This window comes from Polypterus senegalus, chromosome 16, assembly GCF_016835505.1.
Source record: "Polypterus senegalus isolate Bchr_013 chromosome 16, ASM1683550v1, whole genome shotgun sequence".
Classification (NCBI taxonomy): domain Eukaryota; kingdom Metazoa; phylum Chordata; class Cladistia; order Polypteriformes; family Polypteridae; genus Polypterus; species Polypterus senegalus.
Window position 1 is genome coordinate 23,396,908 of NC_053169.1, and position 127,766 is coordinate 23,524,673.

Sequence of the window (127,766 nt, forward strand, 5' to 3'; positions counted from 1 at the left end):
AGTCTTCAAGAACAAGTCAATTAAAATGAAGTTAATTAGCAGCAAAAACCGGTCACTCATTAAGAAAAGGGTTAGAATGAAAACCTGCAGCCACGGTGGTCCTCCAGGACTGGACTTGGTGACCCCTGCTCTAGAGGAACCCTCAAATACCGTAATTCTGCAATCAATTATTAATGCTTCTCATCAGTTGCTATCGTAATGACCTATTTTTGATCAAAAAGTTCAACATCAGAGTAGTAAATAATTACTGAAATGTCATAGAATAGTTCAGGTAACTTGGTTTCTAGGGCGTAAAGCCTACTGACACGTCCAAATTAAAAAAAAAAATAAAAAAAATGTAATCATAAACTCAACTGGTACCCCAAGTCCAAGCATTAGAAAAAAAGCTTAATCTTCCAAACATGTCCACTTTGAAGCAGCAAAAATTTAGATTTAAGAAAATGTGCCTTCTGCGTTTATGATTTTTCCCTGTGATCTCAAAAAGAATTGAGAAATGATTATTTTATCACTGATTCTTTGAACTATTTTCTTTGATGTAATAATACATTTTCTGTTTGCTTGTCTGCTCACAGTCACCATCGTGGATGGAGTTTAGACATAAATAAGGAAATTGAAACACGTGTGTGAGGCTGCTCAGAGCAAGATTATCTTTCAAGAAAATGGTTAAAAAAATGTGCACATCCAGGAACATTTAGAAAAACAAAGCATTTACAGTAGAAAGATGAGACTTAATAAAAATGTCCCTTTTCTAGCCAAAACGTTGCAACACTTTTTACATGTGTTTATGAGAAGAAATGTAACACTAAGGAGGTAAATGTTAGCATAGAGACGAGCGTCGACTCTCCTCAGCAGTGTTACGAGGGCCGACGGATAAGCAACTTACAGAACTGAGTACTGATACAACTCTTGGTTCAGCAACAACGTGCACACACTCACAAAAGAGGATTTTATTCATCCATCCATCCATTATCCAACCCGCTATATCCTAACTACAGGGTCACGTGGGTCTGCTGGAGCCAATCCCAGCCAGCACAGGGCACAAGGCAGGAAACAAGCCCCGGGCAGGGCGCCAGCCCACCGCAGGGCACACACACAAACACACACTAGGGACAATTTAGGGTCGCCAATGCACCTAACCTGCATGTCTTTGGGAGGAAACTCACGCAGACATGGGGAGAACATGCAAACTCCACACAGGGAGGACCCGGGAAGCGAACCCGGGTCTCCTAACAGCGAGGCACTGCTGCCCAAGGATTTTATTATTTATGCAAATATTCAAAAGTTATTTTGTTTGCATATAAAGTAAAACATAGTAAATACAACTATGTCAGCAAAGGGACTAAGATGAGGACATTTTTAAAAAATGTATAAAAATGTTAATCTACAGTTAGGATTTATTTCATGAACTGAAAAAATGCAATGAAATAAAACTGAGCGACTACAGTCAGCGGTAACATGTTTGTGCCAAGGTGACAAAGAATGCCAGGGTGTGACATACTGTAAATGTATTGAAGATAAAGTGAAAAGTAATAAAAGAGTAAATGTGGCATTTTCAAAAGTTTGGGCAAGGTCTCCGAAATCGTTTGGATTGCCAGTCTGGTCTGATTTAGCTCACTAGGTGTTAGCCTGGCCAACGGTTACCATTTGGAGTTGTCACCTGATGACGTGTCCAGAGCCTAATGAGTTCTTTAACTCTTGCAACGCTCAACTAACATGGGGTCTTCTGGACTGGGACGCTTATTCAAGCGGGGAATCCCAAGTCTAATCCAGGCCAGGCCACACAATATACAGTACATCAGTGTTCTTGTACAGGCACAAACTCAGAAAACCAACAAACACCATTTGGTCTTGAAATTTGTTATGCACGAGGAGATAGTTAATTCAGCTTTTACACATCCATTATCCAACCCGCTATGTCCTAACTACGGGGTTACGGGGGTCTGCTGGAGCCAATCCCAGCCAGCACAGGTCGCAAGGCAGGAAATAAACCCTGGGCAGGGTGCCAGCGGGCACACACACACACACCAAGCACACAGTAGGGACAATTTAGGATCACAATGTACCAACCTGCATGTCTTTGAACTGTGGGAGGAAACCCACGCAGACACGGGGAGAACATGCAAACTCCACATACCTGGAGTCTCCTAACTGAGAGGCAGCAGCGCTACCCACTGCGCCACCATGCCACCCTTTACACATACATTTCACTCTTAAATACAGTATCAGTCTCAAGACGACACTTCCTAAATGAATAAACCATGTCTTTCTTACACAATACACTACCGTGGCTGTCCGTTAGTCTGTCCGGGATTTTAAATCACCTGTAGCCAGCAAACCATTTGAACTATTGACCTGAAATTTGGTACACATATACCACGTGACGTCTACTGTCCGCTTGTCGGGTGATGGTTTTTATTACTCTTTTTAATTTTTTTACTTTTTTTTTTTGTAGAATCAACTCTTGGCAGTGTTCTCATCCCTACCACCGTCGCCGTCACTTCCCCTCTCTCTTCATATCTTAAATCATTCTTGAGGCAGATTGAAGACTTAAGTGGCAGCTTAAGTTAAAAAATAAGGAAACATACTAAGTGCAACACAAACACTGACTTAATCAGTCTTAAATGAGAAAAGATGCCGACAAAAGAAGAGAAGAAGCGGGATGCTAGGGTGAAGAAAAGAAGAGGTGCTCAGGAAGCAGCAAGCGCATCAACCTCTGAGCAAACGAACGCTAAACGTACAGAGAAAGAGGATGAGAACTAGGAACGCTCACGTCAAGTGTATTCACTGCACATTGTCATGCAATATGCCGTTACTTGTATATATATATATATAATATATATATATATATATATAATTTATATTTATATTTGGTCCCTTTTATAATAACCCGGATGTGCTCCAGGTGCCTCCCGACAATGTTCCACCGGCACTGAGCTCACACAGGGCAGTACCTCCACCGAGACAATAGAGGGCAGTCTTCTTGGCTTGCTATGGTGCCACTGGTTTGAGCATGGAAGCTCAATTGTTTTAGGGCTTGTGGCCACCACCGCGGCCACATGGGGAACAGCGGAGCCCTTCACTGCAGGACTTTGTATGGGGCATTTCTATGTGCTTTATAAAAGGAACTGCCTCACTCCATTCAGAGAGCCAGAGTCAGGAGGGAGAGGACGACGGCGGAGGCGGAAGAGACAGAGAGAGAGAAGTGGTGGTGGGAAACAAAAAAAGGAAAGCATTTCCCACTCTTTAATAAAAGCCTTGTGTGTGCTGGGTTTGTACTTGTGTCTGTTGTGTCGGGGAGCTGGCACGCCCCCTGGTGGTCACAACACAAACTAAAACACAAGACAATACAATTAATGTACTAGAAGTCAATAAACAATATATAAGAAATAGATAGATATATACTTTATTAATGCCAAGGGGAAGTTCACATACTCCAGCAGCAGCATACTGATAAAGAACAATATAAAATTAAAGAGTGATAACAATGAAGGTATAACAGACAATAACTTTGTATAATGTTAATGTTTACCCCTCTGGGTGGAATTGAAGAGTCGCATAGTGTGGCGTCTCCTCAGTCTGTCAGTGGAGCAGGATGGTGACAGCAGTCTGTCGCTGAAGCTGCTCCTCTGTCTGGAGATGATCCTGTTCAGTGGATGCAGTGGATTCTCCATGATTGATAGGAGCCTGCTTAGTGCCCGTCGCTCTGCCACGGATATCAAACTGTCCAGCTCCGTGCCTACAATAGAGCCTGCCTTTCTCACCAGTTTGTCCAGGCGTGAGGCGTCCCTCTTCTTTATGCTGCCTCCCCAGCACATCACCACATAGAAGAGAGCGCTCGCCACAACTGTCTGATAGAACATCTGCAGCATCTTATTGCAGATGTTGAAGGACGCCAGCCTTCTAAGGAAGTATAAATACAGCCATGCAAAGCAATAGTGCAAATACCAAGAGCATTATGTAAGCATGTAAATCAGATTGAAACATAACCCAAAGAAATATGTAATAGAGATACCCATAATTCAAAAGGTGAAGAGAGTAAGTAAATTACTGGCTTGGCCCATGTGTAGCTATTATGAGAGGAAGAGGTAATTTGTGGGATGTGTATTTTTCCGCAAATAAAAACTGTTCTGTAGGTATACTTCTTTAGCGTCTGCTTGATGGTAGGATTGTGAATAGACTGGGCTGGACATGGGTGCTGATCTTTATAATGCTGTGAGCCATGCTGATAAATGTCCTCCAAAGATGGGAGAGCTGTTCCTGGAATGGTTTGGGAAGGCCTGACCACCTGCTATAGGGATTAGTGGTCCTGTGCAAAGCAGTAACCAAACCAGACTGTGATGGCGCTGGCATGAATGCTCTCAAAAGAAACAACCCCTATTAAAGCTACCCGAGATTGTGGCTGGCATGCCAGATACCTTTAGCCTCAAAGGCTCTTGAGATTTCTCTACTCATTGAATACTGTCGTGGGACCTAGGCAAGCTTCTTTTAAAGGTTTTTCTCTCTCTCCACCTCTGCCTCACTGTTGTACAGTGGCATGTGCTGCTCCCTGCTTTCTGTACGTCCATAATCGTCTTTGTTTTACTAACATTTAAGGAGACCACGGTACCAGACTTACTATCTCTCTCCTGTAGGCTGCCTAATTTCTCCCAGTAGTCAGCCCGGTAACTGTGGTATCATAAGTAAGTTTGATTGTACTGGTTTTATACTGGGAAGCAACACAGTCACTTGGGTATAAAGTAGGGAGCTTGGCAACAGCCCAGATGGGGGTCCATATTTAAAACATTAAACCCCGTATGCTGGACTATGTGAGGCCTGCCTGTTAGAAAGCCCAAAACATGTGTGACATGATGTCAGATTTGGCTTTTTTTCTCTGTTTTTTTTGTGTTGTTCCAATGCACATAAAGGAAATAAACATGTGTATACCAAAACATTTGTAATTGCGACAATTTTCTGGGAGAAATGGGCATTTTCTGGGAAAATTTCAGGGGTGCCGATAATTTCGGCCATGACTGTAGCATTCTAACATAACTCGCCCTGTTGTCAACGTGTGAAATGACTACAGTTGAAGTCAGAAGTTTACATACACTTCAGGTGAATTCTTTAACACGCACTTTATAACCCCGCTGCAGATTTTATACTAACAAACTATACATTTGGCATATCGTTTAATACATCTTCTATGTGCAGGGCAAAAGTAATTTGTTCCAACAATGTTCACAGACAGATTATCTCACCTTTTATTGACTATATCACAATTCCAGTGCGTCACAAGTTTGCATACACTTTGTCAACTGTGCCTTTAAACAGCTTGAAAAATTCCAGAAAATGATGTCAAGCCTTCAAGGCAAGTAGATAATTAGCTTCAGATAGCCAATTAGCCTAATTGGAGTCAACATGCGGATGTATGTTAAGGCCCACCATCTCTTTGTTTGACATAATGAGAAAATCAAAAGAAATCAACCAAGACCTCAGGAAAGAAAACTGTGGACGTCCCCATACCTGGTTCATCCTTGGGAACAATTTCCAAACGCTAGATGGTTACACGTTCATCTGTACAAACAAGAATACACAAGCTATAAACTTCTTGGGAGCACACAGCAGAGCCGGCCTTAGGGCAAAGCGAATGAAGCGACCGCTTCGGGTCCTCAGCTGGAGAGGACCCACTGCGCCCAAGGTTGTTTTTTTTTTCCTGTGATGCGACGCTGCTGCGGAGGACCCAATGGAGCAACAGACTCCTTCACTCCAACCTCTATTACTCATTTTTTTATATATATAATTCACGGGCAACATATTCCATCACCTAATTACTCCACGTGGACATCTCCACTCGGCACTCCAATCTTCATTACTCTTCACTCAGGCCACCTCCACGGCTCATCTGCGCCTCTGTCCTCAGTAGGCGGCCACTTACACTTCAGTCTGGCATTGATTTCAATTGAGCAAGAGATAGTCGAATCTCTTGATTATTCTGAACTTATTCATGAGTTTGCCAGTGCCAAGTTTCGAAAAGTGTCTTTTGTGTGAAATAGATTTCAATATCTGCTGGTAAGTTATTTTATACAGAAATCAATCAATCAATCAACATTTATTTATATAGCACATATTCATACAAAAAAATGTAGCTCAAAGTGCTTTACAAAATGAATAGAAAAATAGAAGACACAATAAAAAATAAACATAAGTCAACATTAATTAACATAGAATAAGTAAGGTCTGATGGCCAGGGTGGACAGAAAAAACAAAAAAAAACTCCAAAAGCTGGAGAAAAAAAAAAAGCTGGTTCCAGACCACGAGACCTCCCAGTCCCCTCTGGGCAATCTACCTAACATAAGTCAAACAGTCCTCTTTGTATTTAGGGTTGTCATGGAAGGACCTGATGATGATGGTCACGTAGACTTCTGGCTTTCAGTCCATCAATGTTGGAGCATCATGATGCTTTGAGTAGGTGGTGGTGGCGCAGGCCGCCACCACAAAGAAACCGGAAAAAGAAACAGACGAGAGAGTTGGGGTCAGTACGGATTTTAGAGCCACTATGAATAGTTATTATGATGAATTGAACATACAGAGTATCAGTATTAAGTTAAAGTGAAGAAATCTGAATATCTCGAAAGTATGAAAACAAGCTTTAAAACCGAATAAAAATGCAAAAACAAAATAATGTGAATCTCATCTTCATAAAATAAAAAAATATATATAAAAAATATAAAAAACAAAAAAAAAGTGCTTGGCCTAGCTATTTACCTCCACGTGCTGCCTGGTGGAAAGAGCAAAAGCTGGCTAAAATGTAGCTTTATCTGTTAATGTATCGTCATTAAAGACATTTATGCGGGCCCACTCCGACCGCCATCACTCTTAGCCTTCATTCGGGGCCTTGTACGACAGTCTGTGCTGACAGCCTGCAAATATGGCTCCTGTCAGAGTGTTACGGTTACGGTTGTCAGTGTCAAACGGAAATCGTCAAAAAGTGATGGTTGTAGATGCCGGGAAAATGCATTTCTGCAGCTCAGAAATCAGGAAATCGCTTGGCGGCCGGAGCTCTGCCCCGGACCCCCTAGCTGCAGGGGTCAGGCCCCTTACGGGGCCCTCGCTATCAGTTTGCTTCGGGCCCGAAATTGTCTAGGGCCGGCTCTGCACACAGCCGTCATACCGCTCAGGAAGGAGATGCATTCTGACTCCAAGAGAAGAACGTACTTTGGCATGAAAAGTGCAAATTAATCCCAGAACTACAGCCAAGGATCTTGTGAAGACGTTGGAGGAAACACGTAATCAGGTATTTATATAAACTAGTAAAACAAGTCTGATATCAACATAACCTGAAAGGCATCTCAGCAAGGAAGAACCCACTGCTCCACAGCCACCATCAAAAAGCCAGGCTGCATTTTGCAATGGCAAATGGGGACAAAGATCTTACTTTCTGTAGGAAATTTCCTCTGGTCTGATGAATCCAAGATCAAGCTGTTTGGTGAAAATGACCACAGTTGTGTTTGGAGGACATAGTTATGTATGGACACAGTTATGTTTGGAGGGTGAGGCTTGCAAGCCAAAGACCACCATCCCAACCGTCCAGCATATTGTGGAGGTGCTTTGCTGCAGGAAGCACAGGTGCATTTCGCAAAATTGATGGCATCATGAATAAGGAAAATTATGTAGATATACTACAGCAACATCTCAAGAGCTCAACAAGGAAGCTGAAGTTCAGTCACAAATGGGTCTTCCAAATGGACAATGACCCCAAGCATACCTCCAAAGTTGTGGCAAAATGGCTTAAGGATAACCAGGTCAAGGTATAGGAGTGCCCAGCACAATGAAGATTTGTGGGCAGAACTGAAAAAGTGTGTGCGAGTAAGGAGGCCTACAGACCTGTTCCAGTTACACCAGTTCTGTCTGGAAGAATGGGGCACAATTCCAGCAAATTATTGTAAGAAGCTTGTGGAAGAAGAAGGAAGAGGTTGGAAACATGTGCTGATAGTGCATTGCCGCACCCACCACACAACAAACCACCTGGATTGAGACCCAAGTGCAGCTGCTGATAACTTGGCACCACACTGGAACAATGTGAGGTTATGGTGGCTGGGCAACCCAAAATGTTGGGCTCACGTCAAACAATTTAAAGGCAGTGCTACCAAATATTAACAAAGTGTATTGAAACTTCAGACCCACTGGAACTGTGATATACAGTATAATAAAAATATATATATAATAAAAAGCAAAAATACTCTGTCAGTGAATATTATTGGAAAAAATTACTGTTGCCCTGCCTTAATCCAGGGGTCCCCAACTCCGGTCCTGGAGGACCACAGTGGCTGCAGGTTTTCATTTGAACCCTTTTCTAAATTAGTGGCCTGTTTTTGCTGCTGATTAACTTCTTTTGAGTTCATTTTAATTAACTTGTTTTTTAAGATTTGTTTCTCCGAATTTCTTCATTTCTTTCCTTAAATGGTACCCAAACAGAAATGAAATGTGAAGTGAGTGAGCCAACAGAAGACAACCTAAGTCAGGGCCTCAAACTCCAACCAGTTGTTTAATTAGGCGCAGAGTCTTGCTGTTAATTAGCATAGATTTCCAAAATTGAGCACTATTAAAATGTTTTGGAGACCGGAGCAGTTCAACATTCCTGAGACCTTCATCTTTTTTTTTATTTTCAAATACAGGGTGAGTCACAAATATGTTAACATTTGAATGGTGGAAACAATTTATTCACAGAACATAGGTGATTTACAGGAATGTCTCAACCTGTTCGCCATCATGTTCAACACGTATACCATATGTGGCACATAAATTGTCCACAAAAATTGTATATAAGTATATACATAACAGTACCATTAGTGTTAACATAATTTTGACTCATCCTGTATTGTATGATGGAAACAGTTTGTTGGTCATGTTTTGGCTCATTTTGTATCTCATTATTATTTAGCAGCTATTTAAGGAAAAAGCAACAGTTAAGGGGTCTGAGTCTTCAAGAGCAAGTCAATTAAAATGAATTCAAAAGAAGTTAATTAGGAGCAAAAACAGGTCACTAATTAAGAAAAGGGTTATAATGAAAACCTGTAGACATTGTGGTCCTCCAGGACCGGAGTTGGGTACTCCTACCTTAAACGATATGCCAAATGTATAGTTTGTTAGCATAAAATCAGTGGAAGGGACATAAAGTGAGTTCTAAAGAACTCACCCCTAGTTGCATACAAAATGCTGACTTCAGCTGTACATATACGGAAATACACTGTGTGCACAATTATTAGGCAAGTTGTATTTTTGAGGATTAATTTTAATATGGAACAAACACAGTGCTATCAGTCAATCCAAAATGTTAATAAACCTGAAACCTGAATGTTTCACAACGGAAATGTGAGTGTGAATATCATCAGGGGAATACATATGTGCGCACAATTATTAGGCAACTATTAGTGTGCAGATTTATTATGCAACTAAAGGAAAAATGAAAATTTTCCCATCTCACTTATTTATTTTCATCTGTTATAGTGAGAATAATAAACAAACACCTCAAACTTTACAAATAAACATCTCTGACATTTCAAAAAAAATAAATCAATCAATCAATGACCAATTTAGCCAACCTTCTTTCCAATAACAGTCATAAGCCTTTCCATTCATGGAGTCTGTCAGTTTCTTGATCTGTTGACGATCAGCTTTTTGTGGAGCAGTGACTACAGCCTCCCAGACACTCTTCAGAGAGGTGTATTGTTTTTCTCCCTCGTAAATCTAGCGTTTAAGAAGTGCCCACAAGTTCTCGATAGGGTTTAGGTCAGATGAGAAAGGGGGGCCATGTCATTATTCCTTCATCTTTAAGGCCTTTACTGGCTGGCCACACAGTGGAGAACTTCGATGCAAGTGATGGAGCATTGGCCTGCATAAAAATCATGGTCTTTTTCCTGTATCACTGTTTGAAGAAAGTGTCTTCGAAAAACTGGCAGTAGGTTTGGGAGTTGATTTTGAGTTCATCTTCAATGCAAGAAGGTCCAACTAGCTCATCTTTAAAAGTACCAGCTCATACCAGTACCCCACCTCCACGTTGGAGTGGAGCTCTTGTGCCCATTACTGATCCACAGGTCCATCCATCTGGTCCATCAAGAGTCACTCTCATCTCATCGGTCCATAAAACCTTTGAAAAAAATCTGTCTTCAGATATTTCTTGACGTTTCAACTTATGTTTCTTGTTCAGTGGTGGTTGGGTTTCAGCCCTCCTTACCTTGGCCATGTCTTTAAGCACTGAACACCTTGTACTTCTGGGCACTCCAGGTAGGTTGCAGCTCTGGAATATGAAAGTACTGGAGGATAATGGGTTCCTGGTAGCTTCACATTTGATTCTTCTCAAATCTTTGGCAGCTAATTTGCGTCTTTTGTTCTCAACACGTTTCTTGCGACCCTGTTGACTATTTGCAACAAAATGTTTGATGGTTCTGTGATCACACACCAATATCTTAGCAATTCCAAAAGTGCTGCATCCCTCTGAAAGACTTTTTACAATTTTTGACTGTTTAGAGTCAGTTAAATCTCTTTTTTGGCCCATTTTGCCTGAGGAAAACTAGCTGCCTAATAATTCTGCACACCTTGATATAGGGTGTTGATCTCCTTAGGCCACACCCTCCCTCATTACACAAATACACATCACCTGACGTGCTTAAATCCAATAAGCATTCAAGTTAATACAGCTTGGAGTTGGAATATACGCATTAAAAATGATGATATGGTCAAAATACTCACTTGCCTAATAATTGTGCACACAGTGTACTGACAAAATCCACTGTGGACCTGTCTGCTCTGAAGGCATAGTAAAGGGAATCCAGAGTGACCGGTTTGATGCCGTGGATGCAAATCACGAACAGTCTTTCGAAGCTCTTCAGCAGAACTGGAAACAGTGCAAACCGGTGGATAGTCACCAGGGCCGGATTTAGACTTGATAAGCCCCTAAGCTATTTGAGACATGGGACCCTTTATAAATCCAGATATTCTATGCAAGTGCCAAATATGATTTGTTTTGGGGGCCCCTAAACTATAGCTTGTGTAGCTTATACGTAAATCCTGCACTGATAGTCACCGAGACAAGTCACTGTGCTCTTCTTCGCGATGGGCACAATACGTCGGTGTTTTGGTGCAAGGCTGTATCTGCGATCGAAACTACAGTTCACTTCCTTTCGGAAATCGACCACTGCCAATGATCAACTTAAAACACAAACCTATTTCAGCTTACAGCTACACGGGGAGACGATGGCAAGTGCTCTCGAAAAAGCAGGAGGTGTAGCGCCGCTTAACGTGTTAGAAAAGCATCGCCAGAACAACTGGTTTAATTTCCTCCCGGCTAGGGGGCGCTGAAGTTCCACGATCAGCTTTTCCAGCATCGGTTTGTCATCGGCTGTATTTGAGCTAACGCTGGGTATATCACAGGGCAGCATCAAACAAACTAGACCTAAATAACATGAAAGCAATCATTCAGAGAGTGACTAGAGCCAGCGTAACAGGTTAGTGTCAAAGCGACGAAAGAAAAGGCAGCCCGCGATTACTATTACTTTTTTTTCCTGATGGCAGGGTGTGACATACAATAATGAAAGCATGTCGGTGCTCACTTTCGGCTGTGGGGCTTGAATGAAATGGAGGCCATTCAGCGGATTGCGGGCGCTTTGCGTCGCTAAGCGGCAGATGTGCGCGACCGTAACGGCAACGAAACACGAGCACTTCGCAAACGCGCGGGGAGCAGAGGTGGCTACCCTTCACTTCCTTCTTTCCTGAATAAGTCTAATGATTGTATGGTGTTGACTTCCCCCACGTGACAAGAAGCGCAGCGACACATTTTGTCAGACGAAAAGTCCAGCGTGTGTCCGTGCGCGCGCCCGCGCGCTCATGCACAGAGCTTTCTTGGTGTCAGCCACCCACGACTAGCACGTGGGACAGCGCCTCGGCGGCACGACTTCCTTAACGCGACGTCACACGTAAACATTCGAAATGTTGGGAAGTTAAAAAAAAGGGTTTGGGGTTAGTGTACCAGCGGTGCATGCTGCTTTTAATGCTTGGACATGAATTAGCATATGCTCGTGCCGCATCTGCCTACAGCCCGCTGGTGTAAATTCAAATTTGTAAAAATTTGCATAAGGTAACGCCCCTTCGGTGGATAACCCCACTGAGGCACGCCCTCTTTTCAGCCCTCGTGACCGGCTGTTGTCTTTTGTGACGGAGTTGATGCTTTGGGCAGTGTATTAAAAAAATCACTTATTTGCACTGCAATGCACTGTTAATGCATTATGCCAGAAGGAATTTTGAATAAGGGGCACTGCAGTGGTTACTAAATGCACACTGGGACAATTGAAGATGTGAGTTCCAAAATCTGCTAATTACACCTTTTGGTAAAATTTAGTGAACACGTGATTGTGACTTTTCATGCAGTCGGTCATGCGCCGAAAATATGTTTGAGCTTCAAAATCTGCTACTTGCAACAGTGTAGCGCTGTAATTTTAGGGATTTAGTTTCAAAATCTGCTAAGTACGGACCATCATAGTAAAGGCCAGGCAAAACAGTAAAACAGTTGCTGAGAGTGATATGGAAATGGATGACGATGAAGATATAGACTATTAACGTCTCGAGATTTGGCGATTCTAAATTGGTTTGGTGTGTTTGTGTGTGTCCTGCGGTGGGTTGGCACCCTGCCCAGGATTGGTTCCTGCCTTGTGCCCTGTGTTAGCTGGGATTGGCTCCAGCTGACCCCCTTGACCCTGTGTTCGGATTCAGCGGGCTGGAAAATATATGGATGGGTGGATGGATGGATGGATTTGACATCCGTTCCGTAAACAAACATTTTGGATTTTAGGTTTCTCAAACTTGCCACGTACTATTCAGTAAATGAATACTTTTGAAGAGTTTTTCAAATATTTTTGTTAGGACACTAGTTAGACTTATTTTTGTGAAGTTCTTTGTTTTCTATTAAATATTTCTTGATCAGCTTGAGTAAAGATGAAACTTTCTTACAGTAAATTTAAAACGTAGCCTTTGGTTAGCGCCACAACCTGCTAAATATACATTTTTTTTCATTTATTTGCAAAAAATAAAAAAAATCAGATTTCTCATGTGTACTGTAAATGACATTTACATATGAGGCAAATAGAAGTTTCAAAATTTGATTGTAATTTCTTGAAATTTATTTTCCTATTTATGTCCAAAATTGATCTTTTGTACTTAGCTGATTTTGGAATTGAGCTCTTCAATTTTGAGTCAACCTAAGAGCTTGTTATTAGCCTGAAAATGAGAATTCATTCTTTTATTCACGTGGAGAGCAAAAGGGTTCTGTTCAAAAAGTAGCCATTGTCACGTTTGAGTTTGGAACGTATTTTTTGGATAAATACAGTATGACAGTGTGCATGTATAACAAGCCTCATTCTGCATGGCCTTAACTTGTCCAGGACTGTTAGTTGTTTTGAATGCAGATGAAAACAAAAATGGAAATTTATAAAGCACAGTTAGTGGAGCCTGAACTGGCTATATACACAGCCAAATATTAGATCTAGAGGAGCAAGAGTATGACTGCATGAACTTTTGAAGTGGTATATGGTAAAGGATCAGAAAAAATCACTTTGGTGGTTTTAAAAATTTTCTGTTTGAAAATACTAAGCATGCAAATGAAGGTACGAGGATAAATCAAAAGGCAATTAGAAAATTAAGTGGAAACTGCAAAGGGTAGAAGTTTGTGCAATACAAAATGTTTGCTATGGCTTATGGGAGTTTGAACATGCACATCACAGCATTCTGCTATTAGTCTAGTCAAAGTCAAATGAACATGGTTATGGTTACTCTGCAGGGGGATCACACCATTGTTGAACAATGTGGTGTTGTGAAATTTCTTTGGATAGAAGAAGTTAAGTCTGCCTAAGTTCACTGCAGGATGTTCGCTCAAAATGGAAGTGAAAAACAGAGTGACTCAACAAAAAGTTCATGAATGAGTAGAAAGGTTTAAAGAAGAAAAAACAAGCGTAACAAATAAAGCGCAATCTGGTCGACCATCAACATCAGGCACCCAAGCCTGCACCAATATGGCAAATGCCTTCATCAGAGAAGCCCAACAGCTTATGTTGTCCTCTCTTGCTAGACATTTGGATTTCAGCCATGGATCTGCACATGCCGTGGTGCATGATGGCTTGCTGTACAGTAAATTTGCACAACATGGGTACCCAAACAACTTACTGATCTGCACGAGCCAGCATCCTTCAGCAGGTTTCACGACCCTGGCTCAAAGAAATCTCACTACGGTGCATTGTTCAACAATGGTGTGATCCCACGGCAGAGCGTCAGTGTTTGTTTGACCTCCGCTTCAACTGGACTAATGGTAGAGCTCTGCGCTGTGTATGTTTGAAGTACCCATAAGCCATCTCAAATGTGTTGTATTGCGCTAACTTCAATCTGTTGGCCGTTACTGCACCATTTTCAAATTTCCTTATCTTTTTGATTCACCTTCGTAAATCCCATGTGTGTATGTATTCATCTTGATCTGTTTATCTCTCTTCTGAGCCTGTGTTACCCAATTCACAGTTGCTATAAGTATGTAGCTACTGTCACCTTTATAGGAACAGTAATGCACCTGTGTATCTGGTGTATATTTGTGAGGGGTTTGTTGTCTTTCATAATAGAATATTATTATTTATTTATTGAGCTTCTGTTAAAAGCCCAATTTTTGTCTTGGGATAAATAATGATCTATCTACAGTATATTGCCAGAAGTATTGGAACACCTGCCTTTACACACACATGAACTTTAATGACATCCCATTCTTAATACGTAGACTTGAATATGGAGTTGGCCCACCCTTTGCAGCTATAACAGCTTCAACTCTTCTGGGAAGGCTTTCCACAAGGTTTAGGAGTGTGCTCATAGGAATTTCTGACCATTCTTCCAGGAGACCGTCAGGCACTGATGTTGGACAAGAAGGCCTGGCTTGCTCGCAGTCGCCGCTCTAATTCATCCCAAAGGTGTTCTGTCAGGTTAAGGTCAGGGCTCTGTGCAGGCCACCAAACCCGCTCATCCATTTCTTTATAGACCTTGCTTTGTGCACTGGTGTGTGTGCAGTCATGTTGGAACAGGAAGGGGCCGTCCACAAACTGTTCCCACAAAATCGGGAGCATGAAATTGTCCAAAATGGCTTTGCATGCTGAAGCATTAAGAGTTCCTTTCACTGGAACTAAGGGGCCAAGCCCTACCCCTGAAAAACGCCACAATCCCCCTCCACCAAACTTTGTACTTGGCACAATGCATTTAAGCAAGTACCATTCTCCCAACCACCAAACCCAGACTCGTCCATCGGATTGTCAGACAGAGAAGCGTGATTCGTTACTCCAGAGGACACGTCTCTACTGCCCTAGAGTCCAGTGGCGGTGTTCTTTACACTACTGCATCCGACACTTTGCATTGCACTTGGCGATGTAAGGCTTGGATGCAGCTGCTTGGCCATGGAAACCTATTCCATGAAGTCCTCTATGCTGCACTGTTCTTGAGCTAATCTGGAGGCCACACAAAGTTTGTAGATCTTTAGCTATTGACTCTGCAGAAAGTTGGCGACTTCTGCACACTGTGCACCTCAGCATGTGCTGTCCCCGCTCTGTGATTTTACGTGGCCTACCACTTGGTGGCCGAGTTGCTGTTGTTTCCACATTGTTATAATACCACTAACATTTGACCGTGGAATATTTAGTAGTGAGGAAATTTCACGAATGGACTTATTGCACAGGTGGCATCCTATCACGGTACCACACTTGAATTCACTGAGCTCCTGAGAGTGAACCATTCTTTCACAAATGTTTATAGATGCAGACTGCATGCCTAGGTGCTTGAGATTATACGCCTGTGGCCATGGAAGTGATTGGAACCCCTGAATTCAATGATTTGGAGGGGGTCCCAATAGTTTTGCCAGTGTAGTACATCTAGTCTGGAGTCTTTATACAGACTGAAACTTTAATAATGTCCCTTCTGTTTCATCCATCAAAGCTGGATTGCAGAGAAATACATTTTCTGCTTCTGAGTACATAACTAGAGAACTCAATGACACATTAACACCATGTAACATTTGGCCAGTTTAGCCTCACTGTTTATTCATTCAGCAAGTTTGAAGTCATCTGCAAAACATACACGCCTTGTTATTTTGGTGTACATTTCTGCATTATAAGGTTTGGCAGATTTGCCAGTCTCCTGCCCCCCATCCTTGATTTATTTCATTTAGATTCGTACAAAGAAATTGGGTATAGATGAAAAGTTCCTCGAAACAGTAGTGAATAGCAACATATCAATTACGCCAAAATACAGGTGTAAATATGTTTTAAAGAAATACTCCACTCAAAAATATTTTCTTAATATGTCAAGTGCAGTTTTGTGCTTAGGGCTGAAAAAAGGTTTAGTTTAATAGAACCCAAGTGTGACCAATACTGTACAACGGCAAACATAATGAAAAACGTCCATGGATGAAAGGAAAAAAAAAAAATCACATTACTCTTGTCGCTAATACAAATGTCAGTTATCCAGTTGTATGCACAAAACATACAAAACGCATGCTTTTTGGTTCAATTATTGTTATGGATTTATCAGCACACATCATAAACAAGAAACTAAAGCCTCCTAGGCATGACTTTTTGAATTGAAGACCTGCTTCACCCTTTCATTCATTGGTCAAGAGTGCTGTCTTCAGTTGAAAACTCAGTACTTAGTTTGGAGACAATCTAGGAAAAGCTTGGGTTGCTGCTGGCAGAGTCGTTGGCGGTTATCCTGTGGTATGTGTGTGTATCCTGATGCCTTTAGTGACGGAGACACTGTGCTGTTATAATGACGCCATCCTTCAGATGAAACTTAAAACCAAGGACCTGACTTTGTGTGGCCATGAAAGATCCCTGGGCATTATTTATAAAAGAAGGGTGTATCCCGATGTCCAGGCTAAATTGCCCACCATAGCCTGGTCATTCTGGTCTCCAAATCATCACCTGTCTCTAACTGGCTAACTATCTCTCTCAACAACAACAACAACATTTATTTCTATAGCACATTTTCATACAAACAGTAGCTCAAAGTGCTTTACATGTTAAAGAATAGAAAAATGAAAGACACAATTATAAAACAAAATAAATCAACATTAATTAACATCGAATAAGAGTAAGGTTCAATGGCCAGGGGACAGAAAAACAAAAAAACTCCAGACGGCTGGAGAAAAAATTTAATCTGTAGGGATTCCAGACCATGAGACCGCCCAGTCCACTCTGGGCATTCTACCTAACATAAATGAAACAGTCCTCTTTGGATTTAGGGTTCTCACGGAAGGGCTTGATGATGATGATGGTCACGTAGACTTCTGCCTTTTAATCCGTCCATCATTGTTGGATCATCATGAAGCTTTGAGTAGGTGGTGGTGGTGCAGGCCACCACCACAAAGAAACCGGAAAAAGAAACCTTCACCACCTAATAGCTAATGGGCAGTGAGCTTACTGGTGCAAAAATAGCTGCCATCGCATTGTCCAGGTGAATGCTCTAAATTGGAGGTGGTTCTAGTGGTTCTTCACGCTTTTTTTAAAGCATTTTGAGTAGTCAGAATAGTGATATATAAATGCAATTTCTTCTTCTTGTACGCTTTTCTTATATTTGTATTCATGTGCCTATAAAAAGCTTCATTACATCTGTCCATGAAAGTGTCTGCTAATTAAACTGGTATAAATACAAACATAGGATTTATGATTGTATGTATTTTCATTTCTGGTCTGAATTCTGTATGAAAACAACACATTGCTTTGAATTATTTTTGTATAAACATCCTAAATAAAAAGCATATGGACTGTACTGTAGAGCACTGTCTTCAAGCTTTTTCGAACAAACCTTGTTATATATTTAACTAAATACACACATTTTAGTAAGAGTGTAGAAAATTCTATTTTTGTATTGTGTTTCTATATATTTTACCTATTTAAAACATTTAATTATGTATTTTTTGTGCAGTTGGAGAAGAACAGATAAGTTCAATTGGGAGAGGAATTTGTGTTTTATTGGGAATTTCTTTAGAAGACACTCAGAAGGATACAGAATACATGTAAGTGCTGTATGTGTATGTATTCATATTTGTTTATTTATTATTAAACATTTTAATGTTGAATAAAATGTTATGGTTTTCAGTAAAGGGTTGTAAGATTAAAAAAATCACAAAAGCTGATTTTCAATGTTTAATTTCTGTGTCTGCTGTGTACGGTTCTTATTGCCCTAATTTCCCTTTTAACATCCAAGTATTTCATGAATCCACGTAATGATGTTTAGTGCCTTGAAAAGAGAAAGATGGGGCCTATCCCAGCATCATTAATTTCAAATCTGATTTTGACAGTTGTAGGTGTATCAACACATTATAATAAAAATAAACATAGCATTAAAATTTTGGAAGCAAAATTACTTGTGCTTGTGTGCAGCAGAAGTCATTTTTTTCTTACTGGTGGTTCCGGAATATTTCATCTATCTTACTGTTTAGCGGCAACAATCTGTAAAAAAAAATGGTTGTTAATATAACAGGAGGAACTATCTGTTTTTATGGAGTGTTATTTACATTATTACTTGGCTTTGACAAGCAAGCAGCTAACCAATGCTGTAAATCTGTAGGAGAATTAGAGCCCATAAAAACACAAAAGCAAAATAAAATTTTGGTATTACCATAGACGAAGAAACCACCATGCCAGAACACATGGTGTATACACCCAACCAGTATTTTCTGCTTTATCTGGGCTTTCCCAAGCCCGATAAATGTTACTCTTTTTTCTGTGTATAGAATTCCTCTCATTTCTTTGACCATCTCCTTTTTTAAAGTTTGTTCATACTTTTGGCCTTAATTCGTCTAATTATGCAAGCACTTTTCACCCGCTCATTCTGTCTTCTATCAAATCCACCTTATCCTTTTTTTATACTGGAACTTCACAACTTACTGCCTTTATACTGTTCTGTCTCTCTCAGCTCACACAGAAAAAAAAAGATCCAATGTGCGCGTCAGCAGGCTTTGCACCCTGGGAACCAAGTTACCCAAACTCTTCTATAACATTTTAGTAATTTTTTACCACTCTGATGCTGATCTTTCTGATCATAAAATAGGTCATTACTATAGCAATTGATGACAAGAATTCATAATTATTTGCAGAATTACGATATTTGATTACATTGTCGTCTTAGTTTGGTATTTTTCCATTCAGCCGTTTTAGCTGTAGACCGTCCTCAAGAAACTGTGACAACACAGACACACACACACACACATACCAGACAGACACACACCCATCACCGAGATATCTATGTTTTCGGTATCGGGGACCCTAAAGTGTCGAGATCCGTTTGAAAACTGGAGATCAGAATTTTTTGATGAATCTAAAGCTTTTGCTCCTCCTCCAAAGACGACAGGTTGTGGTCGGAGAAGGCGCAAAGCAAAAATGTACTTTATTATTGTGAAGTCAGTCCTTTTTAGTTTTTCTTCATTCCTTTTCATTCCATGAAAATAATGCTGCATCTTTCTTTCTATCTTCATACGCCTAAGTAACAGAATGTACGTACTAGAGATGTGAAATAAAAATCCTTTAAATATTTAGATGATTTGAGGTTGAAAACCACTTAGGAAAACAAAAAGCGGTTAGTGCCTAAGCCAGACCCCCTCCTTCTCTTAACCACAATCAAATTGTGCTTTATGGAGAAAACAAAAGCAAAAACGATCCATTCTATCCATTTTCTCAACTTGCTTATCAGGGCAGTGTCACTGGGTGTCTAGAGCATATCCCAGCAATCGTCATGCACAAAGCAGGAACTTATGGTCTGGGTGGCAGTTCATTGCAGGGTGATCAGACACACAACACACACAGACCAATTTAGCAAAAACTGTTGTTGATAAACCGTATTTCTCTTTGGTCCAGTCATGTTCTTCCTGACTGATTCACTTAAGTCTTTCACAGCAAAACACCAACTTGAATCAACTCTTCAAAGAATTCACTTTATCGATTAATCTTCCGATAGCTGTAGCTTTTCTTGCATATTGTACTGTATTTTTCTGTACATCAATTATAGGAAGCACAGTGGTGCTATAGTTACTGTTACTTCCTTAGAACTGAAGGTTGAAGGGGATCAGGGTTCAAATCGTGGCTAGATCATTTTGTATGCTGAGCTTGCTCATCTTCTCATTGGCTTCTTTGAGTTGTTTTGTTTTCGCCCACATTCCAAAAACTTAAGTGTAAGGTCATGTGGCCTCTGTAAATTGACTTAGCTTGACTGAGTTTTTTAGAGATGGACTGGTGTGCTATGCATGGTTACCTCCTATGCCTTATGAGACTCCATTCAGCCATGTAATAGAATATTGTGTGTTCAGTAAGAGGATGGTGGATCGATTACCCAATTAAATGTTGTTATGTGCTTGCTGAAGTTGAGAGCGAACATTTACAATATACTATGTTGTCTTGGTATAGTAATATTAACTTCATACATTTAAAACGGAATTGACAGAGAATCTTGACTGACCAATATGATTGTTTTGTTCAATGGGGCTAAATGCAACACTTCTGCTTTGTCAAGATTTGAGGGTGGGCAACCAAGGTTCTGAACAGAAACAATTGTTGCAATTATTCATCCATCCATCAATTATCCAACCTGCTATATCCTAACTACAGGGTCATGGGGGTCTGCTGGAGCCAATCCCAGCTAACACAGGGCGCCAGCCCACTGCAGGCTGCAATTTTTCATTACCACCAATTTCTTAAACATGGGACATCTCATTTAATCAGGTGGTGTGTTTCTGCTTTCATTTTGGCACTCTGAACATTTCCTTGGTAATAACTTGCCTGCTCTGCTGTTGACAACCAAATTATTTTCAATTTATTGTTCATTTGCAGTCGGTTGAAGGGAACAACATTCATGTTCATAGAATACTGTACCAAGAAGAATTTTATAAAAACTTATATTTTCAGTTCACTTCATTGTGAATTTCATAGAGTAGTAAAACCTAAACTGTTGGCATTTTTTATAAATGCAACCTTAACATCTGCAGCAAGTCGCAGATTTATGTTGGAAGTTCAATTAACTGTAGGTTAACCTTTACCTAGGAAACTGGTGAATTGAAAACTTGATGCCACTGTGACTCTATGGAACTGGTGTTGCCATTGCCATCTTATGATCTGTATATACAGTAGTAGTTTAGCTGCTGACTCTTTTAGTGTGATGTAATTTGCAAAATTAGTTATAATATTAAAATGCTTTATTTGAATAAATCAATGATTAAAAGTACAACATCTTATGAGTAGCCACGTCTACTGGCTCTTAATTTATTAACATTGGTAATTCTAACTAAGCATGTTGGGTTTTTGTGACTTGTCAATGGTATTAATGCTTTGTTATGCCCACCAGCAGGTGTTTTACAACATAAGGCCTGTGTACAATACACCCCCAAAATTCGCGGGGGTTACATTCCTAGAGCACCGGCAAATTGTGAAAAACCGCAAATTTTGGATGTGGTTAAAAAATGCCTATTTTCATAGTTTAAACCCTAAATATGCCCCCAAAACACTTTAATTTAATTTCAAACTCAGCTTAATACATTACCTAAAAATTAAGAATGTAAAGATAACCCTGTATACTGTACTGCTATGTCTCCCGCAGTGCTAGAATGTAAAATACAGATGTTACCGCTATATGTACTATAATTCATGCAAGTGTGTTTTCATTGCCAGAAGCTTTAGACGGTGCAGCTCGTTTTGGCGGCATCTTGGGGCTTTAAGCCTTAAACTGCCACATACTTGGGGGTTAACGCATCCCTGGACGCCAGATACTTTTTTGCTGCACTTTAAGTAAACGTCACAATTAACAAAGAAAAAGTTAAATTTTAATGGAACACTTTTTTTCATGCAAAGACCATCACAATTACTGCAACACTGATCATTTTACACACTGCTAATGGACTATAAAAACTATGTAAAAAAACTACTGGAATAATATGTACAAAGTGCAACTGACGCCATGGATGTAAATCACTGAGTCAACTGCACTTGAACTGGCTGCACACAAGCACACAGAGGTAAGCGCTGATGCTGGCAAGCTAGTCTTAGTGCAGCTGCAGTATTGGGTCACAGAAATACAGGAGATTGTAGAGACAGGAACTTTATTTAAACAATTCAAACAAACATGTCTCTTTCAGGAGTGGGGGCTCATTTATACTTCATGCTCAGAACGCGTACGCGTCCGCATCATGGCTGCCACGCATTCCCTGCGTTCATTTCACGCGTACTCTGAGCAGGTCCTCAGAAATTAACGCGACGCGTGCGCGAGTTGTAGTACCAGCAAAAAGTCGGGGGGCAGTGTGCTAAAAGTCGGAACGTGACGTCAGAGTCTCTGTTTACTATCTACATGTGACAGCAAGCCTCTATGGAGATCCTTCGGGGATTGATGTGCGCACTTTGCTGTTTGATGAATGGCTCAAATACAGCGCTATACATTATGTAGCCGATGTGAAGTTGCAAAAAAAAAAATAGACGGCACAAAAGATGGTATGTGAGACTTTTAAAATGTATCGTGTCATTTATATATGTCTTTTTTATGTTTTAATTTTTGCAACTTAACAACAGCAACATAATGTATAGCGTTATATTTGAGCCACTGAGAAAAAAATAAAGGACACAGTGAAAACGTGTATTTTGTGATTAAAGTGGAAATTTCGGCTTTAATCTCGAAATGTCTACTTTAACCTCGTAGTTTACTTTATCATTAAAGCAGACGGTCGTAAACGTCATCCCAGTTTTTAATTGCTACGAGCTTCTTGGACCTGACAGCAGGTAAAGTAAAACAATAAAAAACAGACGGCACAAAAGATGGTATGTGAGACTTTTAAAATGTATCGTGTCATTTATATATGTCTTTTTTATTTTTTAATTTTTGCAACTTAACAACAGCTTTGGAATTCAAAGCAACACATTGAATTGGAATGTAAAGATAGTCCTACCAGTAGTTCCTGAAATGGTGAAGACGGGTGGACGGGTTCAGGAGCGCTCCTTTCTTTGCAGGATGTCCATGAATTCACTTACAGTCCTCATGTACACAGGCAGACAATCCAGACGCACGAAACGATCCAGGATAAAATGAATAAGTATAGGTAACCCAACAGGAGGCCAACAGACAGGAACTTGAAACACAAATTACAAAAACTTTTTTTTGCTTTTGGTCACCGGCCCCAAAGCTGCACTGACACCCTTTGACCTCAACAGCCCCAGCACCCTCAGCAGAAGACCAATCAGATCCACTGCAGGGACTGCTGGGAGTTGCAGTTTCAAATTCTATTGGCTACTTTCACCATGCCAAGCTGCAGTTCTCTATACAGTACAGTATTGCCACGAAAAAAGCCATAAAAATTGCGGAGGATATTTGTGGTTTCCTCTAACAATTACTAGTTAGGTTCTAAGGGAAAGTCTGTGAATGACTGAGGCCGCAAACTCTATACTGTATGCATTTTTTTTATCAAATATTGTGAACACTTGATATGGAGAGCACCACAGACATTCACACATTTATCAGGCATCATTAGTACTTGTTCTCATCCTGACAGTTGAATTTCTGATACAGTACTGTGTACAATAATATAATTGGGTCATAAGCTATAAATGCCAAGCAGAATAGAGGTAAAGGTTGTAATTAGTTTAATGAGTTTTGGACTGTCAGGCTCACTAATTATATTTTCATATTTTCTTGACCAATTTCTGGTCTACACAATACAGTAGTATCTACTATAAAAATCACTGAAAAGTTAAGAATAACTAATTGATTGGTTATCTCATTGATATGCTGGTTAGGATGAACTGGTATAACTGTAACATGCAACTGTAATGGATGCATGTGTGACAGTAGTGTAAAGGAAAAAATAAGTTAAAATTGATGTATATTTGATTTTCATTTAATATTGTAAATTTTGTTTTTCTTTTTTAGGGTGCGTAAGATTTTGAACCTTCGTTTATTTGAAGATGATAATGGAAAACACTGGTGTAAAAGTGTGATGGACAAACAGTTTGAAGTCTTATGTGTTAGTCAGTTTACACTGCAATGCATCTTGAAAGGAAACAAACCTGACTACCATGCAGCAATGCCCGCAGAGCAGTCAGAACCTTTTTACAATGATTTCTTAGAGCACATGCGAAGGGTTTATAAACCTGAAATGGTTAAAGGTAAGAGTTCCAGTGTTCTTTTTGATTATCTATTTGTTTGAGCTGTATCGTTTTTGTAATTTAACTATTTTAACTCCTTATTTTTTATGTTTTATATGACTGGTATGAATCATGGCTGACAAAAAAAAAAAAAACAACATGAAGTCTGTTGGGTTTCCAGGCCTGTTGCTCATTTGAAGTGATGTCTTTTCTTTGTCTGAGTCCATCAGGAAGATTTAATTGAATATTGAGGCTGGAGCAAAGGGAGACACAATCTGAAACATCAAGATGTCTTGGACATTTACCTACTTGGTTGTGTAGTGATCCAGCCTGAAACATGAACTTAAAGCAAAACACACACACACACACACAACCAGGTGATGATTACCTTAAAGGGAGAACTTTATGATGTAGTCAAAGAATTTGCAGGATTTCTGTACACAGAAAGATAACTAAAAACATATCGATAAAGTTCAATTTGCAGAAAAGGACTTAAAGTCAAAAGAGCAAAGCAGGGGTCTAAATGCTAATCGAGGACTTAGCCTTGACTTTCGAAAGTAAAGAGTGATTGGCAAAAAAGGTAATCAAAACTTGGGCTGTGAACTTTGCATGCTGCCACATTTTACATGTACAGCACCTTACGTCAGATACAGTTAACATAGAGCACCTGATCAGCAACAGTACACAACCAATGCTACAAATTTATGGTGTGATAAGTCATGAAAATAACAATAAAAAATTTCCACAACCAAAGGTGCAAAACTTGCACATATTAAAACCTGAATAAATCACATCCTATAAATAACACATAAGGACTCATGACAGGTTCCAAGCTATACTGGTCAGTTTTGACTACCATAATAATTCAAGCTCTGACATAATGACAGATAAAATTATTTAGGTTTATATTAAATTAATAATTATCATTACTTTCATTGTTAATTATGATATAGTTTAGTCTTTTATTTGTACATTGAAAATGGTTAACTTCTAGATGTTTAACTTGCCTCTTTTCATGTGCTTAATTTAAATTGTGTATATGATAATGTACTAATCTACAGTGTACATAGGTTTGAGGTGTAAAATTGATTTTCAAGCTACATCTTTAACAATCCAAGCTGTAGACAAAACAACTTTTGTTTTAATTAGATTATTTCAGAATATGATGGTATAGTGAGTAGTGCTAGTGCCGCAAAACTTCAAGAGGCTGGGTTAACATTGCAGTTCTGTTACTGTTTGTGTGTTTTGTGGAGCCTGGATGAATGACCTGCAGTTCCACCAAATTTTCATGTTGAAACTGCAAAAAGATGAATAACCTTATACAGTCATGTGAAAAAGTTTGGGATCCCCTCTCAGCCTGCATAATAATTTACTTTCAACAAAAAAGATACAGAAGAACAGTGGTATGTCTTTTATTTCCCTAGAACATCTGAGTCCTGGGGTGTTTTCTGAACAAAGATTTTTAGTGAAGCAGTATTTAGTTGTATGGAATTAAATCAAATGTGAAAAACTGGCTGTGCAAAAATGTGGGTCCCCTTGTAATTTTGCTGATTTGAATGAATGTCACTGCTCAATGCTGATTACTTGGTTGGATGAACTCGTTAAGCCTTGAACTTCATAGACAGGTGTGTCCAATCATGAGTGGTAAAAGGTATTTAAGGTGGTCAACTGCAAGTTTTGCTTCCCTTTGACTCTCCTCTGAAGAGTGACAGACAGCATGGGATCCTCAAAGCAACTCTCAAAAGATCTGAAAACAAAGATTGTTCAGGCTACAAAAAGCTATCTCAGAGGTTTAAACTGTCAGTTTCAACTGTAAGGAATGGAATCAGGAAATGGAAGGCCACAGGCACAGTTGGTGTTAAACCCAGCAGGTCTGGCAGGCCAAGAAAAATACAGGAGTGGGATATGCGCAGGATTGTGAGAATGGATACAGACAACCTACAGATCACCTCCAAAGACCTGCAAGAACATCTTTGCTGCAGATGGTGTATCTGTAGATCATTCTACAATTGAGCGCAATTTGCACAAAGAACATCTGTATGGCAGGGTGATGAGAAAGAAGCCCTTTCTGCACTCACGCCACAAACAGAGTCGGTTGTTTTATGCAACTGCTCATTTAGACAAGCCAGATTCATTTTGGAACAAAGTGCTTTGGACTGATGAGACAAAAATTGAGTTATTTGGTCATAACAAAAAGTGCTTTGCATGGCGGAAGAAGAAGAACACCGCATTCCAAGAAAAACACCTGCTACCTACTGTCAGATTTGGTGGAGGTTCCATCATGCTGTGGGGCCGTGTGGCCAGTTCAGGGACTGGGGCCCTTGTTAAGTTAAGGTTTGGATGAATTCAACCCAATATCAACAAATTCTTCAGGATAATGTTCAAACATCAGTCACAAAGTTGAAGTTACACAGGGGTTGGATATTCCAACAAGACAATAACCCAAAACACAGTTCAATATCTACAAAGGCATTCATGCAGAGGGAAAAGTACAATGTTCTGGAATGGCTGTCACCGTCCCCTGACTTGAAAATTATTGAAAATCTATGGGATGATTTGAAGCAGGCTGTCTATGCTCAGCAGCCATCGAATTTAACTGAACTGGAGAGATTTTGTATGGAAGAATGGGGTCAAAAATACCTCCATCCAGAATCCAGACACTCATCAAAGGCTATAGGAGGCATCTAGAGGCTGTTAGATTTGAAAAAAGAGGCTCAACTAAATATTGATGTCATATCTCTGTTGTGGTGCCCAAATTTATGCAGCGGTGTAATTTTGTTTTGATGCATATTGCATATTTTCTGTTAATCCAATAAACTTAATGTCACTGCTGAAATACTACTGTTTTCATAAGGCATGTCGTATATTAAAAGGAAGTTCAAAAATCCAAAGAATTAAGAGGGGTTTCCAAACTTTTTCATATGACTGTATTATAAATGACATTACCAGGTTTACTTATGGGAAAGCAATATTATGTTTTATAAAATGTTGTATTGCATACACATTTTAAGTATATACATGCCAATATTGGTGGCTCTGAGGCTAAGGCTGGTATCCCGAAGGTTGCCAGTTCGAATCCCCGTCACTACCAAAAGAGATCCTACTCTGCTGGGCCCTTGAACAAGACCCTTAACCTTCAATTGCTCCAGGGGCGCTGTACAATGGCTGACCCTGCTCTCTGACCCCAAGGGGTATGTGAAAACTGACAAATTCCTAATACAAGAAATTGTATAAGGCAAAATAAATAAAAAAAAAATTCTCACTTGTATTTCTGTATGATTTTTAATTTAATATATTGACAATTTATTAGGTTTTTTTTTATTAGCCTAACTAATAGGTACACAGCATCACTGGTAAGACTTGTTGCAAGTGTTTGGTACATTCTTGAAATGATATTATAGATACATTTTTTTGTATATATAATTTTTCTTTGGTGTATACAATGGAAATATTTGCCATCAACTAATGAAGTGCTTTTTTTATATTCATCTAACTATTTTTCATTACATTTCTTAACACATGCTGATGCTTTTGTGATCTTTACCTGCAAGTTTACAATCAGATTTGGGTTTTCTGGGCACAAAGGATGGAGCCTGCTGGCACTGTGATTCATAAGTAATTCTGTGGGATCAATTCATGTACACCTTTATATAGCTGGGCTTTTAAGATAATGTTTTTGTAAGTGACCATTATAAGGCACTTTTTGTTTCCATGATAATGAGGATTCAGTGTGGTATTGTATCGTATATTCTTTTTAAAGACCTAGATAGTAATTAAGCATTTAATCTTTACACTGTAATATGTAGTTCTATTTGAAAACCTCAGTGCTGAAGTAAACAGCTAATTGAAATGAAAAGCTACTGTTTTAAATCTCACCTTTATTATTCAAAATAAGGCTTTTGTTTGGTTTTCAGGGATCATAGAAGTTGTCTAAAAACTAAACAGTTGAAAGTGGCATTTAACATTTGGAACATACGGCATTATTTGAACATTTGAACTATGTAACTTTTTTGAGAAAAACAGTACAAAAATGATCAGTGTACACTGACTGATTGATTCATTAATTGATTTACAGATGGAAAGTTTGGAGCCTATATGCAAGTTCACATTCAGAATGATGGACCCGTTACTATAGAACTAGAATCCCCAGCAGGTCCCAGTGATCCAAAGCAGGTATTTTTAGACATATTAGCTTTCATTAGAGCAATGAATATCTAGATGTCTTGTTCCTCCAACAATGTTACTAATAATTTTTTTTTGTAAGTTGTACGTTAGAGAAGAATGAAACATGGGTCATTCAATTTAATCAAATCTACCTTTCCTTAATTCAGTGATATATGATTTATTCCTTATGCATGTATTCTTGTGAAAAATAAGAGTATTCATTTGTATAAAATATGTAGTATTCTTTGGATTTCTTTCATTGTACTGTGAAACCAATATTTTGGAGAATTCCACATTTTTAATAATAGCTTTTTCAAATATTTTACTACAGTATATGGAATACCTAATAAAGCTAAGAGGAATAGATGAGCAGAAAGTAAGACTTATGCCAGTTGGTGCCTGGCCTTTTCTGAGGTACCACTGAAATCCTCATAGACTCAGACTGTCAAAAGCTGCCAGATATTCTAATTCTTGTCATTCAGTTATATGTTATAGTTGTAACTCATTTAGAAAGTAAAGTCTGTTTGAGTGCTATAGCAGAGGTGTTGGATAACAAAGCCCAAACATGTGACCTCACTGAAGGTGATCCGTAGGTACAGTTCTTGATTGAATTTACTGCCACTGTAGGTAATCTGGTAAGTACAGTCAATGGCGAGGATGCCCACAATGAGTATTTATTAAAAAATCCACATCAAACCCACTTCTAGTGTTAAGTGAATTGACTGTCATGTTTCAGTGTATGTATATATACATATAATCTGTGTGTGGTTTCTGTGAACAAAATGGGGAAAATTATTAAATTGAACAATCACTACAATTATAAGCAACAACAATGATGCACTAAGATCCTAAAGATAATATAAATAACAATTGAAATGTATACTGTTACACATAATAACATTCATCCATCCATTATCCAACCTGCTATATCCTAACATAGGGTCACAGGGGGTCTGCTGGAGCCAATCCCAGCTAACACAGGGCAAGGTAGGAAACAAACCCCGGGCAGGGTGCCAGCCCACCGCAGAATACACACACACGAAGCACACACGAAGCAAACACTAGGGACAATTCAGGATCGGCAATCCACTTAACCTGCATGTCTTTGGACTGTGGGAGGAAACCTACGCAGACACGGGGAGAACATGCAAACGCCACGCAGGGAGGTCCCGGGAAGCGAATCCAGGCCTCCTTACCGCGAGGCAGCAGCGCTACCACTGTGCCACACTGTGACATACTGTAGAGTCTTTAACTAATATAAATGTTTTAGATATATTTGAGTATGGTTTGAGGATGTCTCTGTGGGTTTACCGGTATTTATGTAGCACAGAGAAATTGTGAATGAATCAACTTATCATGGTCAGATTTGGCAGTTTTAGTACATTGCTTGAATGCTAGGATCGTGTTGATTTTAAAAAATGGATTTTATCTCATAAAAATGTTTAAGATATATGTTGTGGAAAAATGAAAAAAATTGCAGATTTCCTTAAATAATTTTTTTCTGTGTTTTCATCCATTTCCAGATTCTGTAATCATTTTACATTTACTGCAGAGAAAGATTTTGCAGTTTATTACAATGAGAGTGTTCTCAGAAAGTCTTTCCGAACAAAAATATTCTAAAACATTTTTAAATTCACAGTTGTTTGTGAGCAAAGAAAGAAATCACGAAATGATTACTGAGAAGAAGTGACATGTTGTTAAAGTAAAACTCCATGCATCATTAGGCTGCTGCACTTAACAAAACTTGAAACCATTTTAGTGATTGTCAATTGATCCTTGAAGTATTGATATGTTGTCAGAGTGTAGAGGACTTTGTGCGACTCCCAGGAAATGATTTTCTAAATTAAGGTCTGTAGTGAAGTCAAAATGTTAACCCATGGTGTTTTTTGTTTTGACCACTAGCAGTGTTTCCACTAGATGGCAGCAGGACTGTATAGAAGGAAATGCTTAATGTAAATCAGATCGTAATATGTAATAATGGAATAAATAATAAGATGATTGCAGGAAGAAATATGTGAAAATAATTGAATGTTATAATTTTCTTCAGTTAATAGAGGTTGCAAGCTCCATTAGATGACTGACATTTGATTAACAATAATTTAAAATTTAATGATGCATTTTCTCATTTGTGACATTTGTATGGTTCTATAAGTGGAAATGCATTTCATTCAAACAGCAGGCCAGTTTTTTAAGCATGATTTCCAAAAATTAAAGTCAACAAAAGTATTGTTAATAAAATATGTTAGTGTTTCTATATTTTTACAGTAAAATATAAATTCCTAATACAAGAAATTGTATAAGGTGAAATAAAGAACAAAAAAAAAAGTGTATACCCTATTTTGATACTTTTAACTTTTGTTGATTAACTCAATGTGAAGCATTGTTGGTAGTACATGGTATTATATTTAAATGTAAAAAAAGAAAAAAAATTACTGTGCATTATTTGCTAGCCTACTTTCATATTGTGGAGAATGTCTTAAACCTTCCAGGAGTAAACCATCAATAGGTTCAAAGACATATGGAGTCATTGTTGTATAGACCAGATAGTACAGTATGTGGTTTTCTGAACCATTTTTATTCGTTACCTTGCTTTGGTGCTTATACTGACCTTGAAAATGCTAAGATGAGATTAAAGTTTAGGCTAATAACAGTTTTATTGAATGTAGACTTTTTGTCGTCAGTGTTTTTTTTAAACTTTGTGTTTACTAAAACATATTTAACATCTCTCTATCAGTGTTAGTCTTCCAGAGGCATAATGAAGCAGCCTATTTTTTCATTGTACTTCTTAATAGAACATTCACATTGAAAACTGCATGTTGCTAAATATTTATAGTCTTTATTTCAAAATTTGAAATAACTAGAAATAGGACAAAAATTCTAAAATACAGAAATAAGACATATTCTGCCATTTTACAAGGATTGTCGCAGTTATGGTAGGGATTGTGGTGTGTGTGTAACTAATGCATGATGGGATTTGACTTTGAATAGATTTCTGTGGAAAGAACAGGGTAACGTAAGCTTATTAAAATATATCCTTTTTGCAAGCAATGGCTATAAGAAACAATTTAGGGGGTATTAACAGAGGCCACATCACCAAACACTAATTTTTTTCTTAAATATTTTTAGAATTAAAATGATTTCTCTCTCTCTCTCTCTAGCTTTCTTTAAAATGACAAAAAATATTTTTTTTTTATTGTAACATTTCCTACATCTTTTCTGGGAAAGGTGATTTTGTATTTGTGGGTTTAAAGGTTAAAGGTTTTTAATTTAGTCACGAGTACTTAAGAAAATAATATATGTGCTGTTTTCAGATAGATAGGACTATTTGGGTACTTGTTGGTAATTTTCTGCTTAATAATCATTGATGTCCAGAGATGTATATACTTACTGATAGTGTAAGTAACCTCATTCAGCGTCTGCAAGGGTGTCATTCCAGGCAAAGTGCGAGAAGCATACTTGTAGCTTTACTGTATTATCACAGTTTCTGTTCTGTGTTCTACATGTTCTGTGTTCTGTTTTTCCTCTCTTGGCTTCTGCTTGTATTTTGTAGTGAGTGCATGATGTCTACGTTAGATGCTCAAAAATCTCCTATGTAATGGAATGTATAATCGCCAGCGATATTTCCATAACATCTATCCAGTATTTTGTCCCCTCTAGTATCAATACCAATACACTGATAGTGTAGGATGCCTGTTCCAGTTCACATAAACTAAAATCACCCATCACAAGTTTAACAAGGTACTGTAGGTGATCTGGTTTCCAATTTGTGTATAATTTCACAAGCTGTTTCAGCTGTAGCTGCCACATTGTGTACACAGTGGAGCATAAACTGATATAACAAGATTTTAATTTAATTCATGTGTCATATAATATTGACAAAGTTCAGGAGTGTGTAGTTTAATGTTTATAGAGCAGATGCATTCTCTGACTATAGTGTTATTACACTATCTTTAATTAAAGTGTATACAGATTGCCACTTGACGGCCTACCAGAACCCAATTTCCTCTGTTGCTGTTCACATACAAATCCATCTATCTCACTATCTGTATCCAAGTCATATTCTTAAATGAAGTATCAGTAACACAAGGGTAGAAATCTTCCCTGTTAGTTGTGTAGGTGTTATGCAGATGATCTCGCCTCATCCAGTTTATTTCTTAAGGACTGTGCATTGCTTATAATAGTCATTGGCAGTTGTGATATAAAACTTCTCCATTTCAGTCTAACTTGAAGGCTGCCTCTGTTTTCACTCTTGTAATGTTTTGGAGCTTTCATTTTTTCCAGGATTGTATTAGTGAGTCAGACATTACTTGAAGATGTTATCATTGATAGCAGCATGTCTCGGCCATAGAACTTGCCCTACTATGTCCTAAGGTGTAGCAAAATAAGTACTTTGCAAATATTATTAAACTTATTATAAGGTGAATGATTGACCTCTGATAGAAACAAGAAAAACAAATTAAAAAAACAAAACAAGCACAAAACCCCAGAGACTGATGCACTGAGAAGTCTACTACAGCACAGATCGCTGTAGAAATTTTTGTAGAATATGGAACGTTCTGTAGTATTTAAAGTGTGAAATTGTGAGTTTTAATTTTCGTGTGTGTAGAAAAGGGCAGCATAGAGGTTCAGTGGTTAACTTTGCTTTCTCACGGCCCCAACCTTTTTGGCTCAGATACATCCATCCATCCATTTCCTAACCCGCTGAATCCGAATACAGGGTCACGGGGGTCTGCTGGAGCCAATCCCAGCCAACACAGGGCACAAGGCAGGAACCAATCCTGGGCAGGGTGCCAACCCACCGCAGGACACACACAAACACACCCACACACCAAGCACACACTAGGGCCAATTTAGAATCGCCAGTCCACCTAACCGGCATGTCTTTGGATTGTGGGAGGAAACCGGAGGAAACCCACGCAGACACGGGGAGAACATGCAAACTCCACGCAGGGAGGACCCGGGAAGCGAACCCTGGTCTCCTAACTGCGAGGCAGCAGCGCTACCACTGCGCCACCGTGCCGCCCCGGCTCAGATACAATGCCTGGTTATTGTTTGTTTTCCTTGTGTAGTTTGCTTGCAGACAAATTGGACAAAAAAAAATTGCAGTGTTCTCATATTTCAACTTGCGTATCATGGTGACATCATATCAGCTCCTGTGATGCCCGGGTTGTCTGCTGCAAGCATATTTCCCTTGATCCCAGGATATTGATAGTCATGAAACTGAGAATGGACCAGGCAATAAGGACACATAACAGCAGAGGTAGGTGCAAAGTAGTGTTTTATGCTTTTTATTTACATCAACAGTGTTCAAAACAAAAGTGCAGTGCAGTTTCCTCTATAAAGAAATAAATAAATAAATATTAACCAATGAAAGCTGTCTTTTTGTGGAGGTTAAAAACAGTAATAAATAATCCAAACATAAGAGTGAGGTTAAATTCCTACCAGGATCTATTCAGTAACCAAAGCAAGATTTGGTGGTTCTTTCTAAAATAGACACCTCCTCTTCTCACCTTTTTTCTGCCTCTACAGCAAGAGGAGAGAGATGTCCTCAGACAAACTCACTCCTGCCACCATCACCTCAGCCTTCAGCAGAAGCCCACTTGGGAGCCGGCTGAGTGCTCCTTGCATGTTCAGCAGGAGTGACTCTGCCCTGTGAGCGCTGTCTGCTTGATCCTCTCATGCCCACTTCATGTCCACTTACCTCCACAATGCCGCGTTAGCTCTGCCACAGTCCTGCCTCTTTTTGCTTTTCATTTCATTGGCTTAAACTCCAAACTTCTCCTTTTGTTTCTCTTTTCTTCCTTCTTTATCCTTCTCAGGCTGTTTTTATACTTAAGTGGGTGCAGGTGTCTAACCAGCTAATGAGGAAATCGACTGAACCGCTTGTGTCTGCAAGTGAATATGGGCACCCTGCTAAGAAACATGTTGTGTTACCCAAGGATGCTAGAGGGTAGTGGTTGGGTTGCTTGGTATTCTGCCTACAAAGAGAAACAAAATGTTCTTGAAATACTGGTAAGAGGCTGCATGAGCTCAAGACCAAAAATTCTCTACTCAGGACAAGGTGCCCATCAAGTGGTGATGCCAGAAAAGGAGTAGCACTAGCAATGGGGTTTAATACTCTTCCATACCGTGTCCAGAAGGTGGTGTATTATCTTTGGTTTGGAGGAATGGAAGGAAGCATGTAGCCCATTTAAAGTAATGAGCATCTGAGTGGTTGATGTGTCATCTCGACTCTTTAAGGGCAACACAGATATCGGGACATAAGGGGTCAATGCAGTAAGCTATATCATGATGTCCCTATTGCCATGCCTGACCCTGGAATTTATCCTAGATGGAAGTTTAAAAGTGCCTTAGGCCAGAGATATAATAGGCTCTGGAGTCAAGAGGAGAGAGAGTTGGAGCGAACAGGAAGATGTGGGCTGTTGGGCATTAGAGAGAGAGAGAGATATAGTTACCACACAAGAAGGGAGTGCCTTGGTATGGTATATGGAAAGCATGTGAAAGGGTGAACAACCCCATCTGAGAGACTAGCACAGAGCATGCAGTTAGAACACCCAGAGGGTTTCTATATATTTATCCCCCCACTTTGTATGTTTTGTTTTTTTATGAAATAAACACACAGCTGTTTTTGATATCTAGGGCTGACTTGGGTTAGTCTGTGTTTGGAGAAACATAATTAGGATTCTCTCAGTTTACAACTCCTAAGTCAAACTGGCCTTTTCCTAAAAGTGAAATACTGAGTTTGAAGTGATAGTGGATATAAGAGCATAAAAGGTATACCTTTTTAAACCTGGAATTCCCTAATGAATATAGCCAGTTTAAGCTATGCTATATTTAGCCTACCATTTGAGTATTGTTAATTGATTATTGTATAAGAGTTTTACAAATAGCTAATGTTAGTAATATTTTTATTCAATAAATAAAATATGTGATTGAAAAATTGTTTACTTAAAGTCCCCAGCAGCCATCCAGCCCAGCTTTACCACTGCAGTGTAATCAAAACTTGTGTTGTTTTTAATAGTAAGTTGTAACCTCACAAATACACACAATACATCCTATATATAAACACAATGTTTTTATTAAAACTAATCTTTGATCATAAGCAGGACCGGATTAGGAAAAGAATGGATAGATCTTCTGGAAAGTTTCCCAACCATTCAACCTTTGTTTCTCATAAATGAGCAAAAGATGAGATGTTTTTTTAAATGTGTACATTAGTTTCTGAACTAGTACTGCTGCAACCTTTTTTGATTTATGCATATAGGTTGCAACAACAGAACAATTACTTGTTTTCTGCCTGCCTTTTAAAAATGATTTAGTTATTAAAGTCCAATTCAAGTGCTGAATATACATTTCAGATGGATTCCTCCAGCAGTTACATTTTACTTTTAATGTATCAAATAGGGGTGTGCGATACTGGCAAAAAATTATATCTCTTTTCTGGGACTTTAATGATAACGATAATTAGATAATATTTTGCAGCCTTTAAAAACATATTTGTAAAAGTCTTCTTGATCTACTATGATCTTAATGATAAAATATTGTGGCTTACTCATGAGATCAGTGGAAAAAACAGTTAAGGAAAACAAGTCTTATTTACTTAAAACTGAAGTAAAACAAAGCAAAAACATTAAAATCACCAGTCAAAGTATTACTAAAATCAAACAGTGCAAGTATGAGTAAATCATTTCAAAGTGGCCTACAGGATTTAAACAAAAAAATCCACTAAGACCAACAAAAAAGTATAATGAGAGCATTTTAAACAGACACTTACACTTATTGTAAACAAGATATGAATCCAAAGGGAATAAAACACTAATCAAAATTGAAATACAGGTCATGAACATTAAAGTCTGTATAAATATAAACTGCTCTGCAGTAAGGTGAATTGTGTAGCATATAAACAAGAACAAAAATCCAGTATGTTGTACTATAGTGTAAAAATCTAAAGTTTTGTCAAATACTGCACAGGAAAAAAACTGTAGCATTTGTAAACATGTTCCTGTCATATATTGCACAAAGATACAAAATAACCCAAACATATAACATATTTTAACAAATTACTAACTTGAAGTTCTGTCCAATATTACACAAATATATCAGAAAAAATAAAACAGCTGTTAAATTCTACAGTACTGAGGAAACTTAAAGTTGTGTGGCAGAAACACCAGTCTGTCCACAGCATCTGGCTTCAGAGCAGCACGGTTACATGTTACAGCATTTCCTCCGGTGCCGAAATCCCTCTCAGAAGGGCGGCTTGAGGCAGGGATGCACAGGTCCTTTTTTTGCAATTTTCTCCAATTTGGAAAAATGTACTTCTTGTGTTTTCCACCACTCAAGTGGATTTACATCACTGTCCATCCGGGGTATCATCAAGTAACTCTTGAGCTCTTTTTTAGTCACAGTGTGCAGAGACTCACCTTCTTTGAATTCCTGTGTGTGTGTGTTTTTTAATAGCTGTATAAAGGCTTTTTTTTCCCCCCTCCGTTATGTCATCACCTGCTCCAGATTCTGCAGCCATAGAGGCAGGATGGAGTGGGGCGAGAAGGTGGGGATTTGTACGAGTGTTTTAAATAATGAAAGAAAAAAATGTGCTTTAGAATCGAGGACCCCTAACCAAGACGGCTTGTGAAATAAACCATGACCAATAGGCATATGCTTCTGACAGGAATAAAAATAATCCGTTCAAATGAATTGCATAATTTGTTTCAATGGATTAATAAATTGTTTCAAAGGGACCTACAGGGCTGCATACTAGATCAATTTCACTTTGCAGATGGTAAAACAAGTTAGTTGTTGAGCTGTCTTTAACAGCAAACAATTTCTGAAATAGTCTGCAGATTGCTGTCTTTTAAGTACCATCAGTCTTTTCAAAGCCAAACCACCTCCATGTGAGTGAGGATGATACATGTTTTGCAATTGAATGTAATGACGTAGATTGAGAGGCTGTTTATCCCCTGGCGCTGTTTGCTCACTCAGTTTTGGGCAGGTATGATAGCTTCACTTGTGGTGCGCTGATCGTGGATGCAGGTTAGGTTATATGAGACAGTGAATGTGTGGACTCTTACGGTGTGTTTTTGATTTTTTTTTTTGCAAAGTGAATGACATTCTTCATAATTTCAGCTAGCACATCATTAAAACAACAATTAAGATATTATCATAGTTGATACATAGTGCACACTCCTAGTATCAAGTGTCAAAAATGTCATCTTTAGTTTAGATTGACAATGCATACAGTAATACACATGCAATGATATATTATTTTATCAGTCCACCTGGGCCTACTACATTTGTAAGATGGGCAAAGATGTTCAGATTACACACTTCCACAGTAACAGCAGGGATCTTAGACATAGTCAGTATATTTTGTTTATTATTTTTAGTAACCTGTGTTTAGCTTAAAAGTTGTATTTGTCTTGATTTTACAGAAAAGTGTTAATACTTGGCTTTTATTAATTGCAAATAAATAGAAATATTTCTACTTATAATTCTGATCCCCAGAAAAGCATGTTCTTTTACTTTTGGAGCTTAGCAGTGCTGTGAAAACATCTTCCTTAATGTTAGAATTTACCAACATACAGTGGGATGCAAAAGTTTGGGCAACCTTGTTAATAGTCATTATTTTCCTGTATAAATCGTTGGTTGTTACGATAAAAAATGTCAGTTAAATATATCATATAGGAGACACACACAGTGATATTTGAGAAGTGAAATGAAGTTTATTGGATTTACAGAAAGTGTGCAATAATTGTTCAAACAAAATCAGGCAGGTGCATAAATTTGGGCACCACAAAAAAGAAATGAAATCAATATTTAGTAGATCCGCCTTTTGCAGAAATTACAGCCTCTAAACGCTTCCTGTAGGTTCCAATGAGAGTCTGGATTGTGGTTAAAGGTATTTTGGACCATTCCTCTTTACAAAACATCTCTAGTTCATTCAGGTTTGATGGCTTCCGAGCATGGACAGCTCTCTTTAACTCACACCACAGATTTTCAATTATATTCAGGTCTGGTGACTGAGATGGCCATTCCAGAACGTTGTACTTGTTCCTCTGCATGAATGCCTTAGTGGATTTTGAGCAGTGTTTTGGGTTGTTCTCTTGTTGAAAGATCCAGCCCGGCGCAGCTTCAGCTTTGTCACTGATTCCTGGACATTGATCTCCAGAATCTGCTGATACGGAGTGGAATCCATGCGTCCCTCAACTTTGACAAGATTCCCAGTCCCTGCACTGGCCACACAGCCCCACAGCATGATGGAACCACCACCATATTTTACTGTAGGTAGCAGGTGTTTTCTTGGAATGCTGTGTTCTTTTTCCTCCATGCATAACGCCCTTGTTATGCCCAAATAACTCAATTTTAGTTTCATCAGTCCACAGCACCTTATTCCAAAATGAAGCTGGCTTGTCCAAATGTGCTTGAGCAGACCTCAAGCGGCTCTGTTTGTGCTTCCTCTGCATCACTCTCGCATACAGCATCTCCTTGTGTAAAGTGCGCCGAATGGTTGAGTGATGCACAGTGACTCCATCTGCTGCAAGATGATGTTGTAGGTCTTTGGTACTGGTCTGTGGGTTGACTCTGACTGTTCTCACCATTCGTCGCTTCTGTCTATCCGAAATCTTTCTTGGTCTGCCACTTCGAGCCTTAACTTGAACTGAGCCTGTGGTCTTCCATTTCCTCAATATGTTCCTAACTGTGGAAACAGACAGCTTAAATCTCTGGGACAGCTTTCTGTATCCTTCCCCTAAACCATGATGGTGAACAATCTTTGTCTTCAGGTCATTTGAGAGTTGTTTTGTGACCCCCATGTTGCTACTCTTCAGAGAAAATTAAAGGAGGAGGGAAACTTACAATCGACCCCCTTAAATACTCTTTCTCATTATAGGATTCACCTGTGTATGTAGGTCAGGGGTCACTGAGCTTACCAAGCCAATTTGAGTTCCAATAATTAGTTCTAAAAGTTTTGGAATCAATAAAATGACAACGGTGCCCAAATTTATGCACCTGCCTAATTTTGTTTGAACAATTATTGCACACTTTCTGTAAATCCAATAAACTTCATTTCACTTCTCAAATATCACTGTGTGGGTCTCCTATATGATATATTTAACTGACATTTTTTATTGTAACAACCAACGATTTATACAGGAAAATAATGACTATTAACAAGGTTGCCCAAACTTTTTCATCCCACTGTACATTATATATACAGTATCATATAGAAACCTGTCTTTCACTCTCTGGAAAAAAAGTAATAAACAGGAGAATAATTTATTAAGATTTTGTTAGCTGCAATTTTTAAGGAAGAAAGTATTAAAAATAAATAAGGGTAGTCTGGCCTCTTTCAGCATCCTCTGTAAATGTGAGTACCAAATTTGATCATTTTACTCTTCACCACGTAATGCAGTTGTCTCGGTGGAGGCAGGCCACTTTTTCGTGGGCCACCCTGTGTCTTTGTGAACATAAAGAAAAATTCTATGACGACAAACCAAAGAAAATGTCCTCCTCCATTGACTGAATACTGCTTTAGCAGAGGCTATCAAACCAGGCCCTGCAATCCAACCTACTAAAAAAAAGCTTTCAAACATGTTACATTATTGATATTAAGTGAACTCAAGAGCATACTTATCAATTTTCAAAATTATATTTGTACAGAAATTGTTGATATTCTAATTAATTAAAAAATATTATTTGTACCAAACAAAACATCTTCCATCTGGTTGCTTTCTAATCCCAAAAATACAGTATATAGCATTTCAACATACATGGATCAAAACGCTTTTGCTTATGCTTGTTGTTGCTTACTTATAACTTTATTTATACATAAAGTTCTCTCCTACTTTTGTAAAAACTCTGTGATGCCCCTTTTGCCTTGGTGCCCTAAGCATATGCTTTTTTTTTGCATTATTGTTAATCCAGAGCTTTTATCATTATCATAGACTGTGGAAAGAATAAACCTGATTACATTAAAACTAGGCGTGTAACAATTCTCCAAATCCACTGTTTGGTTCAGACTTTGATTTTTTTTTTTTTTAAAAGAGAACACCAAAAGACATTATAGATTAACCTAACTTCACATAAATGATCTATATAAGAATGAATGAATAAATAGAATAAACAAATAGCAGTTCCCTTAAGAACAGTCTACGTAAACAGAAATAAATGAAAGAACAAAAACTTGGTCAGAAATAAATAGTGGTTGGTGCATTCAGTTACCACACATTTCTGTGAAAATGCTTACGTTCAGTTTTAAGTTTTTCTTCAAGGACACCATCATGTCCACATTCTCAGGGGAGAGGCTTGATTTCTGTGCTGTGATAGTGCACCCTGCACTAGAGAAAAACCCTCTCACTTGGGACAGATGTTGCTGGAAAGGGCAGAGATTTAAAACGTGGGTCAAGTGCAGTGCTCACGTGAAGAAACTGAGTAACTGTTGACCAGTCGGGATATCTGTTGTTAAAGTCAGAATCAATAGCAGGTTTGATGTCTTTCACAACTGCTGAATCAGAGTCACTTTGCTTCAGGAATGCCAGAATTGTGTGTTTCAGTGGCATTATCATTGAAACTGTTGGCAGCTGTTCAGTGCTCAACATAGTTGTCACTGTTTTCAGCAATTTGAGAGCCTTAGCGATGTATTCAGCTATTTTTACATCTTCATCGGATAGAGTAACAGTGTCCTCAATGTTCCTTTTAAAACTCCTGTCTCTAATTTCGGAGAAAATATCCTGCTGTTCAAGGGAGCGCTCAAGCATTTCATCTTGGTTTTTCCTTTAACACTGCTGCAGCAGTAGTGCTATGTTGGAAAACAGTGTCCACTTTTCTCACTTTGAGTAAATGTCTGGCTATCTGGTTAATGCCCATTTCCTTCTGTTATGCCATGTTAACTGTACAATATTTGCAAATTATCCAAAGTGTAGTTAAAATCCAGCCACTTCAGCTACATTCACAAAGCTCTTGGCGTTATGTGTTATCACAGGAATGGTCGAGTTTAATATGTCAGTTTTCCACTCTGGTACACCTATAGTATTTCTGACAAGTATTCACTTGTGTGACTTTCATAGAAAATGCCTAGTGTGGAAAACAGGGTTTGCAATTACCCTGTTGTCTATAATGTACTGTGCCATCATTGTGTTGAAGCTATCTGTTGCATAGGAGGTCCATCCCATCTGTAGTAAAAGCAATGAATTTACTTTGCTCAAATGCTCTCAGCACTTCGTATCTGGGTTCCAGTACACTGAGGAAATGCTCAAGTATTTGCACAATTGTTTTTGTAACTCCATTTTATTTTCACATTGGCTCCCTCACATATTTTCCATCTTCACAGCTATGCACAGTAGAGAAAACGTTTGGAGCGCAGTAATAACTGTTTTTTTTTTTTTAAGTGAATGGCAATCGGACCTTGCACTGATCCCTAGGGAGGTGCATGCTCTAGTATAGATTTATGGACAAGTCCTTCTCATGAAGCATCACATATTTTGAGGTTTGATTGACATTTTTCACAATGGGAACTGAATTGGATACAATTCTTGTCTTGTTCACTCTAACATTATAGAGAGAGCTCCCCTGTGCATTTGTTTTATATTTTCATAGTTCAAAAGAGATCAAGCTTTGTATTGCAGTGATGCCCCAAAAGCATAGCTTCAGGCTTTAAACCCAAGCTTGTAGTCAGTGATGCGGCTAAGTGAGAAAATAAGTATTTTTGATAAACTTAGTGCAGGTGTAATTAAAAGTTGAGATCCTCATGAAATGAATGTCGGCTGGTGAGTTTGGTATTATTGTTAACGGGTTAACAAATTGACCAACTGGCTAGAGGATGAACTCGCATTTGCTACGCTCCAATACAACAAATCATGCAAGGATCAAGCATCGCAAAAAGCTGACTTCACTGACAGATTATTCAAAGCCGATGCATCCTTCACAATCTGCAATGCCATCCACTAGCCTTACAGGACAGGTGATGTCGACACCTCGCTGGTGTCAGGGTCTTCAGACAGCAGCTAGTTTTTTTTTTTCAATTTTTATTTTTTTTAAATCACAGAGTTCTAGTGTATGACTAGTGAGGAAATTTTTTTTTACATGTTACCAATTACTTTTTCTGTACTGCATTTTATGGGTTATTTAATGATGTTATTAAAAGTGCATACTGTATTACCAAAAATAGCATTTTGTGATAAAGAATTAAATAAAGAAAAGTGTATTGTTGAGCAAAAAATTACAGTTTTTACAGGCCAGTGGAACCAAACCCGCTGTTTGCCATAGATTCAATGTATTAACACTCGTGACTTCAACGTTCATTTGTTTCCTAGGAATGTAATCCTTCTGAAAGCTGAGGATTGACTATTTACAAATATACATCTTGCCCAAATTTTAAATAGAATAATAATTTGGTAATTTATATATGTTATAGTGCTAATTGTGAAAAAAGAAACGAGTTTTGCAACGTAATGATATCTCAGCAGGCTGCAGTTATACTGGTGGTAGCAGGTGAGCGTGTTTGGTGTTGGAACCGCGACTCGAGACTGTGGACTTTTGAATCGAGGTTTTGGTCTTGGTTTCAGAAACTTTACATGCTTAATTAAAACATCACAACTGTATTTTCTGTTGGCAGCACAGAATAATTGTCACTGGTTTATAGTACTTTATTTTTATAATGTTTTGCATATCTGCATTTTCTTAGTGGATCGTTTAAAATTTATAATTTATGTACATACTGTGGAAATGGCCCGGACACAGACAGGCGGACATGTTGTTTCACCCACAAACACGTTTATTTTACAAACTATTTACAAAGTCCAAAAGTGCACACACCCCAAGTCCCCAAAGTCCTGGCCAAACAACACCTTGCCTTTCTTTGGGCCGCCTCTACTCTCTCTTCTTCTGCCTTGTCCTGCCTCCACCCGACTCCAGCCTCGAATGAAGGGAGGCAGCCCCTTTTATCCGCACCCGGATGTGCTCCAGGTGCTCCCCGGCAATCTCCCGCTGACACGCCCCAGTGTGGCGGAAGTGCCGGCTGTTCTCCCGGAAGCTCTCCGGGTGTCCCTGCTTCTCTTCCCCCCAGCACTTCCTGGTGTGGCGGAGGTGCTGAGGTCCAGGGTTCCCAAGGCATTGGGGCGCCCCCTGGCGGTGACCACGGGCCCCTACAGGGTTGGGCTTCCAAGCCCTCTACCCGTGGCCCCCAAAGCAACCAGGGTGGCGGCCCCCACGTGATCCAGGGCGGGCGTAGACCCTCTTCCGGTCCTTCAGGACGTCCCGGCCGGGTCGTCGCCCCTGGCATCCCTGACAATACATACATACATACATACTGTGGCGAGCGGCTGGGGGGTGGTACCCAGCCGGAACACCCGGAAGGACCAGAGGAGGGATTAGGCCTCCTCTGGACCACAAGGGGGCGACCACCTTGGTGGCTATGAGGACCACAGGAAAGGTGTATGGAAGCTCAACCCAATAGGGGCCCGTAGTCACTGCCAGGGGTCGAACAAATGCCCGGAGAACCCTGGTCGTCAGCACTTCCATCACACCCGGAAGTGCTGGAGGAAAGAAGACTAGGGACAACCGGAGTGCTTCCGGGTGCACAGCCGGCACTTCCGCCACACCAGGGAGTGCTGGCAAAAGTTCATCGGGAGGAACCTGGAGCACGTCTGGGTGGATATAAAAGGGGCCGCCTCCCTCCATTCGATAGCTAGAGTTGGGTGGAAGAGGACAAAACCTGGAGGAGAGGAGTGGAGGTGGGCAGGAAGAAAGAGAAAGGCATTGTGGGAGGCCTGGACTGTGGGTGATTGGTACGAGAGTACTGGGTTGTGTGCACTGTAAATAATAGTTGGAGATGAATAAATGTGTGTTGGTGCTTGAACAATTGGTGTCCGCCTGTCTGTGACCAGGCCAGTCTCCACAATACATACATACATACATGATTATTCTGCAGAAATCATGTTAATTGCTAGTTTGATGACCACACATGGGTTTGAAGTTACCCCTTCAAAAATTGATAAATTTAAGTTTTAATGAGGAAAAAATGTAATTTTGTGTCATCATGACAAACATTATACAAAATATAATGTAACAAGCAAGGGCGAAGCAGAGGAAGGATTAACAGACACAAGCAGCAGTTTAATAGTCCTTTAAAGGACCGTTTATCATTCTTTTAAGAAAGAACCCTAATCAACTCCTGCTGTTAGCCTCGGGACACTTCGCTTTCCCTCTTTCTCTTTTATGGGGGATCTGTCCTCACAAGCCTTCACGCCACACCAGCTGTCTTCTTTCCTTAGCAAACTTTGATCTGCCGCACTGTTCATCGCACCTTCTTTTAAGCTCCTTTAGCACGCCTGGCTCCTGCCCCTTCTCTCACAGGTTGAGTCACCACAGTAACAATGCAAAATGCAAATTTTAACATTAATGAAACAAAAGTAGCTGGTGCCCTACTGCCATCCGATTCCGCTACCTACAGTTATTATAACAGCATGACATTGCTGCTGTGTAGGCACGTGTTTATATAAATTTAATTCCTGAAAGAAACACACTATTAGGTTTAAGACATCATAGGATGTATAGTACTTAATTGCATGTGAATATTCAAATTTAGCTGTATAAAGTAAAAGCCTATATGGACTGAGCACTTTTTTCCCTAACCAGCTCTTCATTTTGTTTATAAGAAAGAAGCCTTGATAATATTTTTTTTAGACATTCATTATTTGTACATAATTCTTTCCTTGCCAGACGTTCTTCAGAATGCAAATTTCTCCCAGCCTTTTTTGCCCAAATCGTTTGTAAGTATTAAATTTGAATAATTTCTTAGTGCTGGTAGGAATAAAATTATGTACCATAGAAAAAAGGGTAAAAGCAAGCAGTTTGAGAGAGCAAGCTTAGCAAGCAACCATACCCAACAGAGGCCATGTGTTTCTTCCTGGTCCCAGGTATATTTTTGAGCAATGTTGTCTTCAAGCTTTTTGTTTGTTTGTGGTTAATTGATTACTAACACACATCCAATAAAATTCATTGCTTTGTTTCAGGCAGGCAGTACCTCTCAGTCATGCTGCTCGATGTATCTCTGCCAATCTCTGTTTAAGTTTTGTAGTCTTTTGGTAGGACTACAGAGCCAGTAGACGGCACTTATTTAAGCCCCAAATTTATTGTCTTTAAAAAGGCAGAATGCCGCCGTGCAGTTGCACAAACAACACTCAAAGCTTTTGTCTAAAACTTAAGGTTGCTTTGACACAGCCATCTCGCTCACCGAAGCAAACTCCAAGTGTAAGGCACCCATCTGGGGATTTATAAATATCTCCTCCTGGGGCCTTTTGTCGCGTGCATCTCTAGAGCAGGAGAAAAATCACCCTGATCAAGGTGTCTGGTTCTGAAGCCAGTGATGTGAACAGAAATGAGCCTGACTGTATCTAACCAGTACTACAAAATTTCTGTTTTAATTCCTGCCAGAGAAAATGTGTTCCATATTCCAAGAGTTAGTTTGTATTGCCAGTTTCTATTATGTCTGAATCCTTCCTTCTCTTGCCTGTGAACTATCAGGTATTGCATGCGATAAAGTCAAACCCTCCCATCTGGGCCAAAGTCACAATCCTATGAAGGTGTGTTAAAACTGTAATAAAAAAAAAGATAAAGAATCCATACTAAACAAGTTATGCTTTTAAAAAGTAAACATACTTTTGCCTTAAATTGCAGCATTTACAATATTTTAAACAACAACATTTATTTACTGTATATAGCACATTTTCATACAAAAAAATGTAGCTCAAAATGCTTTACAAAATGAAGAATAGAAAAATAGAAGACACAATAAAAAATAAACATAAGTCAATATTAATTAACATAGAATAAGTAGGGTCCGATGGCCAGGGTGGACAGAAAAAAACAAAAAAGAAAAAACTCCAGAGTCTGGAGAAAAAAAATAAAATCTGTAGGGATTCCAGACCACGAGACCGCCCAGTCCCAGGTGATGTCCACACCTCGCTGGTGTCAGGGTCTTCAGACAGCAGCAAGTTTTTTTTTTCAATTTTTATTTTTTTTAAATCACAGAGTTCTAGGGAATGACTAGTGAGGAAATTTTTTTTGCATGTTACCAATTAGTTTTTCTGTACTGCATTTTATATGTTATTTAATGGTGTTATTAAAAGTGCATACTGTATTACCAAAAATAGCATTTTGTGATAAAGAATTAAATAAAGAAAAGTGTATTGTTGAGCAAAAGATTACAGTTTTTACTGGCCAGTGGAACCAAACCCGCTGTTTGCCATAGATTCAATGTATTAACACTCGTGACTTCAACGTTCATTTGTTTCCTAGGAATGTAATCCTTCTGAAAGCTGAGGATTGACTATTTACAAATATACATCTTGCCCAAATTTTAAATAGAATAATAATTTGGTGATTTATATATGTTATAGTGCTAATTGTGAAAAAAGAAACGAGTTTTGCAACGTAATGATATCTCAACAGGCTGCAGTTATACTGGTGGTAGCAGGTGAGCGTGTTTGGTGTTGGAACCACGACTCGAGACTGTGCCCCCTCTGGGCAATCTACCTAACATAAATCAAAAAGTCCTCTTTGTATTTAGGGTTTTCATGGAAGGACTTGATGATGATGGTCACGTAGACTTCTAGCTTTCAGTCCATCATTGTTGGAGCATCATGATGCTTTGAGTAGGTGGTGGTGGCGCAGGCCGCCACCACAAAGAAACCAGAAAAAGAAACAGAAGAAAGAGTAGGGGTCAGTACAGATTTTGGAGCCACTATGAATAGTTATTATGATGAATTAAACATACAGAGTATCAGGATTAAGTTAAAGTGAAGTTATAAAAAGGCCATGTTAAAGTAATGTGTTTTCACCAGTGTTTTAAAGTACTTTACTGTATCAGCCTGGCGAATTCCTATTGGCAGGCTATTCCAGATTTTAGGTGCATAACAGCAGAAGGCCGCCTCACCACTTCTTTTAAGTTTAGCTTTTGGAATTCTAAGGAGACACGCATTTGAGGATCTGAGGTTACGATTTGGAATATAACGTATCAGACATTCCGATATATAAGATGGAGCGAGATTATTTAAGACTTTATAAACCATAAGCAATATTTTAAAGTCAATTCTGAATGACACGGGCAACCAGTGTAGTGACATCAAAACTGGAGAAATGTGTTCGGATTTTCTTTTCCTAGTTAGGATTCTAGCAGCCGCATTCTGCACACGTTGCAAGTGATTGATGTCTTTTTTGGGTAGTCCTGAGAGGAGTGCGTTACAGTAATCTAGTTAGTAAAGTGCGTGTTATTAGTTTACATTGATTACAGCTTGTTTTTAAACTGCCATATTACAAGGGTTTGTATGCATCAGTTCCTAGTTTTAATCAGATTTATTTATTCTGAGTTTATTATGTATGTGAAATCTCAAAATTTTCAAACTCATTCAATCCATTATAAGAGTTTCAGGAAGCCAGAACCTATTCTAAAGGCATTTGGCACAAGACTGAACCGATTCCTGACCAGAATGGCAGTCCATTGCAGTTTTGAAAGTAATGTTGTACTTAAAAAGTAGCATAAAAATGAAATTCTATAATTTTAATGCACTGTATTAACACATGACAATTAATGAAACAAAGAGCTACATGTTCAAAATTAGTAAAATCATGAGCTACTTATTTAATGTTGTTATATACTTGCAGAACAAGCTTTGTGTTGTATAATTAATTTATTCATAATAAGTAATTATAGCTCTTTAGGCTGTATAATATCCAATAAACTGCTTTTTTCTTGACACTTGTTGGCTGCATTTTTATTGTACATTCTATCCCTAACAAAAAAAATCAGTAGAGCTGACCTACAATATGCCTACATTATTTCATTCTAAGCGATACTTTCCGAAGTTTGCAGGTTCTGGCTTTACTCGCTTCATTAAATGAAAAATACTTCACTTTTGGAAGACCAATTTCCACATGATTTATTTGGTACGGTATAATGGATAAATATGTGGTACTCCCTGCATATACACTTTAAAAGCCATAAGAGAATAGTGTTCTGTTTATTATTGATACAATAATTGCACTTGTTCCCTAGTTCTTAGAATTCTAGGACTTCTGTAATTCATCTTCCTTATACAGAAGTGCTGATTATTCATAAAATCACTTCAGAGTAATAAATGCATTGCCAGGTTTTATTATTGAGCTTCTTGCATTCAGGTGTAAACATTCCAGTACTATTGATCCCAAGGCACACATTGCTGTAGTATAAAATACACAACATATCCATTTCTCTGCTGGTGTTAAAATACTCTCATGCATCAAAAATCAGGACTATCCAAAATTATCAGTTGAAAATGTAATCATCCATTGTGTTCTAATATCAAAATACACATATGCATTTAACCATTTTTATCAATGCATGAGTAAGATGAAGTTGTTAAATATCTGAAAAATTAATGATTATTTAATTGTCTGAAAAACCGTGAAAGTTACAAAGCAAGTCTGAAACTGCAATAAACCTTTCATTCAACAATGCATGCAACAATTTGTTATCTTTAGTGGGTCATATTAATATAATGAGAATGTCTGGGTGCTTTTGCTTTTAGTGTGTTTTTTTTTTATTATTTTTTTTTTGTTCTTTAATATTTTCCATTAATGCCTGACAATTACAGAAAAATATAATGTGAGATAAACTATTGGTGATTTATTTAGTCATCTATTTGATTTTTTTTGTAAGTCTAATGTAATTTTGTCACAGTATAAGCTACAGTTTGTAATTCTGCTGCATGTCGGTAGAAGTTGCTGTATTCTGCCATACACGTACTTTCAATACAAGAAGGCCAAAACAGAATACTGTATGCTTTTGTAGTTATTCCAGGTCCAAGTAACAAGGAGAGGTTCAGTAAATTCCACATCCAAAGAAGACATCTGCTTGATGTGGACCTTAGCCAATGCAATGTAGCTGAATTTGACTCAGTTGGTATTAGAGTTATTAAGTTGGCAGAAGCTAAAAAAAAAACAGATTGAATTCTGTAAAAGGATTGAATTTTAGTATAATTAGTAAATTATCCCAAAAAATTATTATTTCTTAAGTGAATAAATATAAGGGGGTGTTTTTAAATAAACCTGTTTTGAAAGGGGTTAAATGCAAGTCAGTATACTGGCATGTCTGTGTAGCATTGTGAAAATTGGATTTATTAAGTAGAGAGTATTACATTAAAAATTGTATAGCAAGATTAACGTGTTACAACAACCAATCAGGGAAATGCTTAGCGGAAAAATTATCTATCCAGAATCAGTTTCCTTTATCAGAGCACCAAGTAAAAATTAGGATTCAGTTGCATTTAAATTGTAGAAAGAGTAGTCCTGCCTAGATACCAGTGTTTGGATTTATTTTGTTATAAGTTACTGACTATGCTATCAATTCAGATTTCTTTAAAATATGCTATTTTCTATTCCGCTGTTTAGATGTTTTATATAAAAGACAGGGATGTAACATTATTTGCCTTACATATATAGGGATCCTGGATTCAATTCTGAAATTGGACAGTACCTATTTAAAGTTTTTATGTGGATACTTAGTTCATGATGTGTATGTTGGGGTAAATATTGACTCTATATTGGCCTGGTATAGATGTAAGTAAATGTACCCCACAATTGACAAATTCCTTGTTGTTCTCACATTATGTCCATTGCTGCTACAATAGATAAGAGTACCCCATAACTGAGCTTAAGAAATGTGATTTTTCAAGGTTTCTAGCATATTATTTTGCAAAAATGGCATAAAGTGTTGAAAAACTACAGCATGCTTATACACATTATCTTCACTTTCAAAAGTAGCCTAAAAGAAAGAGGCTCTGTTTTGTTTTTTTACATTTGAGAAGGTCCTGTTTGTCATAAAATTGCCAGTTTAAGGTAAAGCTACTATCACATGTTAGTTATTTGGATAGCTTACAAAGATTAGTGACAATGTTATAATGCCCACAACATTATAATGAATTACAGAACCAAGCACTAAATACAGCGTCTGAAGATATATATGAATAAGATCCTTAGTTACCTACAGTCAATTATAATAAAGAGTAAAGTTATTTTAGTATACACAGTTGTGCTGTGGCTATGCACTTGCAGAACAGAAAAGGAAAGACTGCAAGGTTGAGTTTAGGGAGTAGGTGAGACAGGCACTGGGTGGCAGTGAAGAGTTACCAGGCAGCTGGGAAACTACAGCAGATGTAGTAAGGGTGACAGCAAGAAGGGTGCTCGGCGTGACATCTGGAAAGAGGAAGGAGGAAATGGAAACCTGGAGGTGGAATGAGGAAATACAGGAGAGTATACAGAGGAAGAGGATGGCAAAGAAGAAGTGGGATAGTCAGAGAGATGCAGAAAGTAGACAAGAGTACAAGGAGATAAGGCGCAAGGTGAAGAGAGAGGTGGCAAAGGCTAAAGAAAAGGCGTATGATGAGTTGTATGAGAGGTTGGACACTAAGGAGGGAGAAAAGGACCAGTACCGATAGGCTAGACAGAGGGACCGAACTGGCAAAGATGTGCAGCAGGTTAGTGTGACAAAGGATAAAGATGGAAACATACTCACAATCGAGGAGAGTATGTTGAGCAGATAGAAAGAGTACTTCCAGAAGCTGATGAACGAAGAGCATGAGAGAAAGAAGAGGTTGGATGATGTGAAGATAGTGAATCAGGAAGTGCACGGATTAGCAAGGAGGAAGTAAGGACAGCTATGAAGAGGATGAAAAATGGAAAGGCCGTTGGTCCAGATGACATACCTGTGGAAGCATGGAGGTGTTTAGGAGAGATGGCAATGGAGTTTTTAACCAGATTGTTTAATGGAATCTTGGAAAGTGAGAGGATGCCTGAGGAGTGTAGAAGAAATGTACTGGTGCCGATATTTAAGAATAAGGGGGATGTGCAGGACTGCAGTAACTACAAGGGAATAAAATTGATGAGCCACAGCATGAAGCTATGGGAAAGAATAGTGGAAGCTAGGTTAAGAAGTGAGGTGATGATTAGTGAGCAGCAATATGGTTTCTTGCCAAGAAAGAGCACCACAGATGCATTGTTTGCTCTGAGGATGTTGATGGACAAGTTTAGAGAAGGCCAGAAGGAGTTGCATTGCGTCTTTGTGGACTAGGAGAAAGCATATGACAGGGTGCCTCGACAGGAGCTGTGGTATTGTATGAGGAAGTCCGGAGTGGCAGAGAAGTACGTAAGAGTTTTATAGGATATATACAAGGGAAGTGTGACAGTGGTGAGGTCTGCGGTAGGAGTGATGGATGCATTCAAGTTGGAGGTGTGATTACATTAGAAATCAGCTCTGAGCCCTTTCTTATTTGCAATGACGAGACAGACGAGATTAGACAGTAGTCCCCATGGTCTATAATGTTTGCTGATGACATTGTGATCTGTAGCGATAGAAGGGAGCAGGTTGAGGAGACCCTGGAGAGGTGGGGATATGCTGTAGAGAGGAGAGGAATGAAGGTTAGTAGGAACAAGACAGAATACATGTGTGTAAATGAGAGGGAGGTCAGTGGAATGGTGAGGATGCAGGGAGTAGAGTTGGCAAAGGTGGATGAGTTTAAATACTTGGGATCAACAGTACTGAGTAATGGGGAGTGTGGAAGAGAAGTGAAGAAGAGAGTGCAGGCAGGGTGGAATGGGTGGAGAAGAGTGTCAGGAGTGATTTGTGACAGACGGGTATCATCAAGAGTAAAAGGGAAGGTCTACAGGACGGTAGTGAGACCAGCTATGTTATATGGGTTGGAGACGGTGGCACTGACCAGAAAGCAGGAGACAGAGCTGGAGGTGGCAGAGTTAAAGATGCTAAGATTTGCACTGGGTGTGATGTGTACATTAGAGGGTCAGCTCAAATTGGACGGTTGGGAGACAAAGTCAGAGAGGCGAGATTACGTTGGTTTGGACATGTGCAGAGGAGAGATACTGAGTATATTGGGAAAAGGATGCTAAGGATAGAGCTGCCAGGGAAGAGGAAAAGAGGAAGGCCTAAGAGAAGGTTTATGGATGTGATTAGAGAGGACATGCAGGTGATGGATGTAACAGAACAAGATGAAGAGGACAGAAAGATATGGAAGAAGATGATCCGCTGTGGCAACCCCCTAACGGGAGCACCCAAAAGAAGAAGAAGACTGTAGATGTGTATGAAACACACAACACGTATGCTCATACAGTTTATGTTGCAGTTACCTGTAGTTGTACCTGTAGTTTGGACTCTGCTTTGGATTGATTGATGTACTTTAAATGGAACTGTTTGTGATCACTGCATGTTGTCTATGTTACATTTTGTTTGTGTTTTGTGCAGTGTTAGTTCCTAGAAACTAACTTTTGGTCACCACTAAGAATCTGTGCATGTTGAAGTTACAGCTAGAATGAAAGTCTGTCTTCACATGATAGCCTGTAATAATTAGGACAGCATTCACAGTTTAGAGATTACAAAACCATTTCAATATTTTAGTGGAATAATTCTGCCAAAAGAAAAACTATTATCTGTCTGAAAGATACATTTTCAGCAAAAACTGAGACAAACTTCTATATGTACAAACAGTTGAGGACCTATTGGTAGATCTGAAAGTATACTTCATATAATCCAGGACAAGTTTATTCCACTATGTAGGAACAATAGAAAACATAACAAAGAACCTCCATGGATGATTATGATGAGGAGAAATTCATTCTATAACAAAAGACAACTTTGAGAGGAAAAAGGAGCTTATGAGAGAAATTATTGCTATGCAAAGCAGAGATTTGTTAAAAAAAGAATTAGAAGTGCCAAAAGGCAGTAATACAATAGTATTATTAATAATGCTAAAAGTAACCCAATAATTTTTTTTATTGTTTCAACACTAATAGAAGAGTCAAGGACTGAATGACAAGGAGGTAGTTTTTGAGAATAGTAAGAGAGAAATAAAGCATTTTATACAGAAATTTAAACAGTGTTCTATCGTGGGAGAGTCTTGGGGTATCCCTATCTGAAAACATTAAATATTCCCACACCCAGATTCTTTATTACATTGATACACACATGTATCCTCAACCCCTTTCTCTTATGCTTGCACTCACCTGTCATGGAAGGAGAGACAGCCCGGCAATTGCAATGCACTTGCAGCTGGGCCTGTGGATCTGATCTGTACCCAAAACTGACAGCTACTGTGTGTCGCCTCTCCTGTTAGAGGACATCTCCTCTTTATTCATTTATTACTCAAGCAGCAGCATAGAGCAGATATTAAATGCAACCAAGGGCAGCAGGCAATAAATGCTTGTTCAATCACTATAGATTTAACATTTTTATAGTTAGATAGATACTTTATTAATGCCAAGGGGAAATTCACATACTTCAGCAGCAGCATACTGATAAAAAACAATATTAAATTAAAGAGTGATAAAAATGCAGGTATAACAGACAATAAATTTGTATGTTAACGTTTACCCCCCCAGGTGGAACTGAAGAGTTGCATAGTGTGTGGGAGGAACGATCTCCTCAGTCTGTCAGTGGAGCAGGATGGTGACAGCAGTCTGTCACTGAAGCTGCTCCTCTGTCTGGTGATGATCCTGTTCAGTAGATGCAGTGGATTCTCCATGACTGACAGGCGCCTGTACAGCGCCCGTCGCACTGCCACAGATGTCAAACTGTCCAGCTCCGTGCCTACAATAGAGCCTGCCAATGCATAATGTGCCAAAAAAGCAGCAGCAAAATAAAAAGGTGTGGCAAATAAGTTAACAGTAGCTGTCATAGATGATGCAGGCCATTTTCTTAAAGGTCTCATTTCTGAGTGGCTGTGTTCTCTCCGCTTCTCCTCCTTCCTGGATTTCTCTACAATTCAACAGACAAAATAATGATAGACTGATAGATACCTTCACTTTAAGATGATGATTATTTTTATGCCTTTCAGGGCGAAGGTGAACATCCCTAGCTCCTCTTTGACAAATGTCATTTTGACAAACCATATTAGTACATGTTCATGAGATGAGCATGTACGAAGATAACCAATGGTTCAAGAGCTTTTCTTTATGCCAAGAAACAAAGTTTTCCTTCCGACTCCTATATTTCTTATCCCCTTTATCAATACACCACATGAGGGCAGAATCATTTGAGAATTTCTGCAAGTGACATGATCTGGTTTTATACTTGTAGTCAGAGGTGTACAGAGTGAAGAGAAAAGGAAACAAGACTTTTCCTTGTGGTGCTCCAGTGTTGCTCACGTCCGTAGCAGAAACTGAGTTCTTGAGTCTCATAAACTGCAGTTTGCCCAACAGATAGTCCATTATCGAAGACACCACAGGCTCATCCACCTCCGTATCTTAGTGTTTACCCCATAAAAGGATTCCTGGATGGTATTGAAGTCACTGGAGAAATCAAAAAACATAATCCTTACAGTGCTGCCAGCTTTGTCTAAGTGAGAATAAGTCTTGTGACTGAATAGGTGACAGAGGATACCACAAAGCTGGTCATCAAAGGCCTTAAGAATTTGAGGACTGAGCCCCATAGCTTTTCTTGTGTGTTGTTTCCTCAGTTATCTTCTTACTTGATCTTTAGTTATGGACAGCCCGTAGTTGGTGTGGGTAGATTGGAAGAAGGTGGCAGTGGGAGGGAAAATCTGTTAACAAATGACTTGAGGTGCTAACTTTGTCCACATTCCCTTTCTGTTACGTGAGTCCTGGATTGTTTGAGTCCAGAGATTATGCCCAGTCCATTCTAGACATCTTTCATGTAATTAATGTAACTGGTATCAAGATAAAGCTTAGACTTTTTATTTGGTCTACATATGGCATAGTAGTTTTCAGCTGTGACAGACACTTTGCAGGCTACAGTATTATGAGGGCCTTACTGTACAAGATTCTGTGTTAAGTTTATGAGTATTAACAAATTATTCTCACTACAAAGAACAAATGTTATTCTTTAGTTTAAAAAAGAAATTTTGCTTACATCCATATTTTGGGTGTCCATGTTAATAATGTGAAAGGAAATTTAACCATTATTTTTCTAGATTTATTTTTCTTTTCCCATTTATTTTACTGCTTTTCTTTATTAATGGTGAAATATCCAGAAATAGGCAAAAATGTGAATGCCATGCTTGTTCGATGATTTTTAAATGTATGGCACCTAGGGTGCCCAGTGTAAACACAAAGGTAGAAGCTGTAAATTATTATTTTTTTTTTAATTTAGCAGAAATATATTTATTTATATAGCACATGTTAATGCAAAATATATAGCTCAAAGTTTACAAAAAGCTAAAGAAAAAAATTACATTTACAAAAAAAAGAAAATAAATTACAAAGCATCAATAAAGATAACAAAGATGAAATAGAAACTTACACAATACAGTTAAGTATGTAAGAGAAATTATAGAGTCCTTAATGTAAATTTATGTCAATGTAGATATACAGTATTTCATTGAAAAAGTTGATGCTTTTCATTTTACTTGATTTGATGCCCTTTTGATAATAATGTTGTATGGTCAGTCACCATTACTCTCTCTGTGAGATCTCTTGCAAGTCACTGACACTGTCTAGGTTTCAGTAGGCTTTGTGTAAAAGCATCCACTAAATATCAACGTGTAAGAATTTTTTTCATGATAAAATAAAATTAATTTAACACTGTGAAAATAATTGTGCATCAATATCTACTGTATCTCTCTGAGTACATCCTGGTTGTTTTCACATCTTTAAACTATACCCAAATTTCTTTATATGTTGAGTTGGTGTATCTGCTATTTTATGTAATTTTGTTTTCTTTCAGTGAACCCTAAAGTAGTGACCAATAGCCAGGACTAAAAGACAGTTTAAGCTGTCATGGAGACTGTGTACTTAGTTAATATACAACCCCAATTCCACAAAAACTATGACACTGTGTAAAATGTAAATAAAAACAGAATGCAATGACTGCAAATCTCATAAACCCATATTTTATTTACAGTAGAACATAGAAAACATATCAAATATCTAAACTGAGAAAATGTCTCATTTTAAGGAAAGAATAAGGTCATTTTGAATTTGATGTCATCAGCACGTCTCAAAAAAGTTAGGACAGGGCCATGTTTACCACTGTGTAGCATCCCCTCTACTTTTAACAACAGTCCATAAACGTCTGGGAACTGAGGAGACCAGATGCTGCACTTTTGGGGGAGGAATGTTGTCCCATTCTTGTCTGATATAGGATTCTAGTTGCTGAACGCAACGGGGCAGCAGTAGCTCAGTCGGTAGAGCGGGTTGTCCGCTCCAGCAATCGGAGGGTCGCAGGTTTGATCCTGGCTCCCGGCATGAGAATGCAGCTGTTGTGTCCTTGGGCAAGACCTACCTTGCCTGCTGGTGGTGGTCGGAAGGATTGGTGGCGCCAGTGTTCGGCAGCCTCGCCTCTGTCAGTGCGCCCCAGGGCAGCTGTGGCTACAAAGTAGCTTATCATCACCAGCGTGATGTGTGTGAATGGGTGAATGACTGTTGTGTTGTGAAGCGCCTAGGGGGGTTCTTGGACTCTAGTAGGCGCTATATCAAATACAGGCCATTTACCATTTACCATGAACGGTTCATGGTCGTCTTTGTCGTATTTTTTGTTTCATGATGTGCCAAATGTTTTTAATTGGTGAAAGGTCTGGACTGCAGGCAGGTCAATTTAGCATCCAGACTCTACTAGTACGAAGCTGTGCGGTTGTAACAGATGCAGTAGGCGGTTTAGCATTGTCTTGTTGAAATATGCAAGGTCTTCTCTGAAAAAGAGAATCTGAATGGGGGTATACATTGCTTTAAAACCTGTATACTGTATACCTTTCAGAATTGATGGTGCCTTTCCAGATGTACAAGCTGCCAATTCCATAGGCACTAATGCAACCCCTTACCATCAGAGATGCAAACTTTCAAACTGAGCGCTGATAACAAGCCTGATGGTCCCTTTCCTCTTTAGTCTGGAGGATGCAACATCCATGTTTTCTAAAAAGAATTTGAAATTTCAATTCTTCTGATCACAGAACAGTTTTCCCCTTTTCAGCATTGTCCTTTGTGCACAGAGATTTCTCCAGATTCTCTGAATCTTTTGTTGATACTATTTGCTGTAGATGATGAGATATTCAGTCTTCATAATTTTACGCTGAGGAACATTATTCTGAAATTGTTACACAATTTATAGATGCAGTTTTTTTGCAGATTGGTGAACCCATCTTTACTTCTGAGAGACTCTGCCTCACTAAGATGCTCTTTTTATACCCAGTCATGTTATTGATCTGTTGCCAGTTAGCCTAATTAGTTGCAAAATGTTCCTCCAGCTGTTCCTTCTTAGTACCACGTACTTGTCCAGCCTTTTGTTTCCACTGTCCCAACTTTTTTGAGTCGTGTTGCTGCCTTCAAATTCAAAATGAGGTAATATTTTTCATGATATAGTAAAATGTTTCACATTCAACATTTGATTTGTTTTCTTTGATCAATTGTGATTAAAATATGGGTTTAGGAGAGTTGTAAATCATTGCATTCTATTTTTATGTGCATTTTACACAGTGTCCCAACTTTTTTGGATTTAGGTTGTAAAATCAAATCACTCTTTACATTTTACTCTTACATTTAGTACAGGGCATTGCTATGTGAAATTTACAGTATATATGTAATAATTATAAATAACTTGCAAAATGTACTTAAAACAGATACATGATATCTTTCTTAAAATATTTATTTTTTCTTTTTAGCAGGCAAAACTTGAAAAACAGCAACAACGAAAAGAGAAAACAAGAGCCAAGGGGCCTTCAGAGTCAGGCAAGGAGAAGGCTGCCTCACGTACTAAAGTTGACCCTAGTGCTAGCAGTGGAGCAGAGGGAGATGTGTCTTCTGAAAGAGAACCTTAAACTAGAACACAGTATGGTCTTCACTTTTATATATTGATTTTTCAAATATACTGTAAATAATGTTAAAATACAGTTTTGTTCTGTTTTTAGTTTTTTAATGGTTTGCTCACATCTGCTTATTTAGGATGGATTAACAGACAAGGTAGCCACATGCAGCTGAAATTAAGACAAATATGAGTTTTTCACCACTAGTCAGACTTTGTAGCCAACAATTTATAAGTGAAAAGCAAATGCATAATGTTTGAAAAAAATGCATTGGATTAAGTTGGCAAAATATAATGTTAGGTTAATTTGAAAAAACTAATACCATTTTTGCATAAGAATGCATAATCTAAAGCACATTTTGCTTGTAATGCAGTAGTAAATTTGTTTAAAAAGATCTCTATTAATTAGGCAGAGCTGGTCTTCCCAGTTTTATTCAAGTCTTCCTTTTAAAAGCCTTCTTCAAATTATGAAGCAGTTCCCTGTACACAGCCCTCTTTAGGTGAGTCTGCATATTATTTCTTTGAGATTGAGGTCCGGGGTCTGATTGGGTGACTATAGGTCATTGTTCTTCCCTTTTTAATACATTCCTTGACTGAGTTGGGTGTGTGTTTCGAACTGTCATATTGTTCAAAAACAAAAATTTTCTTTAACTTAAGCTTTCTGGCAGAGGTGTTGTGCCTAAATTTCTTGATATTTTCTCTCTCTGTCTTGCTCTGGTCCCTAGTCCCAATCACAATGCTTTTCATTAATGCTTGTGTTCCTCGGGTGATAAGATATTTTGGTTCAGTGACAAAAAATATGGTATATTTCGGAATTAAAACTAAAAACATTTTCTCATATGATTTTGAGAGATGTGTCCTGAAAAATGCATACAATCTTGGATGTTTTTTTTTAATTTTTATGAGAAATGACTCCATGTTTTTCAACTTACCTCCTGTAATATGCACAGTGAATGGTTACTGCCATAGAGACAGATAGAGGGCACTATCGTCCTACTGAACCATCGGACAATATGTCAGGCACCAGATAAAAGTCCAAATGTTGACTTTATTATTACACAACAGTGCACAAAGCACCCTCCTCTCCACAATACTCATTAAATAAACAATACACTACAATAATAAACTCTCCACCACTCCCAGACGCGTTGCCACCCTTCCACCCAGTTCAGCTCGCTGTCTGGGAGTTCCCACAGTCCTTTTATAGTCCATGACCCGGAGGTGCTTCTGAACCCGCAGTCCATGTGACTTCCTAGCACTTCCGGGTTAGATCAAAACTCTTCTTTTCTTCGTCAGCCCAGAAGCACTTTATTTCTTCCATCCTCGTGACCTGCAAGTACTTCCAGACTGTATGAAAACCAAACGTCTCTGTGTCCCCTGGCGGCCCTGACGTTATCCAGCAGGGCTGTGTCTTAAGACTCCATTATCCATAATTCCCTGCTGGTATTCGGGGCACCTCCATGCTGTAGGGAGGGCTCCACCTGGTGGTCTGGGGGTATTGGCCGGGATAACTGGCCGGCCATAGACCACACCATATATTAATGCTGCTCCTTTAAGATTGTTGTTGGTCTCTCTAGTTTCACTAATGAGCTGTTTAATGTCCTGTTTTTTTTTTGTTGTTTTTCTTCCAATTAAACTTTGTCTTCAAAGAGTTTTATGATATACTGTATAATACCTTCAAAACATTTTTTGTCTCAAATCTGATATTTATCTTTTAACAGTAGGATCCATGGATCTTTTGTTTTCCTCCTTTGCAGTGTTACCAAAGGATTTTCAGCGAAATCCTAAAGGAGTAACTGGTTTTATTTAGGGTCACTCTGAATTGTTTTAGTTGATTTCAGGTAAAGACCAAATACATTTACACAAGAGCAGTAAATCTTAATACAGTTACAACCTCCAACAGATAGGATGAGCATAGGGTCTTATTACAGGTGAAAAAGGTCTGACATATGGTTTGTCTTAATTGAAGCCTTTACTTGAACAAAAGCTGAAAAGTATTGATTTCCCCTTGCACCTTTTCACATTTTGTTCTGTGACAATATGAAACCTTAAAAAATTTAATTGGTCAACACTGTTTATCTTAATTTGGCATCGATAATCACTATACCAATCAAATGTGCAATAAACCATGTACTTTATCTTTTTGAATGAAATATTAAAAAAAATGAATGGAAATTCCAATAATTAGCCTTTAATGATACATTTTTTTGATCTAGATAATTTTATTTATGACCATTGTTTTTGTTTTTAAGTCAATCACATGTGTCTTGTTGTGTGTTTTTCATCAATGTCCTGCACATATGGACACTTTTTGGTTATTTACAGATTTATAAATTCTTCTTCAGGTCTAATGATGACTGATTTCCTCCCACATAACCTTGATTAGATTTTGTTCTGGTCTGAAACTGAGCTTTTCCGCAGTATTATTTTATTTTGAAGATAGCCCAGTTGTTTCTTTTGCTATATATTTTAGATCATTGTCCTGCTGGAATGTGAATCCTCTCCAGTGACCTAATTCTATTATTGACTGGAGCTGGTAATAATATTTTGGCAGATCGATTAACAGTTAATGGTTTATTTTATATTGTTTTCCTTATAATGAACATTGTTATGAATGTCAAGGCTGTTTTCAGTGTCTTGAACATATTCATATTTTACTAGCCACACTGTTGCTGTATAGTGACATTCACATCTCTGGTGAGGTCACTGGAAGGTGGGTGTGGTGCTCCCGATATCTATGCAAAAGAACAAAGGTCCAAGACTTTAGTGTCCTGGTGCTTCCTGTCTTGCTATATGGTTGCGAGGCATGGACACTATCTAGTGACCTGAGATGAAGACTGGACTTTTTGGTATTGTGAAATCCCGAATGAGGCACATTATCTGCATCTTTAGGGCACTACGGCCATGTGGCGTGATTCCCCAAGGGTGATCTGCCTCATTGATGAGGACTCGAGTGGCTGGACCAGGCCAAGGGGACGCCCACGTAACACCTGGCTGCGGCAGATAGTGGGTCATTTCTGGAGGGCGGGACTGGACCACGTGTCTGCCTATGGGGTAGATTGCCAACCAGGATCCCAAGCTGTTTTGTTGTGTGGTGGGTGCCGCAACATGCTGTACCAGTGCAGTGGTCCTCAACCTGACCTGACCTGACCTGACCTGACTGATGCTATTCATTAATCTTTTCCAGGTTCCCTGGTCACCTAAACAGGAAGATGTTTATCTTGTTTAATCACTCCATAAATAGAATGCACCATTTTGTCTTTTATACTCAATGCTGTGTCATCTAACTTTGACTTATTTCTTGCTAGTCACCTGTAACTCTTTGTCTTTGGTAACTTTTTTATTTTTTGAAAATATTGTCTTATACCATTCAGAGTGATATTATGTACATATACATAGCTCATTTGTCTATCCAGTGGAAAATACTTGTTGTTTATGTTTAGTAGCTTGAGTTTTTGCCTTAAGTATTAGGATACAATGAGCACCAACATTTTTTCCTTTTTTCTGAAATAATGTTGGGTTAAAACAGCATTTGTTCTTTGTGTAACTTTTATGCAGAGTCCACAACTCAACAAATATCAAGATTTTTGAGAGTGGGTTAATAATATTACAAATGCAGAAATAAAGGCAGGTCATGGATTGACATTCCAATCTCAAAGGCAGAGGTTGGAAAAGTAATTAAGACATCTTTATTCAAGTGACATTTCTGCCTTGAGGAAGCAAAGTTTAATTTTTCAGATGTGGTGTTTGCCCAGCTTCTGAGTAAATAGTGTCTTCTGCATTCTTATTAGCTCAGATTTTTAGGCATACTTGTTGCTGGGTTATAAATACAGTATTATCAGATATAAAAATGTCATTATTTTCACAGTTTAAGTTACAAGTTCTGCTGGGCAAAAACCCATTAAAATGTTAATCACTGCTTTAAAAACATTCACTCTGTATGCAGGCCTGCTGGACAGGCATCATAATATAATGCAAGTCATACTGCCTAGTCTGGAAAGGTGTTTGTTACAGATCAGATATTTACAGTATATTTTCATATATTTTTATTATCATCATCAGTTTAACTAACAGGCATTTTCTGATTTTACCCAGGTTGGCTAGTTGCCCCTGAAATATTTTTTTCTTTTACTCTCTGCACTGCTGGGCATTCATTGGAGTGAGGCCTATTCTTTGGTAATGATATATCTGTCAGTTTAAACTCATATTTAAATTTGTTCCTACTTTGGATTAATGTATAACTCAATAAGTTTGCTTTCATTACGAGAAGGAATGTATAAATAAAAAAGTTGTATTTATTTCAAACAAAATTAGCAGAGATGCTTTTGAGGAAAGTTTTGAGCATGAGTATCGTTGTAGATGCAGCACTAGGTAGAACTTAGTAAAGGTGTTTGGGAATATTGTGCTGAAGTTTTTGGATATTCTGTATATTTTGTAGTGTGTCCTTGATTGTTTTGCAAAGCACTTGTGATTTTTTTTTTCTGTGAATTGTGGTATATACAGGTATAAGTAATACAGGTTGATTGATTGATCACTTGATTGACTCTTGGCAAACCTGATCTCTCTCTCTTGCAATATTTTTGAAAATACTAGTGCTATTAACTATAATCTTAATTCTATCTATGCAAATTTTACAATGATTTTGCAACAATATATTCCCTGTCATAAACTGATTGGTGTTTATTACCATTATTCTTTACTAGCTGTCCCCCGGGGCTCTGCCCGCATAGTTGTGAAACATGACAAACTTTAAAAATCAATAAACAAATCGGTATCACTAGCTAAGCCGGAGGCAAGGTACGCTCCAAAATGTGGCGACAGGTAAGCTGGCACGTGAGTCAGGAGGGCCCTGCCCGGCTCCCCACTCCTGACGTCACACTTTCCCCTCCCCTCGGCCCACTGCGTTTCATTTGGATTTGCGCAAATAAATATCTCCTGCAAGTGAATTTAGCGCAATGAGAGAAGTTACAAAATCAATCGGAATGTTCAAGCAAATTCTAGAAAAAAACCTGACCTAATTCCATTAAGTCGTTCTCTTGTGAAAAGTGGACAGACAGACAGACTTGGATTTTATATATATATAAAGATGACATACACTCACCCACTCAACAGAAGTTTATTTTCTATACCACAAAAAATTTTCCTTACTTTTTTATATTAGTCATTAACCATTATTTTAGGCCCTGTCGTGCAATGGCATCCTGTCTAGAAATGGTTTCTGCTTTGTAATAAGAGATATAAAACTCAACCCATTAACAGTCATTTTTATCATCTTGACAAATGTATCTATTATAATACATTTTTTTTCTGCCTTTTAGTAAAACTTTTACAGGGTAATTAGCTGTTATAGGAATTTATTATTATGTTGACAATGGCAGCAAATAAATGGAGATTATTTGACTTACTGAAGCTCTCAACATAGTTTTGCCACAGTGTTGCAGTGTATTATCTGATTTGTTTCCATTAAACATGACAGAGCCATTGAAGTGTCAACATTTTTGAAACACTCTGTATTTTTATCAGTATTTTGTGCATTGGACTTAAACCCTGAATGATGAAACTCACTGTTGCAATTGAGGCAAAACTTCTTGAGTGTGACTGATATTACTCTACTGAATATTCCTCAGAAAATCATTTCAAGTGCAATTTGAGTTCAGTGCTGATATATTTTTGCAGTGTAATTTCTGATTGTAAAGAAGTACAGAATGTTTTTTGCCAAGCAAAGCTGTATTCATTTGAGTCCAGTGAAGAACTTGTCGGCTCGCTGCAGGCAGATAATATCACAACAGTAGTATCAGTTCCGTAAATCAATAAAAAACTATTCTGAATCCACCATACATAGCCAAGAAACTGCACTGACATTGCAATTATTTTCCTTCAGACAGACCAAAGGGAACAAAAGAAAATAAAATAAAAGAGAAACCCAAAAGCTGCACCATTGATTTAACATGAATGAAAGCACATTTTATCAAATACGTTTCAGTATATATGGTGGTTTTATTACTTAATTTCTGTCAATATTTAGATGTAGTGCTCCTCAGTATTGGACCCACTATTTTTTTTTTCTTTGTTATATGTACAGAACCAATTACAGGATATTATGCAAAAGCTTAATATTATCTTTTATTCTTATGCTGATGACACTTAGCTGTATCAATAAGACCAAATGATACTACATAGGCAGCATCAGCTTCACCATTTAGATTAAAGTGCAGCGTGCCCTTCTTAAAGATACGAGTGATATTACCTATACTGTACCTTAATAGTGGCAGTAATCTTTTTAATTGGTTTTAAATGAATTTTTAGCATTCTTTCTCTTCTCTGTGTTTGTTTGTATTAATTTATTGCTATTTTTTAACAATATAAACACAATGCATATATTGTAACTAGCCGTAACAAAGATGTCTGTAATAGTGCCTATGACAATAAGTGCAAAAAAGGATGAGAAAATGGATAAATAACTTGTACGCTTGCATTCTTCTATGTGTACATACAACTTGTATGCTCAAATGTTTGTTGTATAGTATGCTTGTGTAACTCCTGCTTGAATTAAGCAGCATATTTAAGCATTCCTCTTTTCATTTCTTTCGCTCTTCATTGGGAATTAGACTTTCCTTGCTTTTCAAGATTTTTAACTTCTGCTGTCAGATTTGTTCTAGACCAAGTGACATATGCTTGGCCATTTGTAAAAAATGAGGATGAGGAATAAAAACCAGAAATATCTAAAATTTCTTGAGCATTACAGATCGATGAAACCTGTTTGCACACAGAAATGCTTGCAAGGCATGTGGAAATAAATGCACACAACAGAAACTCCAATTTATGTCTATGTCTCAACTTCAACTCTATAGATGTCTGTTTCTTTCTTTTTTTTGGCGCTGATGTCTCAATGTGAGTTTGTCCCTGTCTTTGCACAAACTGCTGTTTCGGCAGGCTTTGGGCCCGTTTGACTTTGAAAGAGGTTGTGTACTTTGAGATGGATGGATTTGTGCATTTAAAATTTTGGGGCTTAGAGCACCAAACTAGAGGTTCCAACCCTGTCAATGGCTAAACAGATGTCAATTTTAGTAATTAGAACACTGTAGAAACATGTCAGTCAGTCAGTCATTTTCCAACCCGCTATATCCTATCACAGGGTCACGGGGGTCTGCTGGAGCCAATCCCAGCCAACACAGGGCACAAGGCAGGAACAAACCCCGGGCAGGGCACCAGTCCACTGCAGGGCACACACTAGGGACAATGTAGGATCGCCAATGCACCTAACCTGCATGTCTTTGGACTGTGGGGGGAAACCAGAACACCAGGAGGAAACCCACACAGACACGGGGTTTCCTCCGGGTGCTCCAGCCCGAAGTCCAAAGACATGCAGGTTAGGTACATGTAATTTTTGATATCTATGGATTTAAAAAAATTGCACAAAGCTTTTATCTTCAAAGAGCTCTCTTTGACATTTTTATTGCAAATTTGGGATATAAACAGATACTGTAGTTTGAAAAGTTGATTAGCTAACATTGACAAAAAACTGAATTTCAAATACATAAAAATGTTATTTTAAAAAGCCAAACTATGACAAAGACAAGGACAGAAAAGTAAATGTCCTTTCACTAATCGATCTTCTTACGGGTTATAATCAGAACTATGTATTCTCCATCAAAGAGTAAGCTTTTTTTCTAGAGTTGGGGAAAATGTCATTAGTGAGATACTGAGTTTTATCACAACTTATACCACATTGTATTTTATAACAGGGAGAACATCTTCCTGGCACCTCTTAGTATGTGTAATGCTAAGAATTGTAAATATCTCAAAAATTCTGTACTTCATTTATCAAAAAATAAACTCAAGGGATTGATTAATGGAGAAAAACAAAAAACAAGAAATATACAGGGGGGAAAAAATGACTGCCAAATTTTTGGACTTCTTTAGTAGATACTTGTTCATCTTCGAACTTGTACATCAAAACAACCTACTTGTTGTCCCCTCTCTACTTCTGTTTCTCTTCTGTTTTCTCAGCATCCCTGTGTCTTTGGCAGTCCTAAAAAACAAGGCATCCCGGACAACTCACTTTTAGGTCCGGATGGTCTGGTTGGAGAACTCCACATTTCCACCCATAGTCCACCCTCTTTGCCTCTGGTAATGGGGTGAGGATATCCTAGTATAAAGTACATTGTCCACATTTTAAGTTGTTTATCATTTGTCCAATATACAGATTTGTCAAATGTTGTCCCTTTCCATTAGAGTGAAGTTGGCCTTATAAATGTACTCAAAGCACCATATTCAACAGTACTTCTGAAAACCTCTGAAAAAACTTACCTGTTTGATTGGTTTTAAAGCCATATTTTGGTCTTTGGGGACATTACTTATATAGAGCCATTTTATCCAAAAGAAGAAAGCTTGAAACAATGCTCTTTTTTTTTTTTTATGAATGATAAACATCTCAAGGCTTCACCACAAGAAACATATTATATAAAAATGGGTTCCATGAAAGAATAAAGAGACAGAAACTACTACATAATAATAGGATTATGAGAGTTTGTTTTACATTGGGTAAAGCATACATGATAAGCTTCAAAAGTTCTGAAGCAGTGTTATAGAAAGTCGGGTTCAAATTAGGACATTCAAATTCTACATAGTGCAGAGGTGTAAATTCATCCTTAAGCTTCTGGATCAGTGATGCAGCACTACTGAACACTATGGCACTGTGAGAGCCAAAAACGAAAAAAGAAAAAAAATGGATAAGTAACTAATTAAAATAAAGTTATTAAAGATAGAACATTCAAATCATATTGATTGCTGTTTTAATAGAAAATTTCAGTATAACATTGTATGAGGTCCAGAGTTCTTACAATATTCCTCATATTTTTATAGGTAAACCTCCATTGTGCAAACCTTATTAGGTGTCTACATGACCAATAATATAGGTGATAAAGGTACTGCATAGTATTTCAGCATTAGAGGAGGAGAGTAATAGTTGCTTATTTGCATAATAAGAATATTGTGAGTCATAAAATGATGTAAAGACTGCCTGCTATACAAATGTGATTTTTTTCAAAATTCTGAAAATGTAGCTGAACCCTAACTATAAAGACTGGGCAGATGATGGAGCTGAGACTAAAAGTGAAGTGGTCAAGCATTCTGAATTACAATACCTTTAGAAAATATTCAGACCCCTTCACTTTTTTTAGACATTTTGTTATGTTGCATCCTTGTGCTCAAATCATTGAAATTATGTTTTTCTCTCATTAAACACTCAACACCCCTCAATGACAAACTGAAAACTGGATATTAGGAATTTTTGCAAACTCATTAAAATAAAAATCTGAAATATTATATTGACACAAGTGTTCAGACTCTTTACTCACTACTTAGTTGAAGCAGTTTTGGTAGTGATTACAGCCTAGAGACAGTGAAAACAGGATTTTAGAAACTTTTGCAATTTATTAAAATTGTGTTTTCTATGACGCATGGAATTTGACTGAGGTGAATCCGTTTCTATTGATCATCACTGAGATGTTTTTGCACCTTGTTTGGAGTCCACCTGTCATCAATTCAATAGATTGGACATGAATATGAGAGGCAAACACATGTCTATAGAATGTCCTACAGTTGTCAATGTGTATCACAGTAAAAAACAAAGGTCAAAGGAATTGCTTGCAGAGCTTAGAAACAGCATTGTGTTGCGGTGCAGATCTTGGGATGGCTACAAGAAATTTCTGAAACATTGAAAGTTCACAAGAGCAGAGTGGCCTCTGTAATTCTTAAATAAAATAGCTGTAAAACAACCACAACTCTTTCCTAGAGATGACTGCTTGGTCAAACTGAGGCATCATGGGAGAATGGCCTTGGTAAAGAAGTGACCAAGAACCTGCATGGTCACTCTGGCTGAGCTCCAGAAAAACCTTTGTGGAGATAGAAGAAGCTTTCAGAAGGACAACTACCACTGTAACACTCCACTACTCTGGAGTCGAACCTGGATTCTGGGTTTGAATCTGGAATCTTTGTGTCAGAATGGTCTGGTGACAAATGAAAGCCTGCTTGGAGTTTGCAAAAATCCACCTAAAGGACTCTCAGACAATGAAAAACAAGATTCTCAGTTCTTAGCATCATGTCTAGAGGAAACCGGGCACTGTGCATCAACTGTGCAATGCCATTCCAAAACAGAAGCATGGTGGTGACAGCATCATGTTTTGGGGTTATTTTTCAGTGTTGGAGAAACCAGTCAGGGTTGAGGGAAATCTAAACAAAGCAAATTATCCTTAATGAAAACCATCAACAGAGCACACTGAACCTCAGTTGATGCCAAAGGTTCACGTTCCAACAGGACAAAGACCCTAAGCACAAAGCAAAGACAACACGAGAGTGGCTTAGGGACAACTCTGGGAATGTCCTTGTGTGGCCCAGCCAGAGCCTGGACTTGAACCCAGTCAAACATCTCAGCAGAGACCTGAACATAGCTGTCCACTGATGGTCTCCATTCAACCTGAGAGAGCTTGAGAAGATCTGTAGAGAAGAATGTCAGAAAATCATCAAATCCAGGTGTATTGAGTTTGTTGAATCAAACCCAAGAAGGCTCCAGGCCATAATCGCTGCCGGACTTCAACAAAGTTTTTGCTTTGTCATTCTGGAGTATTAAGTGTTGTCTGATGGGGGACAAAATAAGTTAAAACAATTTTAGCACAAGGCTGCAACACAACAAAATCAGTCAAAATTGAAGAGGTCTAAATACTTTCTGAAGGCTCTTTCTGATCTAAACTGCAGTTTAGTTTTGTATGCACTCAGCCATAGGAAGTTACAGGGACAGGCGTGTATGCACTGGTGTCGCTGAAATTGGCTGTGAGCTCTTGTGAGTCTTGTATGCTTTAAAGGCAGGGATCTCAAACTCTGGGCGTGAAGGGCTGCAGTGGCTGCAGGTTTTCTTTCTAACCCTTTTCGTAATTAGTGACCTGTTTTTGCTGCTAATTAACTTCTTTTGAATTAATTGTAATTGACTTTCACTTGATGACTCAGATATCTTAATTGTTTCTTTTTCCTGCCCAACAATTGTGAGGTACAAAATGAGCCAAAACCGGACCAGCAAACTGTCCATCATTCAGTATCTGAAAATAAAGAAAGATGAAGGTCTGAGGAATGCTGATCTGCTCAGGTCCACATAACATTTGACCGGTTCTCTTAGAAAAGAGGAAATCAACAGTTTTGGAAATGTATGCTATTGTGCAGTGAGAGCAGCAACAAGCCATGGAATTAAAGAACGGGTTTAATTAACAACAAGAATTGGCAATCAATTTAAATGAAATTGGTTGGAGTTTGAGGCCTTGACTTAGTTGGTCTTCTGTTGGCTCACTCACTCCACATTTCATTTCTATTTGGGTGCCATTTAAGGAAAGAAATGAAGCAATCGAGAGAAACAAATCTTAAAAAACAACTCAATTTAAAATTAACTCAAAGAAGTTAATTAGCAGTAAAAACAGGTCACTAATTAAGAAAAGGGTTAGAATGAAAACCTGCAGCCATTGCAGCCCTCCAGGACCAGAGTTTGAGAACCCTGCCTTAAGGCATACAAGACACACAAAAGCTCACAGCCAATTTCAGTGACACCAGTGCATACACGCCTGTCCCTGTAACTTCCTATGGCTGAGTGCATACAAAACTAAACTACAGAGAGTATTTAGACCCCTTCAATTTTTACTGGAATTTGAGAACGGGAGTTTGAAAACCTGATAGGGACCGTTGTACTACTGGAACTTTTCACCTTTCACTAGTTTGTTGTATTTCACTTTCTTTTTTAATACTCTTGTGAAAAATCAAGAAGTTTTCTTAGGAATAAATAAAAATAAGTTGTGATTAAATAAGCACAATTATTTTGCTAAGAAGATCCAATTGTTTGACACAGTACGTTTTGAAGAAAAAGAATCAAGATTATTCATTTATAGACATGCTTTGAAGCATTCTTTTAAATTATTTAAAACACTTTCATTTACTTTCAAATGCGAAAAGATCTTACTTTTGCTTTTTTTTTTTTTATCAGATGCATTCTTTAGGACATGGTGAACTCTTCAAATTTCCCAGTGGACCTGATCTTCCTTGACCTTAAAAATTGCTTGAGCATCACTTACAAAGAGGAATAAACTGGGAAATAAGCTCCACTATTTAACGTATATCTAATGTGAAACCAAAGGAAACAATGGCCTTGTGTTACCTGTTGAGATGAATATCCTAGAAATGAGTAAAATAAGAAATTCATGACTGGAAAGATATGCCTTTGCGTCCAAAGGGGTTGTTCATTGTGGGTCTAACTGGTCCAAACATTTATTCATTACCTTAAATTTATTTTTCTTATTGTGTAAGTTGAAGCTTAGATTCATTGTAGTGCATGTTTTTGACATAAAAACATAGCTCTAGATTTTTAATTATTTCCCAATTTCTATTTTAGGTGTTTGTTTGTATGTGGTTTTCTTAGTGCCCAACACCTTATTATTCCTGTATTGTCTGCATGATGACAACATCTGTTAAGTGCTGTCTTCAGAACCCCTTGAAACATTGTGATTGACGACCAATTCAATGTGCAAGTAATTTGCCATTTTTCTTTGGTTTGTCAGCCAGGCAGTTTTCTGCACTTTTGCACAGATTTGCTTTCTCAGTTATCAACAATGTGACCTAATTACTGTACTTTGCATTAATTGAGGACCAACAGGAAGTTAACAATTTATTAAACAATAGTAAAGAAGGCATAATAGACAGTTGATTCTTTTTAACATGAATTTTGATTTTTCTTTTTTAAACTAGCAAATCTCATGACTACTGTTTTAGTCAACCAATATACAGCTGCATGGTTTATGATTATGTATCATCTCAAGTCGATGAGGGCTATGCAGAAAATATTGAAATATACACTGATATGTTTACTGTATACATAATGAGTCGCATGACATGATGAATTGTCTCAAGTAGTGTATCATTTTCTTTAAAACTGATTGTCCTTTTTAATCCTTGAAAAAAATTGTTTCAATTTCTGGGTTCTTTGCATTTTGTCTCTGAATTAAAATTGTGTTCTATTTGACCCTTGACAGGAGTAAAATAAAGATTCTGTGGAAATGTACTGTGTGCTCTTCATTTCTTTTACAGTATAATGTAAAACATATTTGAACAATCATAATTAAAATTTGCCTTTGTGAGTTTGGTCTTTATGATTCTTTTCTTCCACAGTGAATTTTTGAGGCACGCGGATTGCACCTTAAGAGCAGCAGTGTTACGCCATGATTATGTCATTCCAGTTCTGGTTCTTATACCGTTTGGGCATACTTTGAACATGTTTGGTTTCATCTTTCAGATGTAATACATTATTAGCATTATATTTATTTATGTTTTTCACAGCTATTTTGTATATTACAGTTTTTTCTGTTCTGGGTTGGTTATTTGGGTTCATTAATCCAATGGATGTTATTCTGACAAACTCCTCTGGTATGTTTAACAATTTTTACTGCCTTTTCACACTATCAATATTCATGGCCGTTTCCTTCCTACTTCATTGGTATGACAACATGTCAATTTAATTTTAAATTGATAAATTTGCCATTTTTGTACATTGGTCTACACTCAGTAGTCCGTAATGACAAAGTGAAAACAGATTTTCAGAAATGTTTGCAAATTTAGTAAAAATCCAAACCTGAAATCTCTCTTTCATATAAGTGTCCTGGGCTTTGGCAATCCCAATGTGGTCAGGCGCATCCTTTTTGTTTTAATTCTTTTTGAGTTGTGTCAAGAACTTGACTGAAATCCAGCTGTGACAAATTGAATTGATTTGGACATCATTTAGAAAGACACATGTTTACCTGTGCATGTACAATTCACACTGTATGTAAAGAAGTCACACTGTATTTAAGGAACAAAAACCAAGCCATGAACTTCAAGTAACTCTCTGTAGATCTCTGTGATCACATTATGGTGAGGCATAGATAAGGTCAAAGAGATAAAACCATTTCTAAAGCTTTAAGTGTTCCCAGAAGCACAGTTGCCTCAATACTTGTGAAATGCAAGAGATTTGGAGCCACTCTTCTTAGAGTTTGCATCCGGCCAGTTTGAGTCAGTGGTCAACAAGAGCCTTGGTCAGAGAGGTGAACAGCAATCCAATGGTCACTTTAACATAGTAGTCCTCTGCTGATGGGAAAACCTGTCGGAAGGATGGCCATCACGGCAGCATTCCATCCAGCATGTGTTTATGATGGAGTGGCTAGATGGAAGCCACTCTTGAATGAAAGACATAGTGTGACACTTCAAGAACTCTGAGACCATGAGGAAAATGTTTTGTTGTTTGTTGAGATAAAAATGTAACTGGGCAAAAACTAAGTACTGCTCATCAACTAATACCGTTCATATGGTAAAGCATGGTGATGGCAGCATCATGGTATGGGAGTGCATCTCAGCAGCTGGAACAGGGAGACTGGTTCGAAAAGAAGGAAGGAAGGATGAATACAACCAAATCAGAGAGATCCTTGAAGAAAACCTGCTCCAGAGTGCATGTGACCTCAGATTAGGATGATGGTTCATCTTTCAGCATGACAATGACCCAAAGCATACAACCAAGACAACACTTCAGTGGCTTCAGGACACTGCCCTTGAGTGGTCCAGCCAAAGGCTAGACTTAAAGCTCATATGACAGCTGTGGGGAGATCTGGAGTTGGCACTATACAGAGACGCTTTCCATCCAATCTAATGAAGCGTGAGGAGATCTGCCAGGAAGAATAGAATACACTACACACATCCAAAGCTTGTACAGACCTACCCAATAAGTCTTGAAGATGTACTTGCTGCCAAAAGGGGATTCTACAAAGTGCTGAATTAAGGGTCAAATAAATGAGAGATTTCAGTTTTTTAATAAATTTCCAAACCTTGTTTGAAAACATTTTCACTGTCATTATGGGCTATTAACCGTAGACTGATAAGCAAAAGTGGCAATTTTATCCATTTAAAATAAAATTTACAACACAATAAATTGTGTACAAAATAAAGGCGTCTGAAAACTTTCTAAATCCACTGTACATCATCCTTCACAGTGGCCTGCTTCCCAATCCTTCTTGGGCTTTGCCTTTTGTCATCCATTCCTGCCTACCATTCCTTTCTCAGCCATGCTCATCACAATACGTCCTTTGATACTTTACACATCCAATTATTTTCAAACCTGCTTAATACTTTTATTATTGCAAGAGGCAGGAACCTATCCTGGCAGCAGTGACTGTGAGATAGGAATCAACTACGTATTTTCATTGAAGGGCACCCTCACACACATGCCCACAGTAACATGGGGAAACCTAAGATTTGGCAGTTACCCTAACCTCTATGTCTTTGGGAAGTGAGTGGAGAATCAGAGGATGCTCTGAAAACTCATAACTTACTAAATACAAGGAGATTGTGTAAATTCCATACCAATAGAGGCCTGGTCAATGATTTCAACCCAGGTCCCCAGGGGTGTGAAAAAGCGGCATTAAACACTATGCTATGCTGCTGATTGAATCGTATTTCCTATTTCTACTGGCTTGCTCAAGAACTCATAATTATTAGTTTTATTACTCCATGAAGTACATTGAGTGACCATCTTATTTTTATAGCATTGTACTGCAGTAGAAAGAACACTGTACATATAGTTTTAAAACCAACACAAAAAATAATCTGAATAACAGGGGAAAAAAAATCTTTAAATGTTTTATGGAATACTTTTCATTTGATGTTGAATAATTAATTTGCAGGCTGGATACAAAACATAACTTTGTTTTCTTTTCCCTGCCACTTTTGACATGCAGGTAACAGCATCATAACTGGAGGAAATGCTGAACAGGTAATCAGCAGATGATTTATGAAGCTGTTGTCAGGTATTGCTGTAGATAAATCGAAAGTACTGAGATTGCACTTTTTCTCATTTACGGTCTGACAAATCAGACCGATCACGGTGAGTTTTATTTTTTTTTATCATCCATTATCAAAATCACATATTCCAGTTCATTGTTATGGAGCGCATAAAATCACTTTTATATTTACCACAAAAAAATATTTGTCACCTTAACCTGCTTCAAGTCTCTGGTGTATATTAAATACAAGTAAAGCTGTAGTTTTGATTTTGTACATGAACTGGAAGTATAACTGAACTTCAGGTAAGCTGAATTGTGTTATCAATCAGGAGAGTGGCAATTGTTACACGTTGGTTAAACATGCAAGTACGATTTCACTGTATTCTGTATATACTGCACTGTATGTCAGCCCTTATACTGCTACAGCTTCTACAGATTGGCTATAATTTATCCTGGCATTATCAAGAGCAAGGAAGTGAACACCCCAGAGTAAGGCACTGATCCAGTGCAGGTCACATTTATGCCTTCATTCTCCCACTCGAAATGATATGGGCCCAGTTTAGAGTTGCCAGCTAACTTTGTTGCCCAGGCCAGATGTGGTTCTTGAATGAGGATACAGTTTGGGGACAACTCGCTGAAAGGTTTGTTTTGAAATCCCCATGCTGGGTTTTGTTCTAAAAACTTGCCCCCAATTTCCTTCAGTCCATCCATTATCCCACCCGCTATATCCTAACTACAGGGTCACGGGGATCTGCTGGAGCCATTCCCAGCCAACACAGGGCGCAAGGCAGGAAACAAACCCTGGACAGGGTGCCAGCCCACCACAGGGCACGCGCACACTCACACCAAGGACAATTTAGGATCGCCAATGCACCTAACCTGCATGTCTTAGGACTGTGGGAGGAAACCGGAGCACCAGGAGGAAACCCACACAGACACTGGGAGAATTTCCATCAGTCCATGCACTTTAAATAGCCAGTGTTCCAGTAGTGTAGTATCCCATTTTTACAAATACAAGAAAAGAGAGAGAGCAAAAAAAAAAAAAAACAAAAAACTGAACATAAGACTTGATGCTAAGAGAAAATAGAAAATTAAAATTGCTGCTATCAATTCAGCAGTTAAGTAGCACAAAGTAACAGAATCTTAATGATTACTGTAGTTTGTCTGTTGTAATGAGCACAGTGACACGCACCTAGACCACTGCAGATACTTGGCCCCACACATTTAAGAAGTGCTTCTGCCTGCTGCAATAATGTTCTGTCACTATGACTATTGCATCACTACAAGGCATAACAACAGCAAGTAGAGTTTAGATAAGAATTGTGGTCTTTGCATTTGTTAAAGCATTGCGGCTATATTCTGGCACGGCAACTTTACATTTCCAATTAGATGGTAATGTTAACTTACTTTAGTTATTCGTTTAGATGTGCCATCTGAAAGTGAGAGTTGTGCAGCCTCGTCCATGCTTCACAAAGTGCACTTGTTTTAATGTTCTTTTGCTGTTGTGTGTTTGTGATATCCAGCATTGTTATAACAGTGTGTATTCTTTCTTTTAAGAATATGTTTAAGTTTGTATTAGAGAGTATCTCAGGCACCATGTTTTACTTTACTGATAAGAATAGCTGTGTTTTGATGCTTATCTAATCACCCCGTCCCCATGGGTTCTTTAGGATGTTAGTGTTAAGTGCTGACTCAAGATGTGACATTTCTGGTTTAATGGCCTGAAACGGGACACAGGATGATTTTGGAAGAATGGGTATGTATAGCTTCTCCCTCCAGGATGAAAGCTTTAGGGAGGGTAATTTATGACAAGGGGGACTGGGAGCATGCACCCAACTGGTTTGACATGGGGGACTGATCAGACATCACATGAGCCTATAAGACATTCTCTCGCAGGAAAGCCATAAGTGCCTAGCTGATGTGAATCAGGTCTGGAGGACTAAAATGTGGCTGTTTACAATTGGATATTCTGCACCCCATTTTTCTGGTCTTGTCAAAACAGAAGAGGATGAACCAAAGGAGTTGCTCACACCCACTGGCCCAGGAATTGTGATAGCAATAGTATAAGTTGATCACTCTGTCTTTACCTTTCTCTCACTTTCCATTTCTCCATGAAGAGAAGACAACTCGGCACCCATATTGAGACAGTCAGGCTGCCTGGGACTGTACAGATGAAGAGCTGACCATGCAGAATCAAATGTAACTTACTGTATGTAAGTTATTGCTACACCTGAAACTACACATCTAGCATTATCAGGTTGTACAGGGTGAGCCAAAATGAGGTAACGCATTTCTCAAGGTCATTGCACAGGTAGAAGTAGCTGATTGGGTTGGTGTGGGGGTTTTCTGATAGGCGATCCCTTGTAGTTTTCAGTCGGCAACATGCCTTGGTCCGGTTTGCACCATACTTTCATTGTCGAAGCGTTCTTCAAAAACAACAAATCCATCATCACTACGCAATGTGCCTTCTGAACACACTTCAGCATTCCTCCTCACAGTGATGTCCCAAATCAGAAAACAATTCTTCAGTGGGTGGCTGAATTGAGACAGGCAGGTGCAACATTGAACAGAACATCTCCAGGTCGTCTTCGGACTGTACAAACGCCAGAAAGTTGTAAGGGCATCAATTTTGTAGTCTTCTAGACTTTTAAGGACTTGAAAGGACTTGATGATGATGGTCACGTGGACTTCTGGCCTTTAATCCATCAATGTAGGAACATCATGGTGCTTTGATTAGGTGGTGGTGGCGCAGATCGCCACCACAGAAAAACAGAAAAAGGACAGAAGAGAGAGTAGGGGTTAGTACGGATTTTGGAGCCACCATGAATAATAATGCTAGTTAATTGAATATGCAGAGCATCAGGATTAAATTAAAATGAAGTTACGAGAAAGCCATGTTAAAGTAATGTGTTTAATCAGTTTTTTAAAGTGCTCCACCGTATCAGCCTGGAGAATTCCTATTGGCAGGATATTCCAGATTTTAGGTGCATAACAGCAGAAGGCCACCTCACTGCTTCTTTTAAGTTTAGCTTTTGGAATTCTAAGCAGAAACTCATTTCAAAATCTAAGGTTACGATTTGGAATATAAGATGTCAGACAATCTGATATATAAGATGGAGCGAGATTATTTAAGGCTTTATAAACCATCAGCAGTATTTTAAAGTCAATTCTGAATGACACAGGTAACCAGTGTAGTGACATCAAAACTGGAGAAATGTGCTCGGAATTTCTTTTCCTAGTTAGGATTCTAGCAGCTGCATTCTGCACTCGTTGCAGTCGATTTATGTCTTTTTTGGGTAGTCCTGAGAGGAGTGCGTTACAGTAATCTAGTCATCTGAAAACAAAAGTGTGAAGACTAATTTCTCAGCATCTTTCAATGATATAAGAGGTCTAACTTTTGCTATGTTTCTTAAGTGAAAAAATGCTGTCCTAGTTGTCTGATTAATATGCGATTTAAAATTCAGGTCACGGTCAACAGTTACCCCTAAATTCTTTACCTCCATCTCGACTTTTAATCCTAATGCATCAAGTTTATTTCTAATAACCTCATTATATCCATTATTTCCAATCACTAAAACTTCAATTTTTTCTTTATTTAGCTTGAGAAAATTGCTACTCATCCACTCAGAAACACAAGTAAGACATTGTGTTAGTGAAACAACAGTGTCGGGGTCATCAGGTGCTATTGATAAATACAGTTGCGTATCATCAGCATAGCTGTGGTAGTTCTAGTTATGCTCCGAGAAAATCTGACCTAATGGAAGCATGTAAATCAAAAAAAACAGCGGACCCAGGATAGAGCCTTGTGGAACACGATATAGGATATCATGTGTCTTTGAAGTAGAATTACCACAACTAACAAAGAATTTTCTACCTGCCAGGTAGGATTCAAACCAATTTAAGACACTGACAGAGAGGCTCACCCACTGACTAAGGTGATTTCTAAGAATATTGTGTTCAATGGTATTAAATGCGGCAGTCAGTTCTAAGAGGATGAGAACAGATTAATGGCCTTTGTCTACATTTACCCGTAAGTCATTTACTACTTTAACGAGTGCAGTTTCTGTACTGTGATTTGTTCTGAAACCCAACATAGCATGTTAATTGAAGTGTTCATTTAGCTGCATAATGACTGCCTTCTCTAGAATTTTACTTAAAAAAGGCAGGTTAGAGATGGGTCTAAAATTTTCAAAAGCAGAGGAGTTAAGATTATTTTTCTTGAGTAGGGGTTTAACTATAGCAGTCAAGAGAGTCTGAGAAGACCCCCGTATCTAATGACGAGTTTACTATGTCAAGAATACTATCAATTAGCACGCCTGATACTTCTTTGACAAAACTTGTTGGTATTGGGTCAAGGACGAAAGTGGAGGGTCCCAGTTGAGAAATTATTTTATATAAACCAGGTAAATCTATCCTGGTGAAAGAATTTAATTTGTTTATAACGGAGTACTGGGGCATAAGTGGATGTGCAGTGTTGGGGAGATATACTATATTATTTCTAATATAAATTTTTTGATTGAAAAATACAGCAATAGCCTCACAAGTTTCACTGGAAGTATTCTGGAGGCATTGAGTTACCTGGGTTTAGCAGATGATCATAGAGAATAATACTCTGGGATTACTAGCATTGTTATTTATAATCTTAGAGAAATAGCAGCGCCTCTCATGACGGACTTTGTTATTGTATTTTGTTATTTTAACCTTCAATATCTCATAGTGGATAGTTAGTTTAGTTTTCCTCCATTTACGCTCAGCTCTACGGCACGTTCTCTTTAAATCAGACACTCTTTGGGTCTTCCATGGTATAACAATGCTAGAAGATTTTTTAACTGTCTTTTTAGATGCGACTATGTCAGCAGCAGCTCTCACCTTAGTATTAAATTTAGAGTTTAGAATACCTTTTAAACCTTTTTCAATTAGGTAATGTATCTGTTCTCCCCATGTTGGTTTTTGATCCTGTATAGCTTATTGTGATCTGATTTTGATTTTTAAAAAATTAAGAGGTACTGTTTTTTTCCTAAAGAAAAGTACTCCTCCATTCAACAAAACTCATTCCTGAGGTTATTATTAATATTGCACAGTATCAATAACGTCTATTCATTGACTGAGACTTGCACCTGAAAGCATGCAAGCTGAGCTTTTACTATGGTTATAAGTACCTACCTGTTATCATTTTTATTATAATTGCATATCCTCTTCTTGACACCCCTATTATTGGCTTTTTGAAATGGTCCTTTAGGATCTATAGAATTTCAAAATGATGATTTTTTTCATTTGAAGGTCATGGGGTTGCATATAATAGATGTTGCTCTTTGTAATGTGCTGAAGAGCTGCAAGATAGCAGGATCAAATCACAGCACTAGCTCACTATGTGGCCCTGATCCAGCTACTGTAAGTAGTAAACGCTGGAGTGATTTTCAGCCCAAAAAAGTCTACAGAAAATAAAACAGACAGACAGACTGAAGAACATCTGAAAGTGTTATACGGATATGGGACCCTAGTTTGCTCTCCAAATTATGTTGATTGTAGATCATTCATCTGCAGATTTGTGTTAACAGCAGGTTGTTTCAACTTTGATTTTAATTTGATTTTATTTAACCTCCTTAGTTTTGCGCTTTATCCCCAAAAAACATGCAAATAGCGTTTTTTTCCGTGAAAAATGACATTTTTATTTAGTCTCAAAAGTATAATAATGATACAAATAATAATAGTAATGATGAGAAAAGCGTCAGAATACTTTTGTCAATGGGATATATATATATATATATATATATATATATATATATATATATATATATATATGTATGTATGTATGTATGTGTATATGTATATATATATATATTTTTTTTTTAATTAGAGTTCCTGGAAACTCTAATGTGGTCGAGTGTGTGCGTGAGTATGCTCTGACGCCCTGCATTAGCCTGGTACCCGACATTGCTGAGTAAGGTCCTAGGCCTTTGTTCAGGAATCAGAAGGGTGGATTATGTGTCAGCTGTTTAAAAAGAAGAAAAACTCAGCGGCCCAAACAGATGTGAGTGGACTGGGCACCCTCATGTGGTTATAAGCCCCCTGTCCATATTTAGTGCAATTAGTACAAGTTAAAGTAATCCTCCATTGAATTTGGCGAAGCTGGGGAAGCAAATGAGGAAGCTAAATGCCCTAGTGAGCATTGAACTACAAGTGCCGGCTCTTAAGTACTAAACACCAGTCATCTATGGATAAAAAGCTCACTGAGGACATCTGGGCAGGAGGTTCTGTAAATGGATGAACAAATAAATGACCATTGGGCTTCCAAATTACATAATAGGCTGTGCTTAAAACACTCCAATTACTTTCATTTACAATCAGCAGCTTCCTTTGTTCGTTAGGATTTTTCCTGAAAACGTGTCTACCTCGCACAGGCTGTGGGAGTATGGCATGCACGTGCTGGCATGCGACATTATGGCAGCCATTCTTTTCTCTACAGAAGAGTTGAAAACCACAGGAAACTCTCACCGTTTCTGATCCTTAGAGAAAGCCAGCTGGTATCCTTTGTGACATTTTGACACTCTTGTTAGGCTGTTGCTTTTCATGCATTTTCCTCATTGGTTTCTGAGCGGACTACTTATTTCTGGTGTGCTCCAGTTCCTTAGTTTTTATGTGAGCATTTTCCTTTTTTCAGAGCTGTTTGCACTTAGTTGGATCTTTTTATATTTAGGTTGGTACTCACATTTGTCTTTGCAGTATAAAGTTCCTCTATAATATCATCTTTATTCAGTTTAGCATTGACGTCTGCTACAGTCACGTGAAAGAGTAAAGTACACCCCATGAAATGTCTTGTGTGACATATCAAGATTTAATTGTCATTTAAATGGCATCTGTAGATAAAAGTGCCAAAGTGTAGCAAACATCATGCCACATGTACAATTTGTAGTCCATTGTATAATTTAAATAAACATAAATGTAAATTTCTCATGTGGAAAAATGAAGTCCTCCCCTATATGTCTTACTACCTCAAATTAGAACAGATCAGATGCCCAAGGTTAGAACATCATTAAAGAAATTGTTGGAGGAACCTGTCTTATTTAAACCTCAGTCATTTAGTAAATCCCCATTGGCTCTAACAGCCGGTGTTGCCCCCTCAAGCTGGCATTTCCCACAACTCTCTAGCAGCCTCTAGCATTAACTGGGAGAAAGTTTTTCACTTTTTCTGGTGTACCTGATTCCAATTTGAGGTGATGATAAATATATTTGTGTGCTTCCTCTTTTCACATAGGAAATCTGCATTTATGTTTAATGGAATTATACAATGGACTACAAAATGTAAATCTGGCAAGGTGTTTGTTATATTATGTTTACCTGTTGATACAGTTTAAATGAAGATCACATCTTGTTATGTACACATGTTAAAAAAAGGAACAACATTTCATGGGGTGTACTAGCATTTGTCACGTGACAAACCCCTGTTGGGATGCCATTAAACTACCAATTGATCTAACCTGCACGTTCCAGGGATGTAATAGGAAAATAAGAAAATGAAATGTCGAAAGAGCTGTGGACTGCTGTGTCCCTGTGATGTCTGTTTTCAGAATGAAAGAAATAAGTAGCACTTGTGATAGACGGCCGGGATGCCCTTTTGAGAAGACTGGGGTAGTGGACATATCACCAGCAGTACCTCCCCCGAGACACGAGAGGGCAGCCCCCAGTTTACACCGGGGCCATGGGACTGGAGCTTAGAAGCTCAACCCTACACAGGCCAGTGGCCACCACCAGGGGGCACCTGGGCAGTTCCGTAGCCGTGGTGTACAGAACTTCCAGGCGCAGTATAAAAGAGGCCACCTCACTCCAGCAAGAAAGCCAGAGTCAGGAGGAAGAAGACAGAGCTTGTCAGAGAGAAGTAAAGGCGGTCAGAGAAAAGAAGAAAGGACGGAGCTTTACTGGGGTTTGTGCATTGTGCTGTGCCAAAGAACAATAAACGTGTGTGTTCTGGACATTGTTGATCTGTGTGTCTGTCTGTAGCCGGGCTAATTTTCTACCCACTATTTAAAGCAATTAGACTTTTGTTCCATCTCAATGGAAACAAAATCACACTTGAGTCAGCCATTTGGTTTAGAAGACTTTCATGATGAATAACAGAAGGACATTTAAAGAATTATCTTTCATTTTGGCTTCATGTTATTGGATTTACTTGTAATTCCAAACTGACTCTTTAGCCAGCAGATAACATTGAGAAAAATAAGCCATGATTGACACATAAAGAAATAAGTGTGCATGTCTTATTTCAGATAAAATATGCAAGGTCCGTGTCACTTTCAAATAAGTAACATTTTCCGATATAAAAATGCTTGATGTGCAATGCAGAATTAGCTGTCCTAGAGTGACTGTCACCGAGGACAAGCAAAGTCATTTCACCTCCCCTATGTAGGGTTTGTTCACATGAGCATGGCTGGCTTTTATTCTATAATCAGGTCATTTCAAGATGAAGGCTTTGACTTGATTACTTCATGGAAAATGTGAACCCAGTGCTGCTATTGTATGCATCTAAATTTTCCCTTCGGATTACTAACGTTTACCTAGTTAGATTAGATTAAATAATGTAGTACTAGGGTGTTGTACCGTGTTAGCCATTATGAATGTAGAGAAAAGCCAAGCAAAATGATACCTTTTATTAGCTAACTAAAAAGATTACAATATGCAAGCTTTCGAGGCAACTCAGTCTGCTTGGGCCTGTTTCCACCTGTGCCCTCATGTTCTTGTTGAACTCACCTTAAAGTAACAGCCTTGATCCACTGACCCCTGCTGGACTCCACTCTAAATATCACCCAATTCTGATAAGGCTCCTTGCACCATAACCCTCTGCTTCCTGCCAACACACTACACCCTGAATTCCCTCCTCTTTCAGTTTAATGCCTGGCCTCTCATCAGTTGCTTTCTAAAAGTTAAGATAAATAATATTGTATGCACTCTGTGATCACATCCTTTTGTTGCTTCCTCATAGAATTCCATCTTATTAGTTAAACACAACCTACCGATCTGATCTCATGCTGACTGTTCACTAGCACTTCTTAATAATTCCTTCCCTTAATTTAACTGGTATGGACGTTAATCCTACTGGCCTATAGTTACCTGCATCTGCTCAATCACCCTTTATATATTTGTATATTTATATAAATATTTGTCATTTTCCATTGCTCATTGACTTCCTAAAATATAAGTGAAGGGTTTCTATCTGCAATCACTAATGTCCTTAAGTAGTCAAGAATAAATGTTATCTGGTCCTGGTGATTTGTTTGATTACAGCCTGTTTATTCTGATCAGCACTTCTCCCTCTAAATTTCCAAGTAGCTCTGTACATCCTTAGTGATCTATTTTACTGCTAGGAGGTTATCTGTTTCCTCACATGTGAAAACTTGAAAGTTTAGGGCATCTTTTATTTCACTGTCCGTGCATTTTAATTCTTCTTAACTGTTCCTGGTGCTCTTCACCTCAATCTTGACTGTTCTTTTACTACCATAATATTCCTTTATCTGCAAGCCAGAACGAGCAGTCCAGCCAGTTAGGAGTCTTTGGGGTTTTGTAACAATTGCTGTGTTTGTGATCTTTTTCTGTTTCATTTTTGGGATTGTTGTTACTGCACCAAGTACTGGGATTTGTTTGCCGTGGATTTCGATTTCCTTTTTAGGCTAATCCTTTTGCCTTTTTTGGTCTGCGGTCATTTTTGCTTTATTTTCCATATTTGTTAATTACTCTTTATGTGTAAAGATTCTTTGTTTACTCTTGTGTACAAGCCAGGGGTTTATAGTCTTCCCTCCTCTTTTGGGGCTTTTGCTAGACCTCTCCAAGTGGAAGTTTGCAGGTAGTTTTCAGGTTCAAGATGGTCTGGGGAGATTCTCTTCTGGGCTGGCCACATAAGGTCCTGGCCTGCAATTGCTCATTTTTGGAGGCCTTAACCCCATTTTGCTGTGTTTCTGACTTCATCATACAACATTCCTAATCAAATTCATGGCCTCAAGGGGGGTGAAGCCAGTCCCAGCAGCTCTGGAAACAAGACAGGAAGTGTGCCTGGACAATTTCCAAACAGTCCCCCAGACTGATGTTTACTCGATTATGTTGACCACTTTTGCAGGATGCTTTGCAAAAGCAAATAAATTGAAATGTAATGAGATGCCAATTCATTGCTGGGCCCACTAATCTACCCACCCCAACATTCACTCAGTCACATTGGCACAGTATGGAGTCTCCAAATAATCTAAAGTGAATGTTTTGGTGATGTGAGTAGAAAACTAGTGTATCCACACATGACAAGAATGTACATACTCAATATAGACATTCACAAGCTAGGGTTTGACCACCTGTGCCTATTGCTGTGAGGCTGGAGTGCTAACCACTTCAACGGGCCTCTGCCCTGGCATTATTCCATCAGTTTATTTAATTTATTTCAAGAGCAAGTTAACACAATAACTGGTGATAAAACCCTAATTGCCTACTAAAGAAAGACATTTCACTTTGCTGTCAAAAGAGAATGCGGATTGTTCTAAGAAACTCCATGCATTGTTCTCAAGCAAATTTAAAGAAAGGATTTAGTAGACATTAGCATTTTTTTTTGTAAAATCAAGTGACTGAAGCTTTGTCAGTTGGAAAAATTAAATGAAAAGTGTTACTGAACCCATGCAGCCCCTGTGCTGTTTGCCATAGATAAATTACTCACGGGCATTGAGTGGTGACGCGTAAAAACAATCTGCTTGGAGAAGATGTCTGCAGGTTCGTTCCAAAGGGTCAAATCAACCTGGAGCTGTCGGCTCCCGTCAGGCAGACCAAAAAGGCATCTTTTGAGGCGATTCTGCTTGTCCTAGTTACCACTCTGGCTTGGAATGAGGAGCTGGAATTTGTTGAAAATAGATCGTAGTGAAAAGTCAAGCAAAATGACACCTTTTATTGGCTAACTAAAAAGATTACAATCTGCAAGCTTTCGAGGCAACTCAGGCCTCTTCTTCAGGCAAGATATAAAAGGTGTCATTTTGCTTGACTTTTCACTACATTCATAATGGCTAACACAGTACAACACCCTAGTACTATTGAAAACAGAGCAAAACAGTTTTCTTTAAAATAAAAAGTGAGGATGGGATGATCAAAAAAGAGTTAATAAGTGAATTAAAAAAGCAGAGTCTGTTAAAGCTAAGCCCCAGAAACACGGTATCATTGACATGGACTGGAATACCACTGGCAGGGCTGGATTTAGGTGGGTGCTATTGATGCTGCAGCATTAGGCCCATTCCTGAAATAGGCCCAGATGAAAACAGACGAGAATTTTCCGGAAGCTGAACAGATTTCCTTTGCTATATTAACCTTAAAATAATTCTTGGAAAGAAATTTGGAGTCCAACTTTCGGACACCTAGACACAGCGTTACTTATTATACAGTTACTATTGTTCTTTGCACTGTGACGTAACTATAATGTCATTGTGTTTATTGTTAACCGAAGATTTCAAGTTAATGTTATCAATTTTACGTTAAACAGTTTACTTAGTAATTTAGCTGCATTTTGTGCAATATCTTGGGGATTCTTGCCACTTTATTATTGTTCGGTAAGTGCCATGTAGTAAATTTTTCACCTTGAAAGTTAGTTGTACAGTAAAAATCGATAGCTATTTAAATGGTTATCTGTAAAGGTAAAACTAAAAGCCGGCCCACGGGCCCGGCATGGATGTTTAGAATTTTTAAAATCCTCGACAGGATTCTGGTCTATTATGAAATTGAAATCGTGGACATATTTTTACCCTCAAGAGCCTGAACTGAGTCACTTTGTCCCAATGTCTCTGCAAATTCATTTTTTCTTACTCTGTTTTGTTAGAGAATTGCGAAATTTCGTGTATTTCATTGTTAGGTTTTCTTCATTAAGTGCACTTTTCAGACAATTGCTATTGAATGTTGATGTTACATAGTTTGATGTTAATCTCGAGTTGTTACAATACTATGGTCATTATTATTATTCATGTTCAATAATGGCTGGCTTGTTGTGTCGTAAGCAATTAAGGCTACTTGGTCGGTCTGAGTGCACATGTATGGTGAGTGTAGAATGCACATGCACCAGTGGCGAGAAAAAATAGGCCTTTTTTATGCTGTAGCATCAGGCCCAATTTCTTCTTAATCCGGCCCTGAGCACTGGTGCATTTGCTACCCCATGGGGCACTACCTTGTATTCATAAAGACCCCTGGTGCTATTAAACACCATCTTCTACTCATCCCCTGCTTTGATGTTTATAAGATTATAGGTTCTCCATAAATCCAATTTAATGAACACTTCTGGTTAAGAAGGGATGGAATTAAAGGGAGAGGATACAATGATTACTTTTTTATGGTGATTTGGTTAAGCTCATGATATTTGATACATGGTATTAAACCACATCCATTTTCTTATGAAAAAAAAAGGCATGTGCAATTGTAATGGGCAGCAAGGTGCTTGTGGTGTGGTGGTGGCTGTTTGTTGGCGGGGTGTCAGTGCAGAGCTGTGCAGTTCAGCGGGGGGCTCAGTGAGGGAGAGAGAGCTCAGTTGACTTCACTAGGAGGGGATTCACCAGGTTTCTCTTTTATTGGAATGCATGTAACAAATTCTTTTACTGCTTGGCTGTGCGATTGAGCTTTGCAAAGGACCAACCTGGTACGTGTCCTTCTCGCCTTACACCCAGTACTGCAGGAATAACAATAATGCAGGTATTTTTACTAAAGTAAGAAATGCATTAGTTTACTTGTTACTGCTCTCAAGATGGCGTTGCTGAGTACAGCACTGAACATTTAGCTCATCAAAATAAATGTAGTGATTTCTGAAATATTGAGACCGATAATGTGAGCTATGAGAAGGAATAATGCTATCACCCGAACATTTAGCTCTGGCTGTGTAAAGCATGTGCAAAACAAATACATGCGCAGGAAAACAGAGTGCAATAGATATGTGCAAACTACAAAATGCTTTTGGTGTGTAAGTATGAACCCCTTGCACAACAATTGGCGTAGTCAGCGGCCTTTCCAGTTGATACATTCTGGCCCATGTTGGGTATATTTTGGCCTTCATTAAAATTGAGTTTGACACCTCTGCCATATACCAAGGGCAATGGATTTAAGCAGCAGAGCAGGTCTCATAACTTCTGCTCTTTAAGTGTCTGATCATCTCTCTCTATCTAATTTACTCACACACACACACAATCTCTGCATGGCTTCTCAGGTTGGCTCTGCTTCTTCTCACAGCATCTTTCTCTCTGGTCTATGTGGCTCCCCCAGAATGTTCATGCCAAAAAATGCCAATGGTCAGCACAGCTGCATAATTAAGTAGCAAAAACATTTAGCCTCAACGTTTTTAAGACCAGGTTCCCTCTATGTGCTAGGAGCCTGAGGTGTCAAGCTTTAAAAATCAGAAGCAGTTAAATGCTGCTAAAATGAAATGAGGTGAGTTTAACAATGGAGAATGGCATTTTGAGCCTTGTGAAGTAAGTCATATTAGATCTTCTTCTGCTAAAAATGTTACTGTAGGTGCAGAGCATGAGATAAAGTCCTTCAGGATTCAACTTCCTTCTGTGTCCTTGTGCCGACTTTGCTAATCCATACTTTGTACATGCTGGAAACCTGAGACAATAGAACATTCTAAGAATAGAACCAAATAGGATTCCTGAATCCCCACAGACTTGAAGGTCTTATATTATAGTAAATCAGTACCAGGTGCTCAGTGACAGTTCATATTGATCAAGAAGGCGCACTTGGGGCTGGCGTTCTCTTTAAAAGAAATCTGAAGGTGGCGCATGAGTCTTCTTGTAAGACATCCAGTACTTTTGAAAATCACAGTCAGAGTTTGCCTCAAGGTTACTTTATATGATCCATTCTTGAAGTGCAAGTAGATTGTTATTTCATGGTGGTGCAGGGTCCTTTATAACCTTTAAGATATTATTTGTTTTAGCAAAATTACCACTGCCACTGTCCCAGTCATCCAATTATAGGACATTAGAGGATATAACTTTGAACTCTGGTGGGCCTCCGAACACTGAAGAAAAAATTGGCTTTCAAAGTGACAGAACATCAAAGTAAAGGATTGTACTAGAACAGAATATATTAAACAATTTATAAAGCAATCATGGATTCAAGTGACAATGACCTCTGTATGGATATTTAAGATGGGTGTCTGGTAGGCTTGGCATTCTCATTTGGGATTCTAGCAGTTTCTTAAATTTAAAATTTCTGAAATTCCGGCACTTGGATGCCTGGCTTTGTTTTTGCCTTTCCTTTTGCTCAATGAACTTTCAGGTGTTGACAGATGGCTTTTCTAACTTCCAGTTTTCTGGCCTTCTGTCTTTTTGCTGACCATATCTTTTTTTTCATCTTGTGGTCTTGGTGGTTTATTATTAAAATATATTTAAATATATAATTTTGACAAAATTCTTGCTAAAACATGAACAATAATATGGCAGACCCCAAATGATTCTATCTCATTTTGAATTATTTACTGTTATATTTCAGCCAGAATTCCTCTCCAGTTGGTTGATGTAATTTTATTTTTGTCCATTTTTGATCGTTTTGTTTATGTTAGTAGTTTTACCGGTGTTAAGTATTTGTATTATTCTGGATTTCTTATTAGTTTAGTGTATTGTTTAGTTTCTGTGTGTCTGTGCTTGTTCTGTTATGTTCTGTGCGTCTTGTGCATGATTTCCCCAGTGGTGGGCGGCCATCAGCCTATCTCAGGCAAGGGGCTGCCCTCAGCCCTATAAATGCAGAAGACAACCCATAGTCCCTTGCGGTTCATTGAATGTGCTAGATGGTCGGTGAATTCTCCATTGTTTTTTGATCTTTTTGAATAATCCTGATTTTCTGGATTTTAGTGACCTTTTGGTCTGTTTCTTCAGTATTCTTTAATTTATGTATTGGGCTTGTGTGCCTCTTGATTGCCATTGCCTTTGTGCTCCTTGGAGCTTATTTTGTGCCAGAGAGCATTTTTGTAAAAATAAATCTTTTTGTTTTTAAGATTCTACATTTGCCCTTTTTGAGAACACCTAGCATTTGACAATTTTCCCCCTTGTGTGAGCATTTTGAGTCATTTGTAGAACATATTCGGTTTAGGAACCCAAGGTTCATGGCAATTTACTGTCTGAAATCAGAAAGCAGAGAGATGAGTGAAGCAAACCCTTACTGGTTTATCCATTAAGCCTCCTATATTGGGGTTGGGGCAGTTGCATCTCAGTGATTTACCGGCACTGGGAAAATCCACCCTTGTGATTCTTTTTTAAGATTTTTTTTTTTCAAACAAAATTATGACTGTGAATTGTGATTGTCTACCTATAAATTGTTAGCACATCGTCATCATTAACAGTAAGAGCCAGTGAATTTCTGCTGCCCGCCACTATGTATATCCATACTAGGCGTAAGACGATACGCTTAATCTGCGTACAATGTGTATTGCAATACAAGGCTCATAATACAATACTCCCACGATACATTATACACAGGAACAATAGTAAGCAAATAGTACTATTTTTTGGAAAAAAATCAATTAATATTCACCTCTTCAGTTTCACCCAAAAATATATTTGCATTGAGTTTTGTGATTGCCACATTGAATGCAAACCTAGCTGTTTTTCTCATCCCACACACTTCTCTAAATACCTTGGCACTTCCAAAAACTCTGTCCTGTAAGGTAAAAGGCAGCTGCATTTTCTAACTAAACACACACATCGCAAACAGATATTGAACCAGTGACATCTTAATAACATGAACAGAAAGTATCAAAATTTTACAAATGACAATCCATATACTCACATTGCTACTGTATGTATAAGGAAGCTTGCACTCCAGTGAAGTCATGTGAGTTGCAGTTCTCAGATACTTTTAAAATATAAATATTTCTTACTTGTTTTAAAGACTATATAAAATTGTGCACTTGTATGTAGCTTTCGTACTTAACTCATATTTTTGTATTATTATTTTGTAATTGGAAAAAAAAACACAAAATGCTATCCTGACCAATGTACCACCTGAGGTAGTCATCTCATCACCTCACCCCATGTGCCAGCCCTCTTTATACTGTCATAAAGTTAGCCAGGAGGCTAAATGCGAGAACCCCCCTCTAATGACAAAACTGAATAACACAGTCTTAGATTCAAAAATAAGATCTTCCTTATGTTTTACCTCCACTGTTTTCTCCATTCTGTTCCACAATAACACAATTGCCAGAACAATTGTTTTTCCTCCTTCCACACCCATACTACTCCTGACTCTGACTGCCCTTACAGGAAACCCGACAGGGCTGCCTCATAGGACTACAATTCCCAGCCTGCCCTGCAGATATTCCTATTGCTGCCACCTTGTGTATGGTGGAGGGGGGGAGGATATAACTTTGGGCAGCAGATGTTTCTTGTCCTCCAGCCTGGCCAGGACACCCGTCCGCCTCACACAGTACTCACAATGGTCATTATTTTTTAATTTTGCATTTTTTGTATTGGGCACAGGCGCCACGGTGGCGTAGTGGGTAGCGCTGCTGCCTCGTAGTTAGGAGACCCGGGTTTGCTTCCCGGGTCCTCCCTGCGTGGAGTTTGCATGTTCTCCCCGTGTCTGCATGGGTTTCCTCCCACAGTCCAAAGACATGCAGGTTAGGTGCATTGGCGATCCTAAATTGTCCCTGGTATGTGTGTGTGCCCTGTGGTGGGCTGGCGCCCTGCCCGGGGTTTATTTCCTGCCATGCGCCCTCTGTTGACCCCCATGCAGACCCCTGTAACCCTGTAGTTAGGATATAGCGGGTTGGATAATGGATGGATGGATGTATTGGGCACCAGATAAAAATATTAAGGCTGATGCCTTTGTTAGAGAATAATTTAGAGGTAGCAATAGCTAAGTATTTTGGTTTGCAGTGTGCGTTGAAATATATAAGAAGTGGGTTTGGAAAACTACTTCTTTTTCTTCTTCTTCTTCTTTTGGCTGCTCCCGTTAGGGGTCGCCACAGCGGAACATCTTCTTCCATATCTTTCTGTCCTCTGCATCTTGTTCTGTCACCCCCATCACCTGCATGTCCTCTCTCACCACATCCATAAGCCTTCTCTTAGGCCTTCCTCTTTTCTTTTTACCTGGCAAATCCATCCTTAGCATCCTTCTCACAATATACTCAGCATCTCTCCTCTGCACATGTCCAAACCAACACAATCTCGCCTCACTGACTGTCTCCTAACTCTCCAACCTGAGCTGACCCTCTAATGTCCTCATGTCTAATCCTGTCCATTGTTACACTCAATGCAAATCTTAATATGTTTACCTCTGCTACCAGGTTTGTTCCTGCCTTATGCCCTGTGTTGGCTTGGATTGGCTCCAGCAGACCCTCGTGACCCTGTAGTTAGGATATAGCGGGTTGGATAATGGATGGATGGATTTGGGTGTAAACCAATGAAAGAACCAGAGTAAAATGTATGCATTGATTGACACTGCGAGATGGAGATTCAATAGTTTATAAAATGAACCTCTATCCTTTGTTTCTCCTACCATTCTCATCATGCTGTAACAGACTGCTGTAAAGAATGCTCCCTGTTCAAACATTTGCAGAATAGTAATAAATGACGCAATGAATGGCTTTTCTCTTGCCTGGTTTCTGACTCAAAGAGGTTTTATCAAACTTGTCCTACGAGAGGATTCTTTCTTTAATTAAGATGTCGATTTCTACCACACTTTGGGGAGGCAATTTTAAGATGACAAGTCTATGAATAATTCATATTTCATTATATCTCAAGAAAACTTTGCGGTGGAAATGATTGTTATGGATTTTGAAGAATTAGTAGCTGCTATCAAATGGGGCCAGCCAGATAGAAAATATGCCATCACAAATTCATACCTGGTTATAGTTTATGCTGTAGGGTTTCTGGGATCATCTTTTACAATGGGAGCTTAACTATCCCTTCACTGGTCACCCTGATATAAGAAGACCACTGTAACAAATCAAAAGATATTTTTGGTGACCAACACTTACTAAAGCTGTTAGGGTCTATGTATAAGCCTGTGAAGTGTTTTGTACGTCTTAAACATCATTTGCTTGGTCTATAGGTCAGTTACATCCATCAGCACCACCAAGCGGACGCTAGGATAATTTTTGTAATTTTTAATTACAAATTTATCACCATCAAAATGCTACTGACATTTCTTTTTGTCACAAATAATGCCAGTTTTTCCCCTCCAAAAAACAAGCCCCTGCTCAGAATTTAGATTTAGATTTATCCTAGAGTGTGTATGTCACCTGCACTTCCAAAATCCATAATTTCAGGTCTTGGTCCCTAATTTACTTCAAGATTTTGTTCTAAAATTGGAGTACAATTAACCTTAACCTCTGGCTATTATGCTGTATCCATGGGAATCTCTGAGAATAGGAATCGATGAAATAATTACCATTTTTGCTTAATCTCAGATGTTTTAAACAACATCCTTACAATTTATACTTAGAAATAAATATACTTTTGGTAAATGATACTAACTCACAGATCTGTTTCATTGAAAGGCTAACTGTGGTAGACAAAGGCTGGCCTTGATGTCCTAATGCTTGCTGACCACTGCTTGTTCCTAAAGCCAATGTCACATTACACGACTTATGATGCTTATCTCATCCTTGGACCTTGTCAGTTCATGGCAGAGAATTGCTGCGTGAGTCACATTTAGCGATTACATGACAACTTTCCAACACAGTCATACTGTCCCCTTTTTGTGACAGCCAATAGCATGCTACCTGATGGAGCTGGTGCTGTACGGAGGGAGGGTTAACAGGATTGTTGAGTTCATTCAGAAACTCTGACCTTTTATTATTTTTTATCCCATTCTGTCGTGGTATGTAAAACAAGATAAATGAGCTGCTTTTCTATTTGGGAGGTCTAAAATGCCTGTGTTCCTTATTCCTCATTGCTGCATTTTAAATATTGTACTTCCAGTAGGACAGTCATCGGCTGTCGGCTCTCATACACACAGACCGCCACTACAGCTAAAGATAAAATCAAACCTGTTTGATCTTATCAGAGGAAATCGCAGACTAGTCGGAGTGAGTCGCTGGGCATATCAGACTACATGACCGACTTCATGGGAGCGCAAGGCCAACTGTCAATTCACCAAGGTGATGTGAATGATGGCTACAGTGGAAAAGCTGTATTAACGTGACATGGCCTTAAGCTGTGCTATACCTTCAGCGCCAACAGGAAGACCACACAAATCTGTCTTCTCAGCATTCAGGTAGCCCTACTTCACTAAAGGTTGACTATTAATTATTGTATTGTTTTTTCACACTTTCTTTGATAATCCTGATGGAAAATGGAGATTTTACAGTATGCTAAATACAATTCATAATATTTTAATTTGTGTGTTTTATTTTGCTCTTTAGAATTATTTACATGATGACTCTTTAAGGTGTGGGCTCAGAGCTCATGTGGAAAATGTTCTGTAACTGAAAGGGCAGGCAGATGCAAATGACCTCATTAGCTTATTAATATTCATGAGGTAGTTCCTCCAAGAGTGTCAAACTTTGGAAGTAAATAAAATACTAGGATGTATGCAAAATAGCCATAGACAGGAATTCTGGGAAAATAAGTATAAATTGTTAAAGACTGTTATTATTTATTAGAATGTACATGTATATATTAAGCTTAGATAAAGTGACCAGTCTGTGTATGCTTGTAAGAATATGTAAAATGAAGACTTGGGACTTTACCATGAACATGTTTCTCTAAAAGTAACTTAGTCAACAATCAACCAGACCATGGGAATGTCTTGTTTGTCCCAAACGTTTGACTGATGCAATATCTTATACAGTATAAGGCAGGGTTTTATTGAGCAAAGGGGGCAGTCAGCAAGAACCTATAAATTAAAAGGATTTTAAAAAGGCTCTGCCAGAGAGACGTCTTAACTGCCAAGACTAGATAGGAGTAGAGAGACTCGGTCTGACTTTGCCACCTACAGACTGCCTGTTCAATCCCAAGCATCATGCCAGGTTTAAGAAAGCAAAGACTGCAACAACTAAAGCCACAGCCACCTGAAATGAAACTTACTGTGTGTCCCTGATTTGAATTGTTCAGGTTGTATGTTTTCCTAACATTTACAGCTGATTTCTCCTTCAAATAAGCATAATTAATGATTGAAACAGTTTTGAGTATTGATTTGATAAAGTTGTTCCATTGCTTAGCATTTAGCAATGACCGTTGACTGGTAATAAAACAATCTGTGTCCATTTCGGTATTGTACTGTCAGGGGTAGTGATCAGCCTTTGGCTTCTGTCAGACTGTGTAGTCCTTTTAAAGGCAGCCATCCTTGGATCAACATGTAAGTGTGAGTCCTGGCAGGGACGCCTCGTGAGCGGAATGGCTTCTAGCCCCTGGTCAGATTTCAAAGTTGAGGTAACTGGCCTCGGCCAGTGTTGAGATGTTCTTTCTTTGTATTTGAGCTTTATCTGTGCAGAGTGAATGTTAAAGAGGTTAAATTTTGCAGGATATATGCGTGAATCAAGGCCAACAGGTTAGGCATTTCTAGTATTAGTTTGCCCACCAAGACAAAAAGGACTCTAGAGGTTAAAGTGCCTTTCCTGGACATTTTTTTACACCACAAAACACTCTTTTGCAGATAATCAAGAGTTTTAAAATCCCGAGTAAACTCGTAAAGTGCATTGGTTTAACTTAAGAGCTCCTTTATCTAATAAACTGAACATAATGTGAATTTCTTAAACAACTTTACCTCCTATAACAGTGCAGCAGCCTGTGTGTGAATGTGTGCCATGGAAACTTGATTGACTGCAGCTTTATGAAACTCTGGTGTGCTATTTATTAATAAATGCCACTGATACTTTCATTGCAGAGGAGCAAGAATAGAATGGCAACAAAGTTAAGGTTAGATATACATCCATCCATCCATCCATTATCCAACCCGCTATATCCTAACAACAGGGTCACGGGGGTCTGCTGGAGAAAATCCCACCCAACACAATGCGCAAGGCAGGAAACAAACCCCGGGCAGGGCGCCAGCCCACCACAGGGCGCGCACTCACACACTAGGGACAATTTAGGAACGCCAATGCACCTAACCTGCATGTCTTTGGACTGTGGGAGGAAACCCACGCAGACATGGGGAGAACATGCAAACTACACAGGGAGGACCTGGGAAGCAAACCCGGGTCTCCTAACTGCGAGGCTACAGCGCTACCCACTATGCCACCGTGCCGCCCGTTATATATACATTAAAAATTAATTGAAATAAGTTCAACATAGTGACTTCCTGCAAAGAGGACATATTTATATATCGTTTGTTAGAATTTTACATCTTTTTCTTTCTGCTACCATGTTTATTCTTCTGATTGGATGGCTAGGCCTACCTTCACATCTTCAAAGCAAGCAGCTTGTTCTTAAACATAAGATCCCCTTTCACATGCTTATTTTAAATAGCATATTTCTACAATAAACATTTCCCCAAAGTGTGTCATATAATAAGAGCTATAGAGCCCATTGTTGTCATTGATTTATTTTTTTACTTCAGCACAGGAATATTAAGTAAGCCAGTTTGGCTCATACAGTGACTCTTGATGTGCCAATACTTTGCCTACTAAGCTGTGTAACCTGCTTACCTTTAGGAGGCTCAATATTCTGAAGGCACACTAAGATCAGGGGGCTTCATGTATAAAATGTGCATAAGCCATTTCTAATACAAAAAATGTGTAATTTATAAAACATGAAACTGGAGTGAAAATTGATGTAATGTTACAGACTTTTTTTTGGCATTTGCACGTTAATGACTTCAGGTAGTAGGACAATGAAGTGAACAGAAAATCTCATTACATTACTTATTTAAATGACGCGGTTCTTGAACTTACTGTATCACAGTACATTGACAGGTTCTGTCAATACAGCTGTCTTCAGTGCTACCAATAATGCCTAATGCATACACTTAATGTTCATTGCCTTTCTGTTTTGTCTAGAAAAAGGTGTGCTGTTTGTCGTACGACGTAACTAGCAATGGCAGCGTTCGCTCTTTTGGAGGATATCGCCAATGGCAGGCTAGGAGCGAGTTTTCAGGGATTGCAATGACTTTTTGGCTCATGATGATGGCTGGCTTATAAGCCAGTTTATATTTCTTAGAGCTGAAGTGGAGACTTAAGTTAGAGATCGTCATGCTGAAATCACGCAATCAATGCTTTGTTGTGGGTTTGAACAACTGTAGGGTATTTGGCGATGCGTGAGTTTCACTTTAAGTGGCTGACCGGTCAGGAATCTCACAGCCATCCCCAAGCCGAGTCATGCCACCTGTGTGGGATGATATACTGTAATTAGGCTGCTACCCGGATACATCCAATCTCTTTATAGTCAGGGTGAGTCGACAGAGATTAAAAGGCAATTTGCAGCGATTGCTGATATTCCTAATGTAATCTGTGCAGTTGACTATTCACATGTTAGGATAAAAGTACAATCACAGAATAACTTTTCATTTATAATCAGAAAGCACTTTCATTCCTTTAATATACAACTAATATGTGATGCTCAAATGTGTGACTAATGTTATTGCGAGTAGGCCCATGTCAACCCATGATTCCTTTATTTTATCAAATAGAATTTAGGAACTACTAGCAGATTACCCAGTGGCTTCGCTTACTGAGTGGAAGTGACAAATTTGTGGCTGTCATGAGGCAGTGACATTAATGACCCAATTCTATTATATATTTTAAATGTCGGCATAAAGCCAGACTCCTCGGTAGCAGCCGTGGCGCCAAACGATGTCATCTGAAAACACGAATTGTATTTCTTAATGTTCTGTAGAAAATGAGCTGAATGTGGATTCAACTAAGAAAATATAGAAATACTGTAAGAGATAACAACGGTTCAAGTGGATGGCCTAAAGGTGTTAATTTCACCTTGCCATCTGAACAACACATCCCACGTGATTCAAATTTAACCCTCTGTGCTTGACAGTACTCACACACGATGTCCATTTCTCCTATTGTAACTTTTGGATGTAGGCAATAATCTTTTTCAATGTTATAATTGAATCTCTCCATATACAGAACCTGACGCCTGTGTGACGTGGTAGCCTGTGAATACCGCATCCATCGAATTCGATTCTGTTCAGCACGTTGTTCGGGTGTTTGTGAGGCCCTCAATTGTGATTGTCGTATACGTTGATCTGCGAGCCTTCTCTCTCGATCTGCTTCTGTCTCACTTTCTCTCATTTACTCTGTGTAACCTGACTCTTGTGGTCATACGTAATTTCTGTTTCAAAAGCGAGTACATTATAATATGTTCTCTCGTCATATGTACTTTCTGTTTCAAACGCAAAAAGAATTGAAAAATATATATATATATATATATATATATATATATATATATATATATATATATATATATATATATATATATATATATATAGATAGATAGATAGATAGATTACCTCAAGTTGAATTTCATTTCCTCTGTTCTCCCATGATTTGTAGTAAAGATTTCACTCAGGACTATGGCCAAATTTATGTGGTAATTAGAGAATGAAAATTTAAAAAAGGAGTATTTATTCTATATATGTTTACTGACGGGTGGTGATGGGGAGTTGAAACCATGTGCACGAGCATAGTTTTTTGTTGATTTGAGATTTATAAAGGAACTTAATGTGGCACATGGTGTATGTACCATTTTATAAATCTGATTTTTTATTTTGTGTTTATGCCGGATAAGCCTCTTCAATGAAAGGGAAATTTTAATATGGAATCTAAGTGAGGTTTTATACATGAGACCCAAGATAAAAATAAATAAGAAAAAATCAGCTGGTATTCATTTTGGAGAAAATAAACTTCTAGGAACCCACAAAACGTCAAAATCAGGTGGCCCCAGATGGCCTGGTCACTCGGCAGTCAGGCAGTCTACAATGCCCAGAAGATTAGGCGCATGCATCTTTACATCAGGGGAAGAATTTTAAGGATGGAATTATTCACAAAAGCAGTGGTCATGGTGGATCACAAAGAACAAATTCAAGAAACACTCCCTTTAAAACCATTCAGCATATGAAATAGTTTTCCTTGGGTGCTTTGGGGCTAAGGAAAGAAAGCAAAGGTTTATTAACAGAGACCCAGTTGTTATTGTTAGATGCCACATCAGTCACCCACACTATCAATGTCTCTGGCCATGTGAGGTGAGAATTTGTTCTTTTTGGTTCTGATTGGGTACTGAGATAACTCTTTGCTGGGTTGTAACCATGAAAGCTGTCAGGTCTGACTCATCTTCTGTCATGGTGGACGGTTTATAGTGCATAAATTATTAGGAAAGGTCGACAAAGCAGGAGTTAAACAACAACACTTTGACTCTCTTTTGTGTTGTGCTGCACTTCCACTCTTGGTCAGATCTCACCCATCACCTCACTACTAAAGTGTGGAATACTCTGTTTTATATTACAGTAGACTAGCAAAATACCCACGCTTCGCAGCGGCAAAGTACTGCCTTAAAATTTTTATTAAGAAGAAAATTAAGCCTTTTTAAACTGAGGGAAAATATACCAATAATTATTTGTTAAGGATCTCTTTGTATACCACATTGTGAGTTCGGCCCTCTGTTTGTAATATGACTAAGCTGTGCGCTGAGCTTACTCTTGAGCATGCAACGTACAGTTGGCCACGTGAACAGTAATCTTGTTTCAAATCTCACAGCTTGGATTGCTGCTGTCATAATCGGTTTGAGTTTCATGGTTTGTTTCAAATACGACAGTATTTGTAGGACTTGTGTTGAAAAGACATTCGGCATCTGTCAAGCGTTGTAAGTATACAACCGGTTTCATCGATAACTTTACATCCAGCTTTTGAAAATTTAAACATTCATAAACATCAAAGTGTCCACTTCTGAAATCGTCACCTGTCAGTCTAAGATGGCATTGGCGGTTGTCGAAAGGTGTACACCGGCAGTCATCAACTCACATGCAGATGCATAGATGAAGGGCTTAAGCATTTCACTCTTCTAGTTCTCCTGTGTAGAATAATTATCTCCTGTACCGTCATCAGTCCACACCTTGAACCTGTCCCAGTCATTCAATACATAAAACACAATGTTCCACCGGATATCAAGAGTGAGCCTGATATGGCCATGCAATATGTAACAAAGAGAATGGAAAAGGTAGGTGCCATCTCTGGGCATGGAAACCACTCGGTAAGTGACAGTTCTTTGATCGATGGTGATCACCTCGATAGACATGTTAATGGGGGTACGGTTGGAATGATAAAGGAAATGGGTACCTGAACAATGTAAAGTAAGTCTAAAATACCTACACAATAACTATAATCATTATAAATGAACAATAAAACAGCGGAGAAGCCGTGGATTAAATAAAAAGGCTGTAGTTATCAGCAGGGAGACGTGAATCTTGTGGCGAAGCAAGGAAGGGAATGTAGAGACTGGAGCGACGGACGGCCTTATATAGGCAGACAGCCAACAACGTGGGAGGCGTTGGGATGGGGGACCCAACGCTGCCTCACACGGTGACCGAGCTGCAGGCTATGGACGTATATATGTACGTAAGTAGGATTCAGTTAGCGTTGGGAACCTGCGTACCAAATTTCTTGAAGATGGGCCCATAAGTAACAAAGACTGTTGGAAAGTTCAATATGGCGGCCGACAGTGGCATCATACCACCGAAATAAGTACCAAATTTCAGCCTTCTACCTACACGGGAAGTTGGAGAATTAGTGACGTTAAAAAGTTCAATATGGCGGCTGACAGTGGCGTCATACCACCGAAATAAGTACGTACATTGGTTTCAGTTAGTGCAGGGAAGCCGCCAACCAAATTTCGTGAAGATGGGGCCATGAATAAGAAAGTTCAACATGGCGGACGTTGTTGACTGTTATGACTGTTACGTGTAGAATTTTGAAATGAAACCTGCTTAACTTTTGTAACTTGTAAGGAATGAGCCTGCCAAATTTCAGACTTCTACCTACACGGGAAGTTGGAGAATTAGTGACGTTGGAAAGTTCAATATGGCTGACTTTATATATTGAAGTTTTGACTTTATATATTCCAGCGCTTACTTTATATATTCCGACGCTGACTTTATATATTCAAGATTTGACTTTATATATTCCAGCGCTGACTTTATATATTCAAGGTTTGACTTTATTTATTCCGACAGTGACTTTATATAATCAAGTTTTGACTTTATATATTCGGGAATGAGTTTATATATACAAGTTTTGACTTTATATAGTTAAATGTAGTCATCATTGCATAACTTTTTCTTTACCATAGAAATTTAAAGACTAAATTCAACTTCCATTCCTACCAAAGATATTTCTGGCGACTAAATAGAACCTACTTATATCCAAATTCGAGCTATTGAGCTGTCGCCTGCCTGCCTGAATAAGTCACCCTCGCTTCGCTCTTACTTTTTTACCGTTCATTTAATCATGGCTAGTGGCAGAAAAATTATAAAATGGAAGGAGGATTACACTGAGTATGGCTTTACCAAAACAATTATTGATGGCGAATCGATTATTCATAAATCTTTAATTGGTGATTTGTTTTTCTGTGTTAACCTCATATTTTTTCAAGCATTGACAGAAGTTCCCCTTTGCTTGGAATTGAAAGTGTGATTAAATGCATTATTTTTTAACGCGTTATGGAGCACATGCATCGAAGCTTCTCAGCTGTGCTTGTGCTAAGAAAAGGAAACATTTTAAAAATAACATAACATGATTGTCAATGTAACCTTTTGTAAGTAGTGCCTGGAGGATTCAGAGTGTGGAGAAACTGTAGAGACAGCGTGTGTATTAACTTGTGAATTTTTCTGTGAGGATTTGGTGGCAGCATCACAAAGTTGGTTCCTCACGACGGCGTTAGCTGGGAGCTCAGCTCAGAGTGAAATGAGGTGAATGGGAGGGGAGATGATGACGTGACTCCCCCACCCGCCTTAACTGTCAATCCCCCACAAACACAGTCTCTCGGAATTTGCATAAGCACAGCCCTTTACAAGTAATTTTAACTTAGTTACAAAGTGATTAAAACTCTCGTTTATATCCTGCGTCCTCTCATTAAACTTGTATCCCCCATTAGCCATGGGCATGGCAAACGCCAGCGGCAGCCTGTCTATGAACTTAATTTAAACTTTAGGTTTACACCTTGCTTTGTTTCCGAACTAGCTGCAGTCATGAATATGGTTGTATGTGTGACTCGCTCGCTTCTTATTGTTTCGCTGCCTTCTCAATTGTATAATGCATGTTTTCTTCAGCGCTTTTTGGAACTCTTCCTTGTTTTCTACGTACTGAGTTGACAGTCAGTTCACGTGATTACGTGGGAGGCGTGATGATGTCACATGAAACTCCGCCCCCCACGGCCATCAAGCTCAACTCCATTACATTATATGGAGAAAAATAGGTTCCAGTTATGACCATTACGTGTAGAATTTCGAAATGAAACCTGCCCAACTTTTGTAAGTAAGCTGTAAGGAATGAGCCTGCCAAATTTCAGCCTTCCACCCACACGGGAAGTTGGAGAATTAGTGATGAGTCAGTGGGTGAGACAGTGAGTGAGTGAGTCAGTGAGGGCTTTGCCTTTTATTAGTATAGATAAAAGCAGAGTGTGGCATTGATTGGATAAATAATGTTAAGTTTGGGCCCCTGGGGTCGATGTTTTGGGGTTCAAAGTAATCTTTCCTATCCATATGGTCCTAAAGAGCAGCTATGCAATATTTGATCCAGACTGGTCAATGGGTGTAGGGTTATAATACTTGTTCTGAGTTAGCAGATGGCATTAATGTGCAAACTGTAAGAATCAGGGAAAAAAAGGGAAAACCCACTGGGACCCCTCAGGTCAAAATATTTGGTTTCAAAGTAGTCTGTCTTGTCCGTATAGTCCTAAAGAGCAACTATGCAAAGTTTGGTCCAGAGCGGTCAAAGGGTGTAGGATTTTATAGGGAATATGCAGACATACATTTTATTTTATATACAGTATATATAGGTTAGAGTTGAACTGACATATTATTGTAAAAATCCATCTAAAATGAAAAAGAAGATTTCATAAATGCAGTAGTAAGGAAAATGCACTTTGGATGAAGTCCAGGGCAGATTTGCATGACATTTTTTTCAGAATACACAGAGGAGGAGAGATTCTGCTTCACTTCTGTATGTGGATCTGCTTCTATTTTTGGATCATATCAAGAAAGTGATAATGCAGTGGGCTGGAGAGGGGACAACGTCAGCTAACTGCGTCTCGGCACGATCCAGCTCCCCAGGGAGTTCAACTGGCTGGGTATACAGGGGGCAAGATGTTATACTTTGAAATTTAATCAGCGTATTCACCTCTAGGCAGTTTTTAGGCTTCAAAAAGCATTTGTCTCCAAAATAATAATGTTTATCAAGCATCTGTGAGAGGAAGCACAATAACTAAAAAAGAAATCTGGTTAATGAAGAAAAAGGGAAATAGGGAGGAAATTCAGATACCAGTTTAGTTCTATGCAATATTGTTGAAATCCAACAGGGGCACCACAAGTTAAATGCATATATTTTAATTTAATAATAATACTAATAATAATAAATTACATTTATATAGCGCTTTTCTACTACAGTACTCAAAATACTTTTTCATAGTGAGTGGGGAGCTGCTTCAACCACCACCAATATTCAGCATCCAAATGGATGATGCAATGACAGCCATTTTTGCGCCAGAACGCTCACCATACATTAGCTATTAGGAGGTGAAGGGTTTAGACCAGGGGTGCCCACACTTTTTCGGCTTGCGAGCTACTTTTAAAATGACCAGATCGAAATGATCTACCTACATTAAAATTATATATATATATATATATATATATATATATATATACACACTGAGTATACTTTATACATGAAATGTACAGTATGTTTTTGTACCTTGCATAACTGAATAACTGAATAACCTTTATTGCACAATAACAATTCAATACATTTATGGTCACTACAGTATTTGGATTTAATAATCGTCATGTGGGAAAAGGCTGACTCGCATAAATAAGTAGAGCCGAATAATGCAGTCAAGGAGCTTTTGAATTCCGCCGCGTGAAAAATGACGGCTGTCCGATTAACTGCGATTCCCTCTTTTTTCTCTTTCTCAGATCGCTTTTCGGAAGGAAGTCCATTTCATAGTTTTTATGAACAATTCGAAAGTGCCTTTCCACATTTTCCTTTTGAATAAAAATGATAAGATTGACAGATCAGACAAACGCACTTCGATTGTGACATTGTGAGAGAAAAAAATCCTCTTCCAATTCCACATCCAGCCCTTACCCTCCCCAAACAATTTTTTTTTAAATCCCTTCTTTAGTCGATATAAATTGGAAGGCTAACTAGATCACTGAGATAGCCGGAGTTTTGCAGTAGCTCACGCGTTTGATCATGCGTGTGGGATGACAGAAGAAAAGAGATCTCAGACTGGCCGCCCTGTATATCAATCAAGTGACAAATGCCATAAGGAGGACATTTAAAAAGTTTTTTTTGAATGCAACGCGATCTACCTGCACTACCTTGGCGATCTACCGGTCGATCGCGATCGACGCATTGGGCACCCCTGGTTTAGACAGATAGCCAATTAGAGACAGGGGATGATTAGGTGGCCAGAATGACTAGGCCATGGTGGGTAATTTAGCCAGGGCAACGGTATACTCCCTACTGTTTAAGAATGATGCCCAGGGATCTTTAATGACCACAGAGAGTCAGGACTTTGGTTTTACATCACATCCAAATGACAGTGCCATTTTTAAATCACAGTGTCCCCTTCACCACACTGAGACATGGGGATCCACTCACAGACCAGAAATAAGTGCCCAGTGGTGGCTTTTCCATCACCTCTTCCAGCAGCAACTCAAAGTTTTTTAGATGGTCTCCCATCCAAGTACTGGCTGCGGCTGAAGATGCTTAGCTTCAGGTGGATGAACTTTTCTGACATGTTTGTGGTGTACCCCTTTTGATTAGACCCAGTTGATTCTGAGTATGGATGTGCCTTTTTATTTTAATAAGTGAGATGTTTAGTAACATAATGTTGCAGAGGTTTGTGCTGCTACTTCACCGCTACAGGGACTTGACTCTGAATTGCTGCCACTTTGCATGTTCTCCTTCCGTTAGTCAGTTTCTCTCTAGATATTCTGATATTTTTTTCCAACAATTAAACAGCACATTTGGATAATCAGTGGCGCTGGTGAGTGTGTGTTTTTGTAAGTTAGCCTTTGCATCTCACCATGATTAGGAGTAGGGATTGGCTCCCCGAGACACTAATGTAAAATAAACATGGATAGATGAATGGATATTATGCTAATAATAACAGTCATGGAGGTATACTGTCATAACTGTATGTTAACAAAAAAATTAAAATGCGTTCTGTGTTACTGAATCTTTGTGTGTGTAAATGGTGTTTAGTCACTTTTACCATTGCTTATAGTTTTCAAGAGGTGAATTGCAGAGTGATACAAGTGCTAGCAGCACTCCTGCCACATATTATCGGGGACTTCGTTGCTTAGAGTTTCACCGAGTGTGTGTAGTTTGTTACCTAATCGCCATATGTGGTTTTATTTTCCATACTCTGGTTTTCTCTCATATGCCAAAACTAGGACTGTTAAGTAAAGTGTACAGTATTATTGTGAAGTTTCTGAAACTTGTCAGGAACATTTATTGGGTTCAATTGCTCTCGCCCTTCAAGATTAAAACACATACACAGATCCACGCACATACACACAGTGATCGTATCCAGTCAAAGTCTCAACTGCTGTCAATTGTCAGACACTACGCAATATTCTGCATATTATTCTCTATATTGGGATTCACTATCAGCAGCTCTAACAAACTATGTGTTGTTTTTACCACAGTTATTACTGTTATTACAGTTACATACTGATGTGCAACCTCAGTAGCCTTAAAAAACCCAGTGAATGCGAAAAGTAGCCATCAAAGTCGCACTTGGTTCCCTTTTATTGTTTCAATCACAAAGTATAGAAAATATTAAAAGCAATGTGGTATTTATTAATGTATAACAATACCAAATAGAAGAAAATCTAATAGAAGATAAAACAGAAAGCAAGGTCTGGATATAAACAGTCTTAGAAAAGCGGACTGAAAATCAGAAATGTCAAGTGGTTAATGGCCTGGGCGGCCTTTGGTTTAGCGATTTGGTGTTCTTCATCGATTGCATTTTCTACCGTCCAAATCAGATGATCTCATGACTCTTGATCTCTGGTGTTGCTCTTATGTTGTTGCTTTTTCTTCTTCTTTTTGGATAAATGCAGATGTGGGGTTTTGGGACATGTGACATTGCAGACATTTGATTGGCTCTCTCGTCCTGATGATGAATGACTCTGGTTAAAGTGTTTGTTCTTTTAAATACCTCTACACTCCTTCCCTTCTCAAGATGTAAACGAATTTGGTAATTCCTAGTTCTACGGCATCCATCTATTCGCAAGCTATAAATTAATAAAAACAGATTTTTTATGACATGGGTGCTTATATCTCTTTCTCAGGTCTTACACTAATTGGAAAACAAACTGACTGGAACAAATGCATAAACGATCAATACAATCCAGAAGGATGCTTGTAATGCCTGTAATTAAAGTCCTGAAAATTCAGTTCATTATGGTTTGTTTGGGCAAAATAATTTCAATTTAAACAGTTTGCAGTAAAAACAAAATGATTTTCCACACTGAAACACTAAGCTGGTGACTCTGAAGCAGGCCCCTGAGCTGATTTGTGGATGGGCACCACAGCCAGGGTGGGGAACAAGCCTTGGCTCCTCACAGCAGGCTCTGAAAATGGAAGGATGAGTGGCTTGATAAATGAATGTTTAAATGGTGCGGTGACATAATGGCTAATGCTGCTCTGGTGATGCAGGTTTGGTCTGATCACTGCCTCTGAGGAGTCTGCATGTTCTTTCTGTGTATGTGTCGGTTTACTTCTTCTTCCTTTCTTCCTTCACATGAAAATGTCAGTTTGCTTGGTGCCTCCAAACTGGCATGGCAGAAAGTGAATGTCTGAAGGGTACACACCTTGTGATGGATGTTTGGCCTGCCCAGAGCTGAATCCTTCATAACCTAATAGTATAAAACTCATGATACTGAAAATGGATGGATGGACAGGTAAATATGAAGTTGAAGATCACCATTTGTGATATTAGAGAAAACATTTTGGTTTGGTCAGTTGGTTTGAGCCTGTGTATCCATCGTTTACGACAGATATAACTGGTCACCTAAAACTCACAAATTGTTTTTCAGATATTACTCACTTGTCAAAGAGGTTTTTATCATTATTGGTCGTAGCGTTTTAACTGTTGTCAGCTGTAGTCTTTCTTCAGGGTATATTTCAGCTGTTGTCAAAGATGCTGTAGGACACCCCTCTGATTAGAAAGCCAAATCTGGACCCCTGTGATGTTTCGATTTTTGACCAGTTACCCTTCCTCTCTAAAGCTTTGGAGAAATTTGCCTTTGCTCAGTTGCAGGCATTTTTAGGCCAGCTTACTTTTGTATATTTTCAGTCTGTCTTTAAAGTCCTTCATAGCACTGAATCCACTCTACTAAACGTGTATAATGATCTCCTACAAAGACCAGATTCTGGAAATTCAGCCATCCTTGTGCTTTTAGATGTTAGTGCAGTGTTTGATTCATTTGATCACAGCAGCCTTGTTTTAATAATGTGCTGGCATTAAAGCTTTGGCTCCTGACCCGTTTAGATCTGATCTTACAGGCAGAACCTTTTCAGTTCATTATGGTGACTTTTTATCCACTACAGTCTGACTCACCTGCAGAGTCCCTCAAGGATCCATTCTCAGGCCAATCCCATTTTCTTTTTAAATGCTTCTTTTATCTTTAACACATATGGCATGGCTATGCTGATGATACACACATTTATATACCCCGAAAACATAATAATAATTCTACTAAACACTTGTTAAACTGTACTGAGGGTGTCAAGGCTTAGATTTCCTTAAATTCCCTGAGTCTTACTGAGGTGAAAACTGAACTCCTATTATTTGGCCCTCTTAACTCTTAAATGGTTAAATGGTTCTTGTCACTCTTTACATAAAACCCAACGTACACGATTTTAACTGTGGTTTTTAACAAGGTTTTTAAATTTGCTAAGTGAATACATTCAGTTCTTAAAGCCAGTTTTCTTCTCTGAAGTTAAACCTGTTTGTGTTCATTACTTCTAAACGCTTTGAAATCACTTCAGTTTTTTTGCCCAATGCCTCCTGACTCACCAGTAAGAGAAAACCCCCACATGTGATATGCCACTTGACTCGTCTTGATGTCTAATTATGCAAGATGTCGAGCTTTTTGGGGGTTTTCCGCTATTTTTGCCTTTCTTGACCTGAAAATCCCTAATTTTTAGGCCATTTTTGGACCATATTTTGTGCAGGAAAATATTATGATCAGAGGTGGCCTTAGCGGTGTGCGGGGCCTAGGGCTCACTAACCCTACATGGGGCCGGCCACGTCAAATGCTGTTACTGGTATGTGTGGACTGTATAAACTTGTGCATGAATTTAATAAAAATAATGTTAACATACACCAGATTTTCTCATTATACTATTCAGCTAAATTTTTGTAAGATAACACATGGACTTAATCAAAATATAATGATTATGAATTCATAATTCATGACAATACCATGACAGTGCGAAATGCGATGCGGTGTCATGAGGAAATTAGAATGGCCTCTTCCAGAAAAGTACCTAGATTGCAAGTACAGTATACTCTCAGTCTCGATATGCAGGATGTCGCCATCGTAACTCACATTGATGTCATGTCAGCCGGTTATCATTAGCGAGGCATGTTTTTGTGCATTAATATTTGGACTATGGAATGTTTTCAAAGACGTACATGTATGGAATTTGACCTTGAAGAGGGATTTAAAAATGCTTCCTCTTAGAAGCATTTCAAATATATATATACTGGAGAATATAACCTGACAAATCTGCTCGAATGGAACACCCAGACCTCAAAAGCGGGGCCCCCTTAGGCACGGGGCCTGTGGCAGGCGCCCCACTTGCCACCCCCAAACGCCACTCTTGCTTATGATGAACAGTAAAGCAATAGACGTCTTCAGCAAAAATAATCAGAAGGATTTTAAGTTGTGCAGCCCTCATCCCCTGACTATAGGGGTTCACCCACTAATACGATACGAGGGGTAAAATTTACTCCTTTTCACAAAACTTTGAAAAAATGGGTATTGGTAATACAGGCACGTGGAGTGTTGTTTTATTTTGAGATTGCTAATTACGAATATTATAATTTTTTTAATATTTGATTCTTTACCGGTGGTCCTAAGAGAAACTCCTAGAAGTTTAAAAAAAGGGCAAATTTCACACATAAGCATGCGGGTTATCATTTTAGACCTTTCACTGATTACAAATATGATTTCATTTTTGATTTTTTTTTCTATTACAATCAGAATATTTAGGACTTTAAATATTTAAATTGAACCACATTTTCATATTTAAAATATTTAATGCAACTATTCTTTTTAAATGAGCAATCGAATCACGGGGTAAAAGGGTATTTTCATCCGATTGGCCGACTCATCTGACTGAGCTGTTGAATGGCCAGCAGGGGGTGCAGGTTCCACAGTTGACTGAAAGACAGATATTGTTGGTTTACATTTAATTTAACTAGGGGGCTTCGCCCCCTGCTTGCTTCACATTCACCAAATAACACAACTTTTTAATTCTCGTGGATAGGCCTCTTCATTGGGAAGAAACACTACTTTTTTTTCCCCTGTTGGCAACACGAATTAGACGATCAACAAGTTTCCGACTTAAAGTTTAAAGCCAAACAATATATACTATGTCCATATATTCAATCTCTTTTCGCTTGTTTGGAATTACATCGTGACAACGCAATGTATAGCTGCTCGTGAGAGAATATCGTTTCTTTCTCTCTTCAAGAAATGTGTCTGACAATAGCATTCACACAAATGAGAAATGATTGAACTATGTGCGTGGTTATGTGGGCAGGACTTTTCCAAATCTCGTTGTGTAAGCTCTTGTCTCGTGGGGCTTGAGATTTTCTCTTGCGGGAATTCACTTTCACCAAACAACAAATCTTTTAATTCTCGTGGATACTTTTTTTTCCCTGATGGCAACATGAATTAGACGATCTACAAGTCTCTGACTTAAAGTTTAAATCCGAACAATATATTTGATCTCTTTTCGCTGTTCCGTTATTTCACCGAGTAATAATTTCCATTTGTTTGCGCTAATGTGATCTTTACTGTCCTTTTTTTTTTTTTTTTTTTTGAGACTTTTGAATTTTCATACTTCCATTATCTCAAACCTGCTCTGCATGTGTACCGCGGCAACAGTTTTGGGAACTTTTAATTCTCGTGGATACGCCTCTTCATTGGGAAGAAACACTACTTTTTTTTTCCCGTTGTTGGCAACACGAATTAGACGATCTACAAGTCTCTGACTTAAAGTTTAAATCTGAACAATATATTCAATCTCTTTTTGCTGTTGTGTTATTTCACCAAGTAAAATTTCCATTTGTTTGTGCTAATGCGATCTTTACTATCCTTTTTTTGAGACTTCTGAATTTTAGTACTCTCATTATCTCTAACCTGCTCTGCATGTTGTAATGAAAATGAGTCTCCAGACATCATAAAGGTTTGGGTTAGGTTCATAAAGGGGCAGCCACCCGTATATTATTTCCCTACTGCAAAAATTTTTTAAGATATTTGAACAGAGATGTTTACAAGACTGGGTCCAAAACAGAACTGATCATTCGGCGGTAAGATGGCGGTTTTAAGGGCTTGGGAAGGAAATGATGTCATCTAGTCTGGAACTGGAAGTGACGTCATCAGAGGTGCCGGAGCAGGAAGTGACGTCATCAGATGCACCAGAACCTGGTGAGATTTCCCAGGAATGGTCTGCAAGAAACTGAGAGAGACAGTCAGCACACCCTACCACCCCCTGGTCTGGTGTGGTATTACAGTTCCCCAGGCCCTTTAGCTGTCTCCTAAACGCACGAGTGTGACAATGTGTACTGCGCCAACGTTTTTGAATTCTTTACATTGTTCTACTTTGTTATCTACTCTTTGTCTTTTATTTCTGGCCCTGTGCTTGGTTAAATCTCTTGGCACAAAGACTTATCTGGTGGAACGTGAAAGTGTCTCTCTGAGAAAATCACGTCTCATCTCCTTCAAACATTTTTATTTTATAATAGAGAGATTAGTCTCTACTTGATGTATTAAAACACATCTTCATCTTCATGTGTGATAAGTTGTTTATTTAGTGAGTGGTATCATTTATTCTTGATTTTGGCCTTGAGAGTTGTTGTGATGTTCTGTGCCTGAACTTGCTGTACAAGGATAATGTACATGTGTTCCCATTTGTGTATTGTATTGACTCCATTTGTCCTACCTAGAAAAGGGGTCTGTCTCTCTGAGTTGCCTTTCCCAAGATTTCTTCCATTTTTTCCCCTACAAGGGTTTTTTGGTAATTTCTTTTTGTCTTCCTAAAAACTCAAGACTGGGAAGCAGTCAAACAAATAGGGCCTGGTAAAGCCCATTGGGGCATTCCTTGTGTGATTTTGGGCTATAGAAGAAACAAAGTGCTTCTTATGATGTACTTCTACCTCAAGAAGTTAATCATTGCATTTCTTATGAACATCCTGAATTAGGGCGGTTTATGCTCATTCATACCATTTTTTTATCCTTTGAATGTTTTTGAGAGAGTAATAAATGCTTAATATATATAATCTTGGCTTGACTATTGCATTTTGCCATACAGGCCTCTCTTTCCCACTGTACTGACTTAAGGTGAACCACCCGATCAAAGCGCCGTGCAGTCCCAACATTGATGGATTGAAGGCCAGAGGTCCACATGACCATCATCATCAAATTCTTCCATGTGAAGCCTGAAAACCATGAGGACCAACTGAGATCATTTACGTTAGGTAGGAAGCCTAGTGGGGGACGGGTGGTCTCGTGGCCTGGAATCCCTGCAGATTTTTTTTTTCTCTAGTCCTCTGGAGTTTTTTTTGTTTGTTTTTTTTTTTTTGTCCTCCCTGGCCATCGGACCTTTCTTTTATTCTATGTTAATTAGTATTGCCTAATTTTATTTTTATATTTTGTCTTTTTTTTCTCTTTCTTCATCCTGTAAAGCACTATAAGCTAGATCTTTTGTATGAAAATGTGCTATATAAATAAATATTGTTGTTGTTGTGAGACATTGAAAAATTAAAAATGGGATGGGGAGACCTGCGGTGGGTTGGCACCCTGCCCAGGATTGGTTCGTGCCCCGTGTTGGCTGGGATTGGCTCCAGCAGACCCCCGTGACCCGGTGTTCGGATTCAGCGGGTTGGAAAATGGATGGATGGATGGGGAGACAAGAAGTGGTCAGAACGGACAGCTAACCAATCATCAAAAATTAGAACGCTAACCCAAAAATCAAAGTCTAAAGCAAGCGAAAATATTTAATTCGAAAAGCCAGTAAGTCAGTCAGAGAAAAGAGCTAAAGGAAATAAAATAGGGATTCATAAGATCAGATTCTCCAGAAACCTTTGAGCCGACCTTTATGCCGGACCTCCAAACGACATCATGCAGCATGCACTCCCAGGGGCTGTTGGGATGGAACACCGTGGCAACAGCCAGTGTTAACTCAGCCGGCGTCCAATAAACCAACAAACTTGTGTCCCATTAAGATACAATAAAACTTCCAAGTTATTAACCCTTGTGAATTTAATTACATCTTGCCTGAAGAAGGGGCCTGAGTTGCCTCGAAAGCTTGCATATTGTAATCTTTTTAGTTAGCCAATAAAAGGTGTCATTTTGCTTGGCTTTTCTCTACATTCATAATGGCTAACACGGTACAACAACCTAGTACTACAAAATCAACGTGAAATTTACATTCCTTTGGGTTCAAAACCCTAGATCCCATGTAAAATATGTGCCCAACAACCATAGAGAGGAAGAAAAAAATAGAAGGAAAAAACAGCTCATTACAGTGTAACACCTGAAGTTTCCGAAATACAGAAGGCCGCCTATTAACAGGCAAAGTTAAGTTTGACCATTTATCACCAATCCTGGCTGCTCTCCACTGGCTTCCAGTTAAGTTTAGAATTGAGCAGATGGCTCGTTTATTTGTTTTCAAATCCCTAACTGGGCTACCACTACCATATCTCACAGGTCTTTTACACTTTCACCGGCCGTCTAGAGTACTGAGATCCTTAGACCGGTTTCTTCTTGTTGTGCTGAGGTCTAAATGGAGTGGAAGCTCAGGAGATAAAGTGCTTTTTTAGTGGCTGCGCCAAGACTTTGGGATTCCCTGCCTCTATTCATGTTAGGTCATCCTCGACACTGGTGAATTTTGATCTTCAGCTTAAAACCTATTTTTATTTTGTGGCATTTACTTCAGTATGAGATTTTATTTTATTATTAATGTTGTATTTTATCGTGGTTCCTGTATCTTGTTTAATGGTTTTATTACATGTATTCTGATTTTTTTTACTGTACGGCACAATGGACAACGATTGTTGTTGTAAAGTGATATATGAGGGGCCTTCAAATATAAACAGGAATTTATGAGCTGTGCTTTATTTATTGAATACAATGAAATGACTTGCACATTATTTTTCTATGTAGTCTCCTGCCATTGCAATCCACTCGTTTCAGCGCTCAGGAAGCTTCTTAATCTAGTAGAAGTAGAAGTCTTTTGACTGCATGTTGACCCATTCTTGCACAGCGTCAATAACCTTCTGATTCGGCTTGAATTCCTTACCTCCTAAAAATTCCTTAACTGGACCGAAGAGATGATAGTCGCTCTCTGAATGACTTGCAGCAATCATTCACTCTAGACTGAGAGAGAGAAACTGTTTTTTAAGTCACGAATAAATCTGAGATGGAGTGACTCCTTCATTTGTCAAAAATTGAGCAATAATGTGCTGCGCAACACTACTGTGTACCTTCTGCTCTGACATGTTGATTACAACTGACAGTAAGGGGGGAAAGAGCAGCTAGCACTACTAACGACAAGTTCATATATGTGTGCATTTGTCCAATGAGTCAGGTCTACCTTGCACTATTTATAAGAACACAGCATGAAAATTCCTGTTTATAATTGAATGCCCCTCATACAAATTAAAAGACAAGATAAGAAAAGACACCATCATTATAATTGGAAATGTGGCGTGGTAATGGACAGGTGGGGCACTGGTGAGGTCACTTCCAAAAGCACAAAGTGATACTTATTGTGTCTTTGTTGCCAACTCTGGTGTGAAACATCTAATATACAGGACGGTGGTGGTCAGCTGTCAGCCATGGCATTCATGTGCCCACAAAGAGCCTCTTTAGACACACAGCACGTAAGAATGGCGCTGTAGACGTGGGTGCTGAGGGTGACTCACACCATATAATACGTACAAAGTGCCCTTCTGGTTTTACATAATTTTATCACTTTAATCACACAGCATTCAAGGATGTGTCTACTGGAATGTTCTGATAACAAACCGCTGGCTGGAATCTTTTTTAATAAACCTCAATCGGAGTATGAATTGATTTTCTGTGTAAAATTCTCCTATTTTCTATCACCTCTTTAAAAGTAACACTTGTATAAATAAGAAATGTTCAATAAGAAATGCTCACATTCATCTTGACTGCTGAGTCACAGAATGCCCCTGCACCTTCACATCATTGCTACAAGCCTTTACAAAGACCACTTCCTTTTATTATTATTAATATTTTAATTATTATTATTATTATTGTCTCATCTCATTTTCTGAATCCATTTTTCCTGGTGAAGGTCATGGTAGCAGCAGGCCACGCAGTTCAGCCCAGACTTCCCTGTCTCAAACTACAGATTCCAGCTCCAGTTGCCAGCAGTTGCAGAGGGGCCCGTGTCCAGACCAAGTTCTAAAACTTTAATCCAGAACTTTGCACAGAATGTGAGAGATTCCCAACAGTTCAATTTTCTTCATTTCTTAGGCTGTGTGGGGTCCCAACAGCTCCTTCCGATTATTGTTGAAGCCTTTCTTGATGGTACCAAGAGCACCAACCACTACAAGCACAACTCTAGTTTTGATGCCCCACGTCTTCCTTGTCTTGATCACCAGTGACCTTGGCTTCACTGGGGCTGTCTTTGGGTGGTTTTCAGTCCTTCCTCTTTGGGTATATCTTACTGTGTATCCTGGCGAGGAGACATGCTAAGGGTGTGTCAGTTGAGCATTGGGTTAACCCAAGGATCAGTTCTGAGTTCTCTCTTCTCCGATTCTCCCTCCTCACTAGGTCTTATCATCCAGTCCCATAGTTTCTCCTATGCTCACGATGCACAGCCTCCTTCTAAGAACCACATGGTATCAACTAGAATCTTTGCACATCTCACTGATATTGCAACCTGGATGAAGGAACACCATCTCCAGCTCAACCTAGCAAAGAGGGACCTTCTTGTCATTCCAGCTCCATCTATTCATTATCCCGTCCTTGTTCATCTCAAGTCATTTTTGCTAACACCTTCCCAGTTGGTACAAAACCTTGGGGTGGTGATTGATGACCAGCTGTCCTTCAAGGACCATGTTGCTCTTGGTCTCTTAGTCTTGCACATTCATTCTGTACAATATTTGCAAGATCAGACCATATTGGACAGAATATGCAACCCATCTCCTGGTCCGGGCTATGGTTATGTAACGGCTAGAATACTGCAACTCTGCTGGCAGAACCTCCATAATGCATCAAAACGTTTTGCTTTTAACTGGTCGAGGGGTCATATGTCACTCCTCTCTTCAGATCATTGCATTGGCTCTCTATAGCAGCACATATTAAGTTCAAACCCTTGATGTTTGCCTACAATAATAGTGAGTGTGTCTACTCCTATATATCTGGAGACACTTGTGAGGTTCTATGCTTCTTCTTGACCATTCAGCATAGTATCAAATGTCAGTCCAGACTCTATCCATGTATAGCTGGTGGAATGAGTTCCCCATCTCCATTTAAAACTCTGACTCCCTCGATCCTCGATGTATTTAAGAAGCGTTTATGTAGAAAAGAATACTGTATTCTCAAAGTTGATGATTTGCATATATTCAAAGAGAATCATAAGTATATATGAAAATAAGTATGATATCCTAATGCACGCTAGTATAGTAATGGTTAAACAAGAAAAAGCCCTCGCCTGCATATTTTATTATTTTTCTCTTTGCAGGTGATAAGCTTAAACACTTCAGTCAAAGATACTTTGTACTTTTAGAGTGCTAAATGGGCCATTGTTTTAATAAATGCAGTCATTAAGGCTTTGGCCATGAGAGAAAACCAGATAGGCCATTTGCTTCCACTTGCAGCGGCTGAGCCTCTGCCTCCCTGTCTGTCTGCCTGCCTGGACAGGTGATGACAAGTCAAAGAAAATTGAGTTTATAAGAAACAGCATTAATGTTTTAGGGGAGCAGCTGCTTCAACCTCTAGCCTAATATCTTATGTGTGGGTCCGCCTGATTCTGACTTACTGGTGGGAATCGATTGATAAAGAAGTTTCAGACACCTGCACAGGGTATGAAGTAATGATGGCAGTTTCGGTCGAGTGTTGGACATTAATGGTGGGTTTGAGCATTAGGTAATGATGGGAAAAGCCAAAAGGATGAGAGTATTTTGCATAAGTGATAAGAATTGTATTAAATGTAAGCTTGCTGAATTTGCTAATTGCTCATCTCACTTCATTTGAGTCTGTATATGCATCAGGCAATAAAACTTGATTTTGCTGCCTTCCTGAAACTCTGTGTGCCTTCTTTGAGCAGCGTGTTTCTGCTGCAACATTTAAAGACTCTCTTCTCTGGTGAATTTCTTATTGTTGTTGAAGGAAGTACTGCAGGTCCACAAGAAGAAACGTTGGGGTGCTAAACCAGTTATCTCCATTTAATCAGTGAAAAAAATAAACAAAACACGCACTTGACGGTGCTAGAAGGTTACAGGATAAAGGTTTCCTCAAATTCTGGAATCTCTCTTAGGCTTGGAAGGCCGGCTTACTCACTTGGGTAGGAACTCCGTCCTGTAGTGTGCTCTTTCATTGAGTGCCTCCTTCCAGTGGTTGCAGGATATATAGTTGGGGAACTGGAAGGGACGGAGTCAAATGTCCTCGCTGGGCATCTTCTCGGCACTGTGTAAGGAACAGAAGAGGATATAGTTAGCGCATGTGCCCCCTCACCACCCTTCACCAAGTGCAATGCCAAGTGTCAGATGGTGTGATGTAAAGCACACCGCCACTGGACTGTGGAGCAGTGGAAATGTGTTCTATGGAGTGATGATTCGTTCTCCTCTGGCAGTCAGATGGGCAAGTCTGGGTTTGGTGGATGCCAGGAGAACGTTACCTACCTGCCTGTATTGTGCCAACTGTGAAGTTTGGTGGAGGAGGGATAATGGTGTGGGGCTGTTTTTCAGGGTTTGGGCTCGGCCCCTTACTTCCATTGAAGGGCAATCTTAATGCTTCAGCATAGCAAGACGTTTTGGACATCGCTATGCTTCCAACTTTGTGGAAACAGTTTGGGGAAGGCCCTTTTCTATTCCAGCATGACTGTGCCCCCTGTGCACAAAGCAAGGTCCATAAAGGCATGGTTGGATGAGTTCAGTGTGGAAGAACTTGACTGGCCTGCACAGAGCCCTGACCTCAACCCCATCAAACGCCTTTGGGATGGACTGTAGCATAGTTCGCGAGCCAGGGCTTCTCATCCAACATCAGTGCCTGGCCTCATAAATGCTCTGCAGGATGAATGGGCAAAAATTCCCACAGAAACACTAGAAAATCTTGTGGAAAGAAGAGTGGAAGCTGGGGGGACCAACTCCATTTTAAAGTCTGTGAGTTTGAACGCAATGTCATTAAAGTCCTTGTTGGTGTAATGGTCAGGCGTCTCAATACTTTTGACCATATACCGTAGTTTAGGTGAAACAGCAGAAATAGTTGATGGATAAGGGGGGCACTGACTTATTGTTATTCCGGTTGTGCCAACCACACTGTAATAAAAGAGAGTTTGAAGTGGCTGTTTGTGATAGGATTCCGCTGGCATAGAGCTGCTCTCCATGTCTGTTAGTTCTGTAAAGACTACACTGGGCATTCTGAGAGGGACCAAAGTCAACAAAATGAAGCAATTCATTAAAAAAGAGCAACACAGCCCTGAAATGTCACGGCTCTTGTGACCCTTTCTTTTACCTTTTTCCGCCAAGGCAGGCAGCAAATTTATCATCCGAGTTCCCATGAGAGAAACAAGTTGTAGCCTGGCCTCATCATTAAAGCATAACTATAGAAAGTCCCTGCTTAATTGTTTTAGATTCAAATTAGGAAATGTTCTTTCCAGTAGTGGAATCAAATGCTCACTTGGCTGTAGTGAAAAACTGCAATACACCCGTCAGCATTGGGGGTAAGGGTTAGGAATTGGTTCTCATATATAATCATTGTCAAGCACTGTCAAGGAAACATGCCGGCTGGATGATGAAGCGGCTTCGTGCCCAGCCAGCCAACTCATCTGTCCTTCCACTCTGGCCTTCCATCCGGGTAAGAAACTACCTTTCTTCCCAGCCAGGATACCTGTTCCTGGGAGCAGCAGAAGCTGGAAGTTGGGAGCAGTTCCATTCTCCATACGGCAGGTGACAGTGGGCCTCTTGTGGCGGCCCTGCAAGGGTGCTTTGGGGTTGGGAGTCCGGAAGTGCAACACTGTAGGTGTCCTTGGGTGCCAGTAGAGGCGCCATCAGGGGGAAGAACTCCCTACTTTCCAAACGACCTGGAAGTGTTTCCAAGAGGACATGCAATTCCAATTCCTGGCTTGAAAAGGAGCCCATCACCTCACAGCGATGAGTCCGAGTTGGGAGGCAGTGGGCAACACTCAATTGCCCACTGCCCACTCAATTGGAGTACAGAAGGAGGAAGAATTTGTTTTGTATTCTGTTTGTTTATTGATCTTTGCACGAGTGATTGTTAGAAGGTGTCTTAGGTGAATAAATGTCTTTTATTTTATCCCAGTATCGTTTTGGGTATTATTGTGTCTGAGGTTTGGGTCTCAGTGACGCCTCCTCGTGGTTACCCTGGGAATGTTTAAAGATTCTGGTAACCATTGATTACTGGTTCTCCATAACCTCAGCACAGTATTTGACACGGCGGACGATGAAATATTGAATGGGCTGAGTGATGACTGGATTGGCCTCTTTCTAAATTGGTTTAGATCATATCTGAACAATCGTGAATACTCTGCTCAACTGATTATGTCTAACAGCAGCAAGCCTTCTCCCAAGGCTTAATTCTTGATGTTTACGGTTTAATCGTTGTGTGCTGTCATGAGGAAGCCTAATTAATAAAAGTATTTTCATTTTCATCAATAGGCTGATGACCAGAGTTAGAGGTAATGAGTTAAAAGTAACGTGTGTTATGTAGTCAGATTACTCTTTAAAGTAACGAGTAACGCTGTGCAATACCTGCCTTACTGAACCTCCCTGCCGTTAACCACGAGTTTCTCTCTATGTAAATAAGGTTAATCCCGAGCAATACTTGATGAGTTACAGAGTGTTAAGCTTGAATAGCACTTGAGACAGTATTCTGTTGCCAACTTTGTTGATGAAATAACACCATACTGCAAAAAAAAAAGAATTTGTCAATGTGTTCTGACAAGTGTCAATCAATCAATCAATCCTCTTCATCCCTTGTGGGACATAAGGCTTCAATGAGCTCCCTCCATCTCATCTGGTCCTTGGCAGCATCTGACAAGGGTAACTCATCATTATTCATAAGTGGGTGGAGCCTTCAACAACCAAAAAAAAAATCACAATGGGTGTATAAAAGAAAAGCTGTAAAGCCAGTTTTAGAACAAACTGGTTATGTTTCAGCCAGCGTTTCTCCACTGGTTTGGGTTCAAAGTCGCGTTTCTTGTCAGTCTCTTGTCTGGCCATTTTTGTGCCATTTCTTTTGATTATTATGCACGTTATTCTTTGTTTTTGTCTGTGACTATAAAATGGTTTTGTGGCCAGGAGGTGAGTCCTCCTGCCAATTGTTGCCAGGAACTGCCCTCTGCACTAGAAATCTGGAGGTACCCCCTTAGTTCCTGGTGGTTCATTTCAAATGCACTGGTGAGTGGAGTTCCTACTTGTGTGGCTAATATGCTTATTGTGATTTCCTGTTCCACTTTTTTAGCCTTGCAGTTCTGTGTTGGGACTGTATTTGCTGTGGATTGCCTTTGTCTGGACTTCTCAGACAATTCCCTTTGTGCTTTAAGGAGTGCTACAGAGCATTTTTATAAAGATTCTTCAAGGTCCCTTTTATTTCTAGCCGGGGTTTTGACGGAAATCCCACCCTAGAGTGGATTTATGTGCTTTTGGGACTCCCAGTTCCTGACAATCTTGAAACTGAACCTTTAGTTGAATCAAACTTTAGTGATGACAATGTGAATTGGTCATCAGATATTGACAGAGATACTGAAACTGATGCATATGGCACTGTATGACCAGACCGCCATGTTATGCCTGGTGATTTCAGTCACATGAAGGTTCACTGCGGTGCAAGTAACTTTGTTGTAAAAAAAGGCAAAATGATTGCGGAGAAGTAGAAGGACAAGAAAGACGCTAGCTGCCAAAGTACTGTTTATAATGAAGCACCTGTCGAAGTTTGTATCTGGGAAAATGTGGAAGTTGTGAAAGAAAAAAAAATGTACTACTCGCAAATTACTAAGGGTTAAAAAACTGATAAAGCTGTTCTGCTATAACGGCAGGTTATTCATACAGGCGTCTGTCATAAGACAGGGTGCAGTAAGCTGACCCAGGACAACTTCCTTTTCAAGAATGCGTCCGTTAGACACAGGAAAGATGACTTTTCCTTCTTTAGGGTCCCATCTGAAACTTACAAAAAAAAGAAACGGCTGACCGAAGATGAAAAGTTTAGATAAACGATATTATGCTTATTGATAAGTAAGGGGAAGGGGGAGGGAGGAAGGATATTAAAAGCCGATCGAAAAAGGGGAACTTTGCTCTTCTGCTTTGCAAAGCATGAATCCTATGTACTCATCGGTGACTGAATAAAGGCCGATTGATTGAACTAGTCCCATCTCACTCGGAGACCTCCTTCCACAAAGTCACTAAGCCTTGCGCTGTGGTAATCTACAATAACACAATGGATGTACATCGAACGTATGGATCAGCCGCTGACATTCTACACTCCCATGCACAAGCAACATAAAGAATATGAGAAAAGTATGCAAATAAACACACTTCTACTGCCTTGATTACGACGTCAGGCTTTGCTTTGGTGACTGTTGCAGATTGTATCCTGCTAAGGTCGTGCACTGTATCTGCCTCAGTACAGTAATGGACGCTATACAGACATTTTATACCGTATTTAAATTGACATTTTGATATTTACATGTTTCTGTTAGACATAACAACATTTTTTGTTATTGGAAAAAAATATTCAATATTTTTATTTCTTTTTCAAGGGGTAAACATAACACTAAGGAGTCCACAAAAGAAAACAGGTATGCGTTACTATGCTACTAACACTCCAAAAAAACATTATTTTACAGACGTGTTGCCTTTTTTCGCAGAGACATTGCCTGCTGCTGTCTGAGTATCATTGTGCACGCCTGGTGACAGCAAGTACAGAAGAGTTAAGCTCATGCGTATCATCTACTGTATACTAATAAAAGGCAAAGCCCTCACTGACTGACTGACTGACTCATCACTAATTCTCCAACTTCTCGCTTAGGTAGAAGGCTGAAATTTGGCAGGCTCATTCCTTACAGCTTACTTACAAAAGTTAAGCAGGTTTCATTTCGAAATTCTACACATAACGGTCGACAACATCCGCCATGTTGAACTTTCTTATTTATGGCCCCATCTTCACGAAATTTGGTAGGCGGCTTCCTTTGCGCTAACCGAAACCGAAGTACGTACTTATTTCAGTGGTATGACACCACTGTCGACCGCTATATTGAACTTTCCAACAGTCTTGGTTACTTATGGGCCCATCTTCAAGAAATTTGGTACGCGGCTTCCCAACGCTAACTGAATCCTACTTACGTACATATATACGTCCATAGCCTGCAGCTCGGTCACCGTGTGAGGCGGCGTTGGGTCCCCCATCCCAATGCGTCCCACGTTGTTGGCTGCCTGCCTATATAAGGCCGTCCGTCACTCAGATCTCTACATTCCCTTCATTGCTTCGCCACGGGATTCACGTCTCCCTGCTGATAACTACAGCCTTTTTATTTAATCCACGGCTTCTCTGCTGTTTTATTGTTCGTTTATTACGATTATAGTTATTGTGTAGGTATTTTAGACTTACTTTACATTGTTCAGGTACCCATTTCCTTTATCGTTCCAACCGTACCCCCATTAACATGTCTATCGAGATGATCACCAGCGATCAAAGAACTGTCACTTACCGAGTGGTTTCCATGCCTGGAGATGGCACCTACCTTTTCCATTCTCTTTGTTACATATTGCACGGCCATATCAGGCTCACTAATGATATCCGGAGGAACATTGTGTCTTATGTATTGAATGACTGGGACAGATTTCAAGGTGTGGACTGATGACGGTACAGGAGATAATTATACTAGACAGGAGCACTATAAGAGTGAAATGCTCAAGCCGTTCACCTATGGATCTGCATGTGAGTTGATGGCTACCACTGAATTGTTCGGTTGTCGCTTTCAAGTGTACCGAAATGGCCAAATATTTTACACATTTGGACAACCGCCAATGCCTCTTAAACATCTTAGATTCACAGGTGATGATTTCAGTAGTGGACACTTTGATGTTTATGAATGTTTAAACTCTCAAAAGCTGGATGTGAAGTTATCAGTGAAACTGGTTGTGTGCTTACAATGCTTGACAGATGCCGAATGTCTCTTCAATACAACAAATCCTGCAAATACTGTCGTAATTGAAACAAACCATGAAACTCAAACCGATTATAACAGCAGCAATCCAAGCTGTGAGATTAGAAACAAGATTATTGTTCACATGGCCAACTGTACGTTGCATGCTCAAGAGTAACGTCAGCGCACAGCTTGGTCATATTACAACGGGAGGGCCGAACTGACAATGTGGTATACAAAGAGATCCTTAACAAATAATTATTGGTATATTTACCCTCAGTTTAAAAAGGTTTAATTTTCTTCTTAATAAAAATTTTAAGGCAGTACTTCACCGCTGCGAAGCGCGGGTATTTTGCTATAATCAGATAAAAAAAACTGAGCAAAAGTTACAGGCATACATTTAATCCTGCATGTGCCTAACGGTACATTTAATCCGGCCAATTTAGGGTCTCACGGAGCTGCACTGGGTGTAAGGCAAGGAGCCGCTGGGCTTCCGCAGCTGGGAGACACAATCAAAGTGCTCTCTAAATGCTGTGACTGCGTCCCCCCATCCAGTGCTCAGGGGGGCTGCTTGCTATAGCTGTCTTCTACAGGACTCTTCCCACCCCCTCAGACAGGTCTTGACCACCGGAAGATTGTGTCCGTCTCAAGTCCGGACACAAAGACACTACACTATTTAAAAAAATGCAACAAAATGATCGAGTTTGGCTGTGTTTCTGGTCAGTTTCATGAAGGTTCATGGTTAGGATTTAAAAATAAATGCTGGTCAGTGAAATGCGCAGTTTTTCATACAAAACAAGACAAAGTAACACAAAAGCATCATCCTGTTTGTAACGCAGTACATTTTATATTATTATATAACATATTTTGTTAGTTTTCTTTTATAAGTAAGTTGAGTAGTGTAACTAAGTTACTTTTCAAAGTAATGTCACCCAACACTGCTGATGACACATGGCTTTACTTGTCTTTATCCAATGACTTGGGTGACTCACTAATTCTTTATGTGACTGCATTGAAGAAAGACATTCATGGATGGCCCTGAACTTTCTTTAATTGTGTAATGTAATAAGAAAGCTGAGATTCTGATCATTTGTTGCAAAGTTTAGAAAGAAACAGTGATGGTTTATTTTGACTCTAAAGGCCAATTTATAGTTCTGCATTGAGCCGACGCCATTGCTATACCTTAGCCAGTGTGGCCTACAGCTTAGCCTGACGCACACCTCCTCAAAAGTGTGACTGTGCATCTGTGATGGTACGGGTCCTTGTCACTTCCAGGAGCCTCTTCAACCCAAAACCGTCAATAGTCATGTACTGAGATGAGCCGGGCAAATGAGGACACACACATTCAGCAAAGGGTGGGTGCAAAAAAATGCCAATGCTTTTATTAAAACCAAACAAAAAACAGTGTCCAAATGTGCAGTGCAACAAATTCTTCAGGAAATAAATAATCCCATACAACTCAGTGAATGTGGAGGTTAAAAACAAGTCAATAAATCATCCTTTAAAATGAGGTTAAAAAATCCTGAGTGGTAAAACCATGTTGCTAAAACACAATCTGAGCTACGGTCCTGCTCTCTAAAATCCAATGTCTCCCCTGCTTACCCTCTTCGAATGGTGCAGACAACCATTAATCCTGGCCCGTGTCCCCACCGCTAATCCCACGACGTCCCATGGGGCCTGCTCCTTCTTCCGATACCAGACCCTCGATGTCCGTGGGAGCCTTCACCAAACATGATCTGTAGGGTACTCACCAGGAGCAACCCACAGCCCCCTCTTGACCGCCAGCCAAATGCACCTTCCCTGGGACTCACTTTCCCGTCCACCTTCTTCCTTTCTGTTTTGCACCGGCTCTATTGGTTGCTGCCCTTCTCTCTCGCTGTCCTTTTCTTTAACCTCGCTTGTCTGCCTTTCTTAATAGTTTATTTTTTTATTCTCTGTTGTGCAGGCTCCTTTTTATATGGCCTGATTGGGCACTGGTGTGATACGCCGCTACCTCCGAGGTGTGAGTGAGGCACCTGACTGATCTGCTCGCCTTTGCACGTGTATACGCGATCAGTCAAGCACCTCGATCAACCCCGGAGTGACGCACTCCCGCATACATCTGCAACCAATTGGTGCCTGCACTTTCCGGGACACAGTCATTTATTTAAAAACTGTACAGCGTCATGTCGAGGTGGACACAATGCAGATCCCCCATTAGTATGAATGGCCAGTTTTGCTAACAACGTATTTCCATTGTGAAAGATAGGGGGCACTATCGCTCCCTTGAACCCCTGTCCAAGACTCCAGACACCAAACAAAAGTCCAAATGATGACTTTATTTATTCGCCACAGTGCACAAAGCACCCTCTCCTCCACAATACTCATTCAAATCAATAACAAATACAATAAATCACAATCCTCCACTCCCAGACGCGTTGCCCTCCTACCACCCAGCTCGGCTTGCCCTCTGGGAGCTCCCATAATCCTTTTATATTCCCTGACCCGGACGTGTTCCCAATCCCCAGTCCATGTGATCTTGTATCACTTCCGGGTCAGGTAAAAAGTCCTTTTCTTCACCCTGGAAGCACGTCATTCCCCTTGTCCATGTGACTTGGACGTACTTCCAGGGCGTAGGGTAAATCACCGCTGTTTCCCCCTGCAGCGTCCCCTAGCGGCCCCCACGGCATCCAGCAGGGCTGCGTATAAAAACTGCAATGTCCATGATGCCCTGCTGGTCTTCGGGGGACCTCCATACTGCAGGGAGGGCTTCACCTGGTGGCTTGGGGGTATTGACCGGGATAAACGGCTGGCCATACACCACACCGTTCATTTTCTGCTGTTCTGAATTAACATGAAGCAGATTGAGGAATGACTGATCAAAGAAATTAGAAAATATACACATGTATGGGATTACCTCATGAGAAGAAGACAATCAGATAACCTAACATTGGTTTAGAAGTTGGCAACTGTATGAAAAAGAAGGGGACAAATATAAATAAAATGTGTAGCCAGAGGAGCGGTGCTCCTGGAGGTACAAACACTCGCCTGCATTGTAGCGGATCATTCGCTTTCCTTGTGGCTACAAACACCGCCAACTAGCATTCAGGTATGTGGCTGTGGTGCGGCGTGGTGCAGGCTCAGCACAGAAGTATAAAGATTGAGTTAGGAATCTTGGCGCGATCTCTAATGGCAGACTTAATTGATCATATTTGTACTGTTTTATGTTTCCTCCTCCACAGGAGACGTTCACTATTCTCTTTCTTTGTCAGTTACTATCAGTTGCTTTCAGTCCCTTCAATTAGTATAACTGCTGCGTGATTATTGTTTAATAAAATGATTATGTGACATGATCAGATGCTGCTCTTGAATCACTATTGATGCTTTTTCTTTTTTGTTTTTTTAGTCGTAATCACCTTGTAGTTATTCTTGTGTTCACGTCTCCTTCTGATTGAGTGTCGCTGGCCATGTCAGTCGTCCATTTGTTGCTACTTTTTGTGTTTTAATAGCCCACTCATGGTCCCTAGGCTCAGAGTTTCTCTTTGTATAACACCATTCATTCATTTTCTGTGCAAAGGCCTATTACATTACCCGCCATGAAAAGCCACCTACCGTGGATTCATTATGTTCTCTGTAGTGGGCCTGAACTTGAGTTCTGTCCGCAGAAGGTGTGTGCCATCTGAACACGTCAGTCAGGGCTGAGCAAAGCGGCACAGTAGGGAGAGATGAGTACAGTGTGAAGTGAACAAAGCAAGGTTCTTCATGAAGTGACCCCCTTTTGGTCTCCTCTCCAACATACTGGGGTCAGCTGTGAACATAAATCCACACATAACACTAAAAAGGTGGACATTTTCAAGGTGAGACCCCACACATGCACATTTATCATTGTAGCAAACCTGAATTTTACAGGCGTCAGATCTGCATGCTGTACCAGTCAATGACTGTGCTGTAAAATGTGGCACGGTGATCTGGCGAACACCCATCAGTCCTTCTCTGATCTGATCAAGTTCACACCAAGAGCAACACGCGACGAAAGGGATAAAATGAGAAATGGCATCGCACGCAACAGCAAAGCCAATCTAAACTGTTTCTCCTCTTTTTATTATTCTCAATCAGTCCAGTTACTCGCCATGTCTTTGGGAGCCCCGCGGCATTATGTCCTCATCAAATACTTGACAAGAAGTTTTTTGCAAAGTATTGCTTCCTGAAAAATGTTTGGTAAAGCTGATAGGCAGCCTTACGCTGAACAGAAATATATTTTCCAACTGAATGTATCACATAGGGATTTGGAGAAACATGAAGTTTGCTTTTATTGAATGTAGTGTTTTTAATCACTTAGGGATGCTGACACATTGCATTAGTTCAATTGAGCTCAAAATGGCTGAACATTATTGAAATAATTCCAAATAATATGGACTCCTGGAATGTATGTATTAAAAGAAGGACAGTGAAGGACACTCGACAAGGGGTTGGTCCATCCATCAGGAAGTTAGGTCGTAGCAGCTGATTGCGGCCATCTGTGGGATTTCGGCTCTTGTAGACTCACAGGACCCTTTTGGGATGGAAGGTCCAGTAGGGTTTAAATGGTACTTATATTGGAGGTATTTTGTACAAAAAAGAAAATGAAAATTATAAAATGACAACAGCCTCCAAAGTTTACTCAGAATGGTATGAAAAACAAAACAACATCCAGCGCGTGGCAGTTCTGTGGACAGAAACGCCTTGTTAATGAGTTAAGCCAGAGGAGAATGGCAGGACTGGGCTGACATGACAGTAAGGTTACAGCAACTCAGATAATCAAATTTGGTGAGCAGAAAAGCATCTTTGAATGTACAACCTTGAGGCAGATGGGGAACAAGAGCAGAAGACCATGTTGGCACAGTGTGCAGTGGAAAACTGGAAAAAATGTAGCCTGGTCAGATGAATCTCGATTTCTGCTGAGGCACACAGATGCTACGGTCAGAATTTGACGGCAACAGCTTTGAAGCCACACACCCAACATGCATTGTCTCAATATTCCATGATGATGCTGCTGGTGGTGTAATGGTGTAGGGAGTGTTTTCTTGGCACACTTTGGGTTCGTTAATATCAAACAATCACCGCTTGAATGCCATGGCCTACTTGAGTACCACCGCTGACCATGTGTATCACTTCATGGCCACATTTTACCCATCTTTTAATGGCTATTTCCAGCCTGATAAACATGCCATGTCACAAAGTCAAAGTTGTCTTCAACTGGCTTCATGAACATTACAATGAATTCAATGTTCTTCAATGGTCTTCACTGTCACTGGATCTGAATCCAGTACAACATCTTTGGGATGAGGTAGAACGGGAGATTCACAGAATGAATATGCAGCTGACAAATCGGCAGAAATTGTGTGATGCTATCATGTCAACATAGACAAGAATCTCAAAGGAATGTTTCCAACATCTTGTGGAATTCATGCCATGAATAGTTGAGGCTGATTTTAGAGCTAAAACCGTCCCTACCCAGTACTAGGATGGTGTTCCTAACAAATTGTTCAGTGAGTGTACATACAGTGGGATGCAAAAGTTTGGGCAACCTTGTTAATAGTCATTATTTTCCTGTATAAATCGTTGGTTGTTACGATAAAAAATGTCAGTTAAATCTATCATATAGGAGACACACACAGCGATATTTGAGAAGTGAAATGAAGTTTATTGGATTTACAGAAAGTGTGCAATAATTGTTCAAACAAAATCAGGCAGGTGCATAAATGTGGGCACCGTTGTCATTTTATTGATTCCAAAACTTTTAAAACTAATTATTGGAACTCAAATTGGCTTGGTAAGCTCAGTGACCCCTGACCTACATACACAGGTGAATCCTATAATGAGAAAGAGTATTTAAGGGGGTCAATTGTAAGTTTCCCTCCTCCTTAAGAGTAGCAACATGGGGGTCACAAAACAACTCTCAAATGACCTGAAGACAAAGATTGTTCACCATCATGGTTTAGGGGAAGGATACAGAAAGCTGTCCCAGAGATTTAAGCTGTCTGTTTCCACAGTTAGGAACATATTGAGGAAATGGAAGACCACAGGCTCAGTTCAAGTTAAGGCTC

The 127,766-nt window shown here is 39.1% G+C and overlaps 1 protein-coding gene across 2 annotated transcripts; it reads left to right on the forward strand.

Annotated features, from left to right (window-relative positions):
• Positions 1-11,332: 11,332 nt before the first annotated feature.
• Positions 11,333-71,203, forward strand: dtd1 (D-aminoacyl-tRNA deacylase 1). 2 transcript variants are annotated; one of them, XM_039738402.1, is made up of 6 exons: positions 11,333-11,480; positions 17,968-18,058; positions 23,944-24,179; positions 28,234-28,331; positions 57,974-58,137; positions 70,133-71,203. In XM_039738402.1, exons 1-5 carry the CDS (start codon positions 11,438-11,440, stop codon positions 58,124-58,126), a joined length of 621 nt encoding a protein of 206 aa, XP_039594336.1. In that variant the 5' UTR covers positions 11,333-11,437; the 3' UTR covers positions 58,127-58,137; positions 70,133-71,203. The 2 variants fall into 2 exon arrangements, with proteins under 2 accessions (XP_039594336.1, XP_039594334.1); XM_039738400.1 differs by having other exon boundaries at positions 11,334-11,480; positions 57,971-58,137.
• Positions 71,204-127,766: the final 56,563 nt, after the last annotated feature.

Excerpts from the sequence above, each read along its gene's own strand:
- dtd1 (XM_039738400.1), top strand. The coding sequence starts at position 11,438 with ATGAAAGCAATCATTCAGAGAGTGACTAGAGCCAGCGTAACAG. Across the intron at positions 18,059-23,943 it reads CAGAAGGATACAGAATACAT|GGTGCGTAAGATTTTGAACC; the intron begins GTAAGTGCTGTA and ends TTTCTTTTTTAG. Across the intron at positions 28,332-57,970 it reads GTCCCAGTGATCCAAAGCAG|CAGGCAAAACTTGAAAAACA; the intron begins GTATTTTTAGAC and ends TTTTCTTTTTAG.